Here is a 144,179-nt window from a genome sequence, read left to right as displayed (position 1 = left end):
GGCCAAGTTTCCCAGGAGTTCTCTGACTGTAGTGAGGGTCTTGTAGAAAAATATCAAACGTGATCAATAGTAGGGAGCCCTGAGAGACTATGAAGCATGCTTTGGACTGATTTGGGGGGATCTAAGCCTCTGATTTCTCTTTGGGGTCTTAAATATATTTCTTACCTGAACTCTTTTTTTTCCCCTTTAAATGTGTGCTTATGTTAGCCTAGTGTATATTGCTCTAATTAGATGGTAAATCACATTGTGTAATTTGTATTTCTATTGCATGAATAATTGTAGTCTATTGAAAGAAAACAGAAATGAAAGCCCAGAGAAAGGGGTTACTGAAAAACCAAGTCTCCTACATTACTAGGAGTCATAATTTTCTTGCAGAATATACATATGTTGTTTTACTATCATTCATAATCTTCTGTATGTATCCCCTATCATGACTCTCTATAGAGAACTCATGAGTTCTCTATTGATTCTTTCTAGCTATATAGACATATATGGACATATATTAACAGTATGAATGAATGTATGTGTATATACAGAAATAGATACATATATTTAAACTTACATATGTATATTGCAAATATATATGCATATATATATATATATACATACATACATATATGAAATACGTAGGGGCAGCTGAAGTCAGGAGCACTTAAGCTCAAATCTGGCCTTGGACATTTACTACAGTGCTACCCTAGGCAAGTTACTTAACCCTATTTGCCTCCATTCCTCATCCATAAAATGAACTGGAGAACGAAAAGGAAAAGGCAAGCTACTCCAAGAAAACCCCAAAAGGGGACACAAAGAGTCAAACATGATTGAAAAACAACTGGACAGTAACATATACATTATACATATAGACACATAGTGTACAACACCATGCTGCTCATTGGGAATACAAATGAAAAATTTACAACAATCCTGAAGATTATCAAAGTCTTCTGGGATATGAACCAAAGATCAGTAAGGATATATATATATATATATATATATATATATATATATACTTTTTTGTTTTATGTATATGGTTTCTCAAAAGTCTTGTAAACTTTTAATAACTTCAGAAGTACAAATGCTAAAAACTATTTAAAACATCATTTGAAAGTTTAATTATTTAAATTTCTTTCACATTCATTTAATTTTGTGAATTTTCAATAACAAATTTCTAATTATAATTTTACAAAACAGGGTACCTTGTCATTTTTCACTGCATGTATGACAATTTCTGAATGATAGAAGCTTCTCTTGTTTGACCACATGAAAACTGTTCCATATGCATCATAATCTCATTGTATAATCTTAAAGTTAGGACTACAAACATATTTTCAGTAACTGCGCAGCAGCTAATATTTTTATAAAATTATTGCAAAGTTTTACAAAATTTCCTTTATTACAAGGTTTCAAAATTATCTACAGCAATAGATCACAAGATAATTGATATATATATATATATATATGTATATATATATATATATATATATATATATATATATCCACATAGTTTATGTACTGAATCATTATGTATCAGGATTCTCTCTTTTGAGGGAAAGTAAAGAGAACAAGGGGACAAAGTCAGGATTGCATTGACTTCAGGTTGGGTCAATCCTGAAGATGAGCATCCCTGGAGGTAACTTCCTTATGGTCCCAGGCTTTGTTGATGAAATTACTACCTGATAGTGAGTGTTCACCAAAGATCCCACCCACATGAGATAGGGCCCTTCAGACTTTGTGGGTGTGATAATTTTTATAAATTATCACACTCTGTCCTTATGACCAGACTCTATTTGAGAAAAGCCTAAATCAATAAAAGCTAGTATTTACTATATTTCCTTGTTTGAATATCTTTGCTGTGTAAGGGTTAAGTTAGCCACAATTTTGTTCACTGTTGAATGATTTATGAATAGCTCAGTTCAGCCCCACATTGACCCTTAATATTCTTTAGCTGGTAATGATCCTAGGTAGAGGCTGTCCTGATTGCTGGGTCTCTGTAGGGAAGAAAGTAGGGGAGAGAGAAGGGGAAAGGGAAGGCTCTCCAACAGCCTGGGGATCTGGCATTAACACAAAGCTGAGACTAACAAGGCTCTAGTTCCCCTTCCTAATTGCTTTCTAACCTATTTCCTTCCTAATCCCCCCTTCCTAACTGCTAGGAGATGATCTATGATTCTGAGGCTGCTATTCAATGGAACTGATTCTTGTTTACTTCTTCTGTTGTTATCAACTCTTCAAGACCATATGGACTTGTGTTCTCCATTGTGTTCTCATTTTCACAGATACGTAACCAAGGCAAAAAGGGTTGTCACTTGAATAGGGTCACAATAGCTAGGAAGTGTCTGAGGCTAAATTTGAACTCAGAACTTTTTGACTCTAGACCCAGAGTGATACAAAGGAAGTCAAGCCCCAAAGGGACAGGTAATATTACTATATGTATTCTGATTATCATTGCAAGAGAAAGTTTATTATATACACCTAGATATGTATATTCTCTTTCTATGCTTCAAATCTTAAATTATAAAAACAGAAAGGATGATATCCACCAACTATATTGGTTAAAAAGTTGAAAGAAGCTTCTTTCTCAGGTTAGCATAGTAGATTGCAGTAAATTTATGGTATGTTTTGCATACTGTCTCCTCAATATAAAATGTGAAATATCTTGATTGAATATTACTACACTCTTGTTTGCTGTGAATGGAAGGAAGAAGGATAGGAAAATATGAAATAGTTTGCTCCGACAAATCAAGACTTAAATAGACCTATTTAATGGTTGTGATCGTTGCCTTTTCTGGCATATATACCACCTGTCTAACTAATTTTATCTATCTGTCTGTCTGTCTGTCTTTCTGTCTGTCTGTCCATCCGTTCATCTATCTATATATCTCTTTATTTCTCTCTGTCTCTCTCTCTCCTCTCTCTCATCTACCTATCTATGTGTTTATTACCACAATGAAAATAGAAATGAGATCAAATAATAAATGATATTCATGTATACTTAAGCCATAGGGATCTCTGACTTGGGTCCTCCTCTTTCCTGGTACCTATGGAGAAATAAGGCTGACATGTTTCCAGGGGAGCCCAAGGAAGAAAAAGTCCTATATCACATATTTACTATCAAAGTCCTGATATTCATCCCCATCTACAGTAGTTTAAATTTCCTCATTAGCATTTGGTATTTGGACACTTAATAGTACTGTCAGGTAAAACAGAAGAAAAGCAATGGGGAAAATGCCAGGAGGCATAATTAAAATGAAGTGCTAATAACTTGGCCCATCAAAAGCACTTTTCATCGGAGGTTCTGAATGCAGTTCATTAAGCAGACCTGCCAACTGGAAAGGAACTGGCTGAGTCTGTGAACAGAGGCCATTTGGAACAAGATTTTCTGTCCTTGCTGCTGTGCCCATTGACATAGCTCTTGCCATTGTGCCCATTGACATAGCTCTTGCCACTGTGCCCATCGACATAGCTCTTACCTTGTGCCCACTGGTGGGCTGCCTGCTGGCTTGGGTCCTGTTCAGGTTTTTCATGAAAGAGTTTCTGATCTATCCTAACAGATGCTATTACATCTCACTCTGGTTAAATGGCTCTTTAGTGTTTGTCAAATGTACTTCCCCAAAGCAAGGGAATGACTTCCTTCCTTAAACCATGGACTTTTATGATTTAGAACTGGAAGAGACTTTAGAAATCATTTTGCCTCTCATTTTTCAGATGTTATACTTCAGAGTAATATGGGTCCAGCATACCCTCAAATTACTCCAGTACCTTTGCTGAGAAAACCCAAATAGGGTCATGGAAAATTAGATGGAAAGGAAATGACTCAGTAGCAATAACAACAAAGGCAAAATATTTGGTTGAAAAAGGAATGGGGATATAGGGAATGCTTTTTAATGTTCTCCACCCCACTTGAGTCACACTCAAAGACAGATCTTATCATCTCTCCTAAACACACCATCTCCATATTCAAGAATTCTAAAATCTCTTTATCTGATCATAATTTATTGGCTTTTTACCTCTTACTATACCTTCACTTACCAAACCCTACTCTTCATCCATAGTATGACCTCCAGTCCATAGACACCTCAGTTTTCTCCCAGGTCATCACCCCTACAGAAATTCATTCTCTTCTCCATCTTAATCTTTTCATGAACCAGTTGAACTCTCCATTATCCTCTCCTTTAAAGTCTCTGACTGCATTATCAAATTACCAAACATGCCCTGCCAAGACTCAGACTTGGATCACTTCCCCTGCCCTCCACCCCACCTTTGTTCCTATGCACTTGCTGCTGATAGAAAGAAGAGAAAATTCATTAAACTGTTATGACTGAGTTCACTACAAATTTATATTATACAATCTCAATGGGTACCTCATGGCTCCCAGGCAATTCAGCTGTACTTCCCTTATCAACTCATAATCCCATTCCCCACAGTGGCTCTTCCAAACCTTTTCATTCCTTCTTAAACCTCTCATACTCCCCTCTTCCACCCTCTCAACTGAGATCTTTCTCTTATATTTTACAGAAAAGAAATTGAAGCCTTTGACTGCATACTCATTTTTCTCCCCCTTGCAACTCTCCTACTCTTGATACTTTCTGCCACTATCTCCTTCACTCCTTTCTTCTGAGGCCAAATTTGAACCCAGGTCCTCCAAGGCCCAGTGCTCTATTCACTGTACTACCTAACTGCCCCTTCAACTCCTTTCTTGAAGAATTGACTTTACTCTTTATAAAGGTTAACCCCTCTATTTGCATAAGTAATTCCATTCCATCCCATGTCCTCTAACAGATTGCTCCCTGTGTCATCCCCTTCTGCTGACAAGCATGCCCTTTTCTCCCCTATCCTCAAAAAAATCACTTTGGAAGCTAAGTATCCCAGTGGTTAGAATGCCATGCCTGGAGTTAAAGTACAATACTTGCTACATAGTATAACAGAAATGTTAGTCATTATTATTATTATTATTATTATTATTATTATTATCATTATTACCATTATTATTATTATTATTATTACCACCTCTATCTTTCTTTGCTAAAATCCTTGAGAAAGCCATTTATAATAGGTGCTTCCACTTTCTCTCCTGTTACTTTTTTATTGACCTCTAACAGTATAGTTTTCAACTTCATCATTATACCAATGTCACCAATGGCTTCCTAATTAACAGCTCTAATGGCCTTTATTCATCCTTATTCTTTTTGACTTTTCTTCTGCTTCTGTTTGTTTATTCTTTTTCTTGATACTTCTTGATACTCTAGATCTGTTTTTTCTGGACACCATCCTCCCCTGATTCTCCTCTTACCTATCAGATGACTTCTTATTAGTCTCCTCTGCAGAATTCTCTCACAGGTCTTGTCCACTAATAATATTTGTCCCACAGGGCTCTAGTGCAGACCCTTTTCTCTTCTCTCTCTCTTTGCCACTTTACTTGGTGACCTCATCAGTTGTATGATTTAGTTATAATTTCTATGTCGGTGTTTCTCAAATTTATCTATCCTGACCTTAAATATTCTTCTGACCTTCAATCTTATATCTCAAACTAGATGTCCAGTAGATGTCTTCAAATAAACATATCCAAAACTGAACTCATTATTTCCTCCTAAATTTTCCCCTCTTCACATTTCTTTATGACTGTTGAAGGCACTGCTATTACCCATTTCCTCAGGCTTGCAATCTTGATGTCATCCTTTACTCAGCACTATCTCTCTTTCCTCTTATCAAATCTGTTAACAAGGGGGAGGGGGGCAGCTAGGTGGCACAGTGAATAGAGCACTGGTCCTGGAGTCAGGAGGACCTGAATTCAAATCCAAACTCAGATATTTAATAATTGTGTAGATGTGTGACCTTGGGCAAGTCACTTAATCCCATTGCCTTAAATAAATAAAATTTTAAAAATCTGTTATCAAGGGCTGATATTTCCAATATCTCTGCCCAGTGTCTGCTTTTGTCTGACATTACTATCATTCTGGTATAGTTCTCCTGCTTATACTATGTAAATAATCCACTGGTGGATCTTCCTTCCTCAAAACTCTCCATTCCCATTCTTCCTTCACTGTTATCAAAGTGATTTTTTAAAACACAGGTCCTTCTATGTCAACCCCATACTCAAGAAAGTCCAAAATTTTCTGTCACCTCCAGAATAAAATACAAAATCCTCTTTGGCATCACAGTTCTTAATTACTCCTTCCCAACTCCTCCTCCTAGTCTTCACACATCTCACTCTCCTCCATATACTTTTTAACCAAATGACTGTCTTCCTGTTGTTTCACAGACAAGACACTATATCTCTAGGCTCTAGGCATCTTCTAGCATAGTCTCCCATGCCTGAAATGCTCTCTATCTTCATCTCTGCCTTCTTACTTTCTTCAAGTTCCAACTAAAATCCCATCCTCTATGGAAAATCTTTCCCAACCTCTCTTAATTCTAGAAACTTTCCCATGTTATTTTCCTTTTTTTTACTCTGTAAATAACTTGTTTGTAATACCCTTTTGCTTGTTGCCTTCCCCATTGGACTGAGGGGCAAGAATCATATTTTGTTGATTTTTGTAATTTAACTTAGAAGGAATAACTGGCACATAATAAGCATTTTAATGCTCATTGACTTATTAGTAAGAATATATTGGTAAATATTTAATGACCAGCTTTCAAAAAAATATGATACACTCAAGATATACTCATGATACACTGAAGTATAATTTGCATTGTTAATATTTCTCCATCAATTTAAGGCTAGAAAAATCAATAAAATATTAGAGCAAGCCTTGATTGATGGTATTTACTGATTTCTGAGATATAAATGCTCATACTGAAACTTTAATAGTTAAATCTTTTGAGACATATGGGCTGGCCCCAATATGCCCCTGGATTTTTTATTTACCAAATATTTATTTAACATAATGAAAGTTCTTTGGTCGGAGTCTTAATTTTTTTTTTCCTTTATGTACGCAGAGCCTGGTAAAATGCTATATATATATATATATATATGTATATATATATATATATATATATATATATATATATATATATATATATATGGTTAGTGGTTAACAATGCCACTAATTGATTAAATATCTATTCTGTGCAGAGCAATATGATAGAAATAGAAGAAAGTATAAGTTTGGAAGATAGTAAAGTATTGAAATCTGAGGCCCTAAAATAATGACAAGATATTCTAATAACAATTACAACACCTTATTTTTCTATTTTTTCTTTTCTTTTATTAAAGATTTTGAGTTTTACAATTTTTCCCCTAATCTTACTTCCCTACCCCCAAACCCAACCCCCACCGAAGGCAGTTTGTCAGTCTTTACATTGTTTCCATGCTAAACATTGATCCAAATTGAGTGTGATGAGAGAGAAATGATATCCTTAAGGAAGAAACATAAAGTATAAGAGATAGCAAGATCAGACAATAAGATATCAGGTTTGTTTTTTTTCTAAATTTAAAGTAATAGTCCTTGGTCTTTGTTCAAACTGCAGTTCTTTCTCTAGATACAGATGGTATTGCAGACAGCCCCAAATTGTCCCTGATTGTTGTACTGATGGAATGAACGAGTCCATCAAGGTTGATCATTACTCCCATATTGCTGTTAGGATGTAGAGTGTTTTTCTGGTTTTGCTCATCTCACTCAGCATCAGTTCATGCAAATCCCTCCAGGCTTCCCTGAATTCCCATCCCTCCTGGTTTCTAATAGAACAGTAGTGTTCCATGAGATACATATACCACAGTTTGCTAAGCCATTCCCCAATTGAAGGACATTTATTTGATTTCCAATTCTTTGCCACCACAAACAGGGCTGCTATGAATATTTTTGTACAAGTGATGTTTTTACGCTTTTTCATCATTTCTTCAGGGTATAGACCCAGTAGTGGTATTGCTGAGTCAAAGGGCATGCAAATTTTTTTTTTACAAATAATTTTTTATACATTAATAAAACATTCTTGTTTAAGAGTAAACAAAATACCCCCTCCCCTCAAAAAATATAGACTTGCTTGAGTGATAAAGAGGAGAGAAAAAAATTAAAATAAAAAAATAATAGTAATAATTGTAGGTATGGCCAGGTGGTGCAATGGATGGAGCACCAGCCCTGGAGCCAGGAGCACCTGAGCCCATATCCGGCCCCATATACCCAACAGTCACCCAGCCATGGGACGTGCAAGCCACCCCAACCCCACTTCCCTGCAAAAACCAAAAAAAAAAAAAAAAAAAAAGAAGAAAAGACTCAAAATAAAATAAAATAGTAATAATAGTAGGGGTGGCAGACAGAGCATTGGCCCCTGAGCCAGGATCACCCGGGTCCAAATACAGCCTCAGACACCCAACGATCACCCTGCTATGCAGCCCTAGGCAGGCCATCTAGAACTATTTGCCCTGCAGCCCCCCCCCCCCCAATAATAATAATAATAATTCAAAATGTGCTTCAGTCTTTGTTCCAACACCAACAACTCTGTTGGGGGTAGATCACATTCTTTATGATAAGTCCATCACAAAAGTTACTTCCATATTTTTCCACTGTTGTCATTGCTGATAGCAACTCCCTCCTTTCGTACTTCTCCACTACCATGTACTATATTTTCTCTCTCCTTTCACTCTGACTCTGCTGTAGGCTAGCTGAGTGGTGCAGCAGACAGATCCCTGGTCCTCGGGCCAAGAGGCCATGAGCCCCCATACCACCCCTTAGGCCCGACATCCACCTGGCCCTGTGGTCCTGGACAGGCCATCCAATCCCAGCCCCTTGCAAGAAGTAAAAAAGAAAATGTGTTATATCTGACCACTCTCCCCCCATGGTCCATACTCTCCTCCATCACTCATATCTCCCCCTCCCCCTGCCCCCCCTTACTCCAGATGTCTATACCCCATTGAGTATACATGCTGTTTCCTCTCCTAGCCACCTCTGATGAGAGCGAAGATTCCCTCATTCCTCCTTGCCTTCCCCCCTTCCATATCATTGCAATAGCTCATTGTAATAAAGAAAAATCTTATTATATGAAATATCTTGGCCTATTTCCCCTCTTCTTTTTCTTTCTCCCATTACACTTCCCTTTTTTCTATTGACTCCATTTTTACACCATATTTTATCTTCAAATTCAGCTTTCTCCTGTGCTTCAACTATAAAATCTCCTTTTACCTGCTCTATTAACTGAGATGGTTCATATGAGTATTATCAGTGTCATTTTTTTATGCAGTAATACATGCAGTTCATCATCACTAAGTCCCTCATATTTTCCCCCTTCTCCTCCAATCTCTATGCTTCACCTGAGTCCTGTATTTGAAGATCAAACCTTCTGTTCAGCTCTGGCCATTCCAACAGGAACATTTGAAATTCCCCTGGTTCATTGAAAGTCCATCTTTTTCCCTGGAAGAGGACATTCAGTTTTGCTGGGTAGTTGATTCTCGTTTGCATTCCAAGCTCTTTTGCCTACTGGTATATTATATTACAAGCCCTACAAGCTTTTAATGTAGTTGCTGCTAAGTCCTGTGTGATCCTGCCTGCAGCTCCATGATATTTGTATTGTGTCCTTCTGGCTGCTTGTAATATTTTCTCTTTGACTTGGGAGTTCTGGAACTTGGCTATAATATTCCTAGGGCTTGGTTTTTTGGGATCTCTTTCTCAGGGGGATCTGTGGATTCTCTCCATTTCTATTTTGCCCTTTGCTTCTAGAATATTAGGGCAATTTTCCTGTAGTAATTCTTTGAAAATGGTATCAAGGCTCTTTTCCTGATCATGACTTTCAGGTATCCCAATAATTTTTAAATTATCTTTCCTAAATCTGTTTTCCACATCAGTTGTTTTTCCAATGAGATGTTTCACATTTTCTTCTAATTTTTCATTTTTTTTTTATTTTGAAGTAATGAGTCCTGATTTCTTGTAAATTCATCAATCTCCCTGAATTCTATTCTTTGTCTGAAGGATTTGTTTTCCTCAGAGAATTTTCTTATCTCTTTTCTCATCTGGCCAATTTTGCTTTTTAAAGCATTCTTCTCCTTAATAACTTTTTGAACTGTTTTATCCATTTGACCTAAGCTGGTTTTTAGCATGCTATTTTCTTCAGCATTTTTTTGAATCTCCTTAACTAAGCTGCTGACTTCATGTTTTTCCTGCATCTCTCTCATTTCTTTTCCCATTTTTTCTTCTAACTCCCTCATTTGTTTTTCAAAGTCTTTTTTGACCTCTGTCATAGCCTGATTCCAATTTCTGTTTTTCTTGGAGTCTTTAGATGCAGGAGCTTGTGTCTCCTCATCTTCAGACTGAGTATTTTGATACTTCTTGGGATCATAGATAATGTATTTCTCAATGGTGTTCCTCTTTTTTCTCTTCTTGCTCATTTTCCCACCCTAAGCCTGTTTTTTGGAGTGCTTCCTGAGCTTTTGGGACACTCCCACAAGGGTCTCAGTGTGTGAGGCTCTGTCCTCCCTCCTGGTCTTTGAATGACCATATGCACCCCCTTCTGCTACAGGGCTGAGGTGGAGGAGGACCCTGTTTTTCTTTGGGGGGGTTCTAGAAGAGCCCCAGAGTCTTGTTCCAGGGGCAGAGGACAGAGCCTGGCAGTCTCTCTTCACTCCCTTCCCTCAGCTCAATGGGCTCATGCCCTGGGGGCCCTTGCTTATGGCTCAGCCTGCTTATGTTTCCTGGATCTGGATTGCAGTGGCCAAGCTGTTGGCTGTGTGCCCTGAGGGCTGGACTTCATGTTCTCGCTCTGGCAGAGGTCCCCTGCTGTTCCCCCAATTTGTGCCCAGTGCTCCCCTGGGCGTAGCTCAGGAACCTCCCCCACTGCCGTGAGCCACAGCTCCCAGCACCCTGGGACTACCTCTGGAAGGCTGAAGATCTTTTGCTCTGGTGGGCTGCCCCTCCAACTCTGGGGAGCAGAGCCTTTTTGCTCTTTTCCAGGTTACCTTGAGTAGGAGAACTGCCTTACTGGATCCCTCTGTGGGTTCTGTCTCTTGAAAATTTAGTTAGAGTCCTTAGTTTCAAAGATTTATGAGAGAGCGCCTAAGACAGGATCCGCTCTTGTTGCCATCTTCTTTGAGAGCATCTTATTTTTCTATAGGGTAGCTAAATAGTGTAGTGGATACAGTACTGTGCCTGGAGTCAGGAAGATCTCAATTTAAATCCAGCCTTAAACATTTATTAACTATTAGACTTTGGACAATTCACTTAACCCTAGTTGTCTTAGTTTTTTGATTTGTAAAATGAACTGGATAAGGAAATGGAAAACTACATCAGTACGTTTGCCAAGAATACCTCAAATGATGTCACTGAGAGTCAGACATGACTGAAACAATGGGAAAGAATTTTTCTATAGTAATTAAAAGTTTAGTAAGCACTTTTACTTTCACTATCTTAATTATTACTACAGGAAAAATTAGAAAGTACTTAGAACAAGCATTTAAAATTTTTGTTTAACAGATAAGAAACATGAAACTTAGAAAAATAAAGTAATTTCCAGGATGTGTTGAAGCCAGTTTCAACCCAGGAACTGCTCAATAATTACTTTGTTGTTTGTCTAGAATAAAAAAGTGATGAAGAAAATGTTAATAATGCACATCAAACTTAAAAGTATGTCCTGCTTTCTCTGACAGCTGTTAATGTTTTTAACGGCATATCCTGAATTTATTCAAGGTTACATTGCTATTATTATTTGTCCTTTGTTCCTGAAGAAGATCATGACATCTGGGAGGAGATGTCAGAACATGCAAGTGAATTGGCTTTAAGTGAGAAATGGATGCCCAAAGTCACCAACCTCATTTTCTCTGGAGCCATCTGGGTCCAGTGGCCAGATATGGATCAGGACAGCTGGAGATGGCTCTAGATTCAGGGAGACCTTGGTCTTTTTAAGCTGAGATCTTTAACAGGGTTCAGTTTGATGGAGGCAACTAAGACAGATGTTTGCTTCAATGATATGGACTAAATTCTATTTGGAGGACCTGGGAAATTACCCTACAGTTTTTCCTTGAAAGCCCTTCTGTCTTAGAGGGTGCAGGAGTGTGTGCCTGACAGCAATGGGGGGCATATTTGTAAACATGTACAAAAGTAGAACTTTATCACTGACATTTATTATACTACCTCCCAGCGAGGATAGGGGATGCTCAAACTTGGAAATTTTGAGCAACATTGAAGTAAGCTGATGCATTTGGCCTTAAGAACCCCCAAGAGCAGAGGGCCACAATGAGGGTTACTTAAAGAAGAATGAATCGATACAGGTTGGAAACAGAGCAGGTTAAATGAGGTACTGATTAAAAGTGGAATCAAGTTTTATATTTTCAGTCTGGGCAAGATGGAGAGACACAATCATGGAAAAAAAGAATAGGATAGAAAAGAAAAGAAAAGAAGAGGGGGAAAAGAAGAGAAAGAGAAGAGAAGGGAAGGGAAAGAGAGAAGAGGGGGAAAGGAGGAAGGAAAAAAGAGAGAAAGAAGGAAAGGTGCGGGGAAGAGAGGGAGGAAGGGAAGAAGAAAAAGGAAAGGAAAAAAGACAGGAGGGGAGCTTTGTTTACTACAGACCATATTAAGAGGATCTAATATTTTTCTTAATTTGATTGATTCGATTGTACCAGTCAAGTACCTTATCTAGTTTTTGTTTATTTTTTTTTACTTTATGTAACTGTTTTGTTTGCTCTTCTTGAATGATTCTTCTATATATTGCAGTGTTTCCAGTTGTGAGCCAGGTTAATAGACTCAAAGCATTTTGCAAACTCTGTAAGTGATCATGCTTACTCCAATTCCCAGTTTACTCCAAGAATTACAACAAAGTTTTCTAACATGTCCAGAAAGGGACTAAGCTAACTGTTCCTCTGTCTGTGCTTGGAAAACCAGAATGGCTATTTGAGAGTACTACTGTGGCAACTGCTTGAGAGAGGATAGGTAACATACTAAGAAACTGTTGAGGGCTCAGATGTTGCTTTGAACAAGTTATATGATCTCTTGGGCCTTTATTTCCTCATTTGTTAAATGAGGGAGTGAGACTAACTGGTTTGTAAGGTCTCTTCCAACTCTTTATCTATAGTCTCTCCCATTTTAAAGATACGAAAACTGAGGTACAGAGAGAAAAAGCATTATTTCCCTCTAGGAGCAAATAATTCCTTTTGGAGATATAATTTAATTTTTAAAGTGACTCTAAAGCTAATTTTATTTGAATGAAACAGCAATAACCATACAGTTGCTTTTTCTTAGTCAGATTGGTCCTGTTATTTCATTGGCATAACAAACTCCTAAAAAGTACACTCCCTGTACTATTGCAGATTAGCAACTGCTCTGCAATTTATAATATTAGAATTTTGGGGGACATTCAGAGGCTGCTATATAACTTTCTTTTTTTTTTGGCAAGGCAATGGGGTTAAGTGACTTGCCTAAGGTCACACAACTAGGTAATAGTGTCTGAGGCTGAATTTGAACTCAGGTACTCCTGAATCCAGGGTCAGTGCTCTATTCACTGTGCCATCTAGCTGACCCTATACAACTTTCTTAGAATCACACGGACAATATATCCAAGAGGGGAAATTTAAATCCAGGTATAATTTAAGATGCATAGACAACATGGTTTAAGAGAGAGAATTCAGTTTATCATATGAGCCAGTTAATTCTCAGGGAATTGTCTGACTGTAGAGGAATCTAATGCTTTTGAAGATCAGAGATCTCATCTTGTCTAAGGCTCATAGGCTAAAACTAACTGGCACAGTGGATAGAGAACTAGACTTGGAAATGGGAAGACATGAATTAAAATGTGATTTCATATATTTAATAGCTGTGTGACCCTAAACAAATCACTTTTCCTCTATTTGCTTCAGTTTCTTTATTTATAAAAGGGTGACAGTAATAGGACCTGACTCTAAGAGTAGTTGTGAGAATCAAATGAGATATTTTAAAGTGCTATATAAATTTTGTCATTGTCATAAAAATAGTTCCTTTATGTGATAAATCAATATCCTTTGAGTGTCTAAGGTAAAGAAATGCTATACTTTATGAAAAGACTGACAGTTTATGTGAACATATACTTCCCTCTCTACATACATATGTGTGTATACATATATATATATATATATATATATATTCATACAGCCTATTATAAGGAAACTCAATGCAAAAAATTCTCAATAACCTTACAGATTAATTGATACTAACATTTTCAATTCACAAAGTAATTCACTGCAGGTTTAATTCAATTTGAACTAGAGAAATGCTCACATTGTATAAAATAAAGCCTTTATTTTGGAATAAATGTAGGCCTTATTGTCAGGGTTTCACAGTTGTATAAAAAGATGTGAAAGATACTCCTATGAATAGCTGTGCTTTGGTTTAGTAAATAAGCCTATCAATGGACAGACAGAAAAGGTCAGAGGTAACATTCTAATTAAAGAGAGGGGCACATCCTCCAGGTAGTGGGTCCATCCTTCTCCAATATTCTTCATAAGCAGCACTTGTGAGGGGCAAAGTTTCAAATGACATTAAGAGATAGGGAAGAGTTATTTTCAAGGCTTTCTCTAGAGTAAGACACAATCTGTTTATGAAGGAAAAATACTCACCCCCTCCTTTCCTTGAACCCTGTAAATCTCTCTCTCTCTCTCTCTCTCTCTCTCTCTCTCTCTCACACACACACACACACACACACACACACACACACACACAGGCAATAATTATATTTTATCCAGGACCTTTTATGTGTGACAAAGCCTATTCACTTTGGGTCAGCTCAGTGGGCTCCTAGATAAATAAGTATTTAACCAAAAGCTATTGAATTCCCCCATAAGAGGGAATTGATTCTGAAGTACAGTAACCTTGGAAATAAGTTGATATTGATTGAATCTTTCCTCAGGAGAGAACCAGATTATGTGGAAATCTTACGACCGTGAGAAGGAAAACAAGGAGCTATAATTTAACTTGTGTGTTTTGGAAAGTGCACTGGATTTGGAGGCAGAAAAAATGAGTTCACATTCTCTTTTTGCCATTTGATCCCTTTTTTGACCTTGGACTCTAAAATATAGCACTTTAGAAATATTATCTCAATTTCCACAATAACTCTGTAAGGAAGGTTGATGATGATGATGATGATGATGATGATGATGATGATGATGATGATTGCTGTAATTATAATTATTCTCATTTTATAGATGTGAAGAATGAAGGGTGTTGGTCTTCACAGGTTGTGGAGGGGGCCCCCTTTGAAATCCATTACAAAGGGGGAATGGCCCCAGTCAATCACAACACTGGGAGAGTTCTCCTAATCCTATTCCAAAAATGAGAAACTAGATTAGAAGAAACTAGTCCTTAACTGGTCAAGAGTAATCTAGTCTTGAACTTCTCCTTTGCACATGCTCAAAGAGATCTATCTGTTCTTGCTCGTTAGTATAATTATCAGGGTGGGGAAATATATAGGAACCAATGTATCAATTAGATTTGTGACCCCAGCCTATGGTTGGCATGAAGGGGCAGGAACAAACTCTTTCAAAGTGCAAAGAGCTTGTATGTTGGGAATTCCCCACCCCTCTCTCCCTCCATGAGTGAGGTGTGCCATTTTGTTAAGATATCTTAATAAAAACCATTTTAATCACTCTGGACTAAGTATTCTTGAGCCATTATAACAGTAGATGAGATATTAAGTGAATTGCCCAGAATTGTCCAACTAGTCAGTATCACAGGAAGGATTTCAACTCAGGTCTTTCTAACTCTGGGACTAGCTCTCTAGCTACTGCATGGCTTACTTGCCTCTCATGATCTTTTTTTTTCACCTTCTATCAGTCTCTCCTTCAGGATGTTTTGTTAGCCATAGAAAATGTAATAAAGAAAACTAGGGAGGTTGGAAAAAGTTTGAGAGGAAGAAAGATAGTGCCTATTGATCTGATAACATCTCTGCAAGTCAAGTATTCTATGCACTAAGGCACTTGCTTAAAATAATCTATTCTAAGCTAAAAATATAAAACCTATCAGGAAATCAGCAAATAAAAACAAGGAGGAAAATGAGCTTGGGCTATTCTTAAATTAGAAAAATGCACAGGACAGAATTATCTTCCTTTGTTTAACTCAACATAAGGCAATTCAACTTTGTTAAGCATCTTTTTTCTAAGTCAGTTTATTCTAAAGTGTTTCCTCAAAGGAAAAGAGTAAATATTAGTGTGGGTGAATTTACACTAAAAAAAGGCTTTTCAGGTATTGCTATTGGGACCTACATATGAAATTCTAACCAGGGAGGTAGAAAGCCGATTGGACTTATCTTTGTCACTGTAATTTTTTCCCACCTACTTATCTACATAGGACTAGGAAGAGGTTTGGAGTTGAATACCTAGGGAACCCTAAATGCCAGAATTGTTTAATTGAAAGGTGAATAGCCTTTATATGGATGATGATCTAGAGTAGCCTATATTTAGGAAATGCTTGCCCTAAGCTAAAGGCAAGTCAACTATGGGTCCCTTAATCCCAGAGACTAGGAAATTGAGAAATTTGGAACATATTTGTCCAAAATCATAGTAGAGTTGTACTCTGTAGGGTGTGTCTTTACCCTAATAATCTGGTGTCAAACAGAAAACCTATTGCCTGAATTCAATCTCCTTCCATCATTTGAACAAACATGCTTATTGGGAGTCTGTGTGAGTGTCTCTCTCTCTCTCTCTCTCTCTCTCTCTCTCTCTCTCTCTTTCTCTGTGTGTGTGTGTGTGTGTATGTGTGTCTCAGTGTGTCAGGAGGAGGGAAGAAGGGATGAATGCATAAAACCCACAATTTTCTTTACTTGAAATGGGCATTTCTCAGTCATTATCTGAATTAGGCAATCTTTTCATGACTGGCAATTGGTTACTTTTTCTTAGAGTTTCTGAAGTATCAGATTTTAGTTATTCCTCAGGGAATGTAAGTGGTTGTGTGGTCAATGGGTTCAGTGTTTCCACTGAAGAATCACTACGTGATGCAGGCATAAAATGAAATGTAGATGTAAAAAGAAAATAAAGATTTATTAAAAAGAAGTTACAACACAAAAAAAGGGATAGAGAAGTTAAGGAGAGATTAAAGAATTCAAGTGGATTGCTAATTAATCTTCATAGGCCAGCAGCCAGGTTAAGCAGAAGTCCAAAGCAAAAGAAAGAGTTGAACCTCTCCAGAAATCTCCTTAAATCCCCCCTCAGGGTCCATGGGAGTAGGTGGTGACTTAGGAGTTGCCCAAGTCCTGCTGGAAAGTTTGCCTTTTGGGAAGGGGTCACAGGTATTGGACTCTGGTCTGGGTGTTCTTAGTGCCTGCATAACCTACCTTGCCTCACCAATGAGAAAGTGGCCAAGGTCAGATTGGAGGTCAAGACAGTGTTTAACAAAGTTATAGAGGAAGAGAGAACATTTACAAAATTTTGTTTCCAATTAATTTCAATATTCCCATGCCCGTGGTTCTCTGCATCAGATTAGAAATAAATGGTTATAGTGCATTTTCTTTTCAGGGTCCTGTCAGTCCCTGGAGTCATTGTATTAGAGATAGGTTGCATACTCCCTCAATAACTTGAACTAGATGAATTTTCAATTCTATTAATTTATATGTCCTATGAAGACTAAGATTTCTAAACAAAATTTAGTCATATCATTGAAGGTCTTGATGATGAACTCAAACATCATATTATTATTTATTTATCTTTATTTTCTTCTGGGATCAAATTGTAGCTAGATGGTAGCTAGATCCTTTAGTTTCTATTTCAGACTATTGGTGCTTAGTGTCTGATGTTTCTCCATTCACAGAGAGTCCAAGAAACAAATCCTGGTTCATACTCAAAAGTCAGTAGGTAGTGTATATGGCATCATTTCTTGTGGAATTATATGTATGAACAAGATGAGCTATAGTTTCTCTGAGAATTTATTCTGTTCTCAGAGAGTCCAACATGTTTAACATCCTGTAGTTGAAGTGTTTAGACTGTGTAGTAAAGTATTTCATGGAAAAGAGTAAAGAGACTTCATGATGTTAGCCAAACCAAACACCCCTTTCAGCAGTGTGCTTTCAAAGTCTCAGTCTTGTTTGAAATGGATCCTGGTAGGAAGTTCTGAAAAATATTTCTCCCCTAATACTTTAGTAATTGTGAAAGCTTTTTTGATTCCTGGACAGAAAACTATGCATACTTTGTAAAATGATCAACCTTTACTAATATCTGGCATATTCCTATTATTTCCTTTCAGAGTTAGAAAGTCAGTTCTTCAAAGTTCTTAGCACTGATGCTCTCCAAATATGCAATATGAGCTGGTAGTATTGTTCTTTGCACACCTGAACTCAAGACTTATGCATCTTGGAGATATCTGTACTCATCTTGGACCAATAAAATATTTCTTACAGGAGACAGGCTCCCAACTTGACCAATATGACCAAAGATTTCATAATCATAGAATGATATATGCTGGATAACATCACTTGTTTTAAGATATCATGTATAGGTTCTGTGATAGTCCAATTGTACTCCATTATATATCCCCAGCTTCTATCATTGTCTCAACTCTAATATGTTTTCAAAGGTCTAAAAGCTGATCCAAAGAATAATGGCCTATATGTATAATGAGGAAATTGTCCAGTGAGGGCTTAGAACATGCTTACATTTGATCTTCCCAGTGTCCTATATAGAATATATTCAGATATTCCTCTGGTTCCAATTCTGTGTGACAGAAGACCTGGTACCATACAATAATGAAAAAGATTTCTAAGTAACTATGGATTATATGTTGGAAAAAAGTACGCCTAAAAAGGAGATAACCCACCGATCATTTACTTATTTCCTTCCTTGTAGTAAGTGAGGTAAGTGGGCTTTGGGGTTGAGGGTGATGATGGTAGTGGTGGTGGTGGCATGAACCTGACTGCTGCATCAGCTTTTTCATTTGGGAGATTCAGAAGTCCCATGAGAAGTCCATTTGGTTGTTGGATTCCATATCACAGTCCATCAGAGACAGTAATATTGACCACTCAAGCAATAATGGTTGATGAGAGAGGAACTGCTTACTATGGTTTTAGGGAGCATAATGGAGAGAAGTACTAGCTATGAATTCTAAGGAAGTACTGATCCTCACAGACCAGCAGAGAGCTTTACCTAGGGGGAAAATATATGAAGTGTCTGCAAAAGGTAAAAAGGACTCCCAGTGCCAGAACTTGAGAGGTATAGCTCTTTGCTCATGTATACCTTCTACAGGTATCTGTATTTTAAGTCTGAGTCCATTCTCTCCAAGGATATGTTTGTTCAAGGAGAAAGTGTGTGTTTTGTATCAATTGATTTTTTCTATACCTTCAAAATGAATTCCCTTTTTAAAAGCTAACAAATATTGATTTGTTGATAGGTACAACTGGTGAAGGAAAACAGGCACTGATATAAGAAGCCCCAGATTAGGGGATAAAAAATAGTCACCATCTGGGGATCCCTATCTGTGAATGTAAGTACACAGATGGGGAAAGAAAGGGTGTGCTATATACACATTGCTGGTAGGATATTGGTAGAAGGTCCAAACTGTCAACAGTATTGCCATTGGATGCAACTCAGCTCTTTGAGTGTTATACATAGCTTTCATTTCTTCTAGTTTCAAGGTTATATAATCTTCTTGACAGAATATCTGTATCCACATTAGTGAATGTATGTTTAATTCAGTTGGAAAGTGCTTCTACCCACTTTCTGACAAACAGCAGCTTATTTGGCACTGCTCAGAATATATCTCAGTGTGTTGCTGTCAGTTCACACTTGCAACTCCTCCCCAACATAGTCTGAATTTCTCAGTGACAACTTACCTTAAAGCTAAGAATTTCAGCTTATGTATGGGATTTTGAGTCTCACTCTCATTTAGGCCTCTCTTAGAAAATAAAGCTGGTTTCTGTTGACTGTTTTGCTTTTTTGCACTTTTTTGCTATAAGGGTCTGCACAAGCTCTGCAAATTGGCCTCTGCTTTCAGGATAAAAGACTTGTTTAGGTCTGCATAGGCCAGTACTGGTCTGTCTCTCTCTCTCTCTCTCTCTCTCTCTCTCTCTCTCTCTCTCTCTCTCTCTCTCTCTCTCTCTCTCTCTCTCTCTCTCTCTCTCTCTCTCTCTCTCTCTGTGTGTGTGTGTGTGTGTGTGTGTGTGTAAAGAAATTGGACAAAATCTTTGAAAATCTTTCACATCTATATAGCCATTGATTTTTCAAAGCTCTTTGTTAATGTTAAAACCACTTTGATTTCCTCTCTTTTGCTTTGGTTTCTCTTCAATCATATATGCTCAAGTGAGCACATTCAGAGGCTTAGTAGTACAGTTTCTAAGAAAATTTTGATAAAAAATTATGAAATTCTGGAAAAGTCTTTAGATCTTTTAAGATCTTTGTAATTAGACAATTTAGGAGTATATTTCTTTTCTGAGTCAATACTCATACCTTGTTGAGGTACTATCTGATCTCAAATGAAAGAGGATCTATGGAACTGGCAATTAAGTGAAAATGTTGGATCATTGTCTGTTAGCCAATGCAATGTTTTTGTTAGACTATTCATGTTCTTTCAGCGTCTTCCCAAATAGGGGTTTGGCATCAAGGTACAACAACAGCCATTGAATTACTTTTTAATCAGTGTTTTAAAAATGGTAAATGCTACTAACAGACTCTGGGACTAAAAATCAAACTGGTAAAAATTTAGGTGGACAGATGAAGGTACACATGATGAAGAAAGTCACTCTAGTATATTTGTCAAGAAAACCCCAAATGGGGTCATGAAAATTTGGGTATAATTGAAAATGATGGATCAATAACAACATTTACATAAAAGCTCTCTTTGTAGTATCCAAAAGTTGGAAATTATATGAGTATATACTTTTATTAGAGAATGAAAAAATTGTGGTATGTGACTGTAATGGAATATTTTTATATTGTAATAGATGATTAGATGTACTGTTTCAAAGGAAACTGAGAAGATTTCCAGGAACTGTTCCTGACTAAAGAGAGAACTAAGAGTACAATTTATACAATGATAGCATTATAAAGTAAAATAACTTGGAAAGATTTTAATCAGTGCAATGATAAGTCACAAGTCTGAAAGCCTGAAGATAAAAAATGACTCTCACCTCCTTCCAGAGAGATGGATGAATTCAAAATCCAGAAAGAGACGCATGTTTTTAAACATGGTCAATATGAGAATTTGTTTTGTTGGATTTTTGTAATGTGAGTTACACTTTTCATTTTAAAATTTTTTTCTCAATTTTTATCAGGCAATAGGAGGAACAGATTCTAATATTATTTAATAGAAAATAATTAAAATGCTAACAAAAACCAACCTTATCTCATCTGTAAAAGAGATAATTATAATTGCACTATGCATCTCATTTTTTTCAGTCATATCTGATTGTTCTTTATCCTTTTCAAGGTTTCCTTGACAAAGATGTTGGAGTAGTTTGCCATTTCCTTTTCCATCTCATTTCATAGATGAGGAAACTGAGACAAAAATGGTTAAGTGACTTACCTAGGGTCTTCACACAGCTAGTAAATGTCAAATGTCTCAGTCTCAGGTCACATTTGAACTCAAATCCAGAACCAGCACTCTATCCTGTGCTATCTGCTGCCCCTTTTTATTCACAATAATAATTGCAATTATAAACAACAACAGTTTTTCTATGATTTCATCAATATGGGGTTTCTTTCCATTGATGCAGATTGTAAATGATCTATAGCTATCCATTTTGTGGAGGGCTTGACCTTGTCTTATTAAGTTTTCTACTGAAAATCTCTTTGAGATACTGATGGTTCCTTTGCTTTCTCTTGAAATTAGGAGGATGCCACTAAGCCATGCAAGCTGTCCTTTGGTTATCTCTCCTTCTTACCAGGTACAAGTCTATGTACCTTTCTGCTCATTTATTTCATTGCTAATAATTTTTTTTATTCTGGTTCTTCTTCATAATTACTTGTCCATAATGTGCCTAATTACACCTATAAGCAGAGTCCTATAAGTTTCATCAAGACACTCTACCAATTGGCAATTATATTTATATAATATATATACATACACATATAATTATAAGAATAGCATTAATAGTAATGATTTTTTGTGTTTAATTTAGTGTTTATTTTAGATTCTAAGGTGTCATTGTTTTAATAAAGAGATAATAACTGTGTTTCTGAAATTCCAGGTACTGGGAAGATTTGAGGCTAGAGATGTATCTTGAGCTAAAGTTGGGAGTTCTGAACTAAGCTTATTGAATATCTACACAAAGTTCAGCATTAGTTTCATAATTGTCATTGGGAGAGGAGGGGATCAAGTTGCTTGAGGAAGAGTGAACCAGCCAGGTTAGACTGAGTAGCTCAGAGCTTCTGTGCTGATCAATGTTGGATGAGTAGCCCTTGCATTTCCATTTTGATAAAGATAGGGAAACCTAGTCTTTAAATACTTAATAATAAAATAGGTACAAATTTTAATAAAATAATAAATAAAAATAAATATTAAAAATTTTAGTGAAATATTAAATAAAAATAAATATCACACATTTTAATAAAATATTAAAATAAATAAATTAAATAAAACATTTTAAAAATGCATTTTAGGAATTTGTGAATACTCCCTCCAATAATGTAGACTGTGAATTTTAACACCCTTAGGAGAGTATCATACTAAATTGCCATGATCAGTTTTGTGGTGTTGAGTCCCTCTAGATTTAATTTAGCTGTTTCTCAAACAGCAGATAAACAGTTCATGCTTGGGCCATATACAAAACTTGTGCTTTTTGGAAGACCCTGTTAAAGCTTGCAACATTTGGGCATAACCATTTAAGTATGCAGGATCACCTTCATGCTAGAATGTGAATTGAGCTTGGATTTTATTATAAGAATAAAAGAGATAATCTTTATTTAAAGAATTATAATAATAATAATAATAATATCTCTTTCAATTAATCTTGCCTATAATTTTTAGTTGGATTGTTATCCACTGGCATTTGGCACATCCTAATTGAAGACTTAGATATTTATCTTTATATCTTTATCTCTAGAGATATGGTAGATAGATATAATTATATATATAGATATATAAATGTCTATATACTTATATCTCACACAAATAACTCTAATTATAATTATACATCAGACATATATGTGTATACATGTGTATGTTCAAGTACCTTAAAGTACTTCAGGTATATTCCCCAAAGCCAAAACGAGGGAATTGGAAAGGTCAGCAACTGCTGAGGGATGGGGTGGGGTGCGGGAGGGCTGTAAATTGAGGAGCACTTTAAAAAAAAGTGCCTTTTCATGAAGCTTAACTAGTGTTTGTTGTATTTTTGAATAGACATTATTATGAACATAGCTATTAGAAAGATATCTTTGATCTTTGGGCTAAAGTAAATCATATTTTAGGAATTTCTATGAAGAGATTTAAAACTAGGCCAGCAGTTCTAAGCCCCCCTATTTTTTTCACCTTGCCAAGGGCACAGAATTGCCTTATTCTTGTTCTGGAATTCACAAATTATTAACTTTGATGTGTCAATCATAAATCATTCTTATTTGTTGTCTCTCTTGGGCCACATAGTGTTAGCCTGGTTAAATATACTCTATATACTTGAGAGAAATAAAGTCTTTTCCTTTCTTTACCCAGACCTTTTCTATCAGTAAATCTGAATTAAGTGTATTTTTTTCCCCTATCTAACAAGGCTACAATGTTGGGATAATTTCAAGTCTGACGGTTTGCGGGAAGGCCAGGTTTGAGATGTCTTGTTCTTTGAATTATTCACTTTTTTATCTTTTAATCTCCTTAGAATTCCTGGCTAATGGTCTTATACTCATACTACTTCCATGTCCTTAGTTTAGTCACGCTTTAATCATGCCCAAAATACCATCATCCCTTCTCTCACCATCTCTGAAGATTATCCAATATTCAATTCCTTTGTCACATCCTCCATAAAACTTTATTAAGGTAGCATTGTGCAATGGCAGAACAACGAGGTGGAATGTCTATTGGATTTGGAGTCAGAAGACCTGAGTTCAAAATATGCCTCTCATTTATGACCTTTATGACTTAGAGTAAGTTGCTTAATCACTCAGGATCTATGTGGCATGAGGCGGTTGAACAAAATAACTTCCAAGGTCATTGTAATTCTAAATCTGGGTGGTCTATAAATGGTCCCCTACTAGTGGTCCCCTCCTAAAGAAGTTATTTTCCAAATTTCTCATTTTGGCATGTAATCATATTATATTATTAGAGAATCACAAAATCTCAGTTTTGGAAGAAATTTCAGAGATAATCTTTGACAGTTTCTAGAAATCTTCTAGAAATTTCCCTATAACAAACCATCAAAATGTTCATCCAACTTTCATTTGAAGACCTCTGGTGAGAAAAAAACTCATTCTCTCCCAAGAAATCCCTTTCTGTGTTTGGACAACTCAAATTGTTAGGAAGTATTTTTCTTATCTTAGGTCCTTATACCTCCTATTACTTCTAGAATCTTCCTCTGTGATCAAATATAATTCTTGTTTCACATGATAGTCCTTCAAATACTTGAAGAAAGCTGAGGAAAATTCAATTTTATCATAAATAATATTTGAAGTTTACTTAATCCTGACATAGACTCCCAAGCTCTTTACCCCTTTCCCATCAAATACCATTTCCACAATGAACACATGTAGAAATAGCAGAAAAATCCATTTATCTAAATCATAACAAAACATAAATCAGAGAAAGTATATGAAATTAGAGTGAATACAGAGTGAAGGAACTTTCCCATTGGGAGCAAGATAATTCAACTTTCATCCAAGACAAAACTTCGAAAAGATTCTAGTGAAGCAAGCTAGGAATAGGAAAACAGCCCAGACCGCCTATTCTCATGTCTTACTAGAGTCTTTTCCTTTAGCATTCTGAAGTAGGTTTAGACTCTTCTATCTTCTCTCTTGAAGCTAGAAGCCAGGAGCATCTGAAGTGTCTTGGCACCCAAAGAAAACTTGAAGCTTATCCAGGCCCAAAGATAAGTTCTGAAGCATCTTATGGAGATTCATAAGTGATTCTCACTCAGAGACTGACTAAGGCTGGAGGTCTCTTGCCTCTCAGGTGAGAATCTCAGAGTTAAGTGACTTGACTAAGATCACACAGATAGTAAGTGTCTAAGGCTGGATTTGAACTCAGGTCCTCTGATTTCAGGATTTGTGCTCCAGTTTTACCCATTGTACCTTCTAGCTGCCCCTACATTGTACTAAGGTTTTACTATAGTATTTCATGCTATATTATATTTTCTCTTTGTGTGTGTGTGTGTGTGTGTGTGTGTGTGTGTGTGTGTGTGTGTGTGTGTAGGGAGGGGTGTAGTGTAGTATAATTCCTTATTCAAATATACTCTAAATTACTTTTATAAATGCTACCACTAATTCATGTTTCTAAACCCCTATAAAGTTTATTTCCCAATAATGCCATGAAGTTGATCAGTAAAATATTATGTTCACTGATTTTTCTCCCTATCCAGAAGCAGTTAGTTGGCATGCTAACTCATTGCACTTGGAGTCAAAAAGTCCATTCATTAAATTTGTGTGATTTTGAACAAGTAACTGAATCTCTGCCCACCTCAGTTACTTCAAGTGTAAAATGGGGATAATTATAGCACCTACCCCCCCTCAGGGTTATTGTGAAGATCAAATGAGATAATATCATTAAAGTACATGGCACAATGTCTGCTACATAGTAGGTACTTTAAAAATGATTGCTTCCTTCCATCACAAGACATACTTAATTCCCTTTGAAGTTATAAATGTTCTGGCTGTTGATTTGTGCCAAAGTAAAATGCAGGAAGCAGTTGGGTTTTATGATGTATAGGGCAAGGTAGGATTATGTTCTGGTGCACCCAGAATGCATTTTGGGACTTTTATTCTTAATCTGGTTGTTTCTATCCATGACCCCAAGAACATCACCTTGACAAATATACTTACTGTCAAAATAACATTCAAAGTAGCATTTCTGCTTTCCACTTATGAGCTGATTATATTTTTTAAAGTCTTCTTAATAATCAATGTATCTTTTTCATAACAATGCTCAGAGTTTCTCAATTAGTTGCTAAGAGGTCATTAAAACCAAAGAAAATGAAAGCACTTAAGCAGCTCTACCAATCAGCTCCATACAACAGAACAAAGAAGAAAAAAAGTTTTTCTAAATAAAAAAAAAATTGAATTATCAGCTCCTTGAACTAGAACTGTTTTTATTCAATCCTCCATCTCCCCATTGTTACTCATAGCCAAGCAAAAAGTTTATACATAGTCTACCTTAAACATCTTCCATTATCATTTACCCTGGTTCTTTTTTTGATTTCCTGAATTGAACTTGAGTTTCAGTTTTCTTGAAAGGTGGCACCCAGTGGCAAATTCTTATGAAACTGATTTTCAAGCTGAAGAGCTGATAACTGTGTATGAAAATGAGGCCCTCCTTCTATATTAACCAAAGAGGCTTGAAATAGTTAAGGGGGCCAATTGTTAATGGCACACTTTGCTGACAATGCCAAAAATAGATACATTATACTTTGCAGTAAGGGAAAATCACCTCTAATAAAAGGCAGGGACAAAAATTTCATTTAAACATCATTTAAATAAGAACCTGGAGTACCCAGGATGACTTATGCCTCATCCCTTCAAACATTACATCATTTTTTCCAAGCTCAATTCAATTCTATTGTGTTGAATGTCCTTGTCCTTTACTGAAATTGATCTTTGTTAATTCTGGGCATAATATTGGTTTTTTCCCCTCATGGATTCTTGCCATAATAGGATATAACTGAAAATCCATACATTTTGGACTTCTATTCCCCATCAATATACTAAAATGTCTTTTCTGGAGAAAAGAAAATCTAGTCCTATATGAATTTGACTGTTTTTCCAAATTAATGTAATTTGATGCATCTCCAGTGCCTTAATGATTTAGAAACTTCATACTAGTGGAATAGTGAAATGAAATATTGACCAATTCAATGGATGTGTTCTTGGTTTTATGTAACACTTGCAGTTTAGCTGAGGGTTGGGAATATTTTTAGGAAGGTCATATTTAAATAGTAACTGTGGCAAAGAATACCATCAGAAGCATGGGAAAAGAATTAAATCAATTTTGACTCTTCATATAAAGATCTTGAACATAATGAAGGTTTTAGATTCCCATAATGAAGGCTTTAGATTCCCATTCGGAAGAGCACAGATCTGGTATGCTCACTAGTTTTGTGACCCTAGCCAATCATTTCATCTTTGTGGGTCTCAATTTCCTCATCTATAGATTGAGAGGCTAATCTAGAATCTATTCTGGATGACCTTTACGGTTCATCCTACTCTCATAAATTGTGAATAATTTCTCAAATAGATCTGTAACTTCATTGAAGTAACAATGAAGCAACAAACACACCATCCATACCTGCCCAATCTGTGCAAATCTTGTCTATATTCTTCCATAAATTTACCACAAAGAGTCCACCCAATATAGTGGTGGCTTTCCTTGCCTTTTTTTTTTTTGCCATAGCAAGGATGCTAGAGGAACAATCCAACTGTCCCTTAGTCATCCATTAATCTCACCAAGAGAGTAGTTCATCTTCTTTCTGTCAAATAGTTCCTCGACATTTTGTTCCTCTTTATCTTTGGAGTTACTGGGTTCTTTAGTTGTTTAATTATTTGCTACTGCCTACTGACATTTATCATGAGTTCCATTGTCTTCTGTTATACTCATTATTAATTCTTTGTAAGCAGTTGTATCCGTTGTCTTATTGTCAAATAGTAAAAACAATAGAATGTTGGAATTTAAAAGATGGGTTATTGATTTCATGGAAAACTTGTAGTCAGTGAAGGATTCTTGGTGATATTGCATCCTGCTTTCTTCTCCCATTGTACTCCCAGCCCAATTCACTGTCTATCTGTTCTTTCTATCCCCAATAAACAAACTAATAAATAAACTTTAAGGGATTCTGTCCAAATGCATACTGAAATCTATGCAAAAATAATATTTGTCCACTTGATCTTATCTTAGTATACTGATAGACCAAACTTCTTTAAGTAACTACAGATCTCTTTCTGGAGCTTCTGCAAGCATCTAGAGCTAGGAAAGAACAAAATAAGCATTTACTTAGAAATATTGCGCCAGATATTGTGCAAATATCTCATTTGGTCCTGTGAGGTGAATGCTGTTATTACATACATTTTACAGATGAGGAAATTGAAACAAAGCTTAAGTGCCTTGTTCAGGTTCACACAGGAAGGTCATAGGCTAGGTTTGAACTCAGATCTTTCAAAGTCCAGACTTAGGGCTTTATCCACTGTGCCATCTAGCTGTCTCTATTACAATTAGCATAATGGGATCCACAGATAAATATCTGAAAGACCTCACCATCCAAGGGAATCTTGAATGATTTTTCTATATGGATATGAGACACTTTGTAAAAGAACCAGTAGGGTAGTACTTTAATTTTTTAAAAATTATATCAAGTGGTTTTTTAAATTAAAAAATCCTAGATGTTCAAAGGGATCAAATATTCTGTACTTCTTCCAGTTAAGCAGTCAATTGTTGAAAATACATAGACAAGTCTAATTGTTCCTTACTAATACCTTATTAAGGGTACTCTTGCTTCACATAGATGACTCTTATAATGATTTTAATATAGATAGGAGTGTGGGCATATGGATTAATAATGTTCTCTTTGTTACATTTTCCCCAGAATTAATAAGGACCATATTTTAATAGCTAGGAAACACAGTTAATAGGCTAATAGGCTTGAAGTTAGGAAGATATGAGTTCAAATATATCCTCAGATATTTTCAGCTTTGTGATACTAAGCAAATCATAACTTCTCTCTGCCTCAGTTTTTTACCTATAAAATAAGAATAAAAATAGAACCTATTTCCCAAAGTTGTTGTGCAGATGAACTGAAATATTTGTAAAATGTTTAGGAAAACATGAGTAACCATAAAAATGTTAGTTATTGTTGCTATAGTTGTTGTTGCTATATGTTTTTGGTATCCTCTCTGCCTTCAGATATCTGTAAATCAATCCCTCAGAATTATATATATATATATATATATATATGTGTGTGTGTGTGTGTGTGTGTGTGTGTGTGTGTGTGTGTGTGTTTATATTTGGTCTATTCTATTTACTTATCTCATTGTTATTCTCCTTAGTACCCATTTTCTGCTTTCTCTTTATAGTCACTTTGGATTGTAAAATTAGAATTCAATATGATTGGCTTAATTGACCTTAATACAAAAGGAGTTCATTGCAGGTGTTCTTAATCTGGAATCCATGAGCTCAATTTGGAAAAAAAATTACCTTGAAAACTATTTTCAATATAAGTGACTTCTTTTGGAATCCTATGGATTTTATTTTGAGAATGTTTGCATAGACTTCACTAGACTTTTGAAAAGATCCAAGACATGCCAAAAAAGATTTAGAATTCCTGACATGTAATGACTTTACAAATCTTTTCCATTTTTCTTCTATTTGTAGCTTTCTTTCCATTTTTGCCCTTGAATATCCTCAGGATTACTTTTTTTGGATAATTTGATGAGCTTTATGTAAACTTTTATTCTCCACTGCTTCTCTATTCTTTATGAGATGACACTACTCAAAATCATCTATCATCCTCTATAAAATTTTACAAATAAGTTTAAATTTTATCTTCCAATATTGCCATTAGCAGATGACTCTTTCTGTTTTCAATTGTAGGCAAATGTTTGATGACTAAGGTGCCTCCTGGCTCTTTAAGTTTCACTGTTATACAAACTAATTTATATAGGTTAAATTTCTAGATAAAGCTATACTTGGTGCCTATATCATTTCTGTTGTCCAGGTCTTTTAATTTTCATTTACTCATTTAAATAATTCAATGACAAGTTGTTTCAGTTTTAAGCCATAATTTTTTCATGATTATTTTCTTCTTTTTCAATTAGTTTTGATTTTGATTTTTCATTCAATTGAGATAATAGTATCACTGTATACAGATAGTTGAGATATTAAATGCCACATCAATAATAAGTCCTTTCCTGGCAGTTAAAATATAATGTATTTCACTTTACATGGTATTATTTGATGTTCATCATGTCTAACACTTATTAATACTTCCCTCAAAGAAAGTGTTCATAAGGTAGAGGTATGAGTTCTTTTTTATCTACAAGCTTTTGGCCTCTCTCATTCCTATTCCTGAGCTTTGCTTACTCATGTATTTCTCCCTATCCTCATACCTTTTAACCTTGTCTTGAAATCACCATGTATTAAAGTGTATGTTGAAGTAATTTGGAAGATGTTTCTTATTACATTCTTCATTGTATTTTCCAGCCACATCATCCTTATTAAAAGATGGTGCACGACCGTCAATTGTTTTCATGTGGTCTTTTTGCAAATAGTTAGCATTATTACTGTAACTAAATAATTCTCTTTAGGTCTTGTATGGTTCCCTTCCATTCCTGCAGTAATGGTGGCAACAGAGAGAAAAGGATGGAGAATGTTAAGAATTGCATAGGTTTTAAGAGCAATCATAAACTTTAATTTGACTATAGGGACTCTAAATGTGAGACTAATCTAATGAATTCATAGGCACCTTCTTGGGGGAATTAAATTTTATCAAGGACTTTTCTTCTTTTAATGTATCCAAAAGAAAGAAAAGAGAGGCCATTAAAGGGAAGGATGGCTCAAATTGGTATTGGTTTTATTATATGTCCAAAGTCAACAAGGAATATTGTTTCATGAGTGAGTTCATAAGGTTATTATAGTAGTCCTCTCTAACTCTGGTTCCCAAATATATAACAGCATCCTTAGATACACTCTATTCTAGTGGTGTTATCTTCACCCTCCTGGTCTTTCAGTTCAGCCGTGCTTGGGTCTGGTTTTGCCAGTATCGCTGGCTATACATCTCTTGGAAGAAAAGTCTAGCTGTATTTCTTTTTGTCCTCAAAAGTTGTTGATTAGTGTTGTCTTTTATATACCACTGTCTCTTCTCAATTCTTTCCCTTCTCCCCTACTTTCTCATCCCCACCTCTCCAGCATGAAACCTTCCCTTAGAGCAAAAAATAATAATAATAATAATAAATCATTACTCCAACTAAACTATTCTAGTAATTGCATATGATGGTATGATATATTTCATGCCCATTATCCTTCACCTCTTGGTCAACAGGAAAATGTACACAACATCTATTGGTCTTCTGCAGGCAAACTGTTCATAGAACTTTAACTGGACCTTTACTTTATATTAAAATAAAATCAACAAATCTTTTAAAGAACCTGATAAGGCACTTCAGGAGGCATTAGGAATACAGACAAAAATAAAACCATTCATGCTCTTCAGGAATTTATATTCTATTGAAATGGGTAGGGCAGGGTGGAGATGCCGTAAATTTATAGATAAGCAAATGCAAAGTGAAAAACAATATTTAATGAGGAAGACAGTATTACTAATTTGGAGCATCAAGAAATTCTTTAAGTAGGAACTGGAACTTGAAGCTTACTTTGAAGGAAGTTCAAGTTTTTTTGAGGTAAAAAGGAGTAGGAAATGTTTTCTAGATATGGGGAACCACTTATGCAAAAGTATCATGTGGAAAATGAAATATCATATATAGAGAAACATTTCAAGGAAAATTTGATTGCTTGAATAGTGACTAAAGTGGGATGATATGAAATTAGACTAAGAAATGTTAGCTGTGGAAATTAGACTAAGAAATGTTAGATTGTGGAAAGCTTTGAAATGCCAGGTTGAGACATCGACATAAATATGAATAGATTTTTAAATCTATTGTCTTGTTATTTAATGAGTTCATAAAGAAGCACATATTACTAAATCTTAAGTTAAAAAACACTTTGATGCCTATTTCAATATAATTGCTTTCTTTTGTAATCCTAAGTGTTTTGTTCTATTGGCAATAGGGAAGCATTTAAGTTTTTTTTGAGAAAGATTGTAACCTAGTTACATTTATATTTTAGGAATTTGATTCATCAACTGTATGGAGGCTAAATTAGAGAGTGAAAAGACTTGAGGCAGAAAAACCAGTTATGAAGCAACTGAAATAGTTTGGACATGAGGAAATATGAATGCAGAAAAAAGAAACAAATACTGGAAAAGTTATGGAGATAAAATCAACAAGACTTAGTAACTTATTAATATGAGGGTTGAGATAGAATGAAATTTAAATTTATGAAATTTGTATATATTTCTCATAGTATCTTTTGTAGCATAATTATTTGTATACTTTCCCTCTATTTATATTGTAAACTCCTTGAAAACAAGGTCAAGGACAAATTTGAAAACAAGGTCAAGGCCAAATCTGTACTTGTATTCCTAGTAATTAACACAGTGCCTCATGCATAGTAGGTGATTGATAAAAGGTTGTGGAAAGATTTGTTCAAATATGGTTGACTCCACATTAAGTTCCATTCTTGAGGTTGGTACATTGCACTTTTGAAAATTGTTTTTATTCATTTCATTAAGCATTTTCCAGTTACATATAAAAGACTAACAATCTTTTTTTTTTAATATGGAAGGCTATCTCTCCTATGTCCCTGAGAAGAATGCATGTGAAGTCATGCAAAACATATTTTTATATTAAATATTTTGCAAAAGAAAATAGACAAAAATAAAAATAAAGTGTTTTTTAATCATGCCTCAATCTGGATTCAAAATTCATCAATTCTCTTTCTGGTGGTGGAAACATTTTTCATTATGAGTTATTTGAAATTGTCTTGGATCACTGTCTTGTTCAGACTAGCTAAGTCTTTCACAGTTGATAACCTTTACAACATTTCTGTGACTGCATTATAGTGTTCTAGTTCTACTCATATTATTTTGTTAAGTTCATGTAAGTCTTTCCAGTATTTTGTGAAACTTTCCTGTTCATCATTCTTATAGCATTGGATTATTCCATCACAATCATATATCACAACTTGTTCAGCCATTCTCCAACTTATGAGCATCGCCTCTATTCCAACTCTTTGCCACCACATAAAGAACTGCTATAAATATTTTGCACATGCAGGTCCTGTTCCCTTTTCCTTGACATCTTTTAACTAGGACTATTTTTTCTTTTGTTTTATCTGAGATCATGGTTGTTACCCATGAATTTTTTTTCACTTCAACTAAAGCATAAAAAGTTCTTCTTCAGACCTTTACTTTAACTACTTTTTTGTCTCTCTTTGTGTTTCTTGTATACAACATATCCTTGGTTTCTGGTTTCTAACCCATGCTATCTATCTCTGTTTTAATAGTGAGTTCATCCTATTCACACTTATAGTTATAATTACTAATTGTGCATTTTCTCCATTTTATTTTCTTTGGTTTATTATCATTCTTTCTCTTTTGATCCTGTCCCTTCTTTAAAGTCTGTTTTCTTTCTGACCTCTGACTTCTTTTATCTGCCCTCCATTTTATCATATACCCATCTTCCTCTTATTCCATTGCCCTCCTACTTCATTATATTTATATATACATATATTTTTTTCATTGTTGAACCAATTTAGTTGTCAGTGAAGCTCAAACTTTGCTGCTCCGATTTTCCACTCCATAATAAAATGTCTTCCTTGTGTTCTTTTATGTGAGATAGTTTTCCTCATTCTTCCTCTCCCTTTCCCCTAATCCTAGTGCATTCCTCTTTCTCACCTATCTATTTTAACATCAACATAACATTATTAACTTGCCCCTTTTCGAATGTAGGCTCCTTCTAACTGTACTAATAATGATAATGTTCTTAGAAGATACATGTGTTATCTTCCCAGACAACTAAAAAGTTGAATCTTATGGAGTCCCTTATGATTTCTCTATCATGTTTACATTTCTATGCTTCTCTTGAGTTTTGTATTTAAAAGTAAAGTTTTCTATTCAATTCTGATCATTTCATCAGGAATGTTTGAAAGTCCTCTGTTTTATTAAATATCCATTTCTTCCCTGAAGGATTATACTCAATTTTACTAAATAGACTCTTCTTGGTTGTTATCCCAGCTCTTTTACTTTGTGGAAAATTCTATTTCAAGACCTTTAATTCTTTAATGTATGATACTGTCATTCCATGGCATTTGAATGTATTATTTCTGACTCCTTGACTCTTTGACTTGGAATCTCTAGAATTTAGGTGTGATATTCCTGGGAGTTTTCATTTTGAGATTTCTTTCAGTGGGTAATCAAAAGAGTCCTTCAATTTCTATTTTACTCCCTGGTTCAAGAATAAAAGGTCAGTTTTCCTTGATAATCTCTCTTTTTTTCCTTTCTTTGTTATTTTCTTTCTATTTTTTTCTGTTTCTTTTATTTTTTGAGTTTTACAATTTTCCCCTAATCTTACTTCTATCACCCCACTCCCCAGAAGAAGGCAGTCTGTTAGGCTTTACATTGTTTCCCTGGTATACATTTATCTAAGTTGAATGTGATGAGAGAGAAAAATCATATCCTTAAGGAAGAAAAATAAAGTATAAGAGATATCAAAATTACATAATAAGATAATGTTTTTTTTTTCTAAATTAAAGGTAATGGTCTTTGGTCTTTGTTGAAATTCACAATTCTTTCACTGGATACAGATGGTGTTCTGCATCACAGATAGCCCCAAATTGTCCCTGATTGAATGAGCAAATTCATCAAGATTGATCATCACCCCCATGTTGCTGTTAGGGTGTACAATATTTTTCTAGTTCTGCTCATCTTGCTCAGCATTAGTTCATGCAAATCCTTCCAGACTTCTCTGAATTCCCATCCCTCCTGCTTTCTAATAGAACAATAGTGTTCCATGACATACATATACCACAGTTTGTTAAGCCATTCCCCAATTGAAGGACATTCACTTAATTTTCAATTCTTTGCCACCACAAACAGGGCAGCTATGAACATTTTTGTGTAAGTTATATTTTTACCCTTTTCATAATCTCTTCAGGGTATAGACCCAGTAGTGTTATTGCTGGATCAAAGGGTATGCACATTTTTGTTGACTTTTGGGCATTATTACTCTCCAGAAAGGTTGGATGAGCCAACAGCTCCACCAACAATGTGTCCCAGATTTCTCAAATCCCTTCCAACGTTGATCATTGTCCTTTCTGGTTATATTGGCCAGTCTGAGAGGTGTGAGGTGGTACCTCAGAGATGCTTTAATTTGCATTTCTCTAATAAGTAATGATTTAGAGCAATTTTTCATATGACATCTAAGAATTTGGGTGCTGTCCCACTGGGTGCATATATAGTCAATATTGAAATGATTTTATTGTCTATGTTACCTTTTACGAGGATAAAGTTTCCTTCCTTATCTCTTTTAATGCTATCTATTTTTGCTGCGGTTTTGTCTGAGATAAGGTTTGCTACCCCTGCTTTTTTTACTTCAGCTGAAGCAAAATATATTTTGCTCCAACCTTTTACCTTTACTCTATATGTATTTCTCTGCTTCAAATGAGTTTCTTGTAAGCAGCATATTGTAGGATTCTGGTTTTTAATCCACTCTGCTATTCACTTACATTTTAAGGGAGAGTTCATCCCATTCACATTCAAGGTTATGATTACTAATTCTTTATTGTCCTCCATGCTATCTTCCCTCCATTTGTCTTTTCACCCTTTCTCCCCCTTTCTCCCCCTTTCTCCACATTCCCTAGTATTTTTTTCTGAATACCACCCCCTTCAGTGTATTTGCCCTCCTATATCACACCCTCCCCTTTCTTTCCACTTTCCCCTTTCCCTTTTTCCCTTTTCCTTTCCCTTCCTTTCCCTTCTTTTTGTTATTTCCACTTTTTCCCCCACTTCCCTTCCCTATATCCATCCCCCCCTCCCCTTTTCCCCTTTTAATACTTGAAAGGTCAGATGCTTTATAAGTTAACTGAGTATGTGTAGGTTGACTTTAAGCCAAGTCTGATGAGAAGAAGATTCAGGTGTTTCTGCTCTGCTCCCTTCTTCCCCTCTAATACTATAGGTTTTTTTTTGTGCCTCTTAGTGTAATGAGATTTGCTCCATTCACTCCCCTCCCTCCTCCAGTGTCTTTCCTGTCCCCCTTTTTAAGGAGGTAATGTTTTTTAGATCATTCTATCAAAGTCATAGAAAATTCTGAGTGTCTGTCCCTTCTAATTCAGTATATTCTATCAAATAGAGTCAAAATTCTTGAGAGTTATTAGCGTCCTTCTCCCAAGTGGGGTTAAAGCCAGTTACATCTCTTTATATAGCAGTCTCATGGATAGGTCATGAATGTCCATCATTTCTGGCTAGGTATATTCTCTCTGTTAGAGTTACAGTTCTCAAGATTTATGAGACTCTCCCCCCTCCCCCATGCTAGGATATAGCCAGTTTCAACTTATTGGATTGCATTTTTTTCCTTTTACTGCCACTATTTTTTTTTTACCTTTTCATGTGTCTTTTGAACCTCCTGTTTGATGTCCAAATTTTCTGTTTAGCTCTGGTCTTTTCATCGGAAATTTTTTGAATTCTTCCTTTTAATTAAATGTCCATCTTTTTCCCTGGAAGAGAAGGCTCAGCTCTGTGGGAAACTAGATTCTTGGCTGCGTTCTAAGCTCACTTGCTGTTCAAAATATCTCATTCCAGACCCTTCGATCCCTTAATGCTGATGCAGCCAGGTCCTGCATGATCCTTACTGTGGCACCTTGATATTTAAGTTGTTTCTTTCTGGCTGCTTGCAAGTTTTTCTCTTTTATCTGATAGTTCTGGAGTTTGGCCACAACATTCCTTGGTGTTTTCATTTTAGGATCTTTTTCTGGTGGGGATCTTTCAATAACTACTTTGCCCTCCGATTCCATGATATCAGGGCAGTTTTCCATCACTAGATCCTGTAATATTAAGCACAGGCTTTTTTTCTCTTCAATGTTTTCAGGAAGTCTTATAATTTTCAGGTTGCCCCTCCTCGATCTATTCTCAAGGTCAGTCGTTTTGTTGATGAGGTATTTTACATTTGCTTCTATTTTTTTTATTTTTTGATTTTGTTTCACTGACTCTTGCTGTCTCATGGAGTCATTAGTTTCTGTAGACTCCATTCTTTTTTTGGGGAGAAGTTTTCTTCATTAACCTTTTGCAACACCTTTTGCAATTGGTCAATTCTACTTTTGAAAGAGCTTTCCATTTGACCAATTGAGGTTTTGAGAGAATTAATTTCTTTTTTGCATTTGCCCATTTGAAAATCTGAGAGATTTATGCTCATTTTGCATTTGTCCAATTGTACTTTCTAAGGTTTTGTTTTCTTGTTGCAAGGTATTAATTGTCTCCCCACAAATTTCCCAGTTGATTTTTAAACTCCTTCCTTATTTCTTCAAGGAAGTCTTTCTATGCTGAAGACCACATTGTATTCTCCTCAGAGGTTCCAGGTTTCTCTGAGTTAGGGTCTTTCCCTTCCCCGAAGTTTTCTATGGAACCACCTTTCCGCTGACCCTTCTTCATTTTGCTAAGACCTGAGTTGGGGAGGGCCTGATTCACAGGGGCTTGGGATTGCTAAAGGCTTTACTCACTGAGTGCAGTTTCTCTGGCTGGCCAGTAGGAGGTGCTGGTTGCTTTCTCTGGAGTGTCTGTGACCTTGGTTGAGGCCTTCTCCCTTTCCTTGAAGGGAGGAGTTGGAGCTATTGAATTCTTTTGTCTTCAATCAATAGTGGGCTTTACCCTAGCCTGAAGTCATTCCTCTGCTGGGCTGGTTCTTCTGCTCACACACCTGGGCTTGAGGCAGAAGAAGTTTGCATTTGTTTGTTAGGGAAGAAGTCTGAGTTTTAATGGGACTCACACCAGAGGAGCCCAGCGATGGTGTCCATAGCTCCCCTGCTCCAGAACTCTCCCCCCAGCCCTGTCCGGGATCTCCGGGGATAGCTCCAACACTGTGCCTCTGCTACCCCGCAGACTCACGCCCCCATGGTCCAGCCCCACCTCTGATCCAGCAGGTCCGGCTCTCGGGCCCTCAGACTCCTGGTTCCAATTCAGCTGTTAATCTGGTTGATCCGGGGCCAATCCTCCCTCTGAGCCCAGACTTACCCACCCAAATTTGGCCAAATCCCGAGGTAGATGCTCTTTCTCCTGGCTTTTCTTTCTGGGTTTTCTGGGTACATGTGATAGATGGGTAAGAAATCAGGAGACTTTAGAACTGTGCCTGTCTTCTCTCTGCCATCTTGGCCTGAGACCAGGGGTATTATTTTTAAATCATTCTATTTGAGTCACAGGAAAATGAGTGTCCATCACTTCTGGCTAAACATATTCTCTCTATTAGAGTTACAATTCTCGAGAGTTGTGAGAATCTTTCTCCCAGGTTCAGGCATAGCTAGTTGCATCTTATTGGATAGCAGTTTTTCTTCACCTTTTCATGTGTCTCTTGGGCCTCCTGTTTGATGTCCAAATTTTCTTTTTAGCTCTGGTTTTTTTCTTCAGGAAATGGTGGAAGTCTTCCATTTCACTAAATGTCCATTTTTTCCCATGGAAGAGAAGGCTCAACTTTGCTGGATTGTGGATTTCTGGCTGCATTCCAAAGTCCCTTACTCTTTGGACTATCTCATTCCAGGCCCTTCAATCCCTTAATTTTGATGCAGCCAGGTACTGTGCGATCCTTACTGTGACTCCTTGGTATCTAAATTTGATAGTTCTGAAATTTGGCCGCAACATTCCTTGGTGTTTTCACTTTAGGATCTCTTTCTTGAGGGGATCAATGTATTCTTTCAATAACTATTTTGCTCTCTGGTTCCATGATATCAGGGTAGTTTTCCATCATTAAATCCTGTAATAAGTCCAGGCTTTTTTTTTCCTCTTCAGTGTTTTCAGGAAGACCTATAATTCTCAGCTTGTCCCTTCTCGATCTCTTCTCAGGGTGGTTTTGCTGATGAGGTATTTTACTTTTTCTTGTATTTTTTCAATTTTTTGGTTTTGTTTAACAGATTCTTTTTGTCTCATGAAGTCATTAGTTTCCACCAATTCCATTTTTTTTAGAGAAGAATTTTCTTCATTTACCTTTTGCACCTCCCTTTCCAATTGGTCAATTGTATTTTTGAAAGAATTTTCCAATTGACCAATTGAGGTTTTAAGAGAATTATTTTCTTTTTTGCATTTGTGCAATTGAATTTTCCAAGGATTTATTTTCTTGTTGCAAAGTGTTAATTTTCTCTGCTAAATTTTCCAATTGATTTTTAAACTCTTTGGTGATTTCTTAAAGGAAGTCTTTCTGTGCTGGAGACCAGATCACATTCTCCTCAGAGGTTTTAGGTCTCTTTGAGTTAGGGTCTTTTCCTTCTAGGAATTTTTCTATGGCCCCTACTTTTCATTGGCCTTTCTTCATTTTCCTAATACCTTGTGTTGGGCAGGGACTGGTTCACAGAGGTTTGGTGTTGAGATCCCTTAGAGGCTTTACTCACTGGGTTTAGTATGTCCAAGTGGGCTGGCCAGTAGGCTGAGTTGATTGCTTTCTCTAGCCTGTCTGTGACCTTGATTTGTGGCCCTCTTTCTTGGCCTGGATGGTATGGACAAAGCTGCTGAATATTTTTATCTTTGACAATAGTGGGCTTTGCCCTAGTGTAAAGTAATTGCTCTCCCTATTCTCAGCTGAGGGAGCTCTGTTGCTCATTCCAGAATGAAGCTGAAATGACTCTGAGTTCCTCCAGACTAGAGGAGCCCAGGGATCAATGTCTGTAACTCTCCTGCACTGGAACTAACCACTAACCCTCAGCCCTGCCAGTAAACTCCACAACAAATGCCTCTGCTTCCCAGTTGGCTCATGCCCCTTCAGCTGTTCCGGATAGTCATGCTATCAGGCTCTTTCCCCTCCACTGATTAGGTTAGTCCTACCTTCAGGCTCTCAGGCTCTCACCCCATCCTGTGCTCTCAGCAGAGTCTACTTTCTGTACCTGGCTCATCCTCAGTTCCAGAAGACAAAACTTGAGGTAGATATTTTTCTCCTAGCTTCTCTGTCTGGGTTTTGTTGATAGGATTTCTGTAAAGAGGCTTGTTTCATATTATATATGAGGGAAGATGAGGAAACTTTAGCACAGTGCCTGTCTTCTCTCTGCCATGTTGGCCAGAAGTGAGAATTGTCCCTTGATAATTTCTTAAACATGATGAATAGGCTCCTTTGTTTTTTAATCATAGCTTTCAGCTAGTCCAAAAAAAGAATTTGAATTATCTCCCCTGGATCTATTTGAGGTCAATTGTTTTACCAATCCAATTCACATTTTCTTCTATTTTTATTCTTTGATTTTGTTTTTTGATATCTCATGGACTTATTGGCTTTCACTTTCCCAATTTTGATTTTTAAGGAATGATTTTCTCCAGTAAGAATTTGGTCCTGGTTTCTATTTGGCCAACTCTGCTTTTCAAAAACCTGTTGTACTTCTTTCTGGTACCACTGGATCAGTGAATTTTTCTACCTCTTTTTCCATTTGGTCAGGTTTATTTTAAAGGGTGCTATTTTCTTCAGTATTTTTCATCTTCTTTTGTCAAATTGTTAATTGTCTTTTCATAATTTTCCTTCTCTGCTTTCATTTTTTACCTATTTTTTCCTCTACTACTTTTATTTGATTTTGAAGAAAAAATGTAGGTATTCCTGAAATTCATGCTGGGCTTGTGTCCATTTCACTTTTTTTTCTTTGAGACTTTACTTATAGTTGTTCTTATTTCATTGTCTTCTGTTTGTTTCTTGATCTTCCCTGCTTTTGAGGTCAGATATTTTTGTTTGTTTGTTTGCTCCTTTTTCTTCTCTGTTTCTTGAATTGGAACTTTGTATTAATGTTGGACTCTGCCACTAGGGTTGGGGCAGGGAGTAACTGTCTCAGGTACCAGGCTTTTTTACACTACAGTTTTCTAATTTCAGAGATAGTTTGGAGGGGGGGTGACTTGAAAGTTTTCACTGCTTCTGAGGAGGTTTGATTGTAACATCACTATCTAATTCCACCAATGGTACTTCATCCATGTAGGCTCCAGGCCAGCCTCCTCCCCTAAATTACACATCTCTTTCCAACAGGTTTGGTTGTATTATACCAGAAAAATATCTTACTCTGACCTTTTGTTGTCTCTGCCTTCCCAGAATTCAATTTGAGGCATTATATTAGGAGAGCTCAACTGAGTGATCTTTCTATTCATCTTTTGACTATGTGCTACCCAACTTATTTGCCTGGTTTCTGACTCTATGGCTAATTCCTGAATTCTTCTGACTCCTACCATTTGTGTCCTCCTTGACTTATGTATGTCTCTTTCATTGATCACTTTGGGCATGAGAGGACATGAGAGTTCCTACTAGTTATAGCATGCTACCCATGCTCATTTTCTGCACCAATATACTTATCTCCCCAAACAAGATGCAAAAGATCATGAGTATTTTATGGAGTCCTATAGTATAGAGCAGGTTCTCTGTTGGTTCTTTTTCCTGCTGACCATATATTACTACACACACACACACACACACACACACACACACACACACACACACACACACACACACACACACACACACACACTCACTCAGCAATCACTGTGTAGGAAAAACCAAATGTAATGAATGATTTGATGCATGAAACTCGATAATTAACTAAATACAATCCTCTGAAATGAGAAAATTTTACTTGTTTTTATTGGTATATTAAAATGAGAATTTTAAGCAAAACAAGAATGTAAATCTTTCTTGAGGCTGGTGTTGAATAGAGAAAATATATCTAACACAGTTCTCAAAAGGGAGAAGACTTTATTGAAGATCATAAAACTATACATGCTTGTGTGCATGGAGTTGGCAGGGGGGAGGGAAAGAGTAGAGAGTTTATGGAGGAGGGAAAACAAAGTTATGACCATGAGGCCAGTTTTGGATTAATCATTTAGCAAATGAATAGACTAAGGGTTCTTAAACAAAGGTGATAGATTTAGGATATCTTAGAATTTGTATGGGAAAAATATGTCTTTATTTTCACTAGTGTCTTGGTAAATTTAGCAGTTCATTTATTTATGAAGTGCAGGTGACAACCTTGCACATCAATATGTTTTTTCCTTAGGAAATAACTTTAACTTGCCCATATTTTAAATATAAAAAGATATTCTAGATATTATTATTATTTAATATGTTAATATATCTTAACATATTTATTGAATTAATAAAAAGCAAATGACTATATCACAAATTTAAAAAATATTTTGATAATTATTTTGATATCAATGCTTTCCTTTATAATACTATATATTTCATTTTACTTAGAAATATTATTCTGAGAAAGGTTCTCTTAGGTTTCACCAGACTTCCAAAGGGCTCTGTGACACAAAAAAGGTTAAGAGTCACTGGAATAGATTAACTGCCTCTGATTTAGTTTCTTGGGGACAGATTTCCTTACATGCAAAGTTATTTGCTACCTTTTGAGTCAAAGCTTTGTACACAAAGAAAAACTGAGACATCTAGTTTCTGGAATACCAGAGTCAAAGTATTTGACTTCTCTTTTTGTGATTATAATAGGAAAATTTCATTTCATAATACACCCCTTCATGATTTTATATTCCAGCAAAACTAAGCTAATTGTTTGCTGAACTTCTCACAATTAAAAATTCTTGTTTTCTTTTTAAGATAGAGTCCTGAACCTCTGACTTGAAACCTTTCTTGAACAGGTAACTTAGTGCTCTCTCAATCTTTGGTTTTTCTTGTATCATATTTACATATTATATTCTCCCAATAGAAAGTTAATTTCTCTATTGCAAGGACTGTTTCGTTTTATTTTATTATATTCCCAGTGTCTTGCACAGGAGCAGGGTTTAATAATGCATTTGTTTAATTGAATTGACTAGTCAGATCTTTTGGACTTTGTGGACAAAAATTTCTTAGTTGTATGAAATAATAAATTTCACTGATCATTCCCTTTTGACTAAGTATAGGCTTTACAGTAGCAATTCATGGAATGTCAGTGCTCTTATTCTTAGTTGTTAGGTGTCTGATGAACCATCAGAAAAGTGGGGGATGTCCTTAACTACAGAATCAAGTTTGTTTTATTTTAAATTTAATCAGAACAAACTATTGATGTTGGGATAGGTGGCTCTAGATACCAGACAAACCTCTAAATTGGTGATTACACTCAGAGTCCACAACAGAACCCCAGACATTATCAGGCATCGATTCAAATTTTTTTTTAAAGCATTGACTAAGTATCTTTTCTATGGGAGGGTCCCTGAGGAAGATATAAAGGTAAATATAATATATTTTCTGATTTATGATGAAAAAGTGACTAAAAGAGCCATATGCATTGACTCAGATTCTCTTTCTAGACATGTACTCCAAGGATATTAAAAAAAGAAAACAAGATTCCATGCCCACCAAAATATTACTAGCAGTGCTTTAATGGTAATAAAGAATTAATGTTTATATCCATTGATTGAGGAATGATTTAAAAAATTATGCTAAATTTTGAGACACAAAAACCATGAATAGGAAGAATTCAAAGAGTAGAGGGACATAGAAAAAATATAGATGTAGAATATACTATATGCTGCCAGTTTGTTCATGTATTTATTAATTTTGTTGAACTGCTTCCTCCCCCCCACCCTTGTCATTTATCAACTGACTACTATTTGCCAAATACCTTGAGTGCACCATCTAAAGGACTAGGCAATATGTTAACCATTCTGTAAAAAACAATTTATATGCAGGATAAATTGGAGATAATCAACAGAAGGAAAGCACTAACAGTAAGGATAATTTGGAAAGGTTTCTTGTAGGCATGGGGGATAGTCAGCAACAGGAGTGTTTTGTGTGAGGAACAGCAAGGAAGCTTATCACATTAGTGTGCAAAATATGTAGAGAGGAATTAAGTTGTAAGAAATCTGGAAAAGAAGATAGGGTGGGGAATATGATTATGAGCTTTGATTTTCAGAGGATTTTTTTATTTGGTCCTTGAAGTGGTGTGATATTACTGTGTACTGGAATGACATGGACAGACCCGGTTCTTGAGGAAATCAGTTTGACAGTTGAGTGGAGCATCGATAATTGGAAGAGACAGGTAGGCAGACCTACTAGCAAGCTATTATAATAGTCCAAGTGTGAGTTCATGAAAGCCTGAGTAAGGGTGATGTCATAGGAGAGTAGGGAGTATAAGAGAAATGTCTTACTGGTAATATCATTGAGACTTGGCAATAAATTGGATATCCATTTTGTTGTTCTTTATTTCTTTCTTTTGGGGGGGAGGGTACACAAGGCAGTGGAGTTAAGTGACTTGCCCAAGGTCACACAGCTAGGTAATTACCAAGTGTCTGAAGTCAAATTTGACCTCAGTTCTTCTATTCACTGTGTCATCTAGCTGACCCTTTTGTTCTTTATTTCTAAAAGGATATCTCACTTGGAAAAGAAGAGGGATGAGAAACATATTAAGAAATGAAGTTAGGGCAGCTAGGTGGTCCAGTGGATAGAGCACTGCCTCAGACACTTAATAATTACCTAGCTCTGTGACCTTGGGCAAGTCACTTAACCCCCATTGCCTTGCCAAAAAAAAAAATGAAGACAATGTGAAAACAAAAGATATCAATAAAAATCTTAAATCTGAGGAAGAGGGGAATATAGTCTTTATGGTAATGAAGCCTAAAATCTAGTAGTAGGAGACAACATATAAACAAATTGCTCATAAAGTGTTTTTTTTTAAATGAACAAGGCGTTCATTAATTATTTATTATGTAGCAAGAACTATAAAAGTCACTAGAGGAGATATAATGTTTAGGTAATATAAGTGAGATGCCTTCACAAATACATAAACCACAAATTATGAAATGATATGATGACATGCATTAGCTGCTGAGCATACAAATATAAGGAGAGCAACAGTGTCTTGAAAAATAATATGGCACCAAATTGTAGAAAGCCTTGAATGTCAGAAAAGGCAGTTTTAACTAGTCATTTTTCAATAGAAGGCATTGAAGATTTTTTAATAGAGGAGGTCTGTGATAATACAAATGCATTAAAAATAATTATCTACAATTGTATAAAGGATAGATGAGACTGAGAAGAGAGCAAAGATAGGGGGGATTTGTGAGGAAACTTTTGCAGTAGTCTAGATAGATGCAAAGACAATTAGTGGTACAGTTGATAGAGTACCAGATGTAGAGTCAGGAAGACTCATCTTTATAAGTTCAAATCTGGTCATAAATACGTACTATCAGTGTGATCCTGTATGAGTCATTTAACCACATTTACCTCATTTCCTTGTCTGTAAAATGAGCTGCAGAAGGAAATGGTAAAACACTCTAGTATTTTGGCTCAGAAAACCCCAAATGGATCACAAAGAGTTAGATGCAGTTGAAAATGAATGAACAACAACTAAAAGAGATGCTAATGAGAACTTGATCTAGGGAGATAACAGTGGTAATAGATGTAGAGGTAGAATTGCTAGGAATTTACTCTATATCAATTAATAAGAGAGAAGAATCAAAGATAATCCCTAGGTCAGGAGAATTGGAGACTATGAATGCTGAAAAGATAGATAAAAATAGTGGTCATAAGTAAGAGCAGAATAAAACAGTAAATAAGCTAAATTTGGGCAAGTTGATTTTTTTATGCTGAGATATCTGGGTTGGGATATCTAGTAGACTGGGGCAGGGAACCTGGTTGGGGGGGATTTGGAAGGAGGGCATTTAGGGTGGGATGAGTATTGGTGCTGCTAAGGCAGGTGGGACTTGAAATTCAACAAATCTAGGTGCTTTTGGTGGGGGTTAATTAATTAAATGTTTGACCAAATAAATCCCTTGAATGATATTATGAATATCCAAATATCCTTGGGCAGAAAAAATTTCCCCACCCACTGTTATAGATAATTGAAAATGCATATCTGGAACCAAGAAAAGAGCTCAGGAGTAGAGATATTGATTTGGGAGTTATCTTAATAGAGGAGTGAGTGAGATTGCTAAAGGAGAGAGGGAAGAAATAAAGTGAGAATAGGGTCAAGAGTAGAACCTTGAGAAAACATACATTAGGGGATCAGGAAAAGGATAAGAAGACAACAAAACAAAAAGGATAGTTAAATGAGTATTTAAAATTTAAATAAAAGGTGAAGTGTATATAAAAAAAAGAAGAGTATTTATTATGAGATAGTACCCAATAGTGTCAAAAAATCTGTGGAGTTTATTTAATGGTCATATTGAACTCCTATGGAAGAAGTTTGAGTGCAGGACTGACATGATTAGATCTGAAAATAAGGGAAATTAATGTGGAAGAGATGGTGAAGTTAGAATGAGGGTGGTGATGAAGAAGCGAGGATTAGGTTGTTTAGAAAGGTGCCAGAGTGTACTTCTCTCCTTTCCCAACACCCTACTCTTCATAATTTCTTTGACCTGTGTCTCAATACTTCAAGGGCCTGCAATATATCCTAGGTGTTAATTGATAAATTTTGTTATGGTGTAAATAACTGATGATGAATTTGTGTTTTAATAGGGGTCTTGCTGCCACAATACATTCTCAGAGTCACTTCTTAGAATTCCTAATGATAGAAATTCAATTTCTTTGTCAGACTGAAGTCTTTTTGCTCTATTATTTATATTTTGTAGAATCATAGCTTTAGAGCTAGAAGGAAACTTAAAGGTCATCTAGTTGAATCCTCTCATTTTCCAAATAGAGAAAATGAGACCTAGAGAGGGGAAGTGATTTCCTCATAGGCATACAACTAGTAAATGAAAGAGTACAAATTTGAACTTGTATCCTCTGATTCCAGATCCAGTCTCACAGGGAAAGAACAGTATAAACTGCTTAGATCTAAGGCTAGCCTGGTGGTGTGGGGATAGAGGATTGGTCTTGGAATCAGAAAGACTCATCTTCATGAGTTCAAATATAATTTCAGACACTTACTAGCTTTTTGACTCTAGGTTAGTCATTTAACTTTGTTTATCTAAGTTCCTCATCTATAAATGAACTGGAGAGAGAAATGGCAAACCTTTTAAATATCTTTGGAAAGAAAATCCCCATGGGATCATGAAGAGTTGGACATGACTGAAAGTACCGAGGTTATAAGTAATAAGAAGAAAGACTCAATGAGTTTGTGATCTAAAAGGGAAGACAACACACAAAAGATGTGAAGAAGTGCTAAGGTATTAGGAGGATCTTGACACCAAGGAGTAACTTGTTCTGTGGAGTTGAAACCAGGCATGGTTGCAGATGCATAGTGAAGTGAGAGAATTCATTTTCTGCCCTCTAGAAAGGAAGACTTTGGGAAGAATATGGTACCCTGCCCTTAAAACAGAGGAGGCTGATAGAGGAAGAGTCAAACAAGGTTTGATGAGCTTGTCATGGGAGGAGCATTTTCTTCTGGAATCAAAACTGTGCAGGGGAGCAGATGCAAAGTCTGCTAAAAGTCAACTAACTGCCAAAAGAAATCTTGACAAAAAAAGATTAAGAATCTTTATTTATTATCTCAGTATGGAGCCTATGAATGAGGAGAAAGGAATGTAGGCACATATAGCCAGTATAGATGCCATAACTGTAATCAAGCCTGCTTAGTAAGCTCTGTAGGAGCTGCTGCCCAACCCATACTCTAGGGTCACTGACTCAGGGATATTTTGAAACCATGAAACCCTCTAGCAGGAACCATATGCATGAATAGATAAGCATACTTATGATTTTGTGAATTACTTATTAATGCAATCTGTTCATAAATTTGATTTTGGCTTGTTTTATGGTCTAGTGACTAGAGCTAATCTTAGAACTCAAGAAGATTTGTGACATACATTGGTTTCTTACAGTGCTCTAGGCAGCTCCTTAAGACAGTAAATTTCATAAAAAGTGCCCACCAGCAATAGTAGAGGAAACTTCCTTACCTTGATATCAGCAAAATCATAGATCCAGTTCCTAACCCCACTTTGTAATTCTGAAAGTCCACACAAATGTTCAGAAACAAGGGAGCTAAAGGTATTCTTATTTCTGTTGGTTTGATTTTGTGGAAAATTGTACTTAATGTGGGGGCACACTTTCTCTCTAGGGGGTTCACATGTTCTTTTAATTTAGGAACAAAGGAGAACCCATATCTAGCTTTAGTTATAAGGGAGATCTAAGATTTCCTAGGCATAAAACTGTATAGAACTTTGGTAACATTAATTTTTGGGAGGCAGCTACAGTAGACCCAATAGTTTTAAATCTGGAGTCAGAAGAGGTTGAATCATGACTCTACCATTTTCTACACTGATGAATGGAACTAGACAACCAAGTTGTCTTGACTCACTACAAGATCTTATCATGTGCTTTACTGAGAAAATAAAGATAGTTCATCATGAACTCTCTCTTATCTCCTTATATGTATCTCAACACCTCTTTATATCTTCTATTCTTTACTATAGGTTCTGATGAAAGATAAACATGTGTCCTTGATCTTATCCCCTCTCATTTTCTCCTGTTATTCCCCTATCCCCCATCCTTGGCAATCATCTTCCTATCTCTACTTTTCTTCTCTATTTTGGGATTCATTTCTGCCTATAAACTTTCTCATAACTGTCCTATCTTAAAAAAAAACCCAAACCAACCCCCCCCGAAACCCCACAATTCACCAGATCCTGCTATCCATCAAGTTAGTTATAAATGAGTGAAAAATCTTTATTTAGCACTTTTTTGGCACTTTTATTTAACACTGGTGTAAGCAAATATATTACAAATACAAAAGTAAGGCAATCTATGAATTAAAGGAATTTGCTTTTTTATAGTGGCTTACAAAAGAGGAACTTAGGAAGACAGGGCTAAGTGACTTGCATAAGATCACATAAACTAGTTTCTGAGAATTTGAACTCATGAACATAAGACTCCCTCTACCCAGCCCCATACACTATCTACTGTTTCACCTAGCTGTACTACTTTTTTCAATGATAAAAGTGTCAATTTTTATATTTAATGATTAATCCAATTAATCCAATCTCTGATTATGTGCTTAAGAAGATGGAGGAGGAAGTGAACTGTGTCATAATTTGCTTTTGAAAACTCCATCAAGTATCTGTATCATAGATATTGTCCACTGCCAGATCTGAGAGTTTAACTGTGATATGAAAGCAGATTCTAGAAAATATATATTAGGCACTTTAAGTTTGCTCACAAGTCATTGATAATAGCATCTGAAGCATGAGTGCTAAATATAAGGCTTATATATTATTTGACTCTACTGTACTCAGATGGCTGATAGAATAACCTGGAAATTATTTATTCACTTCACTCATGTGAAACCTAATTAATGTTTGCAGACAAGTGTGAGAAGTAGTGTGAAAGGCACTGCAAAAAATAATAATGCTTAATATTTGCATAGTTTACATATTGCTGCATGTGCCCACAGGGACACATTTTCAGAATGGCCTTCACAAGCCTTTATTAGTGTTATTATTTAAAGAGAAAACAAAACTACAACTGCTGTTTCCTTGTGACAGTCACATATGGGACCTAAGGGGCTGGCTGTTGATGCACTAATCCTAAGAACTACAAATTAAGGGAAATGTGGTTCATTGTGACTACCTAAAATGGCAGTGAGCACAGAATTAAGTGGGATATGAGATAAAAGGCGACAATACTGGATAGGGAACCAGAAATATGATTGTGAACTGAGCCTGCAAGTAGCTAATTTTGCTACATTATGCAAATCTCTTAACATTTTTTGAGCTTCACTTGTAAAATGAGAGGTTTAGACTAGATGACAGCTAAGAAGTATCTAGTTCCAAAATTCAATTATTTCATGATTAAAATTCACAATTTGAACAAACTTTTGTAGATCTATCCAAGATTTCTGTGGAAAATACTCTTGTTGGGTTTTACAATGGTAAAATGTGAAATGTCTTGAATTATTTTATAAATTATCATATTTACAATCTAGTTTCATTTAATATAATACAATGGAGTTGGGTCAGTAGAAGATCAGACTGTTGTGGAGGGAGATTTCAAAATGAAACAACAACAAACAACCAATGAGTGCTTTTGAAATATACACTTAAGCCCAGAAATGTGGCAATCTTTATGGGAAAAATAAACATAGAAGCTATAATTACTATCCTAAAGACATTATTATCTTGCTGAGATGATATGCTATATAAAAGAACACCCAGAAAATTCTAAAACCATTTTAAAACCATTCCATTATGTTATGGAAAGGATAGCTAATATACTATATGTCAGAATTATGATCCTAGAAGATTTTGACAAGCTGAAATAATAATCTAAATCTATCAAGAAGAAATTTAATGGGAACAAATGTAAAGATCTATATTTAACTTTATTATTTTTTTTAAAGTCAGTTATAGATTACTGCTTCAAGATGTCACAAAATCTGTGACATCTAGGTAGGAAAAAAACTCTATTGCTTTAGTTAACAATATGATTAAAAAATGATGGTGAATACCTTTCTCCCTGATACCCTCCAAACTAATATGATCTTGGACTTATATCCTGTCCAAGATAGAGATGAAGAGTGTTGACAGTTCCACTGCACTCTGCACTGGTCAAGCTACTTTAAGAGTATTGCCATTCATTCTAGGTACTAATTTTCTTTACAATTCAGTATAAAATATCTCCAGAGGAGACTGAGCAGGATAGTGAGGGGATATTGATGTCACATAAGAATCACTTGAAGAAACTAAAGCTGTTTATGTAATTAATCATTGTTTGAGTTTCTTGTGTGCTCTCTCTTATCTGACCATTTCTCTGTGTTTTTCTCAGTTCCTTGAGAAGATGGGAAGGGAACTATATATGATAACTCTGATTTCTTCCTCTGAAGGATCTTTTGTGCTATTTATACCCATCCATAGGATGGGGTTAATCAGTGATAGCTGGATAAATGCGTAACAAATAGTTCTTTCCCCCTTTCCCAAATATATGCAACATTTTCTCCATCACTTTAAGTTTAAGCTAATCAACAAAACAATAAGTCAAGCATAATCTTGTGGCATTTGCCCATTTCTAAGATATAAATATTCACACAAAAATTTAACAATTTGATCTTCAGGACATCCTTGGAAATAATCCTCAGTACATGTGATTCTGTGATAAGAAGGCCTTTCTGAGAATGCCTGAATTATATCTCTAATTTGATAATTGTCTGGGATTTCACCCTCAAAATCTTATTTGAATATCTAGGAGAGATCAAGAACCCTTGCTTTTGTTCATCCAGCTGAAGAACCAATTATCTACAAACTGCCAAAGGCAAGCCAGAATCAATATCCTCCAACTTAAGTAAGACTTCCTTCCATAAGACTTTATATAAGTGAAATATGTATATTTTGGGAATTATTTAAATGTTACAAAATTTCAACATGAGCTGTAGAAAAAATTCCCTTATTATTTTCACATTTTGATACTCTATGTGAAATATAAATGTATTGAATCACCTGTGACTTGCAACAGCCATTCTCTTAGTTTCATTTTTCAGATGATGTTTAAAAAACAACATGTTTCTGAGTCTAGTTATCAGTCAATTGAATAGATTTCCTCAACATTATCAAATCTTCTCCCTTTTGCATGCAAAGTAGTTCCCAAATCAGCATAAAAATTTTCACATATAAAATATATTGGAAAGAATTCAAATATTTTATTTCTGAATTATTATGTGAAGTTGAATTTGCTCTTATCTAGTAATGTGGGCACCAGCTGGCAGTGTGGAACAGTGATAGAATTTTAGTTAAAGGACCTGGGTTTAGGAATAGCTAGATGGAGCAGTGAATAGGGCACTGGTCCTTGTATCAGGAAGACCTGAGTTCAAATCTGATCTCAGACACTTGATACTTAACTAGCTTTGTGACCTTGAGCAAGTCACTTAGCCCCATGCCTCCAAAAAAATCTACTAAAAATATCCACCCAAATTTTATAATAAGATATTGTAAACACCCCATAAAAGAAAAAGAAAAAATTCAGACTTCTTCTCGGCTATGAAGGAAGGGCCAAAAGCTTTTAATATGGATTTTCCAGACCATGGAGGTGGCACATCTTTGCAAATTCTGCAATGTGGAAGGGTTAACTGTATTTTATTGCCTTAACAATAAGGCAATAAATAACAGTGCATCCTGTAACCCTTGTTAATAGGGGTCACATTTGGCCAGGAAAAAGCTAAAAATAGCCAACACAGGGTGATAAGTAGTAGATATCATACAGCCACTCCTCTTAGCATAGTTCTGAGGCCAGAGAGTCTCCCCCATCCTTTGTTATAGTATTGTAGATCATTACTTGGCAAAATTCCCCCTTCCTGCTGATTCCCACACATACAGAATTATGTTCCAAGATAAAAAGGAGATAAAAAATAAGGCCTATTAACTTATTGACAATAAAACTAAGGGCTAAATCAGCATGAAAATTAACCAACAAAAGCTACAATTATAATTGGGGAAGCTCAGGGACCCATTGCCTTACTCCTATAGAGAAACTGCATAGTGGGAAAAGTTCTAAAACTGAGAATCAGAGAAGCTACATTTGAACCTGAAATCTGTATAATTTTTACATCTATTTCTCTATCTATAGGTAGTTTATCTCTAAAATAAAGAGATTAGTCAGTGTGCTAGGACAAGCACCTTATGCAATTTCTTTCCTCCCAATCACAAGACAAAAGACAGAGCTGCTCTTCAATCCGGGTAACTCCAATTTACCTTGATGCAGTTTCCTGCTCATCTGTAGTCTGGTCTCTTCAGACTTGACAAATTCTAAAAATGATGAGAGTTGTCATATCCTTCATTTATCCAGCCCTGATGATGTATTTCCACATATGGACAAGTTATGGTGGGGGTAGGGGGAGAAGATGATGTCAGATTCAAGAGTATCTCTTTTCATCAGTAACTCAATGACTTTTTTTTTGTAAGGCAAACGGGGTTAAGTGGTTTGCCCAAGGCCACACAGCTAGGTAATTATTAAGTGTCTGAGACCGGATTTGAACCCAGGTACTCCTGACTCCAGGGCCGGTGCTTTATCCATTAGGCCACCTAGCTGCCCCCAAAGAAACTCAATGACTTTTAAGATTTCTTTAAAGCTTTGAATGCTATTTGTCAGTGGCTCCAAGTGGCATTGATCTTACTAAAGAGCAAAGACTTTCTTCAAATTACATATACACACACATATATATATATATATATATATATATGTATATATGCATTATTTGTATTGATTTTTATATGCTAGGGAATTGAAACTATGTGATACTTCAGCATTGCATGAAGTATCATTTACATATTTGGATTGAAGAAAGTAGACCACCAATTACAGAGTCAAGTTAACTAGGTAAATATTATCTAATTAGTGATAATTATATGAAGTACTAATATATTTAAGGGAAGAAAATAAATTATAAACTAGAATAGTGAACATCATTAGTAGTGTGTTCTGTTCATAGGTAGGTTATATAAGATAAACTTTGCAGGTCATGACATCTGTACCTCTTCCCCTTTCAATCAACCCCAAAGTCCTGAAGCAGAGACCTAGAAAAGGGTATTGAAGATAATGACTCAGCAATAGAGTCTACCTAGGTATAAAAACTTCAGAAATTAAACAAGATTTGGTACTACCATCTGTCAGTGTCAAGATGGTGCCAATATATATTTATGTTAGATATATTAAAATGGCAGTGAGGCACACATACATAACAAAAGGATAACTCATAGTTTCTGGTTACTGGGAAAATTCTTTTCTTAATAATAGCAACAATTATATGATTTAAATTTCCAAAATACATTACAGATATTATCTCATTTGAGATAATATCTTGATAATATCTCATTCTCACAACAATAACCCAGGGAGGTGATTATTATCAATTTCTTTTACAGCTGGAGAAACAGGCAAAGAAAAGTCAAGTGATTTGCCTAAGATCAAACAATTATCAGGCATCTGAGTTCAGATTTGAGTTCAAGCCTTATTTACATAGCCTGATGCTATATTCAATGGATCACCTAACTCTTATCTCCTTGTTTATATAAGAAGGAACAACTTTTTGTCTTCTTATTTATGGTACTAAAATATCATTTTTATTTTCCAGTGTTATATTTTACTATATAGCTATACATATGCATACCTCTACTTAAACATAGATCTGTATGTGAACATTCACATATACACATATCTACATATACAAATTAATACATCTATAGTTATATATGCATACTCTATATTCTCATTTATACAAATATTTGTATGTATATCTAATTACAGAGTATTACTCAAAGAAGAGGTAGAGGAACTGTATTACACAAATTTTATTCTCTACAATGTAAAGGCAAGATTCAGTTCCAAGATTACTGTTACATACACATACATATATGGACATGAATTTATTTCCCATGTACACAAATGTTCATAGTATACATTATTAAATGTGTGTATTGAATGTTTAGTGTGTCCATATGTATTTTTATACATGTACCTGGATGCATGCATGTATATTCCAACAATCTTGAGTCTAAATTTTTATCTCTCCTTTTTGGATGGAAAGATAACAGATATTGTTAATTTTCCTCTAATTGTGCTCTAATACTGTATTGAATCTTATCTTTCTTGACCAAAATGCCCTGGTCACTGACCTTCGTTAGCTTGGGTACACATTCTCATTATCTTTGAAATGCTCTTTCCCTAAATTAGTAATTATATCTAATTTTGAAAATGTTAGGAAGCTGCAGTAGAGAGAGACCAGAACTGTAGAGAAGAAAAGAATAAATCTGATGCTAAGAATCTTAAAGTAAAATAAACTGATCTATCTCCCCATTTCTCACTCCATTCCTATTTTACTCCCTCAGCCTGAAAACTAATGTAGTTTAATACTGTAAAGAGTACAAAAGAGTGTAAAATGTAGAGGAAAACATGAGATCTGGATTTAGAGGTACTGGATCTGAATTGTAGTTCTGTTACTTGGTATCTGAATGACTTGGGAGAAGTCATTCATCCCATCTGGGTTTCAATTTCCTGATATTCAAGATGAGCTAGAAGTAGATAATATCCAAGATTTCTTTCGACTCTAAATGATATGCTTACTGTATTTGCCTGAGGAACCTGATAAATAAGAACCATTTTCAGATTTGGAAGTGACCTCTAAAATGACCTGATCTAGGGTTCCCATTTTACAGAGGTGGAAATTGAGGCCTTGGCTTTGCCAAAGGTCAAATAACAAGAACTGGATCATGAATCATTTGATATTCAGGTGAAGGTTCTTTTCACCCTCCAACAGTGCTTTGGGAGATCCAGAGTTACACTATTTTTGTTGTAGTGAATAGTCAAAATCAAATAATTTCAAGAGTTTAAAAAAAGAAAGTTATAGACAAGAAAATTCTTTAAGGAAATGCACTCCCCTCCCCCACCCTCTGAGGGGACATGCAGTCCCTTGCAAAGAGTAGACTGAAAGGGCTTACACATGTTCTATTTTATTTTATTTGGTTTGTGCAAGGCAATGAGGTTAAGTGGCTTGCCCAAGGTCACACAGCTAGGTCATTATTAAGCATCTGACGTTAGATTTGAACTCAGATTCTCCTGACTCCAGGACTGGTGCTCTATTCACTGCACCACTTAGCTGCCCCATGGTCTTAGACACAAGCAAGGAAACATTCTAGTTACCAAAGAGAGTGGTTTTAATCTTTCCTAGATATACAGTTCTTTAGGAGATAATTTTTTCTTGTTTTTGTTGCACTCTATGAAAATTCCCTCTGGAAGAGTATTCAATACAAATAATCTTGGTGCACCCATTCCTTCTGGCATCTTCATAAACAGCTGGGTGAGACTTATTGAAAAGCTGTGATGGTGACTCAGTGGCTAGTACTGCTCATGTAGCTGAAGGAAAGCCATGTAAGCAGATGTAATTTCTCCACATTAATGAAGAATTATGGACAGTACCAACTTGCTGAAACCTCTGAAAGTACTAAATACTCTTTAGTCACTCCTGAGAAGAATAAACCAGTTCTAACTATCATTGATTTCCAGCATGTTCATATATTGTACAGTATGTATTTGGACAGATACTGGCTGAACAATGAATTATGTCCAGACTCCAATAAGCAGAGGAGTGCTATCTGAATTTTCTTTGGCAATTGCCCCTAAGGATTCCCCTAAAACAAAGGCCCATCTTTTAAATTTTTAAATATCTGAATGTAAATTCCAAAAATTAAAAGTAGAAGTTATCTGAAAGATCACGAAGAGATGAATAGTGGACATGAGTAGGAAGTAGCATGTTAACACTGAACAACAACCCAGGATATGTGTAAAATATAACATCATATTTCAGAAGAGGAAGTGACCCAGTAAAATTGTGTGAATGAAGGATGAATGGAACACCACTGTACACATGAAATTTTAAGACCAAGGAGAAAACATCTAGTATGTTGAGAGGAATCCTTGTGGTAATTAATGGGAGGTTCTAGAGGAGTTGTATGGGTTGGAAAGGTAAGGATGGGTGGTGATCTTTACCAACATCGAATGTACCCACATTTGATTAGATTACAAATTCTAATGGCCAGTACTGACAGTCCAGTCCAGTTCTGATCCATCTAAAAACAAAATGAGACTTTTTATTTGTAGCTCTGCTTGGGTTTCAACTGCATGGAACAAGATATCACCTAGTATTCTTCCCTCCTAGCTTTCCAACTTCTAAATTATCTTTCTTTAATAGATTATAAGCTCTTTGTGGGTGAAAACTGTCTTTTTTTCTGTATGCCTAATACTTAATACATTGTCTGACACATAGTAGGTATCTTATAAATGTTCATTGAATTGAATTGAACTTGTAGCCCATTTAATAGCTAATGAAAGGAATTTTACTTAGCTAAATTCAGAGTGAGCAATGTATGTACATTACAGGTAGAAATGATTTAAATGAGCGAAGTCTTCTTTAGTCTTATAGGGAGAGTGGCATTCTTAGTCAAACTTTAAGTCTTTGGTCCAATGCTGAGGGAAGAATTTCTGTCTCTTGTGTCCTGGATGCTTTTGTACTCATGATACTAGGAAGCTACATTAATGTCTGGGGTTTAGTCCCTTTAACCTATTATATTTTAAATACAGATTCAATATCATGTAATGAAAAATTAATCTGAGAGGGAGAACCTTAGGATATTGCTCTTACCATGCACAGTAGCATGGAAAAGGAAAAGAAAATCCCCAAAAGAAAAATAGCAAAAAATAAAGCAAAACAAAGGAAAATATTTAATATGTTCCCTGGAGGAGTTATAATGTGGAATAACAAAGACCATTAATACCAGACTTTTACTACTCACTTCTAAAGGACCAAGTTCTACAAGTGAACAATGAGGTGCATATGATACCAGATCTTTGCAATTCATAGTAGCTCTTTCAAAGTAAAGGGGTGACCATGAGCAAAGTGAAATCAGGAACATCAGGGATATAGCTCAAATGATGAAACTTCTTGTATAGTCAGCAAGCTTCATGATGGATCAGAACCACTCATTCATTCATTCATTCATTCATTCATTCATTTTTTAGTTTTTTTGAAGGCAATGGGGTTAAGTGATTTGCCCAAGATCACACAGCTAAGTAATTATTAAGTGTCTGAGGCTGGATTTAAACTCAGGTCCTCCTGACTCCAGGACCTGTACTCTATCCACTGCTCCACCTAGCTGCCCCAGAACCATTTATAATTGGGTAGCTCATTATTCCCCTGCATTCTCTCTCAGTACTGGTGTTATTTTCTAAGAATGACTTTGCACTACTACCTCCTTAGTGTTCCCTGGACAGAAATCAAGATCCCTTTTGCCTAGGGACACCATGGCAGGAGAGGGGGTGTAATGGGAGTATATCAAATCTTTACATACTTTCTTAGAAACTGTTTCAATTTTTCCATGAAGGTTAAGTTGAGCATCTTCTCTGTTTCCTCCTCAACTTTAAGAAATCATGCCACCTTCCAAAAGCATCACTCCTTGGTCCTCCAAATTCTTTTGGGGGAGGAATTGCTACATGGCCACTATGTACTGTTACTTGTAGAAATGTGAAGTGGCCCTAAAATACAAGAAGAAGTTCCAGAATACAATTAAAAAGGGGCCTGTCTTTGCTTCTGATTTCTGATTTCTGATTGGCCTGTGTCTCTGCCTTCTCTATTGCCGCTGAGGATTGATTTCAAGGGAACTGGGCATATAGTTTTACCTCCCACTTATAGCCAAAAGGCAGACCTCCAGTGACCACTGGTTATTATTATTAGCAGCCATATATAGGGGTCACATAATTCCTATAGGCAGTACCTTCTCTGATAGGGCCAGTTATCAGTTCTTAGCCCCATTATGTTACTGCTGGAGCCTGCATTGCTAACTATTCCCAATACCCCAGAACCATTAACTAGTCTGCTACCTGTTGCTTCTGACACTGCTACAAGAACCTTTCCTGCTGCTATGTTACAAGAACCAGCTGTTTCTTCTCCATAACAGTGCTTGCCAATGTCTCATGCCTAGAACTGATTGGGGTTACTGTCCCTTTTACTGGGGTAGACATTCTGCTGAAGGCTGATTTTGTCCCATCATCTCTTTACATGCCAGGGCTAATGATTATATCTCTTTTTTCCCCAAATACATACAAAGATAGTTTTCATTATTTATCCTTCTGTAGACTTTGGAATTCCACATTTTTTATATAGCTTGAACATATACAATTGTGTTTAGCACAATTGAAAGAAGAATTAGAACTAAGGAGGAAAAAACAAGAGGAAATAGCAAAACCATAAGAAGAGTTTTAAAATAGAGGTTTTGCTCTACTTTCAGACTCCATAGTTTTTTCTGTGGATGTGGAAGGCATTTTCTTTAACATCTCTCAAAATTGTCCTTGATCAGTGAACTGCTAAGAGTAGCTGCATACATCATGGTTGATAACTCACAATATTATTGTTGATATGTGTAAGATTTTTTTGGTTTTGCTCACTTCACTCAATATCAGTTCATGCAAGTCTTTCCATGTCATCAAAGGATCCCCTGAATCTCTTTCTGACCTGTTGTCCAACCCTGTTATTGTCTCTAGACTGAGAGCTCTGGAAGCTGCCCCACTAATGCAGCTTCAGTCACCCTTAGGTCTGCTATTAACTTGCTAGGGTGTGACTTGTACTCCATTCTCACTCCAGAGAGATAGACCTTTCTTGCTGACTTTACAAGTGGTCTTGAACTGGAAAGTTGTTTCATCCTATCCTTTTATTGTATTTGCTGCTTTACAATTCATTTTGAGGTAATATTTTAATGTTGCTTGGAAGGGAATTTTGAAGAGCCCAAATGAGTCCCTGCCATTACTCTGCTTGACTCTTCCTTCATTCCTCATTTTTAAATGAGGGAAATATCAAGGTAGAATCATGGGAAAATATTTAATATGTTCCCTGGAAGAGTTAGAATATGGAATAACAAAGACCAGTAATACCAAACTTTTACTATCCACTTCTAAAGGACCAAGTTCTATAACTTAACAATGAGGTGTATATGATACCATGTCTTTGCAATTCATAGTAGCTCTTTTAATGTAAAGGGGTGGCCATGAGCAAAGCAGAATCAAGAACATCAGGGATATAACTCAAATGATGAATCTTTTTGAACAGTCAGCAAGCGTCATGATGGATCAGAACCATTAATGATTTCTTACAGAATATTAATACTCCATAACATTCAAATATCATAACTTGCTCAGTCATTCCTCAATTGTTGGAAATTCCCTCATTTTCTGTTTCTTTGTCACGACAAAAAGAACTTCTATAAATATTTTTACACAAGTGTGACTTTCCCCCTTTTTATCATTAATGATCATAGCTTATTCTGGGGCCTAGATCTCAGCCTGTCCAGGAGCCTGCCATTGTTCCCTACCATTACCATCATCCCCAATTTATGTTAGGACAGGAGTTTTATGGACATCATAAATATTTGGAATTTGTTCTGCTCTCTGATCTTTAGTCTCAGAGTTTAGTGATATTTTCAATTCTCTGTAATCTAATTATTTTAGTCATAGAGAATTGATGTGAGAAGTCCTTTCTACTCACAGGATTCTTTTTCTACCTCTTCCCCAAAATGGCCATTCTCAGAATACTATTCCCTGAATCCTGGGGGAAAAAATGTTTCCTCTTCACACTAATAAGTAGTGTCTTGCCCTATCTGGGTCCCAAAGTGACCTTCCAGGGTATGAGTCTAGGCCTAGAAAATCACCTCTTTTCTAAAATCCCCATGTTCATCCTTTACCCATAATATCTATCCCAGATTTCCAGCTGATTTTATCCCATTCTTCATCTGAAGATCTGTATGTGTGTGTGTGTGTGTGTGTGTGTGTGTGTGTGTGTGTGTGTGTGTGTGTTGGGTGGGGGTGGATGGTGGAGGAGGAGGGTTAAGTTCCACATTCCACACTTTGTTCCCTTCCACACTCGGTTCTTCTCAGAAGCTACTCATTTTCTTCATTTCTTTCAAATCCCTATCTTTTAGTCATCTCACTAACATAAAGTATATTAGCATTTTATTGTAAAAGTTATCTATACAAGGCTTTACAGACTTGAACTTTCACATCTGTAATCCATGAATCCTTCTACCAGAATAACTCCTTGCCAAGGTTCAAACTGGTTCACTCCAAGGTCACTATTGGAGCTAAGTTTAGTCAGCAAATACCTTTGAAAGTCAACATAAACTGGATAGTTTATCTTATCTTAAACTAGAAATTTTATCTCTTTGGATGATGTATGACCCTTATCCTCTATTTCCTATCACAAGAAGAGATGTATCCTGAAGACTCCCTTTCTTGGAGAAAATTCCATTACAAAATGGACATAAAACAGTATCAACATAATTACCCTTTCCCAATAATTGGATCTGAGGCACTCTTATAGTAAATTGATTACTTTTTGGAGGATCTTAGAATTTTGTAATTTGAAAATATCCTTAGAAAAAGAACATTGGAATTGGAACACCACAACCTTGTTCAAATTCAAATTCTGCAACTTACTACCCAATGATATTGGACAAATCATATTACCATTCTGTTCCTTTTGTTTTCTTCCTCTGCCAGGGCCTAGTGATGTGTATCAGTTCTCCTCAATCTTCTTTTTTATTTATTAATCATAATCATTTGGATTATTGGGAATTGGACCAAGCATTCTGGTCTTGAGATGCCTTAAAAATTGTTGAGAACTGTGGGGTAGTTAGGTGGCATGGTTGATAGAGCTCCAGCCCTGGAGTCAGGAGTACCTGAGTTCAAATCTGACCTAAGATATTTAATAATTGCCTAGCTATGTGACTTTGGGCAAGTCACTTAACCCTATTACCTAAAAAAAATTATTGAGGAACCCCCCCTAATAGTTTTTGTTGTGTGGTTTAGGCCTATTGACATTTATTATGTTAGAAATTAAAACTAATAAATTTTAAAGCGCTGTGTTTTTTTATTAATTCATTTTAAAACAACAAACCATTTACATGTTAACACAACATATTTTATGAAAAAAATAACTATATTTTCCAAAACAAAAAAAATCATTGAGTAGAGTAGCATTGTTTTGCATATTTTTGCTAATCTCTTTAATGTCTGGCTTAATAGAAGGCAGCTGGATGCTCCTATCTGTTTTTTCATTCAATCTGTTGTGATATGTTGTTTTGGATGAAGTATAAAAAGAAAATTCATATTCATACAGATTTATGGTTGGAAAAGAGAGCAGTATTATAATAACCAAATAACATTTTAATACAACATATGAAAATAGTTTTGACTTCCCAGATTCCCTAAAAAGGTCTCAGGGGTCTGATAACAACATTTTGAGAATTGCTGAACTGGATAATCGTTAAGGTCATCCCTACCTTTAAAATCTCATGATTCTACCATAATATTTCCCCCATTTAAAAATGAGGAATGAAGGAAGAGTCAAGCAGAGTAATGGCAGGGACTTATTTTGGTTCTTCAAAAATTCTCCTCCAAACAACATTAAAATATTACCTCAAAATGAATTGAAAAGCAGCAGATACAATAAAAGGATGGGATGAAAGAACTTTCCAGTTCAAGACCGCTTGGAAAGTCAGCAATAAAGATCTATCTCTCTAGGGTAAGAATGGAGTACAAGTTACATCCTGGCAAGCTAGTAGCAGACCTTGGGGTAACTGAATCTGCATTGGGGGGGTATCTTCCAGAGCTCTCAGTCTAGAGACAATAACAGGGTTGGACAGCTCAGAAAGAGAATGAGGGATCCTTTGATGGCATTGGGAGCAAATTTCTATTGCACTGTCCATACAAAGTTTCAGGTCATAGTCCCAAGGTGAGAAAGAGTACCAATAGGAGTGGATAGGAAAAAAAATGCTTATGATCTCTCAGATTAGCACAGAGGACTGGATACCAGAAAACAGTGACTACCCCTATCCTTATATCCACCTTAAAGAACTGAAAACTTACAGACACCCAGACTAGTTCTGCAAACAGAAGCATGAAGAAGTTGAAGCTTGGGATAATGCTCCATCTACCCTGGGAATAGAGTCCAATTTTAACATAAAATTAAAAGTCAAGATACAGACTGGAAAAATGAGCACATAACATAAAAAAAGAGCCCAGCCATAGAATGTTAGCATGGAGATAAGAAAGATCAAGATAAACTCAGAAGATAAAAAATATATTTTTAAGGTTTCTGCAAGGCAAATGGGGTTAAGTGGCTTGCCCAAGGCCACACAGCTAGGTAATTATCAAGTGTCTGAGACTGGATTTGAACCCAGGTACTCCTGACTCCAGGGCCAGTGCTTTATCCACTGTGCCAGCTAGCCACCCCAGAAGATAAAATTATTAACAGCTATGTGCAAAGCCTCAAAGAAAAATGTGAATTGCTCTCAGGACTATTTCTCTCCCCCAAAATTCCTAGAAGAGCTTAAAAAGAACCTAAAAATCAAATAAGAGAGGTAGAGAAAAATGATAAAACAAATGAGAGTGATGCATGAAAATAATGAAAAAAGAGTCAACAACTTGGTAAAGGAAGCAAAAAAAATGCTAAAAAATGATACTTTAAAAAACAGAATTGGTCAAATGTAGAAGAAGCACACAAAAATCTAGTAAACGGAAGAATTCCTTGAAAAGCAGAATTGGCCAAATGGAAAAGAAGGTGCAAAAGATGACTGAAAAAAGAATAATTCCTTAAAACTAAGAATTAGGCAACATAAGCTAATAATTTCATGCGTTTTCATGAAATAATAAAACAAATCAAAAGAATAAAAAATGTGAAATATCTCATTAAAAAACTTGGAACTGACTTGGAAAATAGATCAAGGAGAGAGAATTTAAGAATTATTGAACTATTGGAAAGTCATGATCAATAAAAAGCCTAGAATTATCTGTCAAGAAATTATCAAGGAAAATTGTCTTGATTCTCCAGAACCATTGAGTGAAATAAAAATTGAAAGAATCCCCTGATCACCTGCTGAAGGAGATCCTCAAATGAAATCACACACACCATCCCCCTCCAGAAATATTATAGCCAAATTCCAGAGCTCCAAACTCAAGGAGGGAATATTATTAGGTATCCAGAAAGAAACAATTCAAATATTGTATGTTCAGGATCTTACACAATCTAGCAGCTTCCACATTAAAGTATTTGAGGATTGAAATATGATATTCTAGAGGACAAAGAAGTGAGGATTACCATAAGAATCACCTACCCAACAAAATTCTAAAGAAAAAAAAGGAAAAAGACATTTGATGAAACAGAGAATTTTCAAACATTACTGATGAAAAGACCAGAGCTGAATAGAAAGTCTAACTTTCAAATACAAGATTTAAGAGAAACATAAAAAGGCAACTATGACAGAGCAATCATAAGGGATTCAATAAGGATTAACTGTCCACATTCCGAAATGGGAAATTTACTTTGTTACTCCAAAGAATTTTATCAATATTAGGGCAGTTAGAAGGATTATATACAGACAGATGGCACAAGTATCAATTGACTATGATAGGATAACATTTTTTAAAAACAATTATGGGGGGAGAAAGAGAGATGTCTTAAAGATAAATGTTGAAGGGAATGTGGGAAATCTGGGACACTAATGCATTGTTGGCGGAGTTGTGAACTGATCCAACTTTTCTGGAGAGCAATTTGGAATTATGGCCAAAAGGGTAATAAAAATGTGCATACCATTTGATATAATAATACCACCACTGAGTTTGTATTCTGAAGAGTTCATGGAAAAGGGTAAAAATTTCACAGGTACAAAAATATTAATAGCAGCTCATTTTGTAATGGCAAAGAATTGGGAATTGAGGAGATGCCCATCAATCAGGGAAGTGACTGAAGAAATTATGGTATATGAATGTGATGGACCACTATTGTTCCATAAGAAATCATGAGGGATAGCATTTCAGAAAAGTCTGCAAAGACTTGCATGAACTGATGCTGAGTGAGATAAGCAAAACCAGAAAAACATTATACTAACAACAACATGGGTTGATGATCAATAATGATGGTCTTGTCCATTTCAGCAGTGTAATAATCAGAGACAATTTAAAAGACTTGGGCTGGAAAATACCATCCATATCCTGAGAAGGAACTGTGGAGTTTAAATGAAGACCAAAGCTTATTATTTTTAATTTTTCAGTTATTTTATGCATTATATAATTTTGCTATCTCTAATGTTTTCTTTCTTCCATTTGGATATGATTCTTCTCTCATAACATCAATTTCCATCTATGTTTAGCATGGTTACAAATGTAAAGTCTATACCAGATTATTTTCTATTGAGGGAAAGAGAGGGAAGGGGAAAGAACAATTAAGAAACTCAAAATCTTGCCAAAAAAGATTGGTAAAAACTACCATTGTATGTAGTTGAAAAAGCAAATAAAATAAACAATATGAAAATAAATCTATATAAATCTATAATAAAATATAATATAAATATAATAAAAAAGAGAGATGACTGTGGTGGGATAATAGCTAAGAAAATAAAATTAAGATATGAAAAAAAGGAGTTCAATGGGAGAAAGAGAAAGGGAGGGGTAAAATGGAATGCAAAAAAGAGGCACTTTTTTCAGTGGAGAGGAAGATGGAAGGGGTGGCAGTCATCAACATTGATTCAAAGAGTTAATAAGATATATACTCAGTTGGGTATAGAAATGTATATTACACTATAGGGAAGAAGGAGGGGAAGAAGTCAAGAAGAGAAGGGAGGGCAGATGGAAGGGAGAGCATATTGAGGGAGGCAAAAGTCAGAAAAAATAATTTTGAATATGAAGAGGATGGAGAGAGAGAGAGAGAGAGAGAGAGAGAGAGAGAGAGAGAATGAGAATTGGGAAAATGAGATAGCTGTGTAAAAATTTTTTCACAAGATTCCTTAATAAATACCTCATTCCTCAAATATATAGAGAACTGGGTAAAATTTATAAGAATACATGTTATTTCCCAATTCATAAATGGTCAAAGAATATCAACAGGCAGTTTTTAGATGAAGAACTCAAAGTTATCTATAATTATTTGGAAAAATGTTCTTAATCATTATTAATTTGAGAAATGCAAATTAAAACAACTCTGAAATACAACCTCACACACCTCTAAGACTGATTAATATGGCAAAGAAGAATGATAAATGCAGGAGTGGATATAGAAAAATTGGGACACTAAAGCATTATTGGAGTTGTGAACTGATCCAATCATTATGAAAAGCAATTTGGTAGTATGCCCAAAGGTTTATAAAACTGTATCTACCCTTTGACCCAGCAATACCACTACCAGGTCTGTATCCCAAAGAGATTTTTTAAAAAAAGGAAAAAAAGACTTATATATGCATATACACACACACACACACACACACACACACACACACACACGCACATATGTATATTTAGTAGTTTTTTTTGTAGAAGCAAAGAATTAGAAAGTGAGGGAATACCCATCAATTGGGAAAAAACCAAACAAGTTGTGGTAAATGATTTTGATGAATACTATTGTGGCATAAGAAATGATTAGCAGGATGCTTTTCTGAGAAAAAAAATAACTTGAAAGATTTACATGAACTTAAAGAAAGTGAAGTGAGCAAAACCAGAACATTGTGCCCCAAAATAGTAATTTAGTATGATGATCAACTCTGAATGACAGCTAATCTCAACAAAACAATTATTTAAGGCACTTCTGAAAGACTTATGATGAAAAATGCTATCTCCAGAGAAATAACTGATGGAAAAACTGATCTTTTACACCATGGCTAATATGCAAGTATGATTTGCATGACTACACATATAAAATATTTTTCCTTCTCAATGAGGGAGAAAATCTGAAATTCAAAATTTTTTAAATAATATAAAATTGCTTTACATATAATTTAAAAAATAATTAGCAAAAAAAATAAAACACAAATGATGACCCTTATAGATGAATAGAATTTCCCATATTTATACAAGTATGTTACCTCTTATTTCCATTTTTAAAATTATTGTCATAGTGGTGGCTAGGTGGCGTAGTGGATAAAGCACCAGCCTTGGAGTCAGGAGTACTTGGGTTCAAATCTGGTCTCAGACACTTAATAATTACCTAGCTGTGTGGCCTTGGGCAAGCCACTTAACCCTGTTTGCCTTGCAAAAAAAAAAAACTAAAAAAAATTATTTTCAGGATTCTAAAGATGATCTTGTGGCTTCAAAGAATAAAACTATTATGTTCTTTCTACTGAGATATTCAGTATAAGTGAAAGTGCTCTTTAAGGGTATTAATGTTTATTTTTTAAGTGCAGGACCTAGTAGAGAGAAGCTATTTGGATTCTGGTTTCTTTTTGCATTTACTTACTTTTTTACCTTAGAAAGGCTGAATATGCACTTATCAATCTAGACCCAGTCAATACAAAACATTTTTTACCTTTTAGAGCCTTTCACATCCTGGACTTTTCCTACATTTTCCAGTCTTTATATTTTACTACTCTCGATGTACTTTATAATTCAAATGGTTAGATTTCTTGCTTTTTGTTTTTGTTTTTTTTTCACCACAAGACACACTCTCTCTTTTTTAAATGCTGTCTTTCCCTACAGTAACTGGAATTCTCTCTCACCCCTGCCTCCTGGATTCCTTGACTTCCTTTAAGATATAACTCAGATCATATTTTCTGCAAGTGACTTGTCCTGGTCTCCCTCATTATTAGTGCCTTCTCTCTGAAATTTCCTTCCACTTATACTGTATACACACACACACACACACACACACACACACACACACACACATATATATATACATATATATATATGTATATGTATATAGCTGTTTGAATGTTGTCTGAGAGTTCTCTAAGATCAGAAACTGTTTGTCTTTCTTTGTATTCCTAACACTTAGTACATCCCTTTGCATATGGCTTTGAATAAATGACTTTCAAATTGTTTGGTGAGGTCACAAAGATTCTGACTCATTTCTTATTGATCCAGGTGAAATTTCTGAAGGTTTGGAAAGTTTCTGATAGATCCAGTCTGGCTGATTGTGTCTGAATCACTAGAAGGTCTGGCACTCATCATGTGACATGGTTGAGTCAGACGGTTTGGCTGCTGACTGAAACATCAATACCCACCCACAGAGGGCTAAGAGCAGTGATTGAAGAAGAGGTGATGAAAACCTGAGGTGGCTCAGGGTTGAAAGACACAAAGCTAACACCAAAAAGACCACTAAAGGAATTGCCCAAACTTTAAAATAATTACTTTATTTATTGTCTCAGCTCTTGTTCAGGCTTTGAAATGTCAGGGATGCGTTTGTTTCTCTTTCCAACTTGAGCTGACAAGTTCCCATGACTAAATTACCTGGAAATCAAGAAACTGCTCCTCTGATAATTTATAAATTCAATTTTCTTGCATTTCGTAGCAATTATAAAATGCCTATTTAGGTATGGCAGTATGGTTTTTGCTATAGGACAATATTTCCTGTGAGAGAAAAATGGACATTGGTAGAGAAGTTATAAAACAACAAGCATTTATTAAGTGCCTACCAGATAACAGGCTAGGCAATGGGGCACACACAAAAATTAAGTCAGTATACACTTTCAGTTCCCTGCCCTCATAGTCTAATGAGGGAGACAATATGCAAACACCTATGTACAAACATGATATTTGCAGGATAAATTGGAGATAATCAACAGAGAGATGAAATCAGGAGAGAAGAATCAGGAAAGGCTTCTTGTAGAAGGTAGACATTTATCTGGATCTTGAAATAAGATTTATGTCCACCTCTTTGTGATTCTTTAGGCTATATAATGCAAATACTGACCATGGGGTTTTCCTAGAAAAGATAGTGTGTTTTTTGGGGATGGAGATGAAAATGCATTGAGTCTAGAGATGGAGTGTCTTGTTCAAGGAATAACAAGGTAAGCACCTTTGGATCATAGAGTATGTGAAATAAAGTGTAAAAAGACTGGAAATGTAGGAAAAGATTGGCTTATTAAGTGATTTAAAAAGATACACATCTATATGCACATATTTGTATATGTATACTTAGACATATAAGTACATGTGTACAAGCATACATACATGTAGTTAGATGGTACAGTGGATACAGTACTGGGCGGAGAGGAGGACCATGAATATTAAACACTAAATAAATTATCAGACTTGGTTGATGTGTTGGTTAATTTTATATAACTATTACTTTCCTCCTTTTTTAATCCTTTGTTACAAAAGATGCATTTCTGAGTTGGGGGAAGGGAGCAGTTTATTGGGAAATGAAGAAGATTTAAAAAGAAAAGATATAAAAAAGATTTAAAAATAAGAATACTCTTATTATAAACTGTTAAGACAATGTGGTGGAATGGAGTCTGCACTCTAGAGGATGTTTTTGAAACCTGATTGTGACATTTTTTAATCATATAATCCTAGGCAAATCCCTTTACTCCTCCGAGTCTCCATTTTTTTTAAGTCTATAAAATGAGTCATTAAATAGGCAAGGATGATTTGAAGTAGATACCTCTTCAAATCAACCAGTCTCACAGTTTGTGCTCCTTTTCTCACTAGCATGATCACTTGAAAGAACTGCTGTAAGGAAAATTCTTGGGAAAATATAAAACTTTCTATAGGATGTCCCAAAACTATTAGCAAAGTTTTAAGCTTCAATAGGTTCAAATTTCACTAAGATTTTGAGATATTATATACAAATGTGCACCAATAATATGTTCCATGAGTTATACCTTTGACTTGAGGTTTCCAAAATGTTTCATGGGCTTTAATGCAATAACCTTCACCTCCTTACCTATAAATTAAGCAGTTAGTCATATAGCTGGTGGGAAAACTAAAATTCATATTGGTTAGGTAGTTTTTCTGTTTTTCTTCCACTTAATAGTAGTTTATTCTTTTCCAATTACATGTAAATATAGTTTTCAACATTCACTTTTACAGGATTTTAATTTCCAAATTTTTTTTTCCTTTCCATGCTCCCCTCATGTCTCCCCAAGTCAGCAAATAATCTAATTTATATTACATATGTTCAATCATATTAAACATATTTCCATATTAGTCAAGCTATGAAAGAAGAATCAGAATAAAAGGGCAAAAGACATGAGAAAAAAAAACAAAAGTGAAAATAGTTCACTTTGATCTGCATTCAGACTCCATATTTCTTTCTCTGGATGTGGGCAGCATTTTCCATCATGAGTCTTTTGGAATTGTCTTAGATCATTGTATTGCTAAGAAGATCTAAGTCTGTCATCTTTGATCATCATATAATTTTCTTTCCCCTGGTTCTGCTTACTTCACTCAGTGACAGTACAAGTAAGTTTTTTATTCCACCTGCTCATCATTTTTTATAGAACATTACTATTCCATTAATACCCAATTGTTCAGCTATTTCCTAATTGATGGGTATTTCTTCATTCTCTAATTTTTGCCACCACAAAAAAGCTACTATAAATATTTTTGTACATGTAATCATTTTTCCTTTTTTATGATCTTTTTGGAATACAAAACTAGTAATGGTATTATGGTTCAAAGGGTATGTACAATTTTATAGTCCATTGGGCATAGTTCTAAATTGGTCTCCAGAATGATTGGATCAGCTCACAAGTGCACCAACAATGTATTAGTCCTTCAGTTTTCTCACCTATTTTCCACCATTCATCATTTTCCTTTTCTGTCATATTAGAAAATCTAATAGGTGTGAGGTGGTGCCTCAGAGTTAATATGATTTGCATTTCTCTAATCGTTTTTTTGGCAATAGTCTTTCAACAGTAAGGTAAAACTAACCTGTCTCATGATGGATACTTAAGTGTCCCTCTAATAAGTGGGGACACTGATCACTCAGGGTTGAGTAACTAGTTAGCATACTATTGAAAGACTAACACCAAAAAAATCACTATATTGATAATTAGACCATCATAGAACAAGCTCCATTTATCTTAAATGTAAAAGACTATTGCCATAAAATCATCACACTGACCATTAGACCATCAAGACACAGGTTTGGATATATTCTGTTGTTGCCAATTTGTCACCAGAAAACTGAATACTGGAATTGCTGGAGAATCATAGTGCCTTGCTGATTCATAAAATCAAGACCTGCAGCAACATCCAGGTCATTACTAAAAGTCTTGTTTCCAATTAGTTCAGGCCACAGGATAACAGTTCTGGAAAAGGTAGTTTGAAGTGTCTTTGCACAACATGCCCCACTCTATACTCAACATAATATGCATGTCATGCTACCATTCATTTGATAACATCAAATTGATTTACCACAATCAATCAACAAATCTAATCAATTATAATTTAGAGTATTTTTGCTCTATAAATAAGACTATAGCCACCTTTAATTTCTTTCCTCTGAAAATTGCCTGTTTATATCCTTTGACCATTATTAAGTGGGAAATGACTTGTATTATTATACATTAGATTCAGTTCTCTCTATATTTTAGAAAAAAAGGTCTTTATCAGAAACACTGGTTATAAAAATTGTTTCTCAGTTTTCTACTTTCCCTCTGACCTTTACTGCATTAGCATTGTTTGTGGGAAAACTTTTCAGTTTGACATAAAATTATCTTGTTTTGCATTTCATAATATTATCTGTCTCTTGTTTCATAAAAATTATTCCCTTCTCCATAGGTCTGATAAGGTAAACTATTCTTTGTTCTCTTAATTTACCTATGGTATCATTCTTTGTGTCTAAACCATGAGTCCATTTTGACCTTAACTTGGTATACAGTGTGAGATGTTTATACTTAGTTTGTGCCATACTACTTTTCAGTTTTCCAAGTAGTTTTTGTCAAGTAATGAGTTATTATCCTAAAAACTAGAGTATTTGGATTTTTCAAACAGCAGATTATTATAGTGATTTACTGATTGTGTCTTATGTAACCTATTCTACTGATCCACCACTCCATTTCTTAGTCAGTACCAAATAGATTTGATGATTGCTGCTTTATAATATAGTCTTAGATATTGTACAGCTAGTCCATCTTCCCTTGCCTTTTTTAAACTAATTCCCTTAATATTCTTGACCTTTTTGTATTTCAGATAAATTTTGTTATTATCTTTTCTAACTTTATTACGTAATTTTTGGTAGTTTAATTGGTATAACACTTAATTTGAAAACTGATTAAGGAGCAATTGTCATTTTTATTATATTAGCTTGACCTACCCACAAGCAACTTATGAAAAATTTTATTATTGTATTTATTTATCTCCTGGGTTTGTCTTGACAGGTAGAGTCCTGAATATGTTATTCTGTCTACAGTATTTAAATGAAATTTCTCTTTCTTGTGGCTGAGTTTTATTAGCAATATAGAAATGTCAATGATTTATGTGGTTTTATTTTCTATCCTGCAGCTTTGTTAAACTATTCATAATTTCAAGCAATATTTTAGCTAATTCTATAGTGTTTTCTAAGCATTCATCATATCATGTTCAGAGTGATAATTTTGTTTCCTTTTTGCCTATCCTAATTCCTTCATTTCCTTTTCTTCTCTTATTGCTATCATTTCTAATACGATAATGAATAATAGTGGTGATAATGGGCATCTTTCTTTCACCCCTGTTGTTACTGGGATTGCTTATCTTCATTATATATGATGACAATTTTAAATAGATACCACCTATCATTGTAAGGAAAACTCCATTTATTTCTATGATCTCTAGTTTGTTTTTTTTTTAATAAGAATGGGTGGGTATATTTTGTCAAAATCTTTTTCTACATGTATTGAGGTAATCATATGATTTCTGTTAACTGATATAGTATTGATTTGATTATGCTGATAGTTTTTCTAACAGTGAACTATTCCTATATTCCTAGTATAAATCTCACCAGGCCATACTGTATCATTCTTTTTTTTTTACACATGATGCAGTTTTAATTTCAATCTACATCATTAAAAGTTTTTCCATAACTTTCCTAAGTCTGTTGGTTCTTGTCCTTCATTATCTTATGTAAGAAAACCAAAATGACATCTCTATGTTTGAGACAAATTACAGTGTGTCTGACTGTGGTGGATCAGATTGATATGATCTTAGAATGCGCTACCACAGGTTTGGCACAAATTGTCCATGTGAAAATGGGGTCACATGGGGTCCTAACTCTATACTTATGTATGCCACATTTCCTTTGAGCTGCTTCTATTCTGCCTTCCTCATGAACTGCAGCCCCTTCACTGAGGAAGGCATGCAATACTGGGTGGTCTTGTGCCAGTGTCTCCCATGCTGCACAATCAATTCCAAGGTTCTTAAGAGAGACCTTCAGGGTATCTTGGGATTGCTTCTTCTGACTCCCTTGTGAGCACTTGCCCTGTGTGAGTTCTCCAAAACTTTCCTAAGTCTGAAATTGAGAAGGAATGACATAGACCCAGGCATGTCACTCCCCTTTCTTTGGTTTTGTTCATGACATCAATACTGGTCACAGCAGCATTATATTCTGCTCTTTCCTGTACTCTGTCTATATATATACGCCTTCTAACAGCTCTTATAAATGAGAGAGTTCAAATGAGTTATCAGTATTTTCTTCCCATGCAGGAATACAAACAGTTCAATATCATTAAGTTCCTCATAGTTAGTCCTTCTCGTCCACCCCCCTCTATGGTTCACCAGAGTCCTATACTTGAAGATAAAACTTTCTATTCAGCTCTGGTTGTTTCAATAGGAAAGTTTGAAAGCCCCCTATGTCATTGAAAGTCCATTTTTTCCCTGAAAGAGAATGCTCAGGTTTGCTGGGTAGTTGATTCTTGGTTATAAACTAAGACCTTTTGCCTTCTGGAATATCATATTCCAGTCCTTATGAGACCTTAATGTAGATGCTGCCAGATCCTGTGTAATCCTGACTGTAGAGCGATGGTAGTTGAATTGTTTGTTTCTAGCAGCCTTTAGTATTTTCTCTTTGACTTAGGAGTTTTGGAATTTGGCTATAATATTCCTGGAAGTTTTTCTTTGGGGATTACTTTCAGAAGGTGACCAGTGAAGTCCCTCAATTTCTATTTTACCCTCTGCTTCTAGGATCTCAGGGCAATTTTGCTGTATTATTTCTTGAAAAATGAAGTCTAGGTTCTTTTCCTGGTCATGACTTTCAGGTAGCCCAATAATTTTTAAATTATTCCTTCTGGATTTGTTTTTGAGGTCAGTTGTTTGTCCAATGAGATATTTCACATTTTCTTCTAATTTTTGGCTTTTTTTTGGAGAGTTTTATTTCTTCCTGATTTCTTGCAAAGTCATCAGCTTCCTTTAGTTCCATTCTGCATTTGAAGAAGTTATTTTCTTCAGAGAGCCTTTTAATCTCCTTTGCCAGCTAGCCAATTCTGCTTTTTATGGCATTCTTCTCCTCATTTGCCTTTTGTTTTGCTTTTTTACCATTTGGCCTAAACTGGTTTTTAACATATTATTTTCTTCACTATTTTTTTTTGTATTTCTTTCATGATGCTGCTGATTTGGTTTTCATGATTTTTCTGCATTGCTCTCATTTCTCCTCCCAATTTTTCCTCCATCTCCCTTAATTGCTTTTCAAAGTCTTTTTTGAACTCATCCATAGTCTGAGCCCATTTTCTATTTCTCTTGGAGGTTTTGGATACAGAAGCTTCAATTTTGTCCTCATCTGAGTATGTGTTTTGATCTTCCAGGGGACCAAAGAGAGTTTCTATGGCCAGATTCTTCTTTTTCTGTTGTTTGTTCGATTCCTCATCCCAAGACTAATTTACAGTACTACCAAGGCTTTGGGGATTTTTGGGACACCCCACTGGGACCTTTATTTCTCCAAGGTCTTATGCTATCTTGCCTGTGCTTTGATTTGTAGATGACCACAGGGCTCCCCTCTGGCCTGGAGCTGTGAGAAGGATGGTTGCTTGACTATCATAGTATGGAAGGCCAAACTGCAATCTGGATCTGAGTGTGGGAAAACAGCAGAGTCCTGCCCCAGGAAGAGTAGAGAGATTCCTAAAGTCTCCCCCAACCCCCTTACCATCTGTGGTTTGAGCTCTGGGGGTACAGGATTGTTTCCATGATTCCCACTCCAGGTTTTTGTGGCAGGGCTGCTCTGAGGCTAATGTTCCTCACTCAACACTCATTCTGGTGCTTGTATCATTCTTATGATAAATTACTGTGCTCTTTTTGCTAATATTTTATTTAAAAATTTTGCATCAATGTTCATTTCAGAAATTTTCTTTCTCTGTTTTGACTTTTCCTGGTTTAGATATCAGCACATTATTTTTGTCATAAAATGAATTTGATATGACACCTATTTTTTCCAAATCATTCATAAAGTATGGAATTAATTGTTCTTTAAATTTTTCGTAGAATTTCAACTGGCCGTGTTTGAACTCAGGTACTTCTGACTCCAGGGCCAGTGATCTATCCACTGCACCACCTAGCCACCCCAAGATTTTTTTCTTTAAGAGTTCATTGATAGCTTGTTCAAAAGAATGCATTTAATATTTCTGATTTTCTGCATTTGTGAGGTTTTTTAATCTGTAGTACATGGTCAACTGTTGTGTAGGTACTATATAATGCTAAAGACAAGGCATATTCCTTTCTGTCCCCATTCAATTTTCTCCAGAGTTCTATAATATCTAACTTTTTAAAAATTCTATTCACCTCTTCACTTCCTTCTTGGTTATTTTGTGGTTCCATTTATGTAGTTATGAGACAGGGAGGTTGAGGTCCCCCACTTTCTTCTTATAACTCATTTAAATTTTTCTCTAAAAATTTGGATATTATACCACTTGGTGCATATATGCTTAGTACTGATGCTACAAGATATAGTTTCCTTCCTTATATATTTTAATTAGATATATTTTTGTTTTTGCTTTGTCTGAGATCAAGATTGCTACTACTTCATTTCTTTTAATTCAGCTGAAGCATATCATATTCTGCTCTGATCTTTTACCTTTATTTTCTCTGTACCTCTCTGCTTTAAATGAGCTTGTTCTAAACAACATATTATAGGATTCTTATTTTTAATCCACTCTACAGTGTGCCTCTGTTTTATGGGAGAGTTCATCCCATCAACATTCATAGTTATGTTTATTAAATTTATATTTCCTTCAACAAATTGTTTTCCAATTCACATTTTTTCTCTCTCTTTTCACTCTGCCTATCCTCACTAGTGGCTTTCTCCTGACCACCACCTCCCTTAATCAGCCCTCCCTTCTATCAGCCCCGATCCATTTTCTTTCTCCTTTCCTTTCCTACTTCTACCCTCCCTTTTGCCATTTCTCCTATCCATACTTCACTCCCTTTTCTTTTTCCTTTCCTATTTAAATATATTTAGGGTAAAATAAATTTCTAAATCCAACTGAATGTTGTATTATTCCCTTTTTGAATCAAATCCAAGAAGAGTAGAGTTCAAACAAATATTCACCCCTATCAGAACTAGATCTTTTGTGCCTCTTCATGTGATTTACTTACTCTGTTCTATTTCCCTTTTCCTCTTTTCTCAGTACATCCTTTTTTCCCATCCCTTAGTTTTTCATGTCATCACATCAAAGTCATCTTATGCCCAGACTTTCTTTCTGAATATTCCCCCTAAAGGTCCTAATAAAGCTATAGCTCTCACGAATTATAAGTATCATCTTCCTGTGTAGGGATGTAAACAATTTAATTTTATTGAATAACATTTTTTCCTGTTTACCTCTTTATTTTTCTCTTGAGTCTTTTCTTTGAAGATCAGATTTGTTCAACTCTAGTCTTTTCCTCAGGAACATATTAAAATCTCCTATTTCATTGAATGTATATCTTTTACCCTGAAATATTATACTCAGTTTTTTTGTATAATTGATTATTGGTTGTAATTTATCCACCTTTGGTTTTTAGAATCATATTCTAAACCCTTTATTTCTTTTGCAGAATTTGCTAAATCCTGTGTAATTCTTCATATTTTGTTTCTTTTTGGCTTTTGCAGTATTTTCTCTTGGATCTGATAAGTCTAGAATTTGACTACCATATTCCTTAGTGTTTTTACCTTGAGATCTCTTTCAGGAGGTGCTAAGTGGATTCTTCCAATGACTATTTTACCCTCTTATTCTAGGATATAGGACAGTTTTCCTTGACAATTTCATGTAAGGTGCTGCACAGACTGTTTTACTTTTATTTTTTAATTGTGGATTTCAAATAGTCTAATAATTCTTAAATTATCTCTCTGAATCTATCTTGCAGGTCATTTCTTTTTCCAATGAGATATTTTATACTTTTATTTTTTCATTCTTTTGATTTTATTTGATTGTTTCTTGATGCCTCATAGCATCAATAACTTCTACTTGCCCAATTCTAAATTTTAAGGAATAATTTTCTTCAGTTTGCCTTTGTGTCTCCCTTTCCTTTCATCCAATTCTATTTTTTAAGGAGGTACTTACTTCAGTGGATTTTTTTCCATTTGTCCTATTGTATATTTCAAGGAATTGTTTTCTTCACTTAATTTTTGTCCTTTTTTTTCCAAGCTGTTGACACTCTCATTTCTTTTGCCAATTTTGCTTCTACCTCTCTCATTCAACTTTTAAAAATCCCTTTTGAACTCTTTCAATAAGACTTTTTTGGGCTTGATACTGATTCATATTGTACTTTGAAGATTCACATGAAGATATTCTCACATCATTGTCCTCATCTTTGTGTTTTAATCTTCTCTGTTGCTACAGTAGCTTCCTATGGTTATAATTCATTTTTTTTGTTCGTGCCTATTTTTAGCCTATTTAAAAATTGAGCTCTGCTCCTGGCCATGGGGGGAATATCCCAAACTTCTTGCACTTGGGACCAGGAACCTGGTCATTGACTTTATGTGCTGGGGCCTCAGGTTCTGGCAGCTTGTCTATCCATTTCACTGGAATAGCCTGGCTTTATTGTGCTTGTTATTGCCTGGGTTCTGGAACTGGTAGTTAACCTTCTGCTCTGGGGCTAAAGATTTCACAGCTGACTTACAGAAACAGGATTGGGAGCTTCAGTTGTTGAAATGTCCTATAGCTAAGAGACTCCTGCTGACGTTTTTAGGGCATCTTGGTTCTACAACTCAGTAGATTTCTTAAGTCATACCATGAGTTTACAGTAGAGTGGGCACATCATGGCTTCATAGATTTGAAGCTAAAGGGTAATTTAGCCCAGTCTCCTAATTGTTCAGTTGAAAAAGCTGAGACTGAGAAGTAAAATGGTTTCCTTAAGGTCCAACAGGTAGTAAGTGAGAGATAGGAGCTTTGGTCTTATTCCTGGTCCCAAACTCCCTAATAAACCACAATCTCTCCTAAGCATTTTCTACCCTGTCCCATAACTATCATTGTTAATCTGATTGAACAAAGAAGAAGAATTTGATTTCAGTACTCACTGACCCAGAAATTGAGAGTTTCCTTCTTTAGCAATTTTTCAGTGTGTTTATTTTTCATAATAAAGGTTAGTTCTTGCCATAATGGAAAATATCATGTGAAAAACTTTCCTGAATTTTTGAGTATTAAATATCAGAGGAGAGAAAGAGACAGACAGCAAGAAAGAAGAGAAAGAGAGAGAGAGAAAGAAAAATAAAAAGAGAGAAGGGAGAGACAGAAAGACAGAGAAAGAGAAAAAGAGAGAGAAGGGAAAAAGAGAGGAAAGAGAAGAGATAGGGAGAAAGAGAAAGAATGAAAGAGAGAAAAGAAAAAACAGACCAAGAAGAAGAGAAGGACAGAGAAGACAGAGAAGACAGAGAAATCATTATCAGTTTTGAAAGATCAGCAGGAGGGAAAGAGGAAGTCAAACAACTTTTATTGGTGTGAATAGGAACTCTGCTTTGTGTTGTGATCCTGCTAGGCCATCTATTCAAAGGAAAATCACAATTTGCAATTACAGAAAATCAGTAGCTGGAATTATTCATAACAGCAAAGGAAGTTGTCTACACAGCAAGTAATTGGTGGTAATGCTTGGTAATTGATGATAATTTCTAGTTATTTAAATATTAATTAATGTATGTATGAAGCAATGTATTGACTTTACTTTTGATATTTATGGTAGCACTCTTGGCATAGAATAACTTTTTTATTATTTTTGCTAGATTCTTCAAATATACTATTTACTCTTCTCTCTTCATATTTATGGTGTAATACCTTTTGAGGTATTCAGACAAAAATAAATCCATATAACCTTGTAATTCTTTGAAAGAAAAAGCACTGTGTTTTTCTTGTTAAAATAGGACACCAAAATAAGCCTTGGTTTTATCCTTTGTACTTCTCACTGTTTTGATTCTTTAGTTGTCTTAGCTGTAAAAAAAATATTTTTAATACAAGTGGCCTATAAAAAATAAAAAGTGGAATGAATACTGAAAATCTCAAGTCTCATCCTTTCTGTCCCAATGTTTAGCTTTATAACCTGGGTTAAACTACTTCACCCCTTAGTTTCTGCATTTATGAAATGAGGAGACAAAGCAGAGGGCTTCTAAAATCTTTTCAGGTACAACACTATGGCTTCCTTCTATATACATTGAACATTCAGACCTTGTCACTAGAATCAGCAGTAAAGTTCAGTATTGAAAGGAAAGATTAAGAAACTGGGTGTTCTGAAAGATTCACTGCCTGCACATATGAACTGTCTGCCCTCTTTTAGTATCTCTGCAATTTCTTGAAGGCTAGAACTATGATACTAAAGTAGTTTTACTGTATGACTTTATTCCTTTAATAAACAGGGTTTAAATAAAGTCTATTTAATCTTGAATGCCTCTCTAGGCTGATGCTTTATTTAGAATTTGTGTTCTGAGATTATTTATGACAGGGGTCTATACACTCAGTTTATTGACTTATGAATTTCTATTGGTTTTGTTTTCCAGTAGGACTAGAAAAAATGTATAAATTGTCAGTTTTGGTCAGAAGGGAATCAGTTCACCATATTTTTGTCTCTGTGGAATAATGTTCTATGTATGGAGAATCAACTTCTGAGACTGATTGCCACACTCCATCTTTGGATAATCTGCTGTATTTTTTTTCTTCAAGATAGTGACTAGTTAGCTCTATGAGAGAAACACTAGGATAAGCAAAGACAAGATTTGGATTCCTTTAATTCTGTCCTGTACCCATAGATCACATCCCTGACTCTAGTGCCATATCTTGCAAACATATTTTGGTTTCCATCATCGGCAAAATCAGGCAAATATTAGAGTCTTTAAACAAACTCATCCTCACCATTTAAAAGCAAGTACAAAAACAAACACATCTTCATGAAACACAGTATGGTGTAGTGGATAAATTGCTAGCCTTGGAGTTCAGAAGTTATGTATTCAAGTCCTGATTCTGACATTACTAGTTTTGTGACTATGGGCTGATCACATCTTTTCTCTTATTCTGCTTCTTCATCTATAAAATTAGGATAATAACATCTTCAGCACTTATCTCACAAGGTTTCAGTGAGGTTTAGATGAAACAAAGCTTGTGAAATGGTTTGCACACTTTAAATTGCTATGTAAATTTCAGTTATCATTGCTGGAAGTGGGTCATAATAGCTTTACATACAAAGGACAGCATTACTACTTAGGCAGACCATCATATTCTCTTCCTGATGTGTAATTATTGCCAAGCATACCAATCCCACTGAAATCACTCTTGATTAGAGAATGATAGTGGTAGGAGGAGGAGATTCTTCTGGCTATCACTTATTTATTATCTATTTCTTCTCTGGATTCCTAATTAAGTGCTGTTTCCTTTGGAGTAAAGGAATATTCAAAAAGAGGAGTCCTGGGGTGGCTAGGTGGTACAGTATCCACAACACCGGCTTTGGAGTCAGGAGTACCTGGGTTCAAATCTGACCTCAGACACTTAATAATTACCTAGCCATATGACCTTGGGCAAGCCACTTAACCCCATAGCCTTGAAAAAAAATCTAAAAAAAAAAACCAAAATGAAAAAGAGGTGTCCTTAAGATTGGCTAGCTCTTTCCAGGGCCCATTTATTGCCAGAAATCTTGAAGAGAAAAATGTCAAGGGACTAATACTTGGAACAAGCTAGACTACTAGATGGCATAGTAGATAGAGCCCTAGATTTGGAGTCAGGAAGATCTGAGTTCAAATTCATTCTCAAACACTAAACTATCTGTATGACCCTTGGCAAGTCACTTAAACTCTACAGCCTCAGTTCCTTCATTAGTTTCCTCATTTACAAAATGAGAAAACAAAAGAAGAAGGCTTTTCTCAGGAAAATAGAACTTCTTTCCCAGAGTTATTAGAAGGATTAAATGAGGCAGCATCTGTAAAGTTATTTTGCAAAATTCAAAATACCACATAAACATTTGTTCACTTTTATCAGTTGTGTTAAATTCTTCATGACCTCATTTGGGGTTTTCTTGGCAAAGATATTGGACTGATTTGCCATTCTCTTCTCCATTTCATTTTACATTATATTTAATAATATAAATGCTAGTTATTATTAAATTCATAGATGAAAAAATCAGATTTAAATAGTCAAATACTCCATTGTTTTACTTAAACATACCACTCTTATTTTAATTGTCTGTATTTTTTTATAGCAAAAAGATCACAAGAACTGAAGAATGTTGCCTGTGTTTTAGTCTGTCTTCTCTGGTCATTGTATTATTTGATTTTGGTTAACTTTTTTAAAATATAAGTGTCCCAAGATGTTCAATGTAATCAACATGCTGGCATTCCCAGGCAGTAACTTTTGTCAAAGGGAAGCAATCCTCTCTATCCTCTACAGTCACCAATTGTCTTTGATGCAGTTCCAATCTCTAGAGATTAATAAGAGATTTCTTATTTTATCCCCAGCAAAGCATATATTGTTCCCTAGGAAGTTCCCCCCTTTTGAAAAGTTTTACATCCTGCAATCCTATCAAATTTGCTAGGATATTCACCAAATTTATTCTCCTTATTGTCTGCTACACAAGAAAAGTGGGTGATGACAGGTGTCTGGAAGAGGTATACTCAGAAATTATTAGGACAGAAAAAATATCATCAACATTTTTAAAAAAGGCCAATTTTATAATATAATATGTAGACCCCAAAAGAATCTTGAGACTATCTAATTTAATTTACATTCCAGAGTGTTGAAATGTTCACCCAAGATCATATTGGTAGTAATTAGTCAGGTCAGAATCTGACAGTATATTTATCATCAAACTAAACTCTCACTCATCTTTCACTGGGCTATGTCAACCTTGGTAACATCTATAGATCGTTCCTCTTTTCTCTGATACTGCCAAACCTTATGAAGACTTTGATAACCTCATGACTGGATCTTGCAAGAAACTTCTGATTGGTCTCCCTATCTCAGGTCTCTCCCCATTCCAGTCCATCTTCCACTCAGCTGTCAAACTCATCCACCCAAAGCTCAGATCTGACTGTGTCACCCTCACTATCCAATAAATTTCAGTGGCTCCCTTTTCCCTTTAGGATATATGTAAAATCTTTTCTTTGACTTCTAAAGACAAGAAGCAAAGAATCCATTGATATTCTGGAGGGATGATAAGAGAGGCTAATTGTTTTCTACCCAGGAATTTTCTAACTTCTAGTTTAAGTGAAAATGGCAACTTTGAGAGGAATTTGTACATTATCTCTTTTAAAACACTCTGTTTACAGCTAGAGAAAGTACAATTGATCCTTTCAGAGGAATGGAGCAATGAAAAATACTGAGCTTTAGTGCAATATATGGAAGGAGTGGAGCAATTGATTAGAACTGGATTGTATATACTCTGCAGCCTTATGGATTTTACAGGTCCAGAAGAAGAGGGTTGATTTCTCTAGCCTTTTGAAAAGTATTTCCAAATTCAGAGTAAGAGTATTTAAAAAAAGTGTTTCCTTTTTTTTGGGGGGGGGGACCACACACATCAGTAAAAGAAATATAACTACACACTCCCAAAACATTTGTATTGTCTTTTACAAAATAAATTATGAATGTGTAATACTAGACAGTTAGATGGTACAATGAATAGAGTGCCTGATGTAGACTCAAAAAGACTCGTCTTTCTGAGTTCAAATCTAGTCTCAGATACTTAATAGCTGTGTGACCCTGGGCAAGTCACTTACCCTTGTTTGCTTCAGTTTAATCATCTATAAAATGAACTGGAGATGGAAATGGTAAACCACTCCAGTATCTTTGCCAAGAAAACCCCAAATGGTGTCACAAAGAATTAGCTATGATTGAAAATGACTGAATAAACAACAGCAAAATTTATATAATAATAATTAAATACATATAAATTACACAAACAGAAATTTTTAAAAATGGTATAAAGATGAATATGAATCATATTCTTCCCCCTTCCTTCCTGGTCACCACAGTACCAACTTTGGAAACCAATATTTTAGAGGACTATATAGGGTTCTGGAAGAGAGAAAACTATCTTGGGGGAAATAGAATTAGTTTGAGTGCTTATAGGCTCAGATATAAAGTACTTTGCTTTCTTGTTTAGCCTCGATACCATGCATAGAAGCCAAGGACCATTTTCCTTTTGTGTGCAGACCTAGACATAAGCCAAATTCTCTTAGGGAAAACTCCAGATAGAGCATATGAATATTGAAAAGTTTCCCTAAATTGAACCCAGTCCACACAAACCCAGAACTTTGCTGTTAGCCATGGACAATAGATGTAAGGACACCTAGGTCTTAGCCAACAGTATTTCAAAAAGCAGTGTAGCCTACCTGAGACTTAAACTCTCACTTCTCTTGTAGTAATGTTTAACTTCTTCACAGAGAGGGCAAGATTGTATCTCTTGCTTCTGAAATGAACTTCAGATTACAAAGATGAAATCCTCACTAGAATGAACACTTTTGGAAAGCCCATTTACAAGGACAAATGACTTGTTTATTTCCATGTAAAACCTTAGTTTGACCCTCCTGTGGGCTGTGAAGGAACCCTGGGGTTTGAATATCAATCAATTCATTCAAAAATATCACAGCTACAGTCAGAGAAAGAAATTACTTTTCTAGAAGAAATTATCTATGTGCATAAGCTATCATCTACACAGCAGATCCAGGAAGAACTCCAGAGCCCTATTTTGGCTGTTTCTCAACAACATAATTAGATTAAGACTGTTAATCAGAGTAATGGAGGGAAAACTGACATGAAGAATTAGGGAAAAGGAAAGACAGTATCAGAGCTATAAATGGGGGGGGGGGGAATACTTCCCTTCCCACCCTACCCCACAGACACTGATGTTTAATTTAGACATTTTTGCAAATTAAACCAATGGAAATAGCATTAACAATAAATGAGACATATTAAAAGCTGGCTGGCAAGATGCTAAGCTATTTCTTCACCCACCTAAAGAAACCTGAAACGTGAATATAGTGATGCTAAAATTACAGGTTTTTTTACTGGTCTGCTCTTACCCATACCCTACTTCTAGAAATGAAAGTCTTGCTCTTCCTCAAATTTTGAGAGAATTGCCTCAGATGTAATTTTCATTCAAGGAATGGCCTTGCTAAAAAGTCATTGCCCACAAAATTGGGGACTTCAGTCAAGTGATCATGAAATATCTAATCAGAAGAAGGGAAAAGGCTGCTCTTTTTGAAGCTATGGGAAAATATAGGATAACTATAACAATCCTGAGAACAATAGTCTTGGGGCAATATCAAAGGATTTTGAGATGAAAGTACAGGGTTCTCCACCTGCTTTCAGGGAAGAGATTGAGAGGCATAGTTCTCTTTACATCTATAATTAATAGATCAAAACTGAAATTCTAGGTATAGAGGACTCAGGATCAATTCTGAGAACTAATGTTGTTCTCTTTGTCTTTATGGATCCTCACTCTTATAAGCATAAAGGTACGGTCAAAGCCACCTCTCCCATTTTGTTCTCAACTTGATAAGAGAAGTTAAGTGAAAAAAGCCCCTTGAACTCTAGTGACATTGCATAAAAATCATGTTTAGATAGGTTCAGGACTACAACTATGCCCCACGAGTTGTAAATAAATTAACAAGTTAATTAGGACTGAATATATTCAAAAAGGGAGAGCAAGTATTGCTCTTCTAACTCTAAGGAAAGAAATTTCTTGGGAAGACAAGGATCAGCTCTACTCTGCTTCTGACTTATATGTACCTCACCTCTCCCCCAGTCTCCCACACAAACACATTCTGGCCAGTGGAGGATCTTATAAGGATCAAAAAATCCAAAAGCTTTTAGATTTCCATCTTACCATCAGTCAGTCAATATCCAATCAATGAGTATTTATTATGTTCATACTGTATGTCAGGCATCAGGGCTCAAGTCATATACTCAGATCAGCTGACAAATATGAACAACTATCTAGAGTAAAACTAAAATGTCACCCTTAGATTCATCAGGTTTATTTATGGGGATGAATGGGGTGGGCTTGGGGGGGGAGGGAAGACATCTTGCAACCAGACCTGTAAATTAACCCTTCACCACAAAAATACTTAAAGCTTGAGGCCCTGGTTTTTATGCATATTTACATTAGAATGTATTAAGACTTTTGGGGTAGATATTTTCTATCAATTGTGTTTCCTATAGGATCTTAATAAATATTACCTTTACTAAAACAACAACAACAACAACAACAACAACAAAATGATTAAAGACTAGCAAATAGTCATCATTTTTAACTGATCATCTTGAGAGTAAAAATAGTGATATAAACTCAAGATGATGGCATTAGAGATTACTCTATCCCCATTTTTCCTCACTATCTTTGATTGAGAGATGCTTCAGAACCTAAGACTCATCCATGAGTCTGGGATTTAGGATAAAGATTCTTGGAGCTTGTATGGGTCACAAACTTACATATAGCTTTTCACCCAAAAGAAAAAGAGTCTTTCTGTTTACTCTCCAACCTTGTCAAGCCTATATATTCTTCTCTCACCCAGGTACATTATGGTCTTATTCAATAAATAATATCCAAAATTAAGAGACTTTCTGACAGATATGAGCCTGCCTTTCATATGATGTGTCATTCTTTCCTGGAGAATGAAGTGATAAATTTAATGAATATGTTAATATAGTCAAATGATAAAATAATTTCTCCTTCTCAAGATGACCTGTTGGTAGCTGCTGCCACCTGAATGCATCCTTTTTCCTACTCAAAGTGCTTACACAATTCTTCCTCTTTGTGTAGTTTTATTGACTTCAGATGTTTTCTAACTCAGTTCCATAATTATTTATCAAAGGTCTACCACATATTAAGCATTATACTGTATACTGAGGATTCAAATACAAAATAGTCTTGTCCTCAAGGAGCTTATATTTTGAGGAGAAGAAGTAGTATCTACCACTCACTCATACATATATGGATGATACATACATATATACATGTATATATCTCTATATATAAATGTCACATACACACATATTCTCACACACCTACACAAAATATATGTAAACTCATTTCCTAGACAGAGGGCGCTGGTGGAAGAAGCTTTCAGAATAGGTTTCCTGTGGAAAGTGGAACTTCAGCTAAAAAAGGTCAAAGATGAAAGAGAGGAGCAGGGTGATGATAATGGGGATTGGGATCAAAGTATGTAAAGACAATGAACCAAAAGTTGTAATGATATATATGAAGAAAAATCAACAGGTTAGACTAGGATGTATGAAAGAGGAATGTTTATTAAAGTAGAAGAGAAAAGGGCAGCTAGGTGGCACAGTGGATAAAGCACTGACCCTGGAGTCAGGAGTACCTGAGTTCAAATCTGGCCTCAGACACTTAATAATTACCTAACTGTGTGGCCTTGGGCAAATCACTTAACCCCATTTGCTTTGCAAAATCCTAAAGAGAGAGAGAGAGAGAGAGAGAGAGAGAGAGAGAGAGAGAGAGAGAGAGAGAGAGAGAGAGAGAGGAGAGGACTGTGTTTGGAGGGCAGGGAAAAATGAGTTATGTTTCACCTATGTTTAGTTGGGATACTTATGGAAACAATGTCCATTAGACATTTGGTAATTAGGGATTGGAATTACTCAATGGATTTGTGCCATATTTGGAGAGTATAATTGCAACATAAAACTTGAGTTGTAAAGTCAAACAATGAAAGTATGCAAGAAATGAATGGGGAAACCTCTTTACCCTACAATGAAGGATAAATAAGACCAATGAAGCAACTAGTAGGATACCACCAAATTCAAAGTCATACAACTCTCATTTTTTTTCTCATTGGCATATACCCACTATCATCTATTTATCTATTCATCTATCTAAATATCTATCTGTCTCTCCATCTCTTATCTATCCATCCATCCATATATCTATATGTGTTTGTCAGCATATATATAAATATATATACATATATATATATATATGTGTGTGTGTGTGTGTGTGTGTGTGTGTGTGTGTGTGTGTGTGTATGGATGGATACAGACAGCCACGTGGTACAGTGGATAGACAATGAGACTTGCAGTCTAGAACACTTTGATGTTTGAATCCTGTTTCAGATATTTATTTGTTTTTTCTTTGGTTTTTTAAATTTATTTTATTAAAGATATTATTTGAGTTTTACAATTTTCCCCCAATCTTACTTCCCTCCCCACCACCACCCCAAGGAAAGCAATCTGTCAGTCTTTACTTTGTTTCCATGTTGTACATTGATCCAAATTGAGTGTGATGAGAGAGAAATTATATCCTTAAAGAAGAGACAAGAAGTCTAAGAGGTAACAAAATCAGACAATAAGATATCTGTTTTTTCCCCTAAATTGAAGGGAATAGCCCTTGAAATTTGTTCAAACTCCGTGGCTCTTTATCTGGATACAGATGGCACTCTCCTTTGCAGACAGCCCAAAATTGTTCCCGACTGTTGCACTGATGGAATGAGGGAAATCCTTCAAGGTTGAAAATCACCCCCATGTTGCTGTTAGGGTATACAGTGTTTTTATGGTTCTGCTCATCTCACTCACCATCAGTTCATGCAGATCCCTCAAGCATTCGCTGAAATTCCATCTCTTCTGTTTTCTAATTGAACAATAGTGTTCCATTTCATACATATACCACAGTTTGCTAAGCCATTCCTCAATTGAAGGACATTTACTTGATTTCCAATTCTTTGCTACCACAAACAGGGTTGCTATAAATATTTTTGTACAAGTGATGTTTTTACCCTATTTCATCATCTCTTCAGGGTATAGACCCAGTAGTGCTATTACTGGGTCAATGGGTATGCACATTTTGCTGCACTTTGGGCATAGTTCCAAATAGCTCTCCAGAAAGGCTGGATGAGTTCACAGCTCCACCAACAGTATAATAGTGTCCCAGATTTCCCACAACACTTCCAACAATGATATTTAACCTTTCTGATCATATTGGCAGGGCAGAGAGGTGCCTCAGAGATGCCTTAATTTGAATTTCTCTAATAATTAATGATTTAGAGTAATTTTTCATATGGCTATGGATTGCTTTGATCTCCTCATCTATGAATTGCCTTTGCATATCCTTTGACCATTTGTCAATTGGGGAATGGCTTTTGGTTTTAAAAATATGACTCAGTTCTCTATATATTTTAGAAATGAATCCTTTGTTAGAATCATTAGTTGTAAAGATTATTTTCCAATTTACTACATTTCTTTTGATCTTTGTTACAGTGGTTTTATCTGTGCAAAAGCTTTTTAATTTAATGTAATCAAAATCAGCTAGCTGGTTTTTGGTGATAGTCTCCAACTCTTTCTTAGTCATAAACTGCTCCCCTTTCCATAGATCTGACAGATAAACTAGTCCTTGATTTTCTAATTTGCTTTTAATATTGTTGTTCATGTCTAAATCCTGTAACCATTTGGATCTTATCTTGGTAAAGGGTGTTAGGTGTTGTTCTAATCTAAGTTTCTTCCATACTAACTTCCCATTTCCCAGCAGTTTTTATCAAAGAGAGAGTTTTTATCTCAATAGCTGTACTCTTTGGGTTTATCAAACAGCAGATTACTATAATTGTCTCCTGCTTTTGCACCTAGTCTATTCCATTGGTCCACCACTCTATTTCTTAGCCAATACCAAACAGTTTTGATGACTGATGCTTTATAATATAATTTTAGATCAGGTAGGGCTAAGCCACCTTCTTTTGCACTTTTTTTTCATTAAGTTATTGGAAATTCTTGACTTTTTATTTCTCCATATGTATTTACTAACAATTTTTTCTAACTCATTAAAATAATGTTTTGGAATTTTGATTGGTAGGGCACTAAACAGGTAGCTTAGTTTTGGTAGAATTGTCATTTTTATTATATTAGCTCTACTTATCCATGAGCAATTGATATTTGACCAGTTAATTAAATATGCTTTAATTTGTGTGAGAAGGGTTTTATAGTTGTTTTCAAAAATTTACTGAGTCTGTCTTGACAAATAGACTCCGAGGTATTTTATCTTGTCTGAGGTTACTTTGAATGGGATTTCTCTTTCTAGCTCTTCCTGCTGTACCTTGTTAGACATATATAGAGATGTTGAGGATTTATGAGGGTTTATTTTATAACCTGCAACTTTGCTAAAATTGCTAATTGCTTCTAGTAGTTTTTTGGATGATTTCTTGTGATTCTCTAGGTAGACCATCATGTCATCTGCAAAGAGTGAGAGTTTTGTCTCTTCCTTCCCAATTCTAATTCCTTCAATTTCTTTTCTTCTCTAATTGCTGGAGCTAACATCTCTAATACGATATTGAATAGTAGTGGTGATAATGTTTCACCCCTGATCTTATTGGGAATGCCTCTAGCCTCTCCCCATTGAATATAGTGCTTGTTGATGGTTTCTAATAGATACTACTAATTATTCTAAGTAACAGTCCATTTATTCCTATACTCTCTAGTGTTGTTAGCAAGAATGGATGCTGTATTTTGTCATAACCTTTTTCAGCATCTATTGATATGACCATATAATTTCTGATATGTTTGTTGTTGATATAATTGAGTATACTAACAGTTTTCCTAATATAGAACCATCCCTGCATTTCTGGGATAAATACTACTTGATCATAATGTATTATCCTAGTGATAACTTGTTGTAATCATTTTGCTAAGATTTTATATAAGATTTTTGCATCTATATTCATCAGAGAGATAGGCCTATAATTTTCTTTCTCTGTTTTAACTCTTCATGGTTTAGGTAACAGCCCCATATTGGTTTCAAAGAAAAAGTTAGGCAGAGTTCCATCTTTCCCTATTTTTCCAAAGTTTTTATATAGAATTGAAACCAATTGTTCCTTAAATGTTTGGTATATTTCACTTGTGAATCCATCAGGCCCTGGATATTTTTTTCTTAGGGAATTCAATGATAGTTTGTTGAATTTCTTTTTCTGAGATAAGATTGTTTAGGTATTTAATCTCCTCTTCATTTAGCCTGGGCAACTTATATTTTTGTAAATATTCATCCATTTCACTTAGATTATCAAATTTATTGGCATAGAGTTGGACAAAACAATTTTGAATTATTACTTTAATTTTCTCCTCATTGGTGGTGAATTCACCTTTTTCATTTATGATACTAGCAATTTGGTTTTCTTCTTTCTTTTTTTAATCAAATTCACCAGAGGTTTATCAATTTTAGTGTTTTTTTCATAATAGCAACTTTGGTTTTATTTATTAATTCAATAGATTTTTTTGCTTTTGACTTTTTAAATTGCTCCTTTAAATTTTAGAATTTCTAATTTGGTATTTAATTGGCAATATTTAATTTGTTCTTTCTCTAATTTTTTTAGTTGCATGTTTTGTTCATTGATTTCCTCTTTCTCCAATTTATTCATGTAAGCATTTAAAGTTATAATATATCCCCTGAGACCTGCTTTGAGTGAATCCCATAGGTCTTGCTTTGTTGTTTCATTATTGTTGTTATCTAGGATAAAATGGTTAATTCTTTCTATAATTTGTTTTTCGTCCACTCATTCTTTAAAATAGGTTATTCAGTTTCCACTTGGTTCTGGGTCTATATCTCCTTGGCCCAGTATTGCATATGACTTTTATTGCATTGTGATCTGAGAAAGATATATTCACTATTTCTACCTTTCTGCAGTTGATCATTACGTTTTTATGTCCTAGTACATCATCAGTTTTTCTACAGGTTCCATGTGCTGCACAGAAAAAACATATATTCCTTTCTATCCCCATTCAATTTCCTCCATAAGTCTACCATATCTAGTTTTTCTAAGAATCTTCTTACCTCCTTAACTTCTTTCTTGTTTATTTTATGATTCGATTTATTTAGATCTGAGAGTGGGAGGTTGAGGTCTTCCACTAGTAGAGCTTTACTGTCTATGTCTTCCTATAGTTCTTTCAGCTTCTCCTCTAAGAATTTGGATGCTATCCCATTGGGCGCATATATAAGCAGTATTGAAATAACTTTATTATCTATGATACCTTTTAGGAGGGTAAAGTTTCTTTCCTTATCTCTTTTAATGCTATCTATTTTTGCTGCTGCTTTGTCTGAGATAAGGATTGCTACCCCTTCTTTTTTCACTTCAACTGAAGCAAAATATATTTTGCTCCAACCTTCTACCTTTACTGTATATGTATATCTCTGCTTCAAATGAGTTTCTTGTAAGCAGCATATTGTAGGATTCTGGTTTTTAATCCACTCTACTATTCACTTATGTTTTAAGGGAGAGTTCATCCCATTCACTTTCAAAGTTATGATTACTAATTCATTATTGCCCTCCATGCCATCTTCCCTCTTTTTGTATTTTTCTCCTTTCCCCCATCTGTATTCCTCAGTATTTCGTTTCTGAACACCACCCCCTTCAGTGTGTTTGCCCTCCTATATCACACCCTCCCATTTCTTTCCCCTCTCCCTTTTTTCTTTTTCTTTTCCTTTATTTTGTTATTTCTCCTTTCTTCCCCCACTCCCCTGCCCTTTCTCCATCCCTGCCACCCTTTTTACCCTTTTAATCCTTGAAAGTTAGATGTTTTTTAAGTTAACTGAGTCTGTGTAAGTTGACTTTAAGCCAAGTCTGATGAGAAGATTCAGGTGTTTCTCATCTCCTCCCTTCTTCCCCTTTATTACCATATGTATTTTGGTATCTCTTAGTGCAATGAGATTTTCCCCATTCAATCCCCTCCCTTCTCCCATCTCCTTCCTGTCCCCCTTTTTAAGGAGGTAGTATTTTTTAGAACATTCTATCTGAGTCATAGAAAATTCTGAGTATCTGTCACTTCTAGCTAAGTATATTCTGTCTAATAGAGTAAAAATTCTTGGGAGTTATTAGAGTCTTTCTCCCAAGTGGGGTTAAAACCAGTTACATTCCATTGGATAGCAGTCTCGTGGATAGGTCATAAATGTCCATCACTTCTGGCTAGGTATATTCTCTGTGTTAGAGTTACAATTCTCAAGACTTATGAGAATCTTTTCCCCCATGCTGGTATATGGCCAGTTTCAACTTATTGGGTAGCAGTTTTTTTCTTTTACCACCCTCCCCCCTTTTTTTTACCTTTTCATATGTCTCTTGAACCTCCTGTTTGATTTCCAAATTTTCTATTTAGCTTTGCTCTTTTCATCAGGAATTTTTGGAATTCTTCCATTTTGTTAAATGTCCATCTTTTTCCCTGGAAGAGGAGGCTCAGCTTTGCAGGATAGTGGATTCTTGGCTGCATTCCAAGCTCCCTTGCTCTTCAAAATATTTTATTCCATGCCCTTTGATCCCTTAATGTTGATGCATCTAGGTCCTGCATGATCCTTATTGTGGCTCCTTGATATTTAAATTGTTTCTTTCTGGCTGTTTGCAGGACTTTCTTTTTTATCTGATAGTTCTGGAATTAGGCCACAACATTCCTTCCTGTTTTCCTTTTAGGATGTTTTTCTGGAGGGGACAGATGTAGTCTTTCAATAACTACTGTGCCCTCTGGTTCCGTGATATCAGGGCAGTTATTCATCACGAGATCCTGTAATATTAAATGCAGGCTTTTTTTCTTCTTCACTGTTTTCAGAAAGTCCAATAATTCTCAGGTTGCCCCTCCTCAACCTATTCTCGAGGTCAGGGGTTTTGCTGTTGAGGTATTTTACATTTTCTTCTATTTTTTCTATTTTTTGATTTTGTTTAACTGGCTCTTGCTGTCTCATGGAGTCATTAGTTTCTGCAAACTGCATTTTTTTAGGGAAGGGTTTTCTTCATTAACCTTTTGCATCTTCTTTTCCAATTGGTCAATTCTACTTTTGAATGAGCTTTCTATTTGACCAATTGAGGTTTTGAGAGAATTATTTCCTTTTTACCTTTGCCCAATTGAAGATCTGAGAGCTTTATTCTTATTTTGTATTTGTCCAATTGTATTTTCTGAGGATTTATTTTCTTGTTTCAAGGTATTAATTGTCTCTCCCAAATTTCCCAGTTGATTTTTAAACTCCTTCCTTATTTCTTCAAGTTAGTCTTTTCTGTGCTGGAGACCAGATTGTATTCTTCTCAGACATCCTAGGTCTCTCTGAATTAGGGTCTTTTCCTTCCAAGAATTTTTCTATGGAAACACCTTTCTGCTCACCCTTCTTCATTTTGCTGAGACCTTGATTTGGGGAGGGGCTGGTCCACAGGGGCTTGGGATCAATAGAAGTTTTACTCATTGAGTGCAATTTCTCTTGCTGGCCAGTAGGAGGTGCTGGTTGCTTTCTCTGGTGTGTCTGTGACCTTGATTGAGGCCTTCTCCCTTAGCTTGAAGGGAGGGGTTTGCAGCTTTTGAATCCTTTTGCTTTCAACCACTGGTGGGCTTTACCCTGGGGTGAGGTCATTCCTCTCCCTATTGTCAGCTGGGCTGGTTCTTCTGCTCACACACCTGTGCCTGAGGTAGACGTAGTCTGCTATTTTTTGTTCTGGGAAGATGCCTCAGCTGTAATGGTGAAATGGACTCAGAGTTCCTCAGACCAGAGGAGCCCAGGGATGGTGTCTGCAGCTCTCCTGCCCCAGAACTCTCCCCCCAGTCCTGTTGGCAAGGTCCAGAAGATCATCACCAACACCAGTGTTGCCAGCAGAGAGTGGTTGATAGATTAAGCTGTACTACCATTCAAACATTGCTCCTATTTAAACTCCAATCTAGATGAAGAAGACTATCCCATCATCAAGAGTCATCATCCCCTATTTTAACATAACAACAAATTACAGGACCACAGAGTTACAGAACTTTAGCAATGAAAGAGATCACAGGGGCCAAATAATAACTGAAAGGACTTCCCACTGTAAAATGGTAGTCCAGGCTCCACTCAAAGATCTCCAAATAAAGGGAACCTACTACTTCTTGAAGTCATCCTATTCTTGCACAGCTTTACCTCAAACCTAAGTTTAGTCTCTAAGGTTGAATAGAACAAGTCTTATCCCTCTTCCTCATGATAATCTTTCAAGTTCTTAAAGATGCTGTTATGTGCTTCCCTAACATTCTCTTTTTCAGGTTAAAAATTCTTAGGTAGTTCTTTTTTAAATTTAATTTAATTTTATTTTTGGTTCTGAAATTTTTTCTTTCATCTCTCCCTAACCTACCCATTGAGAAAGCAAGAAAAGTAAAGCCCATAAGAATATGCATATTTAAACAGATCAAACTCCCATATTAGTTAAATACTCTAAATCTATCATTTCTCTACCAGGATGTGGGCAGAATGTTTCATAAGTCCTTTGGAATTGTGGTTGATCATTGCATTAAGCAGAGTTCATAAGTCTTTCAAATTTGTCTTCAAAATGTTGTTATTACAGTATAAACTGTTCTCCTGCCTCTGTTCACTTTACTTTGCAACAGTTCATATGAGACTTCTCAGGTTTCTCTGAAACCATTCCCTTTCATCATTTTTTGGTAGTACAATAGTGGTCCATCCCATTCATGTATGAGAATTCGTTCAGTTATTTCCCAAACAATAAGAGCAGTTCTTTCAACTGATCATATGACATGGGTTCAAGGTCCTTCACCATTCTTGGTACCTTCCTCTAGAGAATCCCCAGTTTATCAATGCTTTTATAGAAGAAGAACAATAATGATAGCTAGAATTTATAAGATAATTGAAGGTTTGCGAAGACAATGCATGTTATCTCATTTAATCCTCTTAAGCCTCTGTGGTTATTGCTATTTTTATTCCCATTTTATAGATGAAGAAGCTGAGGCTTAGGTTAAATGGTTTGCACAGAATCAACAACCAGTATATTTCAAAGGCAGAATATGAAACTCATGTCTGCCTGCAGTATGTCTAGTGTTCTTCCATGATTTTTCACTTAGCCAGGCACCATCATGACCAGAACTGAACATGATAGTCCAGATGAGTCAGTTCTGTCCAACTGGAAGATTTGTCTTTTCAGTGTAGTCAAAGATCACATTAGTTTTTGGAGCTACTATATCACACTACTGATTCATGTTGATTGAGTTTTCTGTCCACTAAGATTCTGGACCTTTTTCAGAACAAGTGTCATTATAACTAGGCTTCTCTTTCCCAACTTGTACATTATGAAGTTGCTTTTTTGTACTCAAGGCATGATTTTACACTTCTCTCTGTTGAGTTTTACTTTATTAGATTCAGTCCACTGTTTTAACTTGTCAAGATCCCTTGAAATCCTGAGTTTGGGATCGAGTGCTTTAGGTATTCTTCCCAGCTTCATATCATTTGTGAATTGGATGAGTATACCATTTTGTCTTTATCTAAGTCATTGATAAAAATTTTTAAAAACAAATAAACAAGCCATCATAATGCTGAGCAGAAATTCCTAGGGATACTCTATCAGAGATGCCATAAATTGGATCCATTGATAAAAACCATTAGATATTTGATTTTTGAATCCATGTGATTATTTTATCCCTCTCTCTCCACCTTCTTCCCAAGAATAGTGTGAGATGCTTTATAAAAAGCTTTGCTAAAATATAGGCAAATTGTACCAAAATTCTCCTCATCTTACAGTACTTTAATAATCCTGCTCCTCCCCTATCCTCTAAAAAGGAAATGAGATTTGTCTGGCATGACCTGGTTTTTTTTCTTTAGGTTTTTGCAAGGCAAATGAAGTTAAGTGGCTTGCCACACAGCTAGGTATTTATTAAGTGTCTGAGGCCTGATTTGAACTCAGCTACTCCTGACTCCAGGACTGATGCTCTATCCATTGTGCTACCTAGCCTCCCCCATGACCTGTTCTTGATGGAGCTATACTGTCTCTTTGTAGTCATTGTTTCCCTATTTAGATGTTTGACAAAAATCTTTTATTGATTTATTTAGTATTTTACTTTTCCCCAATTACATGTAAAATTATTTTTAACATTTATTTTTGGAACTCTGAGTTCTAAATTCTCTCCCTTCCTCCTTCCCCACCCCATCCCCTCCACCCATTGAGAAGGCAAGTAATTTATATAGGTTATACATGTGTAGTCATGTAAAACATTTCTATAATGGTCTTATAAAAGAAAGCATGGACCACCCTCTCCAAAAAAAACCTCAAGAAAAATAGAGTAAAAAAGTATTCTTCAATATATATTGAGTTCTATCTCTGGGAATGGATAATAGTTTTCATCATAACTTCTAAAATTTTTTAATCATCCATTCTAAAATTTTCCCATTATTCAAAATCAAGATTACTGGCCTATAATTTTCAGATTATTTTCTGGGATATTTGTATTTCACAAATTTTATGGCATTTCTACCATTTCCATAATATTTTAAATATCAATGACAATTGCTCAATAGTAACACCTGTCAATTCTTTGAGTCCTTGATAATATAGCTTAGTTGGTTTAATTAATATATTCTTCAAAGTCAACCAGGAATTCTCTTGTTTATTTATTCTTTGAGTATCAACTTCCTGTTTGTCAATTTTGTTCTGTCCTTTCCAATTCTTCCTTAATTCTCTTGTCAGTTAACATTTAATCCATACAAAGATCCAGTCTCTTCCCTGATCTATCCCCCTTTTCTTCTAATAGAGCTGGAACACACAAAGGAAATAAAAACACAAAAAGTTTTGTGGTCTTTAACTTCCCTCAGCAGATTCAGCTCATTATGAGCTGTTCTATCTCTGTTTCATAACACCATGGCATATTATTGTGTTCACACTCTGCTTCCTGTAGTTTTCTATACATTTCTTTTTAAAACTTAAGTTGGTTAAATTTCTATCTGATTCTTGAGACAAATACCACTTTTCTTCCTTAATGTAATTATTTCCCTTTCTGTCTTCATAATTTTGTCCTGGAAGATCTCTCATCCTTCACGATCAACACTTCTTGTAGTATTATAGCTTATGGGACTCCACCTATCTTTCCTCTGACCCCTTTGAAATCTCCTTTCCCAAACCCTAGATTGCATGTCAATCTATGCAAGGATTTCCTTTCTTTCTTTACCACAAACTCTAGAACAGAGAGGTCATCGTCTTCTAGAATTTTCATCATTCTCATCCCTGAAATCAACTGCTCCCTGTTAATGAGAATCATAGTCATAAAAGAATGTCCAGTTGTTGGTTCCTTCCTGAAGAATAAAAATTATCTCTAAGACAAGTCAGTTATTAGCTGCTGTACTTCTGACAAAGAGAGGAATCTAATAGCTATCTGGGTAAGTAAAATCCTGCAATATTTCCATATCATACTTCTGTATCAACCTTATAAATTCTACTCTAAACTCCTCCTCTAGTTTTTTTTTGTCCCAGTGTTGTAAGCTGAGCCACAAACTACTTCTATTTTCCCTTCCTTTATCTTTCATCAAAATACTTTACACAATGCTTCTTCTGGATTTCATCTAATTCTGAATTCCCCCCATGACTATAATTTCTTAATAAATATAATATTATCCTCTAATACCTTTAATCTACTTTGTTTCTTGTAAATAATGCACACACTTCCAGAACTATGCTCTGGACATGAGTTTCATTTCACTGAGTCTCTAAGATAGCTATCCAGGAGGTCAGGTTTGCCTCATTGCATTAGGACTTCTGGTTCCTTTTGTTTATTGTCTAAACCCTGGACATTTAGAGTCATGGGCTGCTCTTGTGGTCTAATCATTAGCTGATAAGGATACAGTTAATAATCACCATCCTTTTATTTACAAAAATTAAGAGGGCAGATTCTGTCTATCTAATCAAACAACAAATATTTAAAAGGTATATACTATGTGCTTGAAACTATACTGGGAAGAGTCCCTGCCCTTAAGGATCTTTTAGAGTAGTTAAATAAATAAGACTATATTGTGTATGAAAGGAGTTACAACACAAAAATATATATTCCTTTTGATACATGGATGGATCTGTGATTTCACTGATGAGAATACAGATTACAACCTCTCTATACATTTTCATCCTGTAAGGTCTTGTCTATAACCTCCTGGAAATCCTCCATAGGGGTTCACACACAGCATTCTAAGGACGTTCCTCTAGACCTCTTGAAATTTTCTGGATACAAATAGATCACATGATTTATCCCTCATTTTCTCTACATTTTCATTATATTCCCATGATATATGCCCTTGACAATATCATTGATACTGCTTCTCCTGTGTAATTTCTTCATAGGTAATATATCACAGCCTACATATGCTCACTATACACTTTGCCATGGTGCTTTAGATGTCCCATGACTTTAAGTCTTTGGACAATGCAGTATTTCATCACTCATAGTCATAAAAGAATACGTGATAAGAGGTTTGAAGTTTGGCAGAAGCTTGGGGTCATTAAGATCACTGTACAATTTCTCAGAGGAAATTCAGACCATTTAGTTTCTTGTATTCAGTTCTGTTCTGTCTCACCCTCATTGTCTTTTTGAAGTATCTATCCAAAATATATGCCTAATAGACTAATTTTTTTGGTTATCCATCCATATTATAGACTAATCGAGGAGCTGATAAATAAACTGGCCTGTTTTTAAATGTCCCTTCCTTATTTGCATTTGTTCCAGTTATGAATAGCTTTTGCATTTTAATTCAATTTTACTGTATTCAAATATGTAAAAAATATTCTTAACTCACAGTCTATACAAAAACAGGTAGATTGGATTTGACCTTATAGCAGTAGTTTGTGAAACTTGATCTTGAAAATAGGCACTATTCATTTACTTGTCTTTTTCTATATAGATTGAAAAAAGAAACTTTTTTTTTAAAAAATTATTTTTATTTTTTAATATTTCCCTCAGTAACATGCAAAAACCAAGATTCAACATTTACTTCCAAAATCTTCAGTTCAAAATTCTTTCCCATCTTCCCATCCCACTCCCCCAATCCCTCCATTGATAAAGCAAGTTACTTTGTGTAATTATATAGAGAGTATATGTATACACATATACATACATATATACAATGTGTATATAACATATAGTCACTAAAAATGTATAGTCATGAAAAACATTACTACAATAATCATTTTGTAAAAGTATACATACCTCCCCTCCCCAATAAAAAGAGAAACCTTGAGAAAAATACAATGGAAAAAAAACATGCTTCTGTTATCAGACACTATCAGTTCTGTCTTTGTGATGGATAGCATTCTTTATCATTAAGTCTATCAAAGTTCTCTTGGGTCACTCATTGCTGAGAAAAAGTAGGTGAATAATGATTGCTATTACTTTGTATATATTACCTTTCCTATTGCATCTGCTCATTTAAGTTTTTTATTCAGACCATCCTGTTCATCATTTCCTACAATAGAATAGCATTTCATTTCAATCACATACCACAATTTATTCAACCATTCTTCAACTGATGAGCATCCCCTCAATCTCCAGTTCCCCACCACCAGAAAAGAGCTGCTCTAAATATCCCTATACATATAGGTTCTTTTTTATGTATTTTATCTCTTTTTTGGAACATAGACCTAGCAGTGTCATGGCTAGGTCAAAACTGTTTATATTTCTTGATCATTTATCAATTGAGAAATGGCTCTTATTTTTTTATAAGTTTGACTCAGTTCTCTTTGAGAAATGAGGTCTTTATCAGAGAAATTTGTTTCAATATTTTCCTCCATATTTGCTATTGCTAGCTACATATACCTCCATCCTAGTCCTCTCACTCCCATTTATTCTATTTTCTCTCTCTCCTTTCACCTTTTCCCTCCTCAAAAGTGTATTGCATCTGAATACCCTCTCCCGTGATCTTCCCTCCCTTCTATCACCCATATCCTACCTCTCCTTCCCCACCCTGCTCCCTTTCTCTCATTCCTTTCCTCTCCTATTTCCATCTAGGATAAGACAGATTTCTATTTCTATTTTCTATACTCAGTTGAGTGTGTTTGTTATTCCCTCTTTGATTTGATTCATCCACCACCTTCCACTCCATTGCAAAAGATTTTTCTTGCCTCTTTCATATGAAATAACCTACCCTATTCTACTTCTCCTTTCCCTTTCACCCAGTATGTTCCTTTCTCACTCATTAACTTCATCCTTTTAATATAATATTTCTTCAAATTCAATGCCTTCCTGGGACTTGTCTTTATATATTCCTTCTAGCTTGCTCTAATAAATGAGAAGATTCATGTGATTTATAAGTATTATCTTCCCATGCAGGAATACAAGCAGTTTAACATCATTATATCTCTGATAATTAGTCCTTCTTGTCCATCCTCTCTTTGCTTCTCCTGAGTTCTGTACTTCAAGATCAAACTTTCTGTTCAACTCTGATCATTTGTTTCAAGAAAGTTTGAAAGTTCCTATTTCATGGAAAGAGTATGTTCAGTTTTTCTGGATAGTGAATTCTTGGTTGTTATCCAAGGTCTTTTGCCTTCTGGATGATCATATTCCAAGCCCTATGATCTCTTAATATAGAAGCTGCTAAATCTTGTGATGTGCTGACTGTAATTCCATGATATTTGAATTATTTCTTTCTGGTCTGCTTGCAATATTTCTCCTTGTCTTGGGAGTTCTGAAATTTGGCTAAAATATTCCTGGTGGTTTTCATTTGGAGATCTCTTTCAGAAAATAATAAATGAATTCTTTTTATTTGTTTTTGCCCTCTGCTTCTAGAATATTAGGACAGTTTTCCTGCATAATTTCTTGAAAATTGATGTCTAGGCTCCTTTTTTGTATCTCTCTTTGATCTGTTTTACAGGTTAGTTGTTTTTTTCCAATGAGATATTTCACATTTTCTTCGGGTTTTTTTGTTCTTTTGGTTTTGTTTTATTGGCTTTTTTCAGGCTTCATCTTCCCTTAGCTCCATTCCATTCTCATTTTAAGGAATAATTTTCTTTGGAGAGTTTTTGTATCTCCTTTTACATTTGACCAATTCTGTTTTTAAGGCACTCTTATCCTCATTGGTTTTTTTTGGACTGTTTTTTTTCCATTTGACCTAAATTGGTTTTTAAGATGTTACTGTCTTCAGTATTTTTTTGTCTCCTTCACCAAACTTCTGACTAAGTTTTCGTGATTTCCCTGCATTGTTCTCATTTCTCTTCCCTATTTTTCCTCTACCTCCCTTACTTGATTTTCAAAATCTTTTTTGAGTTCTTGCATAGCTTGAGACCAATTCACAATTTTCTTGGAGGCAGAAACTTTGTCTTTGTTTTCTTCCTCTAAATGTATATTTTGATCCTTCATAGTACTAAAGTAATTGTCTATGGATGAATTTTTTTCTTCTGTTGTTTACTAATTTTCCTAACCTATAACTTGATTTTAACTCTTTGTTAAGATGGGATTCTGCTTGCAGGGTGGAAGACACACAGATTTTAAGGATTTTTTCAAACAATTGAACTGTTTTCAGAGAAACCTCCAGGGACCTGTAATTTCTCATTTCCTCCAAGATCTTATGAGAGGCTATGACTGCTCTCCTGGTCTGTACTCTGGTCTGTGGATGACCACAAGACTCCTTTCTGCCCTAGAACTATGAGGAGAGTCCCTGCTCTGATGCAGGCTATAAGCTCTATTGTGCTTCTGCTTCTTTTCCTGAGACTGGGACTCTAGATTATGACCTCTATCTGAGTAAGGTAAGCAACAGAGTCTTGCCTCAGGGATAGCAAAGAGACTTCTGCAATCTCCCCCAACCCCTCTTACCATCCATGAGCTGAGTGCTCTGGAAGAAATTGTTAGGTGACTCTTGTGGTTCCCCAGGTCTGCTTGCTCCTGGTTCCCTGGGGCTAGGTCTGCTCTGAGACCTGAACTGAACTGGGTTTCCCTCTCATCCTGGTGTAGTAGTTCTCCTGCTGACCTTTCCAAATCTCCTTAGCAGTCACTGGACTGAAAGATCTGGAAACTGCCACTACTGCCACTGACCCCAGCATCCTGAGATCTGCTCTGGGATGACTGGAGTTGGTTTGTTCTGGCATTGCCTGAGCTGCTGCACTGTGTGCCCTTTCTAACCCTGGTGCAACAGAGCTTTCCATGGATCTTCCAAATTGCCTTGGGCTGGAAAATTGTTTCACTCAGTCTTTGTGTGGGTTCTGCCACTCAATAATTTGTTTAGAATCAGTATTTAAAGGTATTTGGAATGTTTTCAGGGAAAACTCTGGGGAGTTCCTGCCTTTACTCTGCCATCTTGACTCCACCCCCCAAGTAAAACCTTTACAAGTAATTATGGATTTTATTTTGGTGAATCTGCACTGTTCTAGAAATTGATATAATCAATTTAATGCTATATAAAAAAGTTATCTGTAGGACTTCATCATCTTTAGGTTCTTAACATTTTTTATGTGATGGACCTCTTTGGCATTCCATTGAAATCTATGGATTCCCTTCTCAGAATAATTCATAATTGAAGAAAATGATAAAATCTAGTTAAAGATTGGTTAAGGGGCGGTAGAGGTAGCTAGAGCACCAGCCCTGGACTCAGGAGTACCTGAGTTCCAATCCACCCTCAGACACTTAATAATTACCTAGCCTTGTGCAAGCCATTCAATCCCATTTGCCTTGCAAAAACATAAAACAAACAAACAAGAAACCATTGGTTAAGATAAATATGTAATTTTTTTTCTCATCTAAGTACATAGATATTTTTGAAATTTACCTACATGCAAATAAAGAACCCTTGATTGATAAGGAAACATGCTTAAATTTGCCTCTGTGCTAGACATTTTCCTTAACAGTAACAAACATTTGTTTTATGTATCACTTGATTTTAATAATCAAAAAATTTCTGAGAAAATTTAACTCTACTGTTATATTTTTAAAAGACTCTTATATGATTTTGAATTAGACCTAGTAGATAACTTGTTGGAGGAGAGCCTTTAAACCTTAACTTTGCAGTAGAAATCACTTGTGTTTTTTAATAGTCGTTAAATAAGCACAGTAGGATCTTGTAAATCTCTATACCTTTCTATCAATAGTATGACTGGGAAGATATGATCTGCTTAATATTGTTTTCAAATACCTGCTTATTCCTTTCTCACACCTTCATCAAGGATACTCATTATATATGTATATATATATATATATATATATATGTTATTTTTATGAAGATTTGAAAGATTGAAAAAATAGGCATATGTATAGATTGTTATTCTTTGCTTACTTTTGGGATACAATAGAGAATGGTTTTTCCAACTGTTTGCTATCCTCTCTTCTTTCCCATATCTTGAGAGATGATTCCTCAATGACATCATAATTCTATCACCTCCAGGACAAACTCCTTTCAAGTATACTTAGAAAAACTGGTCCAGGTCTAGTCTAGATGATCTTCTCACATTTGCTTCCCCTTAGTTAATGACAAAAATGGTGAAACCTAAAAATGCCATAGGCATCCTAAAATGGAAGAAATCTGAACAACTGAGGAGGCAGAGAAAATTCCAGAAGGGATATTGGACTTTTGCTAGGATTTGACACATGGATAGTATTCAAACAGGCAGAGATGGAGGAGAAAGTCAATCTAGATGCAAGGAATAGAGTGGTTTAGAATGCACAAAGGCATAATCTGGGAAAAGTGTATAGATTGTGAAGGGGAATAGAAGGAGATGTGACTGAAAACAGATGAAGCTAGGGAGTATTTATACTGTACAATAATCACCATAGTATCATATAAAGTATTATTTATAAAAAGCGTAATGGGATAATAGTGCTGAACACCCACTTTGGCTCCTATTAGTATTTAGGTTACTTATTATAGGAAATATATGACCAGAAGTTTCTGGTTGGTCCTTGGATATCCTTGAAAATATGACCTGGATATGTGACCCACCCAAAAGAGCTAGAGAACATGCTCAGAACTGTCACGCCTGCAAAAAATACATTTAAAAGAAAATACATTCATGAGTATGTGAGAGTTGGAATTCATTAATTCGACATTGGCTGGAAAAATCAAACTCGCTACAGTATGTGCACATATTTTAATTCAAATAATACCTGAATTCTTGGATTTGTCCACTGCTGGTTAAGAGTGCTGGTCTTAGAATCAGGAACATCTAGAATTGAATCTACTCTAAATACTTGTTAGGGTGATGTTGGGAAATTAATTTAACCTCCCTAATCTTTAGTTTTCACCTCTGTAAATTGAGAATGATAATACAAAACCCCATAAGGTTGTTATGACAATCAAATGAGATAATGTATAAAAAGCACTTGAAACACCTTAAAGCATTATATAAATGGTAGCTATTATCAGTATTGCTAACTCTTCTAAATAAAAGAAGGTAATAGCATAAATGCATTCAAGATGCAAAGCCCAGGAAAAACCATGTTTGTCTGCAGCTAGGTACTCTAAGATATAACCACAAGGAATGTGGGTCTAAAAGTGGTGTCTAAAGGTCCTGCAGCTTTAAGATGTGAATAACACATAAAAGCAGAATTTGAAGAGCTATTTAGGAATCACTAGGGACTTGTCATCCTTTTTCACTTGGTGCTAGCAATGCACTTTCCATTTCTGATTTGGAGAGAAGGCAATGAGGTTATTGATCTTAGATCCCATGATGGGAAAGTGTTCCCTTGCTCAGCCCTTCAACCTTATCTGAAGATTGATGGGAAGGTTTGAGTAAGATTGGCTTAGTCCTCAGGGTATTCAGGAGAGAGAGAGAGAATTTGATTTTATAGACTTAAGCTATATCAAGAGCAGGCACAACCACTGGAAAATAGATATACTTTGGCACCACTGCTAATTTTAATGCTTGCACATTAAAAGAAAATACAATTTTTTTAAAGTCCCCAGCATCTCTTCAAGTTTCTTCAATTCTTGAAATATGAAAGTGGTGTGAAGGGAAGGCTTGTCTCCAGAGGAAAGTGAGAAAGAGTTGAAAAAAAAAGGGGAGACTACATAAGACAGGTTAAGAAACATTAGATAAGGTCTTTTTTTTTTTTTACAAATAGTTCCTATCTACTACATGGGAACAGCACCTAGTTTGGTCTGTTGTCAATGACTACTACCTTACTCTGAGGTTTGTGATCTTTTTAACTTCTAAATACAGTTTAGCTCATGTTGGCACCAGAGAGATCAGGAAGGCAAACTACCATTGTAAGCAAGCCCTGGTTTTCTACCCCAAGGGAGTGCAACTCAGGTGATTTGGAAGGTTGACAGGCACAAAGAGCTTGATAAATGTCATGCTTCTCCATGAAAGGAGACAGAAAATGTCACACTGAACAAAAAAAAAAGCAGGCAAAAGATTGAAACCACTCAGTGGGACTCTATGGAGGGAGCCAAAAATAGAGCATGGATCTGTACCAGCCAGTACTGAGTGCCCTAAACTACTACTTCTTAAGAAGAAGCTGGCAGAATGAGATAGGATAAAACATGTCTAACAAATTCAGTGACAAGAGTTCTGAAGTCATGAAGTTTGTGGTGATGGTTCTTTATATAGGCACAACTCCGAAGTGACACCTTCTTAGTTCATTGTTGGGAAGAAATGATATACTTACAAGTCACTGAAAATTGAACAAAGGAAGATGTTTACTTTGCCCTGACACAGCAAGAATATGCCATAAAAATACTTGTCTCCATCTGGAAATGCATCTGGTAGGTTAGTCATTAGGGTTTGGAAAGTCAGATGCTAAGGTCACTCATGGCTGGGATCTTTTATACCCTCAGAGTAAGATACTGCATTAGGGAAACTGAAGCCAGTCAGGTTGGATGGAAGGGGAGGGAGATGTGTCAGGGTTCTTGTCCTTTATTCTTGAAGAGGACAATGAAATCAGGGATATGGTCCATGATATGCAAGTGAATTGGCTTTTAATGAGGAAGGGCTATGTAAAGTCACCAGCCTCACTTTCATCTCTGGAGTCATCTGGGTCCAATGGGCAGATAGGGATCAGGATGACTGGAAGCTGCATCAGAAAACCATTGATCCCATCACATTGGTCCCATGGAATGAAGAGGCCTAATTGATGTGTTCAAATCTACTCCCAACCCTTCATATCTATTGAAATGTTTACAAATGACTTTAGATGTGAAGACCTCTAAAGAGACTTTTTGATCTATCTATGCAACACTAGTTTGTTTTTTTTTTTGTGGGGGGAGGTTAAGGGTGGGGAGGGAGATACTTGCTTAGATATTCAAATAGTTTAATCATGGAATGGAGCAGACTTAATGGCCTCAAGGGCATAGTAAGTCTGCCATTGGAATTGTAGTTATGAAATATTAAATACTCATAATGCCCACAATTATACATTGAGAATTCTAATAGTAGATTGGTGGGTTGAGAGTTGGATCTCAAGTCTGTGCTAAGAAATGTTGCTCTCTCCTACTTGGGTTTCAGAACTCCCCAGTGCCCTCATGCTACTAACATGAAAGGGGTTGGGGTCAACTCTAGCTATTTATGAAAAATAGGATCAGATCAGTCAGATGCAGAATAAAAGAAAATAAAATGATAAAATCAGGAATAAGTACCAGATGCCTTCCAAACAAAATAAGTGGAGTCAAGGAAGGAGTGATTTATAGAATGAGCCAGATGTCAAGGGAAAGAAGTTTTGCTTTCTCCTTAAGTACTCAGGTCTCTCCTTCTTGAGATATCCTCTAAAATTCCCACCATAGGGAAAAGCCTTGCCCTCCAAGCTTGATCTTCTGTTGACTTCCTCTCCAGGGCCTTAGGAGATTTAGATTCAAGTTTTAAAGAGAGTTAAATTTCAAATCTTGCCCAAGGGTCTGTTAAATAGACATTCCTCCTAACAAACTTCAATCACAACCTATCCATGCCTTTTCATTCTGGGTAACTTTTTCTCTCATAAGATGGTCCCGGAGAATTTGTCCAGTGTATTGGATTTTCTTTGATTTTCTTCTGATATTGTGAGGCTATTGGCAAAGTACTTTGACAGCCTGCACAAAATCTCTTGCTTTTGGTCAATCTTTCTTTCCTTATCAAACATTTCACTGATGGGTTTTTAAAGTTCCCTGTTTGTTCTATGTCACAGCTTGCTCACACTTATCAAGTCCTTCTTCATTGATTTCTGAAAAATTCATCTTTATTTCTTCAATGACTGCAGCATTTCCATGACATGCAGCTATACAACTCTTCCAACAGAATGTTGACATTTTATGTGCTTTCATTTCTCAGCAATGTTTTGGGTCATTAAAAGATCTTTGCAATTTCCCAAAGATGATCCAGTCCTCTCTCTCTCTTTCTCTCTCTCTTTCTCTCTCTCTCTCTCTCTCTCTCTCTCTCTCTCTCTCTCTCTCTCTCTCTCTCTCTCTCTCTCTCTCCCCTTTCCTTTCTCCTTTTCTTTCAGTCTGAATATATATGCATACATATGTATATAAATATATAAACATAAACATGCTGAAGAATGAGCTTTATAATTTGTCACAGTCTGGATGACAAATACTCTGTATCCATTTGTTTTTGGTTTCCCTTATTAAGGCAAGCTCTTTGAAGTGGTTAAAGTTTTTTCCCTAGAAAGTCTAGAAATGTTTTGAGATTTGATATAACCAGGTTTTCTTTGTTCTTACATATTTTAGAAATTTGAATAATTCTAATGGTAAATATTTTGACAAAAGAACATTTAAGGCAGTATTTTTGCTAACAATTCCCATATTTTTAAAAAATAATAAATAATCAAAGCACAATGGAATTTTGTATTTATACCCTTTTAGTGAATTATATAATGAAAAATATATGATCTGCTATGGAATATCACTTGTGAAATAATACTCTAATCAAGAATATCAGAGACATGTGTGGAGATGAATCTCATAAAAATTTTGTATGGATAGAAAAAGTAGGCATATAGGTAGGTAGCTGATATTCTCTTGGTGGCTTCTTTTCAGTCTAAATATCTTTTTCATTTTTATTTTATACAAATTTTTTAATACCAATTTTGATCTTTGCTCTAATAAGTCAGTAGTCTGAGTTGACACAGAAAGCTGTTAGGAATTATTCCAACATCAATGGAAAGTCATTTCCTATCTATTAAAATATAATTTGTGTGTGTGCATAGATGTGTGTGACTTCTATCATTCTTTATTACTTATCCATATTTTTCAAGATATTTCTTATATCTTCAACTATTTTCACCTTTGTATTGAAGTTGCTAAGCACCAGAATACATGTCAAGAGAAATTGGAGTGACCTTTTAAAATTTCTTTGTCTTAGAAAGTATTTCCAAGAAGGAAATGTTTGGTCATTAGGTTTCCTTTCAAAACAGAAAATGAGACCTATCCAATCTAACCCCCACCATTTCAGTCTTCTTACATCTTATTCCCCAACATGTTTTCTTGATCCTGAACACTGATCTCTTGGTTATTCTGAAAACATCTCTCTAATATAGGTATTTTCTCTGGTTGAGTCCCATTCCTAGTATGTTCTCCTTCCCCCACTCTGCTTACTGAATTTTTGGGTTCCTTCAAATCCCAATTAAAATTCCATTTTTACTGGAACTTTCCACAACTCCTCTGAGTTCTAGCAAATTACCTCTGTTAATTATTTTCTATTTCTTTTGTATATAGCTTGCTTCATATATATATATATATATATATATATATATATATATATATATATATGTGTGTGTGTGTGTGTATACATACATATGTGTGTATAAATGCATATATATATATATGTAAGTATGTAAATATATGTGTATGTATGTATTTAGGACAATTAGGTGGCATAGTGTATAGAACACTGGCCTTGGAAGTCAGGAGGATGAAAGTTCAAATCCAGCCTCAGACAATTGCCACTTACTAACTGTAACCTTGGGCAAGTCACTTAACCCTGATTACCTCAAATCCAGGGTCACCTTTCATTGTCATGCTTCATATCTGGCTACTGGACCCAGATGGCTCTGTAGGAAAAAGTAAGGTTGGTGACTTAGCACAATACTTCCTCAATCAAATCCAATTCATGTGTTTGTCAGGGCATCACTTCTCTGATATCATGGTCTTCTTTGAGAATGAAGGACAAATATTATCATATGTGTGTGTTATATATATATATGTGTGTGTGTGTGTGTGTGTGTGTGTGTGTGTGTGTGTGTGTGTGTTGACATGCTGTCTTTCCATTAAATTGCAAGCTCTTTGATTCTTTTTGTATCTCTAGTGCTTAGTACATTGTATGCACTTAATAAATGTTGGATTGATTAATCAATTGAAATGATTATTTTTACAGAATACAAATATTCTTTTTTCTCCTTGAAATCAATATCAATGTGCAAGTCACATAGGAACTCAAAGACAAAGACAAAAGAAAATATAGCTTCAGCATAAAGAACTTATAACTTGGGGAGGCAGGATGGAGAATACAGCATGTAAATAGGTGAGCATATACATGATTATTTGAGGTGGAAGGGATAATTGAAGGGATCAGAAAAGGTTGCATTTAAAGGTGAGCTAGAAATTCCAATTATCTTCTCCATGAACTTTCCCACTATTATCTATAAATCTGAGGGAGACAGGAAGAAAATTCCTTCAGTGTAGAAATGAGAGCTAAGAGGAGAGAATGACAACAAAACATACAGATGAAAAAAATCAGAATGATCCTCATTGTTATGGGAGAAATTTCTCCTCTCTGTATTCATGTGGTAGGTTACTGTTGTGAAAATATATTTACAATATTGCAGAAATTGTGGAAGCAAAAACTTAGGTTTTATTATTATTTTCAAGCATTGATTTGTGCCTCAGAGAAATCCTGAACTTCTATTAGGATTCTCATAAGCCCTCTTATAGGCAAACTATGTTAGAGTTAGAAAAATATTTTACATATTGCAATCTTGTACATTCCTCTAAGACCATAAAAGTTAAAGAGAAGAGAGATTCATAATCTTATACTTCTGTCAGTGTCATAATAGTTGAATAAACTCAACATAAACTCATGCATGCCTTAAGAAGCAAACCTTATGAAACTATAGGTAAATTAAGTCAGTACAGATTAAACTACATTTAGAGGGCTCACAAAAAGACATTGAGAAAGAGGACTGTCATGTTGCCATAGAGTTAACAACAGTTGAGATTATTCCTTTGAGTAATCTAAAGAATACTTAAGTATTTAATTAAATTTTCAAATCCTGTGGAATGGGTTTCGACCAAGTAAGGTTAATTTTTTTCCTTTAAATTTATTTATTCATTTTCATCCACATGCACATGTATATTTTTATGTTACAAAATTTCCTTCCAGTCTCACTTTCCATCCCTTCCCCTCAATGGAGAATAGTCAGATTAGCATTGTACATACATATTTTGATAAAAATGTTTACAGATTAGTAATTTTTGCTGTGAGGAATTTGGATTAAGGGAAAGAGATACATACGAGATAATTTTTATAGTGTTCATCAGATTCTGTAGGGTTGTGTGTGTGTGTGTGTGTTTGTGTGTGTGTATGTATGTGTTCTGTTTTGATTTTCTTCCTCTGGATGGGGATAACCTAGGCTGTAGCCAGTCTAATACAGTTGTTTTAGCTCTCTGGTCTGCTGAGAGGAGCTGCTTCCATCAAGGTTGTTCATCTTACAATATTGTTGATATCTACATTGTTCTCTTGGCTCTATTCCCTTTACTCACCATCAGATCCTATAAGTCATTCCATGCTTTTCTAGAGTCCACCATTTATGATTTCTTATGGAATAATAGTATTCCATAGTGTTATGTACCATAAATATTTTAGCAATTCCCTAATGGGCGGGTATCCCCTCAGTATCCAGATCTTTGCCACTATAAAAAGAGCTGCTCTGAATATTTTGGAACATGTAGTACTTTTCCCTTTTTCTGTAACTTCTTCTGGATATAGACCTAGAATTGGAATTGCTTTGTCAAAGTGTATGAACAGTTTTATTGCTCTTTAGGCATAGTTCCATATTCTTCTCCAGAAAGGTTGGATCTATTCACAACTCTACCAGCAATGTGTCAATGTCCCAATCTCCTTCCACAGCTCCTCCAACATTGATCATCTTCCTTTTTTCTCATCTTGGCCAGCCTCTAATAGGTGTATAAATAAGGTTAATATTAACAGAAGTCTGATTTTTAGCTAACTAAAATTTGTAGGAATAATGATCCTTAATGCTGAATAATAAAAAAATAAAAAAGTTCCCCTTACATGATTCTCCTACCCCTAAATCACATATTACATTAAAAATAATTCTCATATTATATATATACACATATGTATATGCTGTTTAAACTTGTCAAACTGCTGTGCATATGTTAACTCATTTGAACCTCACAAATAATATAAAATTGACACTATACACATTATTATCTCTATTTTTAAGATGAAGAAACTGAGACTCAGCAAAAAAAATGACATGTCCATTATCACATGGCTAATTTAGTGTAAGAGGGCATGTAGGGTTCAAATCTGATCCTGGACAAGTCAGTTAACCATGTTTGCCTCAATTTTTTCATTTGTAAAATGAACTGGAGAAGGAAATGGCAAACTACTCCACTATCTTTTTATTTTTTTTTTCTTTCCTCTTCCACCAGGATGACTACAATTAAGTATGAATATATACATGCATATCAATATGTAGACATTTATACACACTCACATGCATACACATACATACACATAGAACATTTGTATATAGATAGATATATACATAAACACATACATATTCATTGCTATTTGGTTTGTGAGTATCTTTCATTTCTATAACATTCCTGAAAGCAACAAGCTCTCTTCACTCTACTTTTCTTCCCAGAAGGAACACTGTAGTGTGGAAACTATCCTTTGCTTTGTCACTCTATTTTCACCCTGAAATGTATTTTTGACTTGTTAGTGGAGGAAATATGGAGAGCTTGGAATTTTCTCACCTATTCTTCCATCTCACTCCAGTGTCTTTTCCAAGAAAACCCCAAATGGGTACCTGACAAGGAGTCAGATACAATTGAAAAACAATCGAGCAACAACTAAAGGTCTTCTTGACTTCAAATCGAGTACTCATAATTCCCCACATTACCTCTCCTTTATTCGAAGTCATACTACAGCAACAAAAGGGCAAGAATAGCAAGAGAACTGATGGAAAAAATGAAAAGAAAGGTGCACTAGCTCTACCAGATCTAAAACGATACTATAAAGTAGTAGTCATCAAAATTGCCTGATACTGGTAATAGAGTAATGGATCAGTAGATTAGAATACACTCAAAAGAAACTGCAGTAAATGACTACAGCAGTCTACTATTTGACAAACCCAAAGACATCAGCTTCTGGGATAAGAACTCACTATTTCACAAAAACTGTTGGGAAAATTAGAAAATAGTATGGCAAAAACTAGGCATAGAGCCACACCTCATACCCTATACCAAAATAGGTACAGGATTTAGACATAAAGAGTGATACCATAAATAAAGTAATAGATCAAAAATTATCTTTCTGATCTATGGAAAAGGGATAAATTTGTGACCAAACAAGAATTAGAACATAGTATAAACTGCAAAATGAAAGATTTTGACTATATTAAGTTAAAAAGGGGTTGCACTAATAAAGTCAAAGCTACCAAAATTAGAAGAAAAGTAGAAAGCTGAGAAACAATCTTCACAACTAGGAGTTCTGATAAAGGTCTCATTTATAAAATATATAGAGAGAATTGCATCAAATTTATGAAGGCACAAGTCATTCCCCAATTGATAAATGGTCAAAGAATATGAACAGAGTTTTCAAATGAAGAAATTAAAGCTATATATAATCATATGAAAAAATTTTCCAAATCCATATTGATTAGAGAAATGCAAATTAAAACAACATGAGGTGTCATCTCAGACTCATTAGATTAGCCCATATGAGAAAAAGGGAAGATGATCAATGTTGGAAGAGCTGTGGGAGGAGATTGGGACATTGATGCATTGCTGGTAGAGTTGTGAACAGATCCAACCTTTTTGGAGAGCAATTTAGAACTATAGCCAAAGAGCAATAAAACTGTTTATACCCTTTGACCCAGCAATTCCAATTCTAGGCCTATATCCAGAAGAAATTGTAAAAAATAGGAAAAGTCCTACATGTTCCAAAATATAGCAGCTCTTTATATAGTGGCAAAGAATTGGAAATTGAAGAGATACCCTTCAACTGGGGAATGGCTAAACAAGTTATGGCATATGAATACTATTGTTCTAGAACCATAAATGGACAGACTGTAGAGAAGCATGGAATTCATCTTAAGAGATTTGATGCTGAGCAAAGGGAGTAGAGCCAAGAGAACAATGTACACATCAACAACATTATAAGATGAACAACCTTGATGGAAGCAACTCCTCTCTACAGTCCAAAGAACTAGGAAAACTGTATTAGCCTGGTATATCCAGGAGAAGAAAAACAAAACAAAACAAAACAAAATGCACAGGAAAATAAACCACCCCACCAAATCTAATGAATACTTTATAAAAATTATCTCTTATGTATCTCTTTCCGTTAATCCTAATTCCTCATGCCAAAAATTGCTAATTTGTAAATATGTTAAACAATGTGTATATATATATATATATATATATATATATATATATATATATATATGTAAAATGCTAACCATTTTTATTGGTTACTGAGGGGAGGGAGGTGGGAAGGAAGGGTGGAGGATATTTTTGTAACTTGGAAATATGCATGTACAAATGGATGAAAATAAAAAAAAGAAATTTAAAAATAAAGAAAGATGGAAAGTTTCATAATCTGAATATAGACATTAAAAAGTAAAAATTAATAATAAATTGGTCAAATAAAAAAAGAAGTCATACTACAAGTAATTCCAAATTTATTTTTTTCAAATAAATTCCTCAAGGCTAAAACAATTTAAAAAAAAAAACTATTGACAAATGTACCAAACTAAATATTCACTTCCCTTTTATAGCTTTTATCAGCATTTATACTGAAAATATTAGCATTTGGAACTTTACACTGACAGAACAAGGAGGCAGGCCTTATGTGCTCTGACTGCCCTATTGATTTTATTACCCTTGGGATTTTTTTTTAAATTAAACTAAACAAAGTCTCACTTGCTTGTAATTTAATCCTGAATTTGCATTGCCAATAATTAGTGGAATGAAGTTCCAAGAGACCAATTGGCTTTTAAGTATTTGATTATAGTTGGTAAAATAGATTACAGGGGAAAATGGGGGCACAGAACATCCAACCTAAGGGTATGTAATTATATGAGTGAGCATGCAGATATGTATGTTCATATGTCTTCACAGAGACAGATTTGCAGACAGAGAAAATAAATCTCAAGATGAAAAAGAGACAAAGATAAGAATCACTACTTACATTAATCAGAAAGAAAAGAAAATAAGTTTATTCTTTCACTTATAAAGTGAAAGAATTATTGAAATGGAAGAACCAGCCTTCAAAAGGTCATATTGTCCAGTCTCTTGTCCCAGGTTCTCAAGAGAAATGCCCTCCTTTCATCCTCATATTCAATGAGAAGGAATTGAAAGCAAATTACCATCCTCAGAGAATGAAAATAAAAATAACACGGATATATATATATATATATATATATATATATATCATCTTAAGGTTTGCAAATATATATGTGTGTATGTGTAAATATATATATATATATATATATATATATATATATATGCACACACATATTTTTTTCTTTTTGTTCTGTCATTCACGCATATTTACCTCTTTGTGACTTCTGATAGGGTTCTCTTGGACAGGAAATTGTAGTGGTTTGTCTCCTCCTTCAGTGGATTATGGCAAATAGAGCTTAAGTAACTTGCCCAGGGTCACACTACCTAGTAACTGTCTTAAGACTGGATTTGAACCTCAGGTCTTCTTCACTTCAGACCCACTCCATTATGCTACCATCTGCTCCAAAGGATTATAAAGCTATCCCTGGGACATAAATGACTCTCTTAAGCTTTCAGATCACTGGAAGAATATAAAACGTCCTACCAGTGTGAAGTCACATGTCCACTCTGACTTCAAGTTAGGCCCCTCCAAGTTGGATTTCTGAAGAACACTCAAGTCATCCTAACCTGCCCTTCTGACTGGATATATTTCTATGTGGAGGTGAAAGGGACTGTGTCCAGAGAAATTGTGTCATTATTTCCTTATTGCATTTTATTGCTACATAATGGAAAAGCAAATCTTTTTTCATAGTTAATGGTTCAATGATTTAAGAGTCCCCCATCTTGCCCAATGCTGACATTAACACTATGCTTATATTACTATTATATAAATATTATATGAAGTTTCAATATGTGCAGTGACTCCTGGAAGATGCCTCATATTCTGTCCTCCTGACAGCTAAATCATGGGCTTGTATCCAACAAACTATAATGATCCTTTCTTCCATTAGCACTCAGTATTCTATATCCATCCAGCACTAGATTTTAGTCCCTCAGGATAGTCATAACCTATTTGCAACCCATCTACCTAAAACAACAAGGGCAAAATTGTCTCACTTCCCCCACATCTTAACCCCTCTTCCCAGTTTCAATTCATGCATGACTTTGGCAGGTGCCAAAAGTCATGACTTGCCTTGGAGACTGGAGAAATAGTGACTATTGAGGAAACTTCTCCTCTCCTTACTTTTTGGTGAGTTGGAGTAAAATCCACAAGATGAATAGACAGGGGTGGGTTGAAATCTGCTTCACAAGGTAATTGATTTTTCTTTATCCCCAAACCTACTTTGGTTTTGAACTTCCTTATTACCATCAAGGACATCACTATCCTCTCTGTCATTCAAGGTTACAATGTGGGCATTAGCCTTAATTTCTCATTCTCTCTCACCTCACAATTGTTGTGTTTCAATGGACTGTCAAATCTTGTCATTTCTACTTGGCAACATCTCTCACATCTGTTCCTTCTATCCACTCTATCACTGTTCTAGTTTAGGTTCTTATCATTTGGATTATTTTTTCCTTTTGAAATCTTTGCCTCAAGTCTTTCCCCTCTCCAATCTTTCTTCCAAACAGCTGCAAAAATGATTTTCTTTAAGTATGGGTTTGATCAAGTTATTCCCCTACTCAATAACTCTTATGTGACTTTCTATTGATTCTATGATCAAAGTAATTTCATCTTTGTATCAACCTTTGGTGTGTCTTGTAACATAAAGAATCCTTAGTATAGTGGGACATAATTAATTTCATAAACATTTTCAAAATGTTTTTACTACCAAAGATAAGAAATCAAAAACTTTTAGAACTTGCAGATGTAATTCAACTCCTTCATTGAAGATGGAAAAAACTCAGAGGCATTAAGTGGACAAGAGTTCTGGATTTACAATCAGAAGACAGATTTGAGTCCTGTCTTTGTCACTTATTATCTATATGACCTTAGTAATATAGTCACTTAATATTGCTTGACATCAGTTTCCTCATCTGAAAAACCAGGGAGTTGAACCAGATAACATCTAATGTCCCTTCTGATCATTTCTTGCGCTACTTATGTCATTCCACTTCCCTGTTACATCATTTATGGACACAGAGGTGGACTCATAACTAAGAATTTCTCTTCCCAGGTCAAATGTAGTGGGGGGATGGGTAGAAGTAAGGGAACTCCACAGATATGATACAGATATTCCCTTAGAGTGAGTGACTTGTCCTCCAGGTGATCTGGTCCAACCCCTCTCTAGATTTCAAGGAAGGGTGCTCTGGTGATGAAACAAGTTGGTAGACGATTACAAGGTAAGATATAAGGATAATTGTTGCTGTGAAAAGGAAGTACATTCCTCCAAATGTGAACATTCTGGGACAAAACTCTAGTTACATCTTACTAAATATCATTTGTTACAAAAATAGTCTCCTTTCAGTAAGGCATAGATACATAAAGTGACCAAAGCTGTAAACTCCTATAGTAAACTCCTATAGATAATCTCCTATAGTAACTCTGCAGACCACAACTCCAGATTGTAACTCTATACATTACCATAGTAAAAATGATTTCAATTGATGGAAGATTCAAATATGCATAATCAATCATTTTTCCCCTTCACTGGTGATGACCAAACATTTTTGATTATGCACCCCTTTCAGTAAAAACTTTTTGAGTACCTGTCCCCAGGGTTTATATATTTACTTATTTATAAATTATATACATTTCTCTAATTCTAATCACTATATACACTATACAACTTATACTATCATAGACATTTAAAGGAATGCTTATATTCCCACATTCCAATTTTTTGATCAAATAACCCTTGGATTCATATAATGATCTTCTAGGGAGTGGATTATTACTATTTGGAGATTACTGGACTGCATGAACTCAAATTGTTTTTTCTAATTTTGAAAACTCTGGCATTTTATGATTTTATGCTTGTTTTTTCCTTTATTTTTCCCCTAGAGTCAGCTATATCTCCACTGTGACCTCAAGCAAATATCAGCCCCAGATTTTCTCCTTTTCAAAAGCAAAGTCTTAATTATTAATGAAACCAAAAAGAAAAATTTGAGATCATACATGTCTATGTCCAGTGAGCAACATATCCTCAGGAAAAAAAAATCCCCACAAAAAACTTAAGCTTTCATCTCAATTATGCTGAACCAGCTACTAACCTCAGACTTACATGAGGATTGATGATATATTTCTAAGAGGAAATCCTCTGTGATTCCAGCAAACTTTGATCTTTTTTCTCCTAGCATTAAATCAACGCTCATCCACAAGTGCAACACAACTTTTTCCCCCCTTGGTCGTTCCTGCTTTCATTTTCTATGCTTTGGTTTATTAAGGAAACAGATCATTTGTTTTGATTCCAGGTCTCTTCACCAAAACAATCACTTTGTCCTCTCCCTAGGCCCTAAATATTTTCAGAATATCTCTCCATAACCTGTAAGGATTAAACTATGCCACTGACCTCTTTTGGAAGAAACCCTTGCTAGATACTATTGGACCTGGTCAAATGTTTTCTTTGAAATAAAACTGGGGACAAATAGGTGAAGCAGTGGATAGAGCACTGATCCTGGAATCAGGAGGACCTGAGTTCAAATATGCACTCAGACTCTTAATAATTGAGTAGCTGTGTGATTTTGGGCAAATCAGTTCAGCCCATTGCCTTTAATATTTTTTTTAAATTAAGGAGTCTATTTATTTTAAGGTTTACAATTTTTCCCCTAATCTTACTTCCCTCCCCCACCCCACCCCCACAGAAGGCAATTTGCCAGTCTTTACATTGTTTCATGTAGTACACTGATCCAAATTGAGTGTGATGAGAAAGAAATCATATGCTTAAGGAATAAACATAAAGTATAAGAGATAAGATATAAGATATAAGATCTTATGATCAGACAATGAGATATCAGTTTTTTTCCCTAAATTTAAGGTAATAGTCCTTGGTTTTTGTTAAAACTCCACAGTTGTTTCTCTGGATACAGATGGTATTCTCCATTGCAGAGAGAGCCCCAAATTATCTCTGATTGTTGCACTGATGGAATGAGTGAGTCCATCAAAGTTGATCATTGCCTGCAGGCTGCTGTTAGGGTGTACAATGTTTTTCTGGTTCTGTTCATCTCACTCAGCATTAGTTCATGCAAATCCCTCCAGGCTTCCCTGAATTCTCCTGGTTTCTAATAGAATAATAGTGTTCCTACAGCATCCATTCCCACTAAAAACACTAGAGAGTGTAGGAATAAATGGACTGTTCCTTAGAATAATTAGCAGTATCTATCTGAAACCAACAACAAGCATTATATTAAATGGGGAGAGGCTAGAGGTATTCCCAATAAGATCAGGGGTGAAACAAGGGTGTCCATTATCACAACTACTATTCAATATTGTATTAGAAATGTTAGCTTCAGCAATTAGAGAAGAAAAAGAAATTGAAGGAATTAGAATTGGGAAGGAAGAGATAAAACTCTCACTCTTTGAAGATGACATGATAGTCAACCTAGAGAATCCCAAGAAATCATCCAAAAACCTACTATAAACAATTAGCAATTTTAGCAAAGTTGCAGGTTATAAAATAAACCCTCATAAATTCTCAACTTCTCTATGTATGTCTAGCAAGATACAGCAGGAAGAGTTAGAAAGAGAAATCACATTCAAAGTAATCTCAGACAAGACAAAATACCTGTGAGTCTATTTGCCAAGACAGACTCAGTAAATTTTTGAAAACAACTATAAAACCCTTCTCACACAAATTAAATCACTTTTAAATAACTGGTCAAATATCAACTGCTCATGGAGAGGTAGAGCTAATGTAATAAAAATGACAATTCTCCCAAAACTAAATTACCTGTTTAGTGCCCTACCAATCAAAATTCCAAAACATTACTTTAATGAGTTAGAAAAAAATTGTAACTAAATTCATTTGGAGAAATAAAAAGTCAAGAATTTCCAGGAACTTAATGAAAAAAAAGTTCAATAGAAGGTGGCTTAGCCCTACCTGATCTAAAATTATATTATAAAGCATCAGTCATCAAAACTGTTTGGTATTGGCTAAGAAATAGAGTGGTGGACCAATGGAATAGACTAGGTGCAAAAGCAGGAGACGATTATAGTAAACTGCTGCTTGATAAACCAAAAGAGTCCAGCTATTGGGATAAAAACTGCCTCTTTGATAAAAACTGCTAGGATAATGGGAAGTAAGTATGGAAGAAACTTAGATTAGACCAACACCTAACACCCTTTACCAAGATAAGATCCAAATGATTACAGGATTTAGACATAAAAAAACAATACTATAAGCAAATTGGAAGATCAAGGACTAGTTTATCTGTCAGATCTATGGAAAGGGGAGCAGTTTATGACTCAGTAAGAGTTGGAGAACATAACCAAAAACCAACTAGATGATTTTGATTGCATTAAATTAAAAAAGCTTTTGCACAGATAAAACCACTGTAACCAAGATCAAAAGAAATGTAGCAAATTGGGAAACAATCTTTATAACTAATGATTCTGACAAAGGACTCATTTCTACAATATACAGAGAACTGAGTCATATTTTTAAAACAAAAAGCCATTCCCCAATTGACAAATGGTCAAAGGATATGCAAAGGCAATTTACAGATGAGGGGATCAAAGCAATCCATAGCCATATGAAAAATTGCTCTAAATCATTAATTATTAGAGAAATGCAAATTAAATATTCTCTGAGGTACCACCTCACACCTCTCAGATTGGCCAATATGACCAGAAAGGATAATGATCATTATTGGAAGGGTTGTGGGAAATCTGGAACACTATTACACTGTTGGTGGAGCTGTGAACTCATCCAACCTTTCTGGAGAGCTATTTGGAACTATGCCCAAAGGGCAACCAAAATGTGCATACCCTTTGACCCAGCAATAGCACTACTGGATCTATACCCTGAAGAAATGATGAAAAGGGGTAAAAACATCACTTGTACAAAAATATTTATAGCAGCCCTATTTGTGGTGGCAAAGAATTGGAAATCAAGTAAATGTTCTTCCACTGGGGAATGGCTTAGCAAACTGGTATATGTATGTCATGGAACAATATTGTTCTATTAGAAAACAGGAGGGATGGGATTTCATGGAAGCCTGGAGGGATCTGCAGGAATTTATGCTGCGTGAAATGAGCAGAACCATAAAAACACTGTATACCCTAACAGTAATATGGGGGTCATGTTCAACCCCAAAGGACTCTCTCATTCCATCAGTGCAACAATTGGGAACAATTTTGGGCTCTCTGCAGAGTGTCATCTGTATCTAGATAAGGAACCATGGAGTTTGAACAAAGTTCAAGGACTATTCCCCTTTAATTTTGAAAAAAACAGATATCTTATTGTCTGATCTTGTTACCTCTTAAACTTCTTGTCTCTTCCTTAAGGATATGATTTCTCTCATCACACTCAATTTGGATTAATGTACAACATGGAAACAAAGTAAAGACTTACAGATTGCTTTCTGTCTGGGGGGTGGGGGAAGGGAAGTAAGATTGGGGGGAAATTGTAAAATTCAAATAATATCTTTAATAAATAAATTTAAAAAATATAAAAACAAAACAAACAAAAAAAGAATAATAGCGTTCCATGACATACATATACCACTGTTTGCTAAGCCATTCCCCAATTGAAGGAAATTTACTTGATTTCCAATTCTTTGCCACCACAACCAGGGCTGCTATGAATATTTTTGTACAAGTGATATTTTTACCCTTTTTCATCCTCTCTTCAGTAGTAGTATTGCTGGATCAAAGGGTATGCGCATTTTGGTTGCCCCCTGGGCATAGTTCCAGACTGCTCTCCAGAAAGTTTGGATGAGTTCACAGCTCCAGCAACAATGTAATAGTGTCTCAGATTTCCCACAACCCTTCCAATAATGATTATTATCCTTTCTGGTCATATTGGCTAGGCTGAGAGGTGTGAGGTGGTACCTCAGAGATGCTTTAATTTGCATTTCTCATATGACTATGGATTGCTTTGATCTCCTTATCTGTAAATTGCCTTTGCATATCCTTTGACCATTTGTCAGTTGGGGAATGGCTTTTTTTAAAAAAAATATGACTCAGTTCTCTGTATATTGTAGAAATGAGTCCTTTGTCAGAAACATCAGTTGTAAAGATAGTGTCTCAGTTTACTACATTTCTTTTGATCTTGGTTACAGTGGTTTTATCTGTGCAAAAGCTTTTTAATTTAATGTAATTGAAATCATCTAGCTTGTTTTTAGTTATGTTCTCCATCTCTTCTTAGTCATAAACTGCTTCCCTTTCCATAGATCTGACAGGCAAACTAGTCCTTGATCTTCTAATTTGCTTATAGTATTTTTTTAATGTCTAAATCCTGTATCCATTTGGAGCTTATCTTTGATATAGGGTGTGAGGTATTGCTCTGATCTCTGTTTCTTCCATACTAACTTCCAATTTTCCCAGCAGTTTTTATCAAAGAGGGAGTTTTTATCCCAATGACTGGACTCTTTGGGTTTATCAAACAGCAGATTACTATAATCATTTCCTGCTATTGAACCTAGTCTATTCCACTGGTCCACCACTCTATTACTTAGACAATACAAGATAATTTTGATGACTGATGCTTTATAATATAATTTTAGATCAGGTAGGGCTAAACTACCTTCTTTTACACTTTTTTTCATTGAATCCCTGGAAATTCTTGACTTTTTTTTCTCCATATGAATTTACTTACAACTCTTTCTAATGCATTAAAGTAATTTTTTGGAATTTTGATTGGCAGGGCACTAAACAGGTAGTTTAGTTTTGGTAGAATTGTCATTTTCATTATATTAATTCTACCTATCCCTGAGCAGTGGATATTTGCCCAGTTATTTAAATATGATTTAATTTGTGTGAGAAGTGTTTAGTAATTGTTTTCAAAAATTTTCTGAGTCTGCCTTGGCAAATAGACTCCCAAGTATTTTATCTTGTCTGAGATTACTTTGATAGGGATTTCTCTTTCTAGCTCTTCCTGCTGTATCTTGCTAGCCATATATAGAGAAGTTGAGGGTTTATGAGGGCTTATTTTATATCCTGCAACTCTGCTAAAATTGCTAATTGTTTCCAGGAGTTTTTTGGCTGATTTCTTGAGATTCTCTAGGTATACCATCATGTCATCTTCAAAGAGTGAGATTTTTCTTTCTTCCTTCCTAATTCTAATTCCTTCAATTTGTTTTTCTTCTCTAATTTATGAAGCTAACATTTCTAATATGATATTGAATAGTAGTGGTGATGATGGGCATCCTTGTTTCACTCCTGATCTTATTGGGAATGCCTCTAACTTTTACCCATTGAATATAATGCTTGTTGATGGTTTCAGATAGACACTGTTTATTATTCTAATAAACAGTCCATTTTTTCCTGCACTCTCCGTGTTTTTAGTAGGAATGGGTGCTGTATTTTGTCAAAAGCTTTTTCAGAATCTATTGATCTGATCATATAATTTCTGATAGGTCTAACAGTATAAAGAAATGAAATTAAAAAAGAGAAAAATAAAAGAAATGAACATGCCTATGTAGAGCTGAAAGTGTTGTTTGTTTGTTTTATCTGGAGTTCACCATCATCTTTATAATCATGTGATATAGTATTGAAGTTGAGAAGTTTATTCTTGTTTTGTTTCACTTCTATTCTAGAAAACCTCTCTTTACCTGAAAGAATAGATTAATTATCTCTATATGCTTTGTATTAGAAACAAAATGGTGCCTCTAGCCATTGAGCAAAAGACTATCTGCTAGAAACGTACAATGTCCGTGTCATTGGCAAATATCCTTGTCTATGGATTCAAAAAATCCATTTTGTACTTCTAGTGGACAAATTTCCAAGAATATGTCACTTAGTGGATAATTTTAAATCCTGGGAACTTAATCAGAAAGATCTGAAAGGTCAACGTTTCAATATTACTTTATATCTAAATAACTTTTAATGTATGGGAGGGAGGTAGAGGACAGGTAGAAGAATCATCCTTTCAAAGTCTTCTTTGCTATGCAGATAAGTGTTTAAATTACTTAAAATATTTATAGTATTTCTATTATATTATATAGCATTTATATAATGTTATAATTGATATATATATGGTTATAGTATATAGTATTTATGTTTATATTATGATATATAATATGAAATGGTATATCATACTTATATAGTATGTACATTCCTTATATAATCTGATAATTTTATTGTCTTTTTAGTAAATGTTGTCACTCTTCTATGCTGTCCTCAGAGTCATAATTTAGCATATTTTCACTTGGGTTAAATTTGGTGGGATAGGTAGGGAGTAATAGTGAAGTCAACATCATTTACTTGTACTTACTATCAACTAAGCATAATCTGATCCTTGGTATAGTCGTCATACCATGAAAGGTATCAATTCATCCTCCAGGGAGTCTGACCCTTCCCTTGACAGAAATTGGGAAGGAAAATGAGTCTCAAGAGTGGAGTCATCCAAGGGGTAGTTGTGCTCTATAAGATTGCAGGTAAGCAGAGAACTGCAGAACAATTGTGCAGTAGGGAGAGAGTGGGGATCCTTAGATGTTGATGCCTTGTGCAAAATCCCTGTTTTTTTATACAACTTATGGTTCTGGCTCTCCTTAGTATAGAGAATTTGGAGGCCCACTAAAAATGGCAGTCCATTCATTCTGAGAAAGTTGCCAACATATTCTATCTGAAAAAAAAATATCCTGTATACTGACCTGGTATTCAAGCCCAGATTCAGTTGATATACTCCAAGTGAGACCAAGCTTAAGCAATAGCTAAGATTTAAAATTAATTTTGGGCTAAAAGACCTCCTGAAGATGACCCAAGTGAAGGAGATGGATTTCAGATACAAAACCAATTGCTTTTAATGTCAAACATTGTCAGTATAATGGGTATTGACAAGATACCCACAGGAAATGTTTTTTCCAAACTCTGAAAATTTTTTATATCAACATTAAGTGCATTCAACAATCCCAGTATTCCCTTACATCTGGACCTTGCCTCCCACACAAAAGGAAAATAACCAACTCACAGTAATTTGAAAGTACAGTCCATCAGCTATGTGTCATCAGGATGAGGTAATCCAGGAATAGGACACCAATGCAGCAACTTAAAGGAAAAGTCAGTTCTCTGTAACAAAAATGCCTCAGAACAAGTACTGCTGTCAAGTCAATTGAGAAATGCAGCGCAATCCAATTCAATTAGTTTCTGATTGAGGTTGCAGATATAGTTAAGAATGGAAGGGGCAGCAGGATTACAAATCAGAACTGTGGGTTTTCCATTTTTAAAAAATGAATTAATCTTTATTTGGTTTTCTTGCTTGGGAACAGGTGCACCTATGAATAACACATTCATCAGCCAGGTGACACATTGGATATTAAGACCCTATAGTCTGAAAGCAAATGAGACCCAGAATATAAAGATTGTACAGTAGATTTTAAGTTGTGTTATGTAGGTAAAGAAATTCTGAGAGAATATGAAAACCACAATATGAATAACAGCTGTATCAAAGTCCCTTGCCATAAACATAAACACATCTCAACCTAGAGAATGATAATTGAAAGTCACTTGGCTCCATTTGGAAAGAGGCAGGATAAATCAAGAAACAAAATAATATAAAAAAGATTAAAATGTTACAGTTTTAATGAACATAGGTTTAAAGACAGAGATTTGAAGGCATTTAAATTTTTCTTTGCAGGGTTGGAAAATATGACTTGAAAGTACCAAGGGGGGTTGCCATAGGAAGTATATTCTAGCTGAAGAGGAATGAAAATCTAGTGGTTGGAGAAGAACACCTGGGGAACAAGGACTTCTGGGTTTTATCCCTGGCTTACTGCCAAATTAATAACCACCAAATATGGCTTTGTGCATTCCTACTGTGGCAGAGGGAATACGTTTTCTATTTGTTAAAACAGTTGGAAATACTCATCAGCTGCTTCCTCATCATGATACAATGGTAAGGATTAGGAAGATTAAATGTCTATAAAGCCCTTGGAAAAGAAAGTTTATATCAGGTGGTTAGTCAGGTCCTGGGCATTTTGGTGGAAACAGGCAAAGAAACTACAAAGGTACCCTCCCACCATAGTTAGGGTGAGGAAGAGGGCTTTTTACCATTTACTTTTCGCTGATAAAGTCCTCTGGCATCTCTGAAAAAGGAATACAAGAGAATTGGCAATATTTTTGAAAGAAATAATGAATGAAAATACTTTTTAATGTCTAATATGGGCCAAACACTATGCACTAATCTCTGCCTATAGGAATTTACATCTGAAAGTGTAACTCACATAGGAAAGTGCCCACCTGGGAAGGGACCTCAAAATAGTGAACAATAAGGTATTCTGTGACCTTTCAAGAGTTACGGATTTGATATCAGTTCACAGAACAAGGGTTGGAAAGTCATATGGTAGTGAGTTTATAACAGCAGAAAATTGCCAGGTTAAAGTTGAAGTTCACTGAAGTACAAGAGTTTAATGAACTAATTCTTCCCATCTATAATCCCTGGTGGTCTGGTTAAGAGATTAGAATAATCTAGTATTCAACATTTAGATGGCAATTTGAGCTTTACAAGGTATTCTATGTGTTTTCTTATTTGATTCTCACAATAACCTTGCAAAGTAGATGCTATTTTTATCAGCATTTTATAGTTAAAGAAATTGAGTCTGAAAAAGGTAGATGATTTGCTCAAGATCACACAGTTAGCAAGTGTTTGTGATAAATTTCAACCCCAGGTCTTTCAAATATCAGTGTCTTCTATGTAGCTGGATGGGTGAAGCATCAATGGAGCAGCTGTCATGAATCTTTGTAAGCAATATATGTGCTGCCCCAAATAGTAGACAGAGTTTTCTCCTTTCTTCACTGAGCTTTCTGGATGTTTCTCTCTGCCTCAAGAAAATTTGTGTGTCCTAACCCTATCTAGCATAGCAGATGCCTATAAATGGAAAGGTGAATAGGAAAGAAGTCTTTTCCAAGTTGCGAAAATATTGAATAGGACATAGTCTATAATGCTTATGTAGTATATACATTCCTTATATAATATGATAATTTTATTGTCTTTTTAGTAAATGTTGTCACTCTTCTATGCTGTCCCCAGAGTCATAATTTAGCATATTTTCACTTGGGTTAAATTTGGTGGGATAGGTAGGGAGTAATAGTGAAGTCACCAGCATTTACTTACACTTAATATGAACTAAGAATAGGGGAATGGTGCCTGAACACTGGGAAAGGGAAGAGATAAATAGAATCAAATTGCCTTATCTTATCTAGAAATGAGAACCAGGGTTTGGGATTGATGCTTACTTAAGGAGCATTCCCCATAGCCACCTAAAGAGAACCTTTTCCCTGAGGACAAGGTGGTAGGATCTAAGTGAAGGAATAGAAAGAATTGGTCAATGGTTTAATGGAGAGGTTCTATACCTGGGAGTCTGTGAATTTATTTTTAATTTTTATAACTGTATCCTAATATAATTAATATAATACTATATATTTTATTTTATTCATTTTGAAAATTACTCTGAAGGAGGAAGTAATTTATTAAGCTCCTACTATGAACCAGATACTGTACCAAGTGCTTTACAAATGCATTAACTCATTTAATCCTCACAATAACCTTGGAAGGTAGCTGCTATTATTATCTTCATTTTAACCTTGAAGAAGAAAGTAAAACCTTTGGTTTAGTGATATTTTTGGCTCTGAATTTGTATGAAAGACATAAACATAAACTAAATGTTGTGAAATGATGTTGTCCTGCATATCTTATCTTTAAAGAGCTGTAACTTCTTCCTGAAGAAGAGAACAGTTAGCAGACAATCAACAATAGTTATGAAGAGTCAACACCCAGAAAGTGACAATGATTATCTATGGAACAGATGATCATCTGTAAGCAAGAGCTGATTTGGAAGGATGTTGATGGTTTCCTGGAGTGGATGGGAAGGACAGAGCCAGTAGTAAGAGGAAAATGGAATGTTGAAGGGAGAGACCCACATGGTAGGAAACCAGAATAGTGGGACCAAATTGATTCATAGCAGTAATGTGGTATAAAGTCACATTGTGTTGGAGAGTCAGAGACAAAGAAAGATGATGATATAGTAGATATATAGATAGATAGATAGATAGATGATGGATGGATAGAGATAGAGAGATGGATGACTAGATGGATGGATGGATGGATGGATAGAAAGAGACAAAGAGAACAGAGAGACAGAGACATAGAGAGACAGAATCAGAGACAGAAAGAAACTTCATGAAGAAGGACAAGAAAGAGCAGGTTAAGGAACAATAGGGGACATAGCTTCTATATATCAAGAAGCAAGCCTGGAAATTGTTCCTATTGAATAATTAATTTACTGCTTTGCATCTTCCTAATTTGGCTAAGAATTTTTAAAAAATTATTACACACATATTCAAAGGGAGAAAAAGATCATGGAAACCCAGGCACATCTTACAACTATGCTCTTCTGGTTGGTCAATTGATACTATTGCAATGGTGTTGAGAAGACAAGGAATAAATTGGGAATGCTACAGAGATGAAAGATGAGTGGGGATGGGGGGTAGTACAAGGGAAAGAGAAGTCCAAAGTCTAGATATGGTTAGCAGAACACAGTAACCTATTTGAGATTGCTCACAATGCTAGGATGACACTTTGCAAGTAAATCAGGCATTTTCTATTGTTCCATCAAGGAGTGGTTTGGGAATACCTTTTGTTCACAGTTTCTTCCTCTTAGTAATACCTAGAGTCCCTGAAGATTTTTGCAGTGATGTCACTGTTTCTAGAAACACGACTAATACACCACCAATACAAGTCCAGGATTCTGCTTCCACATCCCTTGTTAGTACCTTAATTCAATGCAATTCTGTAAGTCACAGCGTTATGCAGGTCTTAGAAGTGCAGTTGCTTTTAAAGTTGCTTTTAAAGTTTAAAGAGGTGAAGACCTCTTACCTAACCATTGCAATTGTTCCTAATTTTCTTCTTGTCTATTTTTAACCTTTTCAGCCATCCTCCACATAGAAGGATGTCCTCAGAGACATAATTAGAAATGTTTTTACATTGTTTTACATTGTCACATACAGTGGAATAAACAGGGAGTAGTAATGGAGGCAAATTAAGTAAACAAACATTTATTTACTAAGCACTTACTGTGATAAGCATAGTCCAACAATGGAATAGTCACACCAGGAAAAGGGAAACCTTATACCCTATGAATCTGGTGGTTTCCCCAGCAGGGATTAGTAGGGAAAGTTAACCTCAAGAATGGATACCATGGGGGTGGCAACTCTTGGGAGTTTGCCACATTGCAATGCCATTACCCTGCATTTGTCAATCATATCATTCATGCATATGTATCTATCTACATATATGTGTATATGCATATGTGTATATATACACTCACATATGACCTCACCTTAAAATAATGAAGGCAGAGGCTATTTAATTTTGTGTTTTTGTTCACAAAACTTATCAATGTTTGGCACTTAGTAAGTACTTAATAGATGCTTGTTTATTGATTAATAGCTAGTGAATTCTAGGTTTTTCACTGGAGGAAAGGGAGAAGGTGAATGGATTATTCAAGAAGAAATGGACTGTATCAAGATAAGGCTGTAGTTGCTATTGTTGTTGAGTCCTTTCAGTTGGTCCAACTCTTCATAACACCAGAATTTTCATGGCAAAGATCCTGGGGTGATTTCCTTCTTCAGGTCATTTTATAGAAGAGGAAACTGAAGTAAAGGATTAAGTGATTTGCCCAGGGTCATATAGCAAGGTATTGTTCTGAAGCTGGATTTGAATTCAGCTAATTGCCCCAAGTCTGTAGAGGACTGTTACCTGTGGAAATTCAGGGCCCCATTGGAAAGGGATGGATTTTTTGTTTGTTTGTTTTTTGTGTGTTTTTTTTGTTTGGTTTTATTTTTTGCTGTCTGTGACTCAAACACAAGTCCTTTCTATGCCCATTTGTGTTCATTTAAAAAAATATGTCATTAAGCTGAGCACTTGTAAAGTTAATGATAATACTCTTTGGAGGGGGAAGTTCCATGCATTGGTGTTCTCAGGTGCTAATTTGTTGGGAATAGTCTACATTAGGGAGGTGAAGACCCCTTTTTGGAAAGTGCCATTAACTGAAATGTACAAGGCTCCCCTACATAGGGCACATGAGATTTTTGAGAAGTCCCCAAACTGATCCTATTCAGTCCTTCTAATTTTAGAGGTAAGGAAACTGAGGTACAAAAATTGAAGTGATTTGCCCCAATGTGTAGATAAAAGGAACCCAACTATTTAACAGTTTAAACACACACAGAGTTATATACAGCTTAGCAATTTTGACATTTTGGATAGAAAATGTTTATCTCCATAAAGTTCATCCCTTCAGGTATAAGAGATACAGTTGGGATTTCTTAATCTTTTCCAATATGAAAATATGAACAAAGAAATGAATGCATCACCTGACAGAATGAAGCAGAATGTATTATGGATAAGAGATAGTTGTAGCTATGGCAGCAGATAAATTAATAGGCAACATGTTAACTGACAAAACCCCAAAAGTTTACACTCCTTCATAACTTGAAAGAGTGAAACCCATTTCAATCAATAAGACAAGCCAGCAAACAATCATTTATTAATCATCTTTTGTGCTAGATTTCAGGGAATAGAAATTGATTGTGATTTCCTTAAGAGCAAGGACTGTCTTTTGCCTTTCTATGTGTCCCCAGTGCTTAGCAGAGTGACAGGCACATTGTATATATCTGTAATGTTTATTGACATTACAATACAAATACAAAGTCAAAAACCAAACAATTTCTGCCTTCTAGAAAATGACTCCCCCAAAAGGAGGGAGAAACATCTCATGCCCATATAAGTTTGTACAAAATATAAATGACATTAGTCTTTTGATCCTCCTTAAAAGGCCATGGCTACACAAACCTCAACTAGGGGACTTACCAGCTGTTTGTGGTTTATTCATCACTACCCTTGTTCCAGTAATGTGCTCCTGCCCTTGACCTAAAAAGAGATTCTAAAAGGAGTGGTGAGACTATGGTAAAGCCATTTCAGGTAGCTGAGAAGAAACCATCAATCAGTAAACATAGGGAACTGGTTCATTGTTCACTTTTAAATACAGCATAGCCACTGAGTGAGTCCAAATCTTAGCCCTATCCAGCCAAGGTCACTTAGCACAGCACTCCTATCTGGCAAAATGTGGCTTCAACTCCACTTTCCAGACTTCTGGTGGTTTGTTTTCATGATCTTTGGAAACTCACAGGATGACAGCCATATCTAAGCTCCTTTACCGGAAACCAGAAATCAATTGGCACCTTAGATGTAGAAATTGTGGCAAAATTGGCTTCAGGCTGCCTCTTAAAGAGAAAAGACTGAAAGTCTCTGCCTCACCTGGAGACCCCCAGCAACTTGTTTTCTTTCTGGAATTGCAGACAGGCTGGAAAACAGAAACACTATAGCTCTCTTTGGCTGATTAATGCCCTTTGAATACATCCTGCTCTTGACTCCACAGTCAATTGAATAGGTTCCTCTTCACCTCAAATATAAGAATTCCTTATCCTTATCCTTCCTTCATCCTAAGGATTCTTATTTTCTTTGACCTCTTTTCCAGCCTTTGATACTGTTATTCACTCTCTCCCTGATAGTTTCTTCTCTCTAGGTTTTCAGTATATATTACTCTCTCCTGATTCTCCTCCTAACCTATAAGACAACTCTTCATTTTCTTTTACTGGATCCTTCTCCAACTCATGTCCTCTGATCTTGGGTTTTCCATAGGACTCTATCTTGCACCCTTTTCTCTTCTCCTCTATATTACTTCATATGATGATCTCATTAACTCCTAAGGATATTAATAGCATAATAAAAAGTAATTAATGTCATTTCTATGACAGTGATTCTCAAATCTATTTATCCTGATCCCAAACTGTCCTGTAATCTTAAATCTCTAACTACCTTACAGACATAAATTAGCTTATTGTTTCAACCATCTATTAGATGTCCAGCAGATACCTTAAATTCAACATATCCAAAAATTGAACTAATTTATCTTTTCCCTAAAACTTTGTCCCCTTTCTAAACTTCCCTATTACTGTCAAGGGTACCACAGTCTCCCAGTCCCCCAACTCACAACCTAGGTGCCCTCCCCCCATTCTCTCTCAAACCCCCATATTCAGCTTAGTGTGAAGGACTGCCAATTTTCATCTTTGTAACCGTTTTCAAATATGCTATTTTCTCTTATCTGATACTGCTACCATCTTAATGTAGACCCTCATCATCTCACAGCTAGAATACTGCAATTACCACCTGGTTGGTCTGCCTGCTCTGAGTCTCTCCCTACCCCAAGAGCAGAGTTAAAATAACAAAGATGAGCAAAAAAGCTAGAAGACCACTCTCTATAGAAAAACATTTTACTGATAAAAAATGATAACAACACCATATAAGAAGAAGAAATCAGTGAAAAAATCACTCAAGGGGGAAGTCTTAAAAGAGTCTATGAATTGGACTCCAATCCATAAGCTCATTAAAGAACTTAAAAAAATTTAAAAACAAAGAAGAGAGGAAGAAGAAAAATGGAAAAAGAAATGAATCATGCAAGAAAATTATGAAAGAAGATGGCAACAAGAGCGGATCACGTCTTAAGCACTCTCTCATAAATCTTCAAAACTAAGGATTCTAAGTAAATTTTTGAGAGACAGAACCCACAAAGGGACCCAGGGAGGCAGTTCTCCTACTCAAGGTAACCTGGAAAAGAACAGAAAGGCTCTGCTCCTCGGGGCTGGAGGGGCGGCCTGTTAGAGGGGTGGCCCACCAGAGCAAAAGAACTTCAACCTCCCAGAGGCAGTCCCAGGGCACTGGGAGCAGAGGCTCACAGCAGCGGGGGAGTTTCCTGACCTACGCCACAGGGAGCACCAGACACAGATTGGGGGAACAGAGGGGGACCTCTGCCAGAGGGAGCACTTGAAGCCCAGCCCTCAGGGCACACAGTGAGCAGCGTGGCCAAAGCTGTCCAGATCCAGGAAACAGAAGCAGGCAGAGCTGGTAAGCAGTAGCCCCCAGGGCATGAGCCCATTGAACCTAAGGAGGGGAGTGAAGAGAGACTGCAGAACTCTACCACTGGAACAGGACTCTGTCATGTGGTTCTGAACACATTCAGATCCTGATCACAGCCTAGGCCCCTCCATAGAACAGCAGGAGCCTCCCCCACATCAGCCCCATGGAAGAGGGGGCACATATGGTTGTTCACAGACCAGGAGGGAGGACAGAGCCTCACACACTAGGATCCTTGTGGGTGTGTTCCAAAAGCTCAGGAAGCACCCCCAAAACAGGCTAAGGCTGGGAAAATGAGCAAGCAGAGAACCAAGAGGAACACCATTGAAAAATATTTTGCCTGTGAGCCCAAGAAGGATCAAAGCACTCAGTGTGAAGATGAGGAAGCACAAGCTCCTGCATCTAAAGACTCCAAGAAAAACAGAAATTGGGCTCAGGCTATGTATGACAGAGCTCAAAAAAAGACTTTGAAAAATCAAATGAGGGAGTTAGAAGAAAAACTGAGAGATGCAGGAAAAACATGAAAATGAAGTCAGCAGCGTAGTCAAGGAAATCCAAAAAAAGGCTGAAGAAAATAGCATACTAAAAACCAGCTTAGGTGAAATGGATAAAACAGTTTAAAAAGTTATTGAGGAGAAGGATGATTTGAAAAGCAAAATGGGCCAGATGGAAAAAGAGATAAGAAAGTTCTCTGAGGAAAACATATCCTTCAGACAAAGAATAGAACTCAGGGAGATTGATGAATTTACTAAAAATCAGGACTCAATACTTCAAAACCAAAAGTATGAAAAATTAGAAGAAAATGTAAAACATCTCATTGAAAAAGCAACTGATAAGGAAAACAGTTGTAGGAAAGATAATTTAAAAATTATTGTAATAACTGAAAGTCATGATCAGGAAAAGAGTCTTGACATCATTTTCAAAGAATTACTACAGGAAAATTGTCCTGATATCCTAGAAGCAGAGGGCAAAATGAGAAATGGAGAGAACCCACAGATTCCCCCAGAGAAGGAGATCCCAAGAAACCAACTCCCAGGAATATTATACCCAAGTTTCAGAACTCCCAAGTCAAAGAGAACATATTAAAAGCAGCCAGGACACAATTCAAATACCATGGAGCTGCAGTCAGGATCTCACAGGACTTAGCAGCAACTACATTAAAAGCTCATAGGGCTTGGAATATAATATACCAGAAGGCAAAAGAGCTTAGAATGCAACCGAGAATGAACTACCCAGCAAAGCTGAACTTCCTCTTCCAGGGAAAAGGATGGACTTTCAATGAACCAGGGGAATTTCAAATGTTCCTGTTGGAATGGCCAGAGCTGAACAGAAGGTTTGATCTTCAAATACAGGACTCAGGTGAAGAAGCAAAGAGCTTGGAGGAGAAGGGAAAAACATGAGGGACTTAATGATGATGAACTGCATATATTCCTGTATAGAAAAGTGACACTGATAATACTCATATGAACCTTCTCAATTAATAGAGCAGGTAGAAGGAGGTTTTATAGATGAAGCACAGGAGAAAGCTGAATTTGAAGATAAAATATGGTATAAAAATAGAGTCAACAGAAAAAAGGGAAATGTAATGGGAGAAAGAAAAAGGAGAGGGGGAATAGGCCAATATATTTCAAATAATAAGCTTTTTCTTTATTACAACGAGTTATTGCAATGATATGGAAGGCAGGAAGGCAAGGGGTAATGAGGGAATCTTCACTCTCATCAGAGGTGGCTAGGAGAGGAAACAGCATATATACTCAATGGGGTATAGACATCTGGAGTATGAAAGAAAGAGGGGGGAGTACAGGGGGAAGGGATGGGGATGTGAATGAAGGAGGAGAGGATGGACCATGGGGGGAGAATGGTCAGATATAATGCATTTTCTTTTTTACATCTTACAAGGGGTTGGGATTGGATGGCCTGTCCAGGCCCATAGGGCTGGGTGGATGCTGTGCCTAATGGGTGGTATGGGGGCTGGGGGCCTCTTGGCCCCCGGGCTGGAGATCTGTCTGCTGTGCCACTCAGCTACCCTACAGCAGAGTCAGAGTGAAAGGAGAGAGAAAATATAGTACATGGTAGTGGAGAGTTACACAAGGAGGGAGTTGCGATCAGCAGTGGCAATGGTGGAAAAATATGGAAGTAAATTTTGCCATGGACTTATCATAAAGAATGTGATCCACCCTCAACAGAATTGGTGGTGTTGGAACACAAACTGAAGCACATTATTATTATTATTATTATTATTATTATTATTATTATTATTATTATTTGGGGAGGGTGCACAGCAAATGGGGCTGGGTGGCCTGCCTGGGGCTGCATAGCAGGTGATTGTTGGGTGTCTGAGGCCAGATTTGGACCCAGGTACTCCTGGTTCAAGGGCCAGTGCTCTGTCTACCACCCAGCCACCCCTACTATTATTAATTTTTTTATTTTAGGTCTTGTTTTTTCCTTTTTTGATTTATGCAGGGCTGTGGGGTTGGGATGGCTTGCATGTCACACAGCTGCGTGATTGTTGGGTGTACGGGGCCAGATATGGGCTTGGGTGCTCCTGGCTCCAGGGCTGGTGCTCCGTCCACTGTGCCACCTGGCCATACCTACAATCATTATTATTATTATTATTATTAATTTTAATTTTATTTTTTTTTTCTCTCCCCTTTATTGCTCAAGTGAGTCTATAATTTTGGGGGGAGGATGTATTTGATTTACTCTTAAACAAAAAATATTTTATTAATGTATAAAAATTGTTTGAACAAAATGATCATAAATATTAAATTGACAAAAAAGAAAATTATGAAAAATTGTCCAGAAAATTCAGTACCTTTAAAAAGGAACCACAAAAGGTAATTGAAGAACATAAAAGCTTAAAAATTAGAATTGAACAAATAGAAACCAATGAATTTATGAGATTACAAGATTCCATCAAACAAAATAACAAGGATGAAAAAAATTAAAGAAAACATAAGGTACCTTTCAGCATAAACAAATAACCTGGAAAATAGATCCGGAAGAGATAATCTATGAATCTTTGCACTACAAGAAAAACCTAGATCAAAAAAAGAACCTAGAAAACATCCTGCAGGAAATTATCAAGGAAAACTGTCTAAATCTGCTAGAACAAGATGACAATATAACCACTGAAAGAATACAGAGCACCCCTCAAGAAAGAGACCCCAGGATAAAAACTATAAGGGCTGTTATAGTCAAATTCAAAAACTCTCAAATAACAAAGAAATTACTGTAAACCACAAAAAGGAAACAATTTGATGAGAAAGGAAACACAATCAGATTCACATAGGACCTATCAACCTCAGCACTGAAAGACTACAGGACTTGAAATACGATATATCAGAGTGCAAAGAACCTGGGACTGCAAGCAAGAATTTATTATCCTGCAACATTCAGTATATAATATCAAGGGAAAATAGGGATTTTCAATGAAATAGAGGACTTTCAGAATTTCCTGACATAAAGACCAGAACTGAATAAAGAATTCAATTGCCAAATACATAACTCAAGAGATGAATAAAAAGGTAAATGAAAAGGGGAAGGAAAAACAACAAAACAAAACAAAACAAATGTTAGTAAAGACCATCAAATTGTATACAATCCTAAAAGGGAAGATATATCACTTCTAACTCTTGAGAATTTTACTTCTCTTAGCATAATTAAAAAGTCAAATATAATTGAAGATAATGGACTTAAAGGATATGGATATAGTTGGGTCTTGTATCTTCATTGAAGAGGCCCAAGATAACATCACTATGTTTGAGACAAAAAGCCCTGATGAAAAGCAGGGCAGTTAAATCTAAACTTAAGTGTTTCAATATCCTTTGACCCACTTTAATTCTTTTCTGCTGACAAAGCTTAGCACTTTCTCTGATAAGGGCATCATAAATTGCGTGGTACTGAGTCTGTCTCCACAGCTCACAATCATTTGTAAAGTTCTCAAGTGAAACCTTCAGAGCCTCCCAGTACTTAGAGACCTTGGAGATTCTTATAGTTAATTAAATCAGGATTGGACTAATCCTTACTTTATTTAACAAGGAGTTAAGTATTCTGGCTGGGTGGGGGTAAAGTGTGGGAGAAAATAGGCTTGGGGGAGGGGTTCAAATAGTTCACTACATGATTTGATTGTGGTTAATACTTTGACTCATGATGATTCTGTGTGCTTGGAGGGTGCTTGAAAAGGAGTAAGGTAAAAAATGATTATAATTTGTTGTAATTCAAGACTCATGAAAAGTGTACTTCTAAAGACAGAAGAGGGAATGGTACTTAATAATTCTGAGGTAATTTTGCGTATCAAACAGTCAAGCAATCAAGCAATCTGTAATGGTACTTTAATAACACTTTTAGCTTACCAAGCAATCAATTAAATCAAGTCATGATTGATGATACCTGATTAATAGTACTTGAGTGATATATATATATATATATATATATATATATATATATATATATATATAACACCAGGTAAAGAGGCACAAAGATTTATAATTTTAGAGAGAAAGAAGAGAGGGTGTGAACATTGAATAAATTGTATTCAATAGATTTAACCCAGAGAAGAAATAAGATACATTTCCACTTGGGTCTGAAAATATTTCCTATTAGAGGGAAGGGAGTGGGGAGGGGAAAGATAAGGGAAGCAGGGACTGATAAAAGGGAAGGTGAAGGTATAAATGAAAATAAACAAAGTGAAAATTTAAAAGAAAAGTTAAAGAGAAAGGGATTTAAACTTTGGTGAGGAGAAATAAGAGGAAAGGAAAGAGAAAAATATAAATGGAAAAAGAGCATGGAGGAAAATACAGAATTAGTAATCTTAACTGTAATTGTGAATGGGATGAACTGTTGCATAAAACAGAAGTGGATAGCATAGTGGATTTAAAAAAAACAGAATCCTACATTATTTGTTTACTGTGAAACACATTTGAAGTAGAGAAATACACACAAGGTAAAGGTAAAAGGATGGAGCAAAATATATTATGCTTCAACTGAAGTAAGAAAATCAGGGGCAGAGATCCTGCTCTCAGATAAAGTAAAAAGCAAAAATTGATCTCATTAAAAGGGATAAAGAAGGAAACCAAATCTTTTCAAAAGCCACCACTGGTAATGAAGCTATATCATTACTAACCATGTATGTACCTAGCATATCATCCAAATTCCTAGAGGAAAAGCTGAGTAAATTACAAGGAGACACAGATAGCAAAACTTTTACAGTGGGGGACCTTAAGCTTCCTCTCTCAGAACTAGATAAATCTAAGTACATATAACAAATAAAGAAGAGGGGAGTTAAGAAGGTGAATGAAATCTTAGAAAACTTAAATATGACAGACCTCTAGAGAAAACCTAATGGCAATAGAAAAGAATATACCTTTTTCTCAGCAGTACATGGCAGCTATAGAAAAATTGACCATGCATTCAGCATTAAAACCTTATAATCAAATGCAGAAAGGCAGAAATAAAAAATGCACAATTCTCATACCATGATGCAATTAAAATAAAGGATCATGGAAAGATAAACAAAAACTCTTTAGAAACTAACACTTTAAATAATGGATGGATAAACAACAAATAATAAAAATAATCAATGATTATATCCAAGAAAATGATACTAATGAGATATCATACCAAAATTTATGAGATGCAGCCAAAGCAGTTTTGAGGGGAAGCTTTATATCTCTAAATGCCTATATAAATAAAATATAGAAAGAAGAGATCAATGAATTGGGCATGCAACTAAAAAAGCTAGAAAAAGAATAGATTAAAAATCCCAATTAAATACTAAATTAGAAATTCTGTAAACTAAGAGAGAGATTAAAATTGAAAGCAATAATAAAAATAAATAAGACTAAGATTTGCTTTTATGAAAAAGTCAATAAAATAGATAAACCTTTGATTAATCTGATTTTAAAAAAGAAACAAGTTAACCAAATTACCAGTATCAAAAACAAAAAGGTGCACTAACCACCAATAAGAAGGAAATTAAAATAATAATGTGGAGATGTTTGCTGAACAAGATGCCAACAAATTGGATAATCTAAGTGAAATGGATGAATATTTACAAAATTACAAACTGCCCAGTCAAACTACCAAATAACTGTTTTACCAAGTTAGAAAAAATAGTAACAAAATTAATCTGGAGCAACAAAAGGTCAAGAATAACAAGGGAACTGATGAAAAAAGAGTAAAGGAAGGTGGCCTAACTCTATCAGATTTAAAATTATACTATAAAGTGGAAGTCATCAAAAAAATAAAGTAATGGATTGAGTGGATTAGGATAGGTTTACAGTAGTAAAGGGATAAAGTAATCTACTGTTTTACAAAACCAAACACATTAGCTTCTGGGATAAGAACTCACTATTTGACAAAAATTGTTGGAAAATTGTAAAATAGTATGGCAAAAGCTAGGCATAGACCCACATCTCACACCCTAAAACAAAATAAAATCAAAATGAGTACAGGATTTAGACATAAAGGGTGACACCAGAGATAAATTAGTAGACCAAGAAATATTCTAGCTTATCTATAGAAAGGTGTCAAATTTATGACCAAACAAGAAATAGAGAACATTATAAACTGCAAAATGAATGATTTTGAGTATATTAAATTAAAAATGCCTTGCACGAATATAATCAATGTTAACAAAATCAGAAAAAAATCAGAAAGCTCAAAATATTCTTCACATCTAGGTGTTCTGATAAAGGTCTTATTTATAAAATACATGGAGAATTGCATTAAATTTATAAGGTTACAAGTCATTCCCCAAATAATAAATGATCAAAAGATATGGATATACAGTTTTCAAATGAAGAAATTAAAGCTATGTATAATCATATGAAAACATCCTCCAAATCATTATTGATTAGAGAAATGCAAATTAAAACAATTCTTAGGTATCACCTTATACCTATCAGATTGACTAAAATAAGAAAAAGGGGAAATGAACAGTATTGGAGAGGTTGGGGAAATTGGGACATTAATGCATAGTTAGTAGAGCTATGAACTGATCCAACCATTTTGGAGAGCAGTAAGGAACTATACCCAAAGAGCAATAAAAATGTTCATATCCTTTTATCCAGCCATTCCAATTCTAAGTCTATATCCAGAAGAAATCATTTAAAAATGGAAAAAAGTATAACATGTTCCAAATTATTCATAGCAGCTCTTTTGGTAGGAGCAAAACCTTGGAAATTAAGGGGCTGCCCATCAATTGGGAAATGGTTAAACAAGGTGTGGTATATGAATACTATGAAATATTATTGTTCTATAAGAAACCACAAATGGTCAGACTCTAGAGAAGCATGAAATGAGTTACAGGATCTGATGCTGAGCAAAGGGAGTACAACCAAAAGAACAATGTACACATTAACAAAAACATTGTGAGATGATCAACCTTGAAGAAGTAGCTCCTCTCTTCAGATCAGAGTGCTAGGACAACCATATTAGACCAAATATGGACAGTGCAATCTCCATCCAGAGGAAGGAAAACAAACAAAACAAAACAGAGCCAAAAAATTTTTTAAAAGAACCCTTCAGAATCTGATGAACACTTTATAAAAAATATCTCTTATGTATCTCTTTCCCTTAATCCTAATTTCTCATACAGAAATTGACTAATCTGTAAACATACTTATCAAAAATATGAATGTACAATGATAACCTGACTGTTGCTGAAAGGAGGGGGTTGGGCAGGGAGAGTGGAAGGAAATTTTGTAACTTAAAATATACATATTCATATGGATAAATGTTGAAAAACTTTCATAACATATCTGTAAAAATTAGATATCAATTAAAAAAAGAGGAGACATATGTTGTTATAAAGTCTTCAGAAAGCAGAGAGAAAGAAGAGAAAAAAAAGTTTTATGTAGTGGTAGATATAGTAGTGGGTCAATACATTCCTGATTTTTTAACTTGCCTTCCTAGAGACTTGAGGGAATTTCTTCTTGGGTGACATCAAGAACTCTTAATTGAAATATCTTGTTCTCAGTGGGAAAGCTCATTCATTTTCTGTATTATCTGGTATATTTTGATCTATATACCTTCTTTGATCCATTTACAAAATACTTGGATAAATGTGCTTATTTGCTTATCACTATTTGCGATGGTCTTCTCTGTAACTAACATTTTGTGAAGTGAGAGTTAAGTTTTGATATGTTTGGGATATTTCTTTGTCATAAACGATAGCAACAAGGAAAGTGGATTGAATTTAACAATAACTTCCCCTAGACTAGCAGGGTTTTTTTTTTGAGGGGAGAGGCAAAGAGATATAATTTTAATTTGGCACCCATTCTCTGAAGAAATCAGTGGTCAGTCATATACCCCTAATCTTTTGCTTCCTCCCAGACAAGAGTCAATTTTCCCTTGGAGAAGTGTGGACAAAACTCCAGAATATTTATCCATATCTTCTTATGAGTTTAGACAAACCCATGTGGACAAACCTACATAAGCAATATACATACAAATACACACATATATCTATACTTAACATTAATCTTAATGACCATTTATACTTATTTCCACTTGATTATTGTATGTATTTGTATGTACATTTGTATATTTGTATGTACATATGTACAAAAGAATTTGCCCTTTTGTAGATGGTAGACAATTTTATTCAGCAAGACTGGGCTAGGGGAAGAGTTCAAGGCAGAGAATAAGAGAGAAAAAATAGAGTACTAGGTGAGTTCTCTCCTCCCCTACAGACTTTTCACAGATACCGCAAGAAAACTGAAAGTAATACTGTGTAGAAAAGTTAATGCTTCACTTTGAGAGGCTTTGGACTTTTCCACATACGGTAGTTCAAAAACCTAGCCCTAGAAATGAGGAATATGAGGGCTTCATACCTGTGCTGAGATCTAGAGAGATGTCTTAAACTGTATATGCTGTGGTTACCATAGTGATACTGCCAGGACCAGGATCCTTTCAGTGAATTTCAAAAGTTCTAAACTCACTCATGTACTTTCCCTGATGGTTAACATATATAAAACAAATGAAGGGCAATCGAGGGCAAGGGTGTAGTGCAGGAGGGTTGAATGGGGGATAGAAATGGTTGGTTGGTTCTTTGTTATCAAAGAACACCAAAGTGAAATGTTTGAGAGAAATTACAGTGTGTTCAACTTCATGTGAACACCTAGGGTACTTACTCTAAACTTACAGATGTCACATTTCCTGGCAACTGCTTCAATTCTGCCTACCTCATAGAGTGCAGCCCCCTCACTTATGAGGGCACATCATGCTGGGTGGTCTTGTGCCAAAGTCTCCCATGCTGTACAATCAATTCTAAAGTTCTTAAGAGAGACCTTCAGGGTGATACAGTACTACTTCTTCTGACCCCTTTGTCTAGTATCTTCTCCTTCCAAGTGATCTTCAGAAACTTCCTCAGACAATTTAAATAGAAGGGATTCAGTTTCCAGACATGGCACTGGTAGACTGTCCAGGTTTCACAGGCATATAGCATTGAGATCATCAACACAAGGACTCTGTAGACTTTTAGTTTGGTGGTCAGTCTAATATCTCTTCTCTCCCACACTTTCTTTCAGAGCCTCCCAGATACTGAGCTAGCTCTGGCAATGCCAGTGTCAACCTCAATATCAATGTGTGCCTCCCTGGAAAGGACACTACCAAGGGAAGTGTACTGGTCCAAGTTACTCAAAACTTCTCCATTTAATGCAATCGATGGTTCCACATATGGATGGTGTGATGCTGGCTGATGGAGAGCCTGGGGTTTCTTGGTCTTCATTCTTAGGTCAAAATGAGCACTAGCAGGAGAGAATTGATCCATACTTTGCTGCATCTCAACTTCAGAGGCTGCATTGAGATCATCTGCAAACAGAAGACCATGCACTAACAGTCCCTCTACTTTGGTCTTCGGATGTAGCCTTTTCAAGTTAAAGAATTTGCCATCAGTGCAGTAGCTGACCTTGAGGCATTGTTCATCTTCAGTGAAGGTGTTTAATAACATGACTGAAAACATCATGTTAAAAAACATGGGAGCAAGGACACATCCATGCTTCCCTCCACTGGTGAATGGGAAGGGGGGGGAAACTCAAGAAGGGTATCATAAAGAAGGAGGTACTTGAACTGATCTTTAAGAAAGCTAGGAACATCTTGAAACAGTGGTGAGGATAACATCTTAGGCATGAGAAGTCATTTGTGTAAAGGCAAAGAGAAGAGATGGAATGTTGGGTCTGAAGAAACAAGTTAATTAGACCAGACTTTAGAGTGCACAAAGGGAATAAGATACCCAGCAATGTAAACTGGAAGCAAATTGTGAATGGCTTTAAATATTAGGGAAGTGCATATTTTATTCTAGACCTATAGAAAATAGGAATCTACTTAAACATTACTATGAGGAAAACAGCATGGTCAGACCTGTGCTTTAGGAATAACACTGTTTAAGTTGTATGATGGAGGGACTGAAGATTCCAGAGTCTAGTTGAGGGGAGACTAATTAGTAGGTTATTACAATAGTCCAGGTAAGGTTTGATCTGGACAAGGTTGATGAAATTTTAAGTGGGAAGCAAGATATACTTTGGAGGTAGAATAAAGAATGGAAGAAAAGGAGAAAGTAAATAAACAATTATAAGGTACCTACTATGTGCTAGGTTCTGTGTTGAGCATTTTACAAATATTATCTCATTTGAGCTTCACAACAAACTTGGAAGGTAGGTGCTATTACTATAACTGTTTTACAACTGAGGAAACTGAGGCAGACAGAAGTTACGTTACCTGCCTAGGATTATATAATTAGTTACTTTGTCAGGACATATTTGAACTCAGGTCTTCCTGAATCCTGACTCTACAATGTGTATACAGCTGTGATGGCTAGAATTGACAAGACTTGACAACTGAATGTGAAGGGTAAGGAAGAAGGAAGAATATAAGATCATTCAGCAATTGTGAACACAAACCACTGGAAGCCTGATGGTGTCCTTCAGAGAAATAAAGAAGTTAGGAAGAAAATAATGTAGCTTTTCTTGAACATGTTGAGATTAGAATGTCCATAAAATGGGAAAAGGACCACATGTACAAAAATATTCATAAAAGCTCTTTCTGTGGTAGCAAAAATTAGAATCAGTTGGGGAATAGTTGAACAAATTGTGTATGTGAATATGATGGAATACTATTGTTCTGTAAGATACCACTAATGGGCAGACTTCAGAAAAGCCTGGAAAACTTTCATGAATTGATGCTAAGTGAAGGGAGTGAAGCAGAACATTGTACACACTAACAGCAGCATGGTATGATGATCAACTATGATGGACTTAACTCTTCAGTACAATGATCAAAGACAATTATAAAGGACTTGTAATGGAAAATGCCATCCACATCCAGAGAAGGAACTATGGAGTCTGAATGCAAACCAAAGCATACTTTAAAAAATTTTTTAATACTCTAAGATTTTTTCCCTTCACATGATTTTTTCCTTCTTTCGTTCTGATTCTTCTTTCACAGCATGACTAATACAGAAATGTTTGACATAATCATATATATATATATATAACCTATATTAAATTACTTGCTATGAAAGGGAAGGGAGAAAGAAAACTGTGGAACTCAAAACATACAAAAATGAATATGGAAAACTATCTTTGCATGTAGCTGGAAAAATAAATCTATAAATTCATTAAAACAAAAATGTATCTAGGGAAAAGCCAAGTGATATGCAGGACCTAATTCCTCTCAGGACCCTATTTGAGATCATCACCGTGCCTGAATGCTGCTTCCCTCACTTTACCTCCTCCAAGTAAAAGAGATATGGCTCTGCATATTCTAGTTCAATCCTTGATACCCCCTCCATTAAAAAAAATCAAGATCAATCTTGTTTATCACTGAATCCAGCCACTAACCATGCTGAATTAGCCATTCAGGATCACTGCACAATCACCCCTTCCTTATGTGAATTTCTATATGTACTTATGATTAAATGATTGACAAGTAGATGGTGCAGTAGATAGAGCACTGGTCTTGGAAGTCACGAGGACAAGAGTTCAAATCCAGCCTCAGACACTTGATAGTTACTAACTCTGTGACCTTGGTTGAGTCACTTAACCCTGACTGCCTGACAAACAAGGTCATCTCCAGTCCTCCTAATTCATATGTGGCCAATGGATCCAGATGGCTCTGGAGGACTTAGCACAGCACCTCCTTACTCAAATCCAGTTTATATGTTTATCATGACATCACCCCCCTGATATCAAGATCTTGGAGAATGTCATATTGAATGTCTGCAACTTCCATATTTGTTTCCCATTATTCTTTTAGAGATATCATTAAGGCCTTTAAACAATTAAACTCCCAACAGATTTTTTTAAAATTCAGTGAATTTCTTTGGGACAGAACTCTTTACTAAATTATTCACACCCCCTTCTCAGTTCTCTGATGTTTTGGACAGTTTATTCTGATTTCCATTAATTTGACAATTCTTATTGAATCACTAGTAATACAAAACATATACAGGATATAGTCCTCACTCTCAAGGAACTGAAAATCTTATAGGGAAACTACATGGTCTATAAACACTACAATAATATAAATTATAATGTAATAAGCACTTAAGAAAAGTGTTAACTATGGACTATGAATCTTCTGAGACAGATGATCACTCATAACTAAGAGGATCAATAACAATTTCATGGAGGCAGAAGTGTTTAAGCTGGATTTTGGAGGACAGATTGATTTTTAGAGAGGTAGAGGTGTGGGGGCCAGAGAGGCATTTTTGGGTGAATGGAATGATACAAAGA

At 35.5% G+C, this 144,179-nt stretch overlaps 1 long non-coding RNA gene across 1 annotated transcript; it reads left to right on the top strand.

Moving 5' to 3' along the window:
- The first annotated feature begins 42,365 nt into the window (after window positions 1-42,365).
- On the top strand, window positions 42,366-124,319 carry LOC141520423 (uncharacterized). Its single transcript, XR_012477617.1, has 3 exons — window positions 42,366-42,399; window positions 43,682-43,781; window positions 124,111-124,319. It is a non-coding gene; the product is annotated as an uncharacterized LOC141520423 (long non-coding RNA).
- The last annotated feature ends 19,860 nt before the right edge of the window (window positions 124,320-144,179 follow it).

The sequence above is a fragment of the Macrotis lagotis genome, chromosome 4 (assembly GCF_037893015.1).
Source record: "Macrotis lagotis isolate mMagLag1 chromosome 4, bilby.v1.9.chrom.fasta, whole genome shotgun sequence".
In the NCBI taxonomy this organism is placed as follows: Eukaryota; Metazoa; Chordata; class Mammalia; order Peramelemorphia; family Peramelidae; genus Macrotis; species Macrotis lagotis.
This window is presented reverse-complemented; position numbering and strand designations above follow the sequence as displayed.